The following is a 144,179-nucleotide window of genomic DNA, read 5'->3' as shown; positions in this document are numbered from 1 at the left end:
TCTGTCCTCTCATGAGACACAAAGATGTCTCACTGGAGGGACCTGTCATGTATTATGACTCTGTTCACACCCTCTGGAAGTGAGGACAGAGCCATAAATACACACGTAAACCTGAGAGACCGCAGACGACCAAGTGTCTTCTCCTCGTCTCCGTGAGGGCAGCTGCAGGGTCACTCTTCTGAGAGGTCTCTTACTGTGTGACAGAGGTCACATACTGTTGTTGTTTTTTCAAGGAGTCTCTAGTAAAGAGCGTCTCCTCACAACATAGTTTGGTGTTCAGCCTCCAGGGTTACGCTTTTCTTCACCTGCGGTGTCTGAAGGCTCGGCTCGTAAGTTACGACTGTCCGTCGTGACAGATGAAGGGCTCTGGGCACAGGACGGGAATGTCACACTGAGCGCTAATCATCTGTTTGTTTTTGAGTGCACATATATAGCGTATGGTGCACTTATTGCCCTGTTGATCAACTTCCTTGCAGTGTCCTGCGCTCTTGTTCTATGTATCCAGATTATAGCGCTTATATTAGCAGATGGAAAGAAGTGTCACGAATGTCCTGCACACCTTGAATCAATGTCCAGTATGGCTGCGCATAGGAAATAACTGAGTGAGGTAAGATATATGTATATACCTCCACCGGGAGAGGAGGGAGCTGTACACGTATGAGTTCACTCGCATATACAATCGTTCACCCGTCTTGCTTGTGCTGCCGTATGCTTGATTTCTTTTACTCACACAGCAAATGAGCGCAAATTCGCTTCTTACAGGTTGTCTGAGGCTTCGTCTATAGAGCGGTACCTGTCGGAATCCATGTTCTATATGGCTCATAAGTTGGCGGCCTCACAAATCGCCTCTCACCGGTACCGGAGCTTCGCGCATGCGTAGTGTAAATTTCCGGACGCCAAGGTGTAACCTTTCGTATACTTTTGTTGCAATCTGTGATGTAAGAAGCGCATTCGCGCTCAAGCATACGGCAGCACAAGCAAGACGGGTGAACGATTGTATATGTGAGTGAACTCGTACGTGTACATCACCAATCTATGATAATTAACCATATAGCTCCCTCCTCTCCCGTGGAGGTATATAGATATCTTACCTCACTCAGTTATGCGCAGTAGATTTAGTGACAAAAAACAGGATCTAATACGGGTCTGTATTACACCAACAGATTATCTGACCAGTCATTGGTCAGGTGGCCGTTTACACACAGATCTTTTGTTATACACACCAACTCAGTGGCGGATCCAGAGCCTGGTCTTGAGAGGGGCGCTTCCCTGGGAAATAGGAGATTATGGGGCCCCTGTGTCCACGCCCACACACAGCCCCACCCATATATCGCGCCGATACCTCTTACATCCAGTGACGTCTCCTTTGATGTAGATGTTCTCTTTCTTCATCTTCTCCATTCAGACCAGACCGCCATGATGATTTCTTTCAGCCATCTCTCATCTCATCTCTGCAGAGTTTGACAGACAGACATCTTATTTTCTTACTTTTCCTCCCACCTTCTCAACATCCCATTATGCACCCCCAATACTGAGATGCTGTGCCCCCCAAAACTATACTGTAGAAATAGATAAACCCCCTGAAAATACTAGTTACACACAGATATAATTATTGAAACACAATGCCCTAAAAAATAACTGCACCCAGCAAATAGTGCCCCAGACACTAATAGTGTAACCATAATGTCCCCCAAAAAGAACTGTGCTAAGCTGATACTGTGCCAGGGCGCCCCCACAGTAATAGTGCTCCCCAAAATCCCAGCAATAGTAATAATTCTGTGCCAGAGTGCACTTAGTAGTAATAGTGCTCCTACAGTGCCCCCAACAGTAATTGTGTCCCAGAAGTAATAATTCTCCCATAGTCCCCCAGTTGTAATAAAGCCCCCTTATAATGTGCGCCAGTACCAAAATATGCTCCGTTGTGTGGCAGTAAAAAAATAAAATACCTCCTCTTAGTGCCCCCAGGTGATCCAATGACCCATACTGTGTGCCACTACAAAAAACACTTAGTGCCCCCAGTTGAGCTAAGGTGCCCATAGTGCCCCTATAATTTGTGCCAGTATAAAATACTCCAATATAGTGCCCCCATAGTGCCCTTCATAATGTGGCAGTATAAAATGCCCCCATAATGCTTCTCTCCCCCCTTCCCCATTGTGGCACCAAAATGGGTGCCAGTATTAAATGCTCCTATAGTGCTCTTTTCCTCCCTTCTCCATAGTGCCCCCCCATAATGTGCCAGTATATAGGGCCCCCATAGTGCTTCTTCCCCCCCCTCTCCATAGTGCTCCCCCCAAATTGTGCCAGTATATAGGGCCCCCATAGTGCTTCTTCCCCCCCCCCTCTCCATAGTGCTCCCCCGCATATTGTGCCAGTATATAGGGTCCCCATAGTGCTTCTTCCCCCCCTCTCCATAGTGTTCCCCCCATATTGTGCCAGTATATAGGGCCCCCATAGTGCTCCCCCCCATATTGTGCCAGTATATAGGGCCCCCATAGTGCTTCTGCCCCCATATTGTGCCAGTATATAGGGCCCCCATAGTGCTTCTTTCCCCCCCCGATATTGTGCCAGTATATAGGGCCCCCATAGTGCTTCTTCCCCCCCCATATAGGGCCCCCACCCCCCTTCTTGCCACAGTATACTATAAATAATAAAAACAATAAACACATATACTTACCTTATGCTGCTGTCAGCGATGCGATGCTGGCCTCTTCCGACCTGTGTCCCGCTCTGTACAGCTCAGGCGGCGCGATGATGTCATTGCGCCGCCTGCGTCGGCCTCTGATAGGCTTCAGGCCTAGTGCCTGCAGCCTATCAGAGGAACAGGCAAGGGAGACGCCTCTCCCCTGCCCCGCACCGTTTATCTGTATCGCTGTCCTGAGGACGGCTATGGAGATGAGCGCTTCCACAATGGAGGCGCTCATCTCCACTGCTGCTGCCGCCACCGCCGGGCCTGGAATGTTTCACATTGCTTTATTAAAGCTCATCTGGCATGAAAATAGTCTCAAAGTGCACTTTTGCTCCAGATTTTCTGCATCTCATGCGATGGCGTATCTGGCAGGATTGCAGCAGGTCTTCAGCACTGCAAAGGATTAAAGCTGCGGCCTGAACGGACATGCTGTGGACTCAAATCCTGAAGTGCAAGTCCTTTTTCTGAAATCTCACTTTGCTTGTCCTGTAAATTCGGCTGCGGAGAATGTGAAGCATTTACACTACCTGTGAACCCTCCCGGATCATGTCTGCTAATAATAATATCAGTTTCCTTAGGATCTTACCAGCCGCACATGGACCTTCCTCCCGCCTCTCATCCCAGGTCCTCTCCTGTTCTCCCTGCTGTTTCCTGCCGATAGACAATATGATCAAAGTACAAAGATGCGGTATTTTTAGTTAGGTATTTCCACGCTGCCTTTATGGTTGTAGGATGTGTCACATCAGGTAACCAAATATTTTTGCAGTCTTTGTATCGCTTTTTTCCTCTTTCTAGGTATTGTATTTTGTGATTTAAATGTGACCTGCAATAATAAACAGCATGAGGATACCTGTGCCCCCCGTTCATGTGGACAATGCGCTGGATAAACACAATTTACTGGAACTGGGATAGAAATACATGTGTGTATCTTTATGTGTTTCCTACTAGATCCTTTTTATCCTGATTCCGTAGCAGGGCTGCCATAGAAATGAATGGGTTTACATATCAACTTGCACAGCTGATGTGACCGCCACACGCCAAAAAAATAAAAAATCTGCAATGCCCTTCATTCCTATGAGCGCTCTGCTACACTGCGGTCTTTAGTCGCAAAACGCTGTGTAGACGTACCCTTAGGCTCCATTCACACATCCGTATGTATTTTGCGGATCCGCAAAACACGGACACCGAGAATGTGTGTTCCGCATTTTGCGGACCGCACATCGCCGGCACTATAATAGAAAATGCCTAATCTTGTCCGCATGTTCTATTTTTTTAGGAAACGGAATTGCGGAAACGGAAGTGCGGATCCGCATTTCCGGATCCGGGCAGCACATTGTGCCCCAGAGAAATGAATGGGTCCGCAATTGCGGATGTGTGAATGGAGCCTAAGTCACAGTAGAAAGCTGCTAGGCTAGAGTAACCCCTGTCCTGGCAGACACACACTGCAAGGGTGTTTTTTGTTTTTTTATTTTCCTTTCTATATTATGCATTTTTTACACAGCTCAGGCTTCACAGAGGTGAATGGGACTTGTGTGAAAAAACGGAAGGCACACACTGAACGCAATCGCAGACAAAACTTGATTGAACTTGCTGCAAAACCATCAGTTGATTCCTGAACAGATCCTGACACAATCCGCATCACTCATCTGAAAGAGGCCTTAGGGTACATAGAGGTGACATACGAGGCCCCTGTCTTTTAGAGCTATGATGAGGAGCAGCTTTCGCTCCACCGCGTCCACTTATTGCATATACTGGGCAATGATCACAGACTGGGACCTGCTTCACCCAAATTGGAGATGCTCTTGTGGAAAACCAAAGGCGCATACATAAAAGCCACAATGAAATATGACATGGGGGGTGAGCGGCGGTATTATAATCATTAGCATTTCTAAAGCACCACAGCCTGGGGGCCACGCGTTTCATGAAAACACTTATTAAACATCACATTACATATAAAATTTGTGAAGGCTCTTCCTGCAAGGACGTCATCATCAAAACTCCACAATCCATCCTAATGTCATATTCCAATGGAGACAGCAGAAAAATGAAGTAAAGCTACCCCCATCCTCCTCAAGTGATACAGTCCTGACATCCGTCTGTGCTGGGTCAGTACTTTATCTTAACAGACAATATGGAACATACACATTAGGGGAGGTTTATTAGGGATCATCTGGTTCTTTATAATTGATAGGCCATTAATTTTCGAAGGGTCGGGGCCCGACTCAGCTCATCCACTGATCAGCAATTCTGCAGGGTTTTAGTGGTGACTACTGGCATTACATAATAGTCGCATTATTCATTTGAATGAGTAAACTGCAATGCCAAGCAAAGCTGGTATAAAAGTACAGTGCTGTGTGCCACTGCCCCTTTAAACAGCTTCTCAGTAAGGCCTCATTCACACACACGCGGACCACAGTCCGTGAAAACCACGGTCCTGCTGAGTGCACGGCGTCATTGGTTGCTATGACGCCGTGCGCTTCGTGCCGCTGTACAGTAAATCACTAGTATAGATCATACGAGTGTATTACTGTACAGCAGCGGCGGCAAGAAGCGCACGGCGTCATAGCAACCAATGACGCCGTGCACTCAGCAGGACGGGTTTTCACGGACCATGGTCCACATGTGTGTGAATGAGGCCACACAGTGGAATGCAGTGATTTTCCCCACTTCCAGTGTAGCAGCACAATCTGAACATGGCACAGGGAAAATGTCCATCCTGTGTGGACCTCCCCCTACGTGTCCAGCATTTACAGGATCCAAATGCAGCAGTGCGAAGGGCAGGAGCATTGGGTCAGCGGTGAGAAGTTTCCTGAGTGTCAGCAGAGGGAAGTCTGAAGAACCGGACCCGACCTGAAGAAGAAATGAAATGGGCAAATTTCATGTTAATAAAGAAGTGACTGTTCCACACAGCGCGGATACTGATGGTGATCACGTATTCATCTCACATCATCATCATTTACATGGTTTCCTCCCTCTCACTCCATACATCCTAGTTATAGGCCATCCTAACAGGGCAGGTCTTGTTCATGATCAGAATTTTTTAATCTTCCATAAAAGTCTGAACGGGCACCGTTCCGTGTGCTTTCCGCATCACAGATGCAGACCCATTCACTTCAATGGGTCAGCAAATCCGGAGATGCGGAACGGAACACTACGGAGTGCCTCCTGGGGTTCCGTTCCGTGCCTCCGCACTGCAAAAAGATAGAACATGCTCTATCTTTTTGCGGAAACGGAGGGTTTGCGGACCCATTCAAGTGAATGGGTCCACGATCCCCATGCCACTGGGTCACGGTCCACAGAACGGGCACAACACAGTTGTGTGAACGAGTCCTAAGGGTGCATTCACATGACAGTAAATTCAGGTCTGCATCCGTTCTGTGTGTGGACCCATTCATTTCAATGGGACCGCAAAAAGATACGGACAGCACCTGTAGTTCTGTTCCGCGGCCCCCAAAAATATAAAGCATGCCCTATTCTTCTCCGCAATCTCAAAATGCGGAACGCACACGGCCAGCATCAGTGTTTCGCGGATCCGCAATTTGCAGACCGCAAAAAAAAAAACACAGTCGTGTGAATGTAGCCTAACTGTCTGATGGGTGTGGGCTTCAGAGGTGGGACCCGCACTTATCTCCAGAAGGTCACGGTACATGGAGGGGGACCTCTATGGGAAAATAGCTGAGCACAATTATCATCATACATGTTTTCTGTCTACACCCCTTGATCTGCAATCTATTGTAAACTACAACCCCCAGCATGCCCAGTCAGGGCTTTCTGGGCATTGTATTTCAGCCACAGGTTGCCGACCACTGCTATAACACACACGGCTTTCAAAGCCCCTTGTTCCTAGCAATAAAATCCATGAAAAACAAATAAGCCCAGCCGCGATTTCTTCCCGTGTTCCTGTAATGAACCCAGTGTCTCATTGTATGTATTTTTAAACCGTGACGTGAGCAGAATCGATGCAGTGATCCGCGGTGCTCGGGCCTCGCAGAATGGCTGCCTACTGTGCGCTTCCATCAGGCGGGGGTAAAACAATTGAAATAGCAGGAACTTTGTCTGAATCTGATTTCTTCTGCCCGCGGGACACGTCTAAATATAGTGGTGTGTACTGCGCCCGCTGGGAGCTGACCGGAGCAATCACGCAACAATCTCCGCTGTTATCTGCAGGGCACAGATCTCTCGTCAGGAGCAAATGAACATATCAAATAGTAAATGATATCCGGCCCCATAGCTCCCTGGGCACACAGGACACAATCACACCGCCTTCCATTCACAGCACGCCGCAGCTGAGCACAGGTAGGTCATCCTGTACAGTGCAGAAGAGAGCTGGAACACACATTATTATAGTCTGTTCATATATAAGGAACGACGACCCCCCCCTCAAAATACACAAAATCACCTGGAACCAGATCCAATACATACATTTCAGTACTGGTCTTGGAAAGTTCTACGTACCCATGCTTCATCTGTTTTGTCCCCCAATCCCTCCAAAATCTGCTCTCGTTCTGAATTATTATCAGCTAGAAATTACAAATGAAGTACAAACTCTGCAAGCTGTCAGTGAGTAGGATCTTCCTGGTCATAGCCAATCCTGGAATCCAGACTGACACACTGTAACAAACCTGTAGGATACAAGAGATTAGCACTGTTTAGCTCAGATATGTTTGTCCAGACTAGATACTATTGCAACAAACCCTCAGTTGTGAGAAATAACGACATGTGGACACAGATTTCAGGCAGTTTTTCGCACGTATTTCGTGTTGAAATCCACGCTGCCATGCGCCAGAATTAGTGACAATGGTGGCGTAAATCCCATAATAAACGTCACCCACACTGTTCATGCGATGTATCTAATCCGGATCTGCAGCAAAACATACTGCAAATCTGCTGCAGAAATCTAAGGGTCATCCTCACAATTCTGCTGTGTATAAACAAGAAAACTCTCATTCACTGACAGCAAGCAGGTATTAAATGACTTCCTGGCAATCACTGATATCACAGAAGGTTGATAGTCTACAGCTGGGGTACACAGGTTCTTTTTGTAAGGTCCACATACCTAGTTCTGCTGCTGGGTGACGTTCCGGGCCGCAAAAAGAGGAGACAACAGTGGAGTATAGCGTTCTACGGCAAGTTTTATTTTATTTTTATAGCAATTCCTTGAATCACACCCAATACCCTTAGCACTACCTCACAATAGTGATGCCCCTTAGTGCCCGCCACAATATAATGCCCCCCAGTGTCTCCTCTTACAAAATGATGCCCCCTCGGTGACTCCCCTCACAAAACGACACCCCCTTAGTGCCTCCCCTCACAGTATGATACCTTCCTTAATGACCTCATGCAGTATGATCCCCTTGTGACCCCCTAGAATGATGCCCCACATTGGGTCCAGTTTAAATAGTCACCTTCCCCACCATCAGTTCCCTGCTTCTTCATCAGTGATTCGGTGCTGGCAGGCGTCAGGCGATGATGTCATCACAGTGCGGACCGGACCTTCGCTCTGTTCTGTGTTGCCTGTGGCTCAGCGTGGCAGGCACAATGACATCATCGCAACACGTCTGCCATCGCTGAATTACCGGCGGCAGGTGAACAGTGAAGCCAAGGACACAGATACAGTTGAGAGGAAGGGTCCGGACAGCTGGCTACCGCGGTCCACCAGTTGAGTGATATGTGTCTGTCTACCTTCATTTTCCTTGACCCTTAAAGGGGTTCTTCGGGAATGATTAAGAGTCCCACTATGGCTACGTGGTGACACAATGGTGTTGCAATGCGACATGTCACATGTTGCGACTTTGACGCAACAGTTGCAGAAAAATCCGACTAGGATGGATTTTTTTTTGCGCCAATCGCAGTCGCGGCATGTAGTATGTGTTCCATAGCAACACCATTGAATTCACTGGTGTCGCCGTGTAGCTGGACCCTTAAACTGGCCACCTGAAATTGTCCTAGAATGCGAGTAGGTTGAGGAGCTGCCTAAGGGGCGTGATGGGGCGAGGCCTCCCTACACTGCTCTACAACAGATGGTATTGATGTGATCCTGCCTACAATTTGCCATCATGGCTGAGCAGCCTGACAGGAGAACTCGACAAACTATGTAGTACATGCAAGGGCCCGATCGTAGTGTGTAGTGCGGACCCTCACCCCCACCCAGGCCCAAACCAGTCCTGCTGACATTCTACGACAGGATGCTGGAGGGGAATTTTAAATAATTCCCAGGGAAACGCACATTTTATCACCATGGCGGCTTCTGCATCATCCTGTAAGATTTGCACTGGATAGTTTTTACTAACGTGATATCTTCACACTTCATTTTAGAATGGACTCAGGTCGCGTACAATCTTCCCAGCGGATTTTATATCAGCTCTTGCATCGCCTGCCCCCAGACTGTCTGCAGTAAGTAAATAGACCCGCTGCCAACCTAGAGCAGGCCCTGCAGACGGAAGGGATCTCTGGGGTCAGGGGTATGACAAATTTGCTTTTCTTGACATGACGCCAAAATGCAGCAAGAAAGCGAATAATATATCTTATTTGTGTTTCCACTTCTTTCTACCCATTGGTGGGAGCAGGTGACGTCCTTCAGGTGTCACTCAGCCCATGAAAGCAATTCAAGGAACAGTTCGTACAGTCAATAGATTTAAGCAGCAAAAAATACACATAAAAGAGGTGAGAACTAAACAAAGAGCTGGAGGTTACAAGGCTGGGCGCGTGAAGGTCACAAGGAGTCTATCTTGGCTTCAGCTGTTTGATTTTAGAAGACAAAAATCCTGGAGATCGTCATAGCTTGGCATGTAAGAAGAGCGGACATATCTCCCGAATGCAACTTAATCTCCCCTATTCTTAATGCTGCTGATGGTGGTGAAGAATAGATTTCACATACCAAGAGGAGACGCTCATCCCTTCCGAATTTAGGGATCGTGGGTCCTGTACCTCCTCCTAGTGTACAAAGTCACAAATGTAAGTCTATGCACCAGGAGCAGAGTTCAAACGTTGTTAAAGGGGTTCAGGGTGTTCAGATCAAAGGCCAATTGCTCCTTTTAATGGACACAAACCATACATATTCCTATACATAGGAGGCATAGCATAGAAATATCACTACTACAGTATAATACTACTCTATTACACCTATGTACAAGAATATAACTACTATAATACTGCTCCTATGTACAAGAATATAACTACTATAATACTGCTCCTATGTACAAAAATATAACTACTATAATACTGCCTCCTATGTACAAGAATATAACTACTATAATACTGCCTCCTATGTACAAGAATATAACTACTATAATACTGCTCCTATGTACAAGAATATAACTACTATAATACTGCCTCCTATGTACAAGAATATAACGACTATAATACTGCCTCCTATGTACAAGAATATAACTACTATAATACTGCTCCTATGTACAAGAATATAACTGCTATAATACTGCTCCCATGTACAAGAATATAACTACTATAATACTGCTCCTATGTACAAGAATATAACTACTATAATACTGCTCCTATGTACAAGAATATAACTACTATAATACTGCTCCTATGTACAGGAATATAACTACTATAATACTGCTCCTATGTACAAGAATATAACTACTATAATACTGCCTCCTATGTACAAGAAAATAATTACTATAATACTGCTCCTATATATAGGAATATAACTACTATAATACTGCTCCTATGTACAAGAATATAACTACTATAATACTGCTCCTATGTACAAGAATATAACTACTATAATACTGCCTCCTATGTACAAGAATATAACTACTATAATACTGCCCCTATGTACAAGAATATAACTACTATAATACTGCTCCCATGTACAAGAATATAACTACTATAATACTGCTCCTATGCACAAGAATATAACTACTATAATACTGCCTCCTATGTACAAGAATATAACTACTATAATACTGCCTCCTATGTACAAGAATATAACTACTATAATACTGCTCCTATGTACAAGAATATAACTACTATAATACTGCTCCTATGCACAAGAATATAACTACTATAATACTGCCTCCTATGTACAAGAATATAACTACTATAATACTGCTCCTATGTACAAGAATATAACTAATATAATACTGCTCCTATGTACAAGAATATAACTACTATAATACTGCTCCTATGTACAAGAATATAACTACTATAATACTGCCTCCTATGTATAAGAATATAACTACTATAATACTGCTCCTGTGTACAAGAATATTACTACTACAATACTGCTCCTATGTACAAGAATATAACTACTATAATACTGCTCCTATGTACAATAATATAACTACTATAATACTGCTCCTGTGTACAAGAATATAACTACTATAATACTGCTCCTATGTACAAGAATATAACTACTATAATACTGCTCCTATGTACAAGAATATAACTACTATAATACTGCTCCTATGTACAGGAATATAACTACTATAATACTGCCTCCTATGTACAAGAATGTAACTACTATAATACTGCCTCCTATGTACAAGAATATAACTACTATAATACTGCTCCTATGTACAAGAATGTAACTACTATAATACTGTCTCCTATGTACAAGAATATAACTACTATAATACTGCCTCTTATGTACAAGAATATCCCTACTATAATACTGCTCCTATGTACAAGAATATAACTACTATAATACTGCTCCTATGTACAAGAATATAACTACTATAATACTGCCTCCTATGTACAGGAATATAACTACTATAATACTGCCCCTATGTACAAGAATCTAACTACTATAATACTGCCCCTATGTACAAGAATATAACTACTATAATACTGCTCCTATGTACAAGAATATAACTACTATAATACTGCTCCTATGTACAAGAATATAACTACTATAATACTGCCTCTTATGTGCAAGAATATATCTACTATAATACTGCTCCTATGTACAAGAATATAACTACTATAATACTGCTCCTATGTACAAGAATATAACTACTATAATACTGCCTCCTATGTACAAGAATATAACTACTATAATACTGCCTCCTATGTACAAGAATATAACTACTATAATGCTGCCCCTATGTACAAGAATATAACTACTATAATACTGCTCCTGTGTACAAGAATATAACTACTATAATACTGCTCCTATGTACAAGAATATAACTACTATAATACTGCTCCTATGTACAAGAATATAACTACTATAATACTGCTCCTATGTACAGGAATATAACTACTATAATACTGCCTCCTATGTACAAGAATGTAACTACTATAATACTGCCTCCTATGTACAAGAATATAACTACTATAATACTGCTCCTATGTACAAGAATGTAACTACTATAATACTGTCTCCTATGTACAAGAATATAACTACTATAATACTGCCTCTTATGTACAAGAATATCCCTACTATAATACTGCTCCTATGTACAAGAATATAACTACTATAATACTGCTCCTATGTACAAGAATATAACTACTATAATACTGCCTCCTATGTACAGGAATATAACTACTATAATACTGCCCCTATGTACAAGAATCTAACTACTATAATACTGCCCCTATGTACAAGAATATAACTACTATAATACTGCTCCTATGTACAAGAATATAACTACTATAATACTGCTCCTATGTACAAGAATATAACTACTATAATACTGCCTCTTATGTGCAAGAATATATCTACTATAATACTGCTCCTATGTACAAGAATATAACTACTATAATACTGCTCCTATGTACAAGAATATAACTACTATAATACTGCCTCCTATGTACAAGAATATAACTACTATAATACTGCCTCCTATGTACAAGAATATAACTACTATAATGCTGCCCCTATGTACAAGAATATAACTACTATAATACTGCTCCTATGTACAAGAATATAACTACTATAATACTGCCTCCTATGTACAAGAATATAACTACTATAATACTGCTCCTATGTGCAAGAATATAACTACTATAATACTGCTCCTATGTACAAGAATATAACTGCTATAATACTGCTCCTATGTACAAGAATATAACTGCTATAATACTGCTCCCATGTACAAGAATATAACTGCTATAATACTGCTCCTATGTACAAGAATATAACTACTATAATACTGCCTCCTATGTACAGGAATATAACTACTATAATACTGCTCCTATGTACAAGAATATAACTACTATAATACTGCTCCTATGTACAGGAATATAACTACTATAATACTGCTCCTATGTACAAGTATATAACTACTATAATACTGCTCCTATGTACAAGAATATAACTACTATAATACTGCTCCTATGTACAAGAATATAACTACTATAATACTACCTCCTATGTACAGGACTATAACTACTATAATACTGCTCCTATGTACAGGAATATAACTACTATAATACTGCCTCCTATGTGCAAGAATATAACTACTATAATACTGCTCCTATGTACAAGAATATAACTGCTATAATACTGCTCCTATGTACAAGAATATAACTGCTATAATACTGCCTCCTATGTACAAGGATATAACTACTATAATATTACCTCCTTGTGGCAGCTATAGTAAAAGAGTACACTGCACTTTATACCGTGGACATCATCCCGGTTCTATTGTATGTAGGATGTCTGGATGGTCATGAAGGTCTTTGTGATATTGATTGCAAGACGGCATATATTTCCTGACCCTCTCTAGGATTTCGGTTTTATATGTACTGTTGAGCGGTGTGTGTCGTGGGTGTCTATCTGCGATGAGTAATCTGAGAATTAACACAAGCCTCGCCCTCACACTCCTGTATTTAAGTTGTGTCACCAAACACCCCCTCTCCTTGGTTAATTAAGAAGCAGCGCCTGACATCACACCCACAGACGGGGCACACCAAACCAGGCATCACTTTTTGTTGGCAGCTCTTGATGACTGTACTGCACGATAGTCTTATATTATAGGAACTCTGCTGCTTGTCCTATAAGTAATGAGAGGCTATCTGCTATATACCATCCGGGGGCGCTCCCACTCAGGACTCCCCATATTATCCATGTGACACACAGCCCCCTTGCTTGGGTGGGTGCTGGGGATGGGTTTGTCCTGCTTTTCCAGCCTCTGTCTAGTCGGAACCAGATCGGCGGTGCGGCTCGCTCCGAGACTGGAGCCCCGGTCCAGTTATGGGGTGTGTCGGGGCTCCAGAGCTCTGCCCGGCGTGCAGGGACGCTGCCTGGAAGCTCTTCCCAGCACAGTATATAATTAGGAATAATGTCTTGCCCTCTGGCTCCCCCTGCTGTTTCCTTGTTGTATTTAAAGACTCCTCTGGCTGGTGGATTTCTGGATTGCTATTTTGCTTCCAAATACCACCCACTTTGAGGGTCAATTTGCTAAAACTTCACCCCCTTCCTGGGACTGCTGGCAACTATCTGCCCCCCCCTTAATGGAATATATTTCATTTTCTGATTTCATGCAGTTCCAAATGTGCCAAACGACTCTTAAAGGGGTATTCCTGCCGCCTCAATAAAAGATGATGCACAAACTAAGAATCCTTTATATGTGGTAGTAGTTTTAGTAGTTTCCCACGTGAACGCTCATCGCAGACTGGCCCAAAATGCGATGTTTATGGCTGGCCCGGTTTACGACCTGTAGTTCACTGGTCGAGCATGCTCAGTCCCAGCACTGGAGGCCATAACTGCGGAACTAATGTGTGAGGCTCAGCGGCGCACGATAGAGTGGGCAAAAAAGGGAAAGGGGTGGAGAATAGTCCTGGACTAGATGTCCACAGTGCATGATAGGAGCTGTAGTCTGCTACCTACACGGGCTGCTGCCCCACCCGCTGCACCGAGGAAGAGGAGCAAGTATGACAAGCAAGGCCATTCTACACGTTTAGGATATAGTTTTAGTGTTGTGCTGCCCTCCTTCAAGCTGCTGGAATACCCCTTTAATATATGTGCGCCTAAGATATTTCAGCTGCTGCATTTGCAGTGCTTTTCCACTAGATGGCACCAGAGCACCGCATGACAGCTCAGCTCTGCCCTTCATCAGATCATGGCACAGCTTTCCCATGGTATTACTGACCTGATTTACTGTGAGACCCATGGTGCAGATTCTCACTCCTCTCCCTAAATAAACGCTGTACTTTGGCTGAATGTATACGCTGGCGGCCCTGATGGAAGTCAAGCAGTCACCATCCTTTCCCCGCAGAGCCCTGGGGAAGAGCAGAGTTTGTGGCTGTCAGGGATTTATATTTCCGTTTTTTTTTTAGCTACATTTTACACGAAAGCCATCAGCAAGTAGGATTTTACTAATGCATCCTATGACCTGCATGAACGGCCGGGATAACTGCAGTTATTGCAAAAGTAATGTGATATTCACATCCAAATACTAATACTTGCACTGGGCTATTAAGTGGTTAATGAGCCGTCGGGCCCCCATGCCGTATAGCCTTTCTAGCAGATCTGTCAGCAGCAGCTTGCTGATGATTTCCTAGCAGCAACAGGATATTTCTCACTACACTGCACAGATGCAAAATGTGAAAAAACATAAAGGCTAAATACAGTATTTCTATGTATATTTCGGTTCTGCGGTGGGTCCTGGATCAGTAGTGCATCGCCCTGGAGGATGCCTTATCATTACTGTTAAAGTGACCACTAGATGGCAGCAAATAACCAGGGCATAGAGGACCCCAATGTAAGGCTACATGCACACAACCGTATGTGTTTTTCGGTCCGCAAAAACAAACAGATGATATCCGTATGCCATCCGTTTTTTTTGCGGATCCATTGAAACAATGCCTAAAACGGACAAGAATAGGACATGTATTAAGGCCGATTAATTGGCCTGCATTTGTGGGAGGGGCGCCCTGCCCTATATCTAGGACGCACCTTTCTCCAGAGGGGACGGACGGCAGCAGTGTTCCTGTTACAGCCGGCGGCGTCAGCATCTCCTAGGCGGCAGAGCGTCACTTCCGGTCGGCGCTTTCTCCTGCAGTCCGGCGTCCTGTTCCTCCTCGTGCGGCTGCCTCAGCGCAGTGTCGGCTCCTTAGTCCGGTCGGTGGGGTCGGTCCCTCTAAGGTATGAGAGAGACATCCCCACACCGGAACGGCAGTCTGGCAGCACGCCCCGCTCCCACGTGACTTGCACGCAGGTAGCAGGAGTCAGCGGGACTCCGTTCGTATATTTGCTGGGGCACCTCGCATTAGGCTCTATCTTTCTGCATTGGGGGAGGCTTGTAAGGGAGTAAGGACGGGGGGAGGGGGGGGAATGTCAATGAGAAGGCTAGTCTTTGAGGGCGGAGTTTCAATCTGCCTGATTAATCACAGCCTAGCTGTTTTTAACTTTTCTGTCAAGATGAATTTTGTATATTCACCATGACTGCTATATGGGGGGCAAAGTCTGGCACGGGCCGCCGTGCTGTCAGTTAGGTAGGGGGTTAATGCCATACAGCGTGATGGTGATGAGTTGTTGGGGGTAGTACCCCCAGTAACAGGCCCCCCTAGACGTAGGCCAGCAGGGGCACGCCAGACCCTTCACATTGTATGGCATTTTATTTCATTGTTCTGTTTCAGATGGGCAGGTTTCTCATTTGCCTGTCTTCATACACTTGTCGCAATTTGCTTGCTACATAGATAGCTGTGTTTTTATTTTTGGCATATGCACGTCAGCCGTTCAGCCAACTCCGTGAGAACCCCGGCAATCTGACAATCGTGTCTCGTCACCCAGCTTCGGGCCACCTGAACGCAGGCGCAAGCATTGTTAAAAAAAAAAAAAAAAAAAAAAAAAAAAAAAAAAATATTCTGCTTAATTCATGCGGATAGGTCTATTTCCACGGTTGGTTCCTTGTGTTCTTCTCATATCAGCATCGTGTCCTGTTTCCGGTAAGGTCCTCCTTCTTTGTCTCCAATTTATTTTCCACTGTCACACGTCTCCTCTTTCTCCGTACCTCAGCTGTCAGGTGGTCACCAGGGTCGGTTACCTTTGCATGACGGTTTCTGCAGTGGCGGTGGTGGTGTCTAGGCACGGGTGGTAGTCAAATTGTTGCTAAACAGTGGTAGTGACGGTCCGTTTTTTTGCTTGCTTTACAGTCACAGAGAGCATGTCAGCTAGGTTGCCGGGAGACAAGTTGGTTAGGGTCCGCGCAGTCATTCACAGTTTCGTCACTGGTAGGGTCACCACCAAGGTGGAACTGCAGTCGTTGTTAGGCATGTAAATTTTGCGATGCGCGTCATTCCTCAGGGTAGGTTTTCGTAGCCAGATTGTTACCACTCCCACTGTCATAGCTATCATCCAGCCATGTCTCAGTTATTCCCACTGTCATAGCTATCATCCAGCCATGTCTCAGTTATTCCCACTGTCATAGCTATCATCCAGCCATGTCTCAGTTATTCCCACTGTCATAGCTATCATCCAGCCGTGTCTCAGTTATTCCCACTGTCATAGCTATCATCCAGCCATGTCTCAGTTATTCCCACTGTCATAGCTATCATCCAGCCATGTCTCAGTTATTCCCACTGTCATAGCTATCATCCAGCCATGTCTCAGTTATTCCCACTGTCATAGCTATCATACAGCCGTGTCTCAGTTATTCCCACTGTCATAGCTATCATCCAGCCATGTCTCAGTTATTCCCACTGTCATAGCTATCATCCAGCCATGTCTCAGTTATTCCCACTGTCATAGCTATCCTCCAGCCATGTCTCAGTTATTCCCACTGTCATAGCTATCCTCCAGCCATGTCTCAGTTATTCCCACTGTCATAGCTATCCTCCAGCCATGTCTCAGTTATTCCCACTGTCATAGCCATCATCCAGCCATGTCTCAGTTATTCTCACTGTCATAGCCATCATCCAGCCATGTCTCAGTTATTCCCACTGTCATAGCTATCATCCAGCCGTGTCTCAGTTATTCCCACTGTCATAGCTATCATCCAGCCGTGTCTCAGTTATTCCCACTGTCATAGCTATCATCCAGCCGTGTCTCAGTTATTCCCACTGTCATAGCTATCATCCAGCCGTGTCTCAGTTATTCCCACTGTCATAGCTATCATCCAGCCGTGTCTCAGTTATTCCCACTGTCATAGCTATCATCCAGCCGTGTCTCAGTTATTCCCACTGTCATAGCTATCATCCAGCCGTTTCTCAGTTATTCCCACTGTCATAGCTATCATCCAGCCGTGTCTCAGTTATTCCCACTGTCATAGCTATCATCCAGCCGTGTCTCAGTTATTCCCACTGTCATAGCTATCATCCAGCCGTGTCTCAGTTATTCCCACTGTCATAGCTATCATCCAGCCGTGTCTCAGTTATTCCCACTGTCATAGCTATCATCCAGCCGTGTCTCAGTTATTCCCACTGTCATAGCTATCATCCAGCCGTGTCTCAGTTATTCCCACTGTCATAGCTATCATCCAGCCGTGTCTCAGTTATTCCCACTGTCATAGCTATCATCCAGCCGTGTCTCAGTTATTCCCACTGTCATAGCTATCATCCAGCCGTGTCTCAGTTATTCCCACTGTCATAGCTATCATCCAGCCGTGTCTCAGTTATTCCCACTGTCATAGCTATCATCCAGCCGTGTCTCAGTTATTCCCACTGTCATAGCTATCATCCAGCCGTGTCTCAGTTATTCCCACTGTCATAGCTATCATCCAGCCGTGTCTCAGTTATTCCCACTGTCATAGCTATCATCCAGCCGTGTCTCAGTTATTCCCACTGTCATAGCTATCATCCAGCCGTGTCTCAGTTATTCCCACTGTCATAGCTATCATCCAGCCGTGTCTCAGTTATTCCCACTGTCATAGCTATCATCCAGCCGTGTCTCAGTTATTCCCTGTCAGGATAGTCCAGTGTTCCTGGACAGTCAAGCGCAAGCGGATTTGAGCATGTGGGACTACTTCTTGAGTCATGGGAATGGCGTGTCCATGTTTGTCCCGGCGGTCTCCCACAACTCCCCCGTCATATTCTCCAACAGCGGGGTCAGCACTGGTTTCGCTGCTATTTTTGGCCCCCATTGGCTGAATGGGGCGTGGCCGGAGGAGTTTTGTGAGGCCACGGGAATTTCCAGTCAACGGAGGCTAGGGACCTGTATCCCGTGGTGGCAGCAGCGCATGTTTGGGGTAACCATTGGACAGGCCGTACTGTGGTCTAAATGACCAAGACCTCCCAGTCAGGTCCCCCTACCCAGGTCAAATTCTTCCCCCACGTCTCACAAATGGGGTCCGGTCCACGTCCTGCAGGGATTGTCAGGGGCACTGGCCGGTCGCGGCACTAACACCCCACTGTTACCCTTCGGGACAGCAGCGTTGTCCACCTCCCAGTTCATAGCGCATGCGCGTATACTGGCGGTCAATCTAGGTTTTGACCCCCTCACGGTGTCAGGGCATTCGTTCAGGATTGGGGCAGCCTCGGCCGCTTCAGGAATCAGGTGCCAGCACACATTATCCGTAAGTTGGGCCGGTGGCGCTCGTCTTGTTACAGCCGTTATGTTCCGAACCCCGTTAGCGAGATTTCTTGTGCCTTTCAGAATTTGGCGTTGTAATACGTCAATGAACACGCTTTGTATTTTCATGCTGGGTTTTTGGCCTCTTTCAGGTGTACTCTCGACGGAAGCGGTTATGGCACAACTCAAGCCGCTAGTTCTGTTGGGGCATACATTAGGGGGTAGGTTCTTTCACACATAGCCCCGACCACAAGTATTAAGGCCGATTAATTGGCCTGCATTTGTGGGAGGGGCGCCCTGCCCTATATCTAGGACGCACCTTTCTCCAGAGGGGACGGACGGCAGCAGTGTTCCCCTCCCAGCCCGCCCTTTTCCTTTCACTCTCCTACAGGGTATGCCCTCTTTCAGGTGTACTCTCGACGGAAGCGGTTATGGCACAACTCAAGCCGCTAGTTCTGTTGGGGCATACATTAGGGGGTAGGTTCTTTCACACATAGCCCCGACCACAAGTTCTATTTATTTTGCGGGGCTATGGAAAGGACATACTGAAGCGATCAGCACACGGTGTGCTGTCTGCATTTTTTGCGGACCCACTGAAATGAATGGGTCCGCATCCTATGTGGGAAAAAAAACTGAACGGACACAGAAACAAACGTTTGTGTGCATGTAGCCTTAAGGCTGTAGGTATTTTACCCCTATATACACACAGGACATACAGCAGTGCTGTATGTGGAGGACCCCTATATACACACAGGACATACAGCGGTGCTGTATATGGAGGACCCCTATATACACACACAGGACATACAGCGGTGCTGTATACAGAGGACCCTATATACACACAGGACATACAGCGGTGCTGTATACAGAGGACCCCTATATACACACACAGGACATACAGCGGTGCTGTATACAGAGGACCCCTATATACACACACAGGACATACAGCGGTGCTGTATATGGAGGACCCCTATATACACACACAGGACATACAGCGGTGCTGTATACAGAGGACCCTATATACACACAGGACATACAGCGGTGCTGTATACGGAGAACCCCTATATACACACAGGACATACAGCGGTGCTGTATACGGAGAACCCCTATATATACACAGGACATACACCGGTGCTGTATACAGAGAACCCCTATATACACACACAGGACATACAGCGGTGCTGTATACGGAGAACCCCTATATACACACAGGACATACAGCGGTGCTGTATACGGAGGACCCCTATATATACACAGGACATACACCGGTGCTGTATACAGAGAACCCCTATATACACACACAGGACATACAGCGGTGCTGTATACAGAGGACCCCTATATACACACAGGACATACAGCGGTGCTGTATACAGAGGACCCTATATACACACAGGACATACAGCGGTGCTGTATACAGAGGACCCCTATATACACACAGGACATACAGCGGTGCTGTATACAGAGGACCCTATATACACACAGGACATACAGCGGTGCTGTATACAGAGGACTCCTATATATACACAGGACATACAGCGGTGCTGTATACAGAGGACCCCTATACACACACAGGACATACAGCGGTGCTGTATACAGAGGACCCTATATACACAGGACATACAGCGGTGCTGTATACAGAGGACCCTATATACACACACAGGACATACAGCGGTGCTGTATACAGAGGACCCTATATACACGCAGGACATACAGCGGTGCTGTATACAGAGGACCCTATATACACACAGGACATACAGCGGTGCTGTATACAGAGGACCCCTATATACACAGGACATACAGCGGTGCTGTATACAGAGGACCCCTATATATACACACAGGACATACAGCGGTGCTGTATACAGAGGACCCCTATATACACACAGGACATACAGCGGTGCTGTATACAGAGGACCCTATATACACAGGACATACAGCGGTGCTGTATACAGAGGACCCTATATACACAGGACATACAGCGGTGCTGTATACAGAGGACCCTATATACACAGGACATACAGCGGTGCTGTAAACAGAGGACCCCTATATACACACAGGACATACAGCGGTGCTGTATACAGAGGACCCCTATATACACACAGGACATACAGCGGTGCTGTATACAGAGGACCCCTATATACACACAGGACATACAGCGGTGCTGTATACAGAGGACCCCTATATACACACAGGACATACAGCGGTGCTGTATACAGAGGACCCCAATATACACACAGGACATACAGCGGTGCTGTATACAGAGGACCCCTATATACACACAGGACATACAGCGGTGCTGTATACAGAGGACCCCTATATACACACACAGGACATACAGCGGTGCTGTATACAGAGGACCCCTATATACACACAGGACATACAGCGGTGCTGTAAACAGAGGACCCTATATACACACAGGACATACAGCGGTGCTGTATACAGAGGACCCCTATATACACACAGGACATACAGCGGTGCTGTATACAGAGGACCCCTATATACACACAGGACATACAGCGGTGCTGTATACAGAGGACCCCTATATACACACAGGACATACAGCGGTGCTGTATACAGAGGACCCCTATATACACACAGGACATACAGCGGTGCTGTATACAGAGGACCCCAATATACACACAGGACATACAGCGGTGCTGTATACAGAGGACCCCTATATACACACAGGACATACAGCGGTGCTGTATACAGAGGACCCCTATATACACACAGGTCATACAGCGGTGCTGTATACAGAGGACCCCTATATACACACACAGGACATACAGCGGTGCTGTAAACAGAGGACCCCTATATACACACAGGACATACAGCGGTGCTGTATACAGAGGACCCCTATATACACACAGGACATACAGCGGTGCTGTATACAGAGGACCCCTATATACACACAGGACATACAGCGGTGCTGTATACAGAGGACCCCTATATACACACAGGACATACAGCGGTGCTGTATACAGAGGACCCTATATACACACAGGACATACAGCGGTGCTGTAAACAGAGGACCCCTATATACACACAGGACATACAGCGGTGCTGTATACAGAGGACCCCTATATACACACAGGACATACAGCGGTGCTGTATACAGAGGACCCTATATACACACAGGACATACAGCGGTGCTGTAAACAGAGGACCCCTATATACACACAGGACATACAGAGGTGCCGTATACAGAGGACCCCTATATACACACAGGACATACAGCGGTGCTGTATACAGAGGACCCCTATATACACACAGGACATACAGCGGTGCTGTATACGGAGGACCCCTGTATACACACACAGGACATACAGCGGTGCTGTATACAGAGGACCCCTATATACACACAGGACATACAGCGGTGCTGTATACAGAGGACCCCTATATACACACACAGGACATACAGCGGTGCTGTATACAGAGGACCCCTATATACACACAGGACATACAGCGGTGCTGTATACAGAGGACCCCTATATACACACAGGACATACAGCGGTGCTGTATACAGAGGACCCCTATATACACAGGACCTACAGCGGTGCTGTATACAGAGGACCCCTATATACACACAGGACATACAGCGGTGCTGTATACAGAGGACCCCTATATACACACAGGACATACAGCGGTGCTGTATACAGAGGACCCCTATATACACACAGGACATACAGCGGTGCTGTATACAGAGGACCCCTATATACATACACAGGACATACAGCGGTGCTGTATACAGAGGACCCCTATATACACAGGACATACAGCGGTGCTGTATACGGAGGACCCCTATATACACACACAGGACATACAGCGGTGCTGTATACAGAGGACCCCTATATACACAGGACATACAGCGGTGCTGTATACGGAGGACCCCTATATACACACACAGGACATACAGCGGTGCTGTATACAGAGGACCCCTATATACACACAGGACATACAGCGGTGCTGTATACAGAGGACCCCTATATACACACAGGACATACAGAGGTGCCGTATACAGAGGACCCCTATATATACACAGGACATACACCGGTGCTGTATACAGAGAACCCCTATATACACACACAGGACATACAGAGGTGCTGTAAACAGAGGACCCCTATATACACACAGGACATACAGCGGTGCTGTATACAGAGGACCCCTATATACACACAGGACATACAGCGGTGCTGTATACAGAGGACCCCTATATACACACAGGACATACAGCGGTGCTGTATACAGAGGACCCCTATATACACACAGGACATACAGCGGTGCTGTATACAGAGGACCCCTATATACACAGGACATACAGCGGTGCTGTATACGGAGGACCCCTATATACACACACAGGACATACAGCGGTGCTGTATACAGAGGACCCCTATATACACAGGACATACAGCGGTGCTGTATACAGAGGACCCCTATATACACACAGGACATACAGCGGTGCTGTATACAGAGGACCCCTATATACACACACAGGACATACAGCGGTGCTGTATACAGAGGACCCCTATATACACACACAGGACATACAGCGGTGCTGTATACAGAGGACCCCTATATACACACAGGACATACAGCGGTGCTGTATACAGAGGACCCCTATATACACACAGGACATACAGCGGTGCTGTATACAGAGGACCCCTATATACACACACAGGACATACAGCGGTGCTGTATACAGAGGACCCCTATATACACACAGGACATACAGCGGTGCTGTATACGGAGGACCCCTATATACACACACAGGACATACAGAGGTGCCGTATACGGAGGACCCCTATATACACACAGGACATACAGCGGTGCTGTATACAGAGGACCCCTATATACACAGGACATACAGCGGTGCTGTATACAGAGGACCCCTATATACACACAGGACATACAGCGGTGCTGTATACAGAGGACCCCTATATACACACAGGACATACAGCGGTGCTGTATACAGAGGACCCCTATATACACACACAGGACATACAGCGGTGCTGTATACAGAGGACCCCTATATACACACAGGACATACAGCGGTGCTGTATACAGAGGACCCCTATATACACACACAGGACATACAGCGGTGCTGTATACAGAGGACCCCTATATACACACAGGACATACAGAGGTGCCGTATACAGAGGACCCCTATATACACACAGGACATACACCGGTGCTGTATACAGAGGACCCCTATATACACACACAGAGGTGCCGTATACAGAGGACCCCTATATACACACAGGACATACAGCGGTGCTGTAAACAGAGGACCCCTATATACACACAGGACATACAGCGGTGCTGTATACAGAGGACCCCTATATACACACAGGACATACAGCGGTGCTGTATACAGAGGACCCCTATATACACACAGGACATACAGCGGTGCTGTATACAGAGGACCCCTATATACACACAGGACATACAGCGGTGCTGTATACAGAGGACCCCTATATACACAGGACATACCAGTTACTTCACTGGTGGTTTAGGGTTCAAGGATACATTGCAGAAAGGGGGTGGTTAAGTGCTCGTTGAAGAACCCCCTTACAACCATTGCAAATGTCCGAGCACTTAACCACCCCCTTTCTGCAATGTATCCTTGAACCCTAAACCAGCAGTGAAGTAACTGGAGCCCAGTGTCGTATTGCAGTCTGCTACATTATACATAGTATTATGTGCTGTTTACTTGCATGTTATTACAGACACTTGTGTTCTGAAGAGTTACACTTGATGCTTTGTACTGTAATATATGGGGAATGTGCCCATGTCATGCAGAGCCCCCATCTCTGTACATGCAATTTGATGTGCAGTACTCGCTCCTGACACTAGGTGTCACTGTTTGATTACCCATAAGGCACACAAACGTTGTGCATCCGTTCCGTGCATTGCGGACCGCAACGTCCGTGCAGCGGCCGGGACGGATTGAGACCCATTCAACTTGAATGGGTCCGTGATCCGTCTGCACCGCAAACAAATAGAACTAATTCTATTTCTTTGCGGTGCGGAGGCATGGACAGAAACAACACGGAAGCACTCTGTAGTGCTTCCGTGGGGTTCCGATCCGCGCTTCCGTTCCGCATCTCCGTGATTGCGGACCCATTCAAGTGAATCGGTCCCCACGGGCACACAACGTTCGTGTGCAAGAGGCCTAAGGCTAACAACAGAAATCTGGCGGTTGTTGCAGTAATGTAGCTGAAGCCACAAGAGATGGGAGTTCGGGTGTGCGCCATGTGGCCCCTGCCCCTGCAGAAGCTGACCAGAATCAGGGACCGTGAGCCTGCTGGAAAAGATATACTGATTGTGTCTGACAGATGAGCATGGTGATAGAAGAAGGAGCTTGTAGCGCCTAGTGGTCTGAAATAAGAGAGGGTGCTGCAGAGCTAGGAACACCTATCCTGACCACAAGTGCAGTGAGCAGGGTGTGTGGTTGGAGCTGTGCCTGCTGAGAGTAGTAGTGACTCTGACGTCCGTTGGGCTGGGTACAGACTGCCGCTTGTGACATGGCCCTGTTCTGGATTGCTGTTGTGGCACATGGTCGAGGAGGAGAGAATGATCTGGACATAGCACAGGGGTTCAGATCACTTCTGGCCGGAAACTCCATTGTCAGCGACTTGAGACTGTGACCCAGCCGGCCTGCTGAGCCTGCAACACGTGTGAGCGATGTATGTAGGCCCTGTGTGCGTGTACCGTGAGCAGCACTGCGACCTGTGCCAGGAGACTGTCAACTGCCTGGTAGAGACCGCTACTGACGGCAACCGCCTGTTATATTGTGACCTGGACATAGAGACTGCTCCACTGCTTCTGAGAACCACCAAGCTCTGTGCCTCATATGTCTGTGTGTAACTACCAAGCTCGGTGCCTCGTGTCTGTGTGTAACCACCAAGCTCTGTGCCTTGTGTCTGTGTGTAACCACCAAGCTCTGTGCCTTGTGTCTATGTCTAACCACCAAGCTCTGTGCCTCATATGTCTGTAACTACCAAGCTCTGTGCCTCATATATCTGTGTGTAACCACCAAGCTCTGTGCCTTGTGTCAATGTCTAACCACCAAGCTCTGTGCCTCATATGTCTGTGTGTAACTACCAAGCTCTGTGCCTCATATATCTGTGTGTAACCACCAAGCTCTGTGCCTCATATGTCTGTGTGTAACTACCAAGCTCTGTGCCTCATATGTCTGTGTGTAACCACCAAGCTCTGTGCCTCATATGTCTGTGTGTAACCACCAAGCTCTGTGCCTTATATGTCTGTGTGTAACTACCAAGCTCTGTGCCTCATATGTCTGTGTGTAACCACCAAGCTCTGTGCCTCATATGTCTGTGTGTAACCACCAAGCTCTGTGCCTCATATGTCTGTGTGTAACCACCAAGCTCTGTGCCTTTTGTCTGTGTGTAACCACCAAGCTCTGTGCCTTGTGTCTGACACCAAGCTCTGTGCCTCATGTCTGTGTGTAACCAAGCTCTGTGCCTCATGTCTGTGTGTAACCAGCAAGCTCTGTGCCTCATGTCTGTGTGTAACCAGCAAGCTCTGTGCCTTATGTCTGTGTGTGACCAGCAAGCTTTGTGCCTCGTGTCTGTATGTAACCACCAAGCTCTATGCCTCGTGTCTATGACTAAACACCAAGCTCTGTGCCTCATATGTCTGTGTGTAACCACCAAGCTCCATACCTCATGTCTCTGTAACCACCAAGCTGTGTCTTATGTCTGTGTAACCGCCAAGCTCTGTGCCTCATGTCTGTATTTAACCGCCAAGCTCTGTGCCTCATGTCTGTGTGTAACCACCAAGCTCTGTGCCTCATGTCTGTGTGTAACCACCAAGCTCTGTGCCTCATGTCTGTGTGTAACCACCAAGCTCTGTGCATCATATGTCTGTGTGTAACCACCAAGCTCTGTGCCTCATGTCTGTGTGTAACCACCAAGCTCTGTGCCTTGTGTCTGTGTGTAACCACCAAGCTCTGTGCCTCATATGTCTGTGTGTAACCACCAAGCTCTGTGCATCATATGTCTGTGTGTATCCACCATGCTCTGTGCCTCATGTCTGTGTGATTTGTGTCTGTGTGTAACCTCTAAGCTCTGTGCCTCATCGTACACATAGGTCATACAATGGTGCTGTATACAGATAACCCCCATCATACACATAGGTCACACAGTAGTGCTGTATACAGATAACCCTCATCATACACAAGACTTCTGTATAGAGATAACCCTCATCATACACACTGGACATACAAAGCTGCTGTATACAGATAACCCCCATCATTCACAGGACACCCGAGTTCATCTGCATTGTTCCGCGCTTCCTTTCTCTGATGCCAAGTCTATAAATGGGAAGCAGGAGACCACAGGAGGTGGCGCCACAACCTGCGGGGTCCGGAGCCCAGCGGGTCATAACATTGTACAGTCCACGCTGCGCTAACATGTCTTCTGCAGAATATCACACACACAGGAGCCAAGTGTGCGATGTCACACTGTAGACCCCAACCTGACAACTAACCACATAACTAGGATAGTTGTCGGACCGTTCTTCTGCATTCCACATGACGCTGTCAGAGCATGCTGGCAGTTGTAGTTTTGCAGCAGACATAAATATACATTTATTGAGGGTAGACCTGTGCCCCTCCCAGGCTGTGGTATTAGGGTGTTCCTGGGCACACCTGGCATCATACCTTATACAGCATGCTAATGGCTGCCATCCAGTTTCTGCTAAATATTCCCTCCCCCTTCCCCCCCGAAATTGGCTTCTGTATATGTCTACAGTTGTCAGAAAGGCCCTTGGTGTCTGCCATGTTAGGGGGGGGGGGGATGATGAGTAAGCGGACTAACTGGTTCTACCGAATCATGCACATGGGCATACAGGTTGACTTCCGGGCCCCATAGAGCAGTAGGAGCAGAAGGTGACCTCTGGATCCCATGCACATGAACACAACCCCGGTTAATACGCCAGGTATATTTTTAGTTTTTCGCGCTGCTGCACGTGGCGTGCGACTTGTGTCTGGCAGGACTGAACGCCGACGGGACTGATGCTCGTTTGCCAAGTTTATTTTACGAAGCATAAAAAACGATCTTTTGTGGGCAGCGCGTGGCCGTGTGTGAACAGGGCACGCGCTGCCGTCAATAATAGAAACGAACGGCCGCGCGAATCATCCGCTCGCTCGGAGCGCTGATCGGTTTGCTATACCGATTATCACATCTGATAATAACATACGTAATATGCAGATCCTACAGAAAGATTCTGAGCGCTTTTATCTTGGCACCAGCAGGGAGGTCCACGGTCGGCCCCTTCCACCACGTCAGGATGATGACATCATAACTGGTGCCCAAATCTATAAGTGCAGCTGGGTCCGGGCTTTACGTTAGGACTCGGAGCCAGACCGGCCGGACTCTTCACACGCACCATGGTCAGTCCTTACACTTTCCGTCAGGTATTTCACAGGCGGTAGGAGGGCACGGATCAGCTAATACATAGGGGGTGGTAGAATAACCAACGCTTTGGGATTTTTGGGTTCTGCTGGCTGAGGAGCGTTCCTCTCACCCCCCTCCTCCCCGGAGCCCCTCCCCGCAGCTTCCCATGCCGTCAGGGCTTCCATGTGTTCCAGGGACTGCAGTCACCGCTGTAACATCTGCACCGTACATTCAGCCTCCGCTCCGGATTCTCTGAATGCGACTATCAAGGTAGGACCCCAGCTATACATCTATACGCTGCAGTGCTGGGGGGCCATCATTTCCTATGGGGGGGGGATCCATGTGCTCGTATGTATGGAAAGCACATGGAGTAGGCTTTATATTGTGCATCATGTCCCAAAGTTGTCCCCAGGTGCTTCTATGTAGATTATAGGTGCACGTCCATACAATATAGTATATGGACGTGCCCCCCGCAAGACGGCCATAGACACCGGGGGGCACACACTGTAATTATAATCTCCATGAGTATAAAGGAGGGGGTCCATAGGCTCGTTTATAGAAGCAGAGGTATGGAAGTTCTTGCTCGTCCACTATTAATGTGCTGCAGTTAGTAGTTGGCTAGCTGGACATGCTGGGCGTTGTAGTTCTGTGAATTGATGTGGACCTTTCAGATCTCTGGGCTCCTCTTCTTGTATTATATTGTGACATTTCGGCTCTTCGCGTTGCGTTCTTACGTATATATATTACCCCAGTGGTGCATGCTGGGAATCTAGCCAGAGGGATACGGATATACTGATATACGCTGTTGGTTCTGATACTGATGGAGCATTGCAGGCAGGGTGGTCTCTATGGACTTATACCCCCCTATTCCAGGGTGAAACTACGACTCCCAGAATGCACACTTCTCAGAACTCCCATAGAAGTGAATGGAGCATGCTGGGAGTTGTAGTCTCACAACAGTTGGAGTGCCGGAGGTTGCTGACCTCTGCCCTACGCTATCCCCATCTCATAAAGTGACCGCACATTGATAGGATACGTCAGTCGGCCGCCTACTGAGCAGGTGAACAGCCGTACAACATGGGGGCGCCAGTGAGCAGGAAAAAAACTGTGAAGGGGCTGCAGCACTCAATCAACGCAGCAGCAGCCCCTTTATTAATGGGAAGGTGGAGGTCCAGAGGTCAGACCCCCACGGGTCACAACGTAATGGCATATCTAGCTTTATGAGATGGGGGTACCCCTTTAAGGTAACAATACCAGGGCGGTGCGGTCTCATGTACATACGCATTCTATATTGAGAAATTCTGTAACCTTCTAATGGACTTTATGTCGAAATTTCTCACGATTTCAAGATCTCCGCTTGCTGCCACACAATGAAAGCCTTCTTTTCTAATCTTGGGGCTGAAAAACCGATACGGGCCTTAAACGTACAATTACAGTTTGATATAATTTATCCAGACCAGATCTGAACACCTTATATTGATAGAGCCAGGCGCAAGGCTTTTGCCTTTGGACGTAAACAAGAATGTTTGCATTCAGTGACAGCCAGCAGAGATCTTGAAACCAGCAAAAAGCATGTATATAGGAAGCTGCAGACCATTTCATAATCCTACGCGGGGAAAGCTTTCTTTACACAGGACAATCCCTTGTGCTGTGAGAAAACAAATTCTCGTACCGGCGGCTTTACGGGCGAGTTATCGGCTCCATCACATCACGTGACCCGCTCTGACTACCAGGACCCTACAGCATCTGCTGTGTGACCAGGTGTCAGTCTCTCTATGCGTTCCAATAACACTGTAGGGTCCTGGTAGTCAGAGTGCGGGTCTCGTGATTTAATGGCGGAGCTGATAATTCGCCATTTAAGCGGCTGGTAAGAGAATTTCCTGCACTGACTGCTACATGATGCTCCATACAGATGTGAAGGGAAAATAAAAAAATTCTAGAAGTGCTTCCTTAAAGGGGTTGTCCAGGATTTTATATAGAGGGCCTATCCTCAGGATAGCTAATCAATATCAGATCGGGGAGGACAAGGATAGGACTGTTCTATTAGGGGCCGACTGTTCTGCAAAATATGGAATGCACATAGCCGGTATCCGGTTTTTGTGGATCTGCAATTTATGGACCGTAAAACAACACCGGTCGTGTGCATGAGCCATAAGGGTACGGCCGCAATGAGTTTTTTGGACGAGGTTCTGAAGCAGATCTGCCCGCAGGAAGTCAGAAGTGGATTCAAAAGGAATTGGAAATATAGAGGAAGGCGGAAAATCCTGCAGGCAGATCTGCCTAAAAACCCTGTGCAGCCGCACCCTAAGGACCCTTTCACACGAGCGAGAATTCCGCGCGGGTGCAATGCGTGATGCGAACGCATTGCGCCCCCGCACGGAATCCGGACCCATTCATTTAAATGGGTCTGTGTACAAGAGCGGTGGTTTTCACGCATCACTTTTGCGTTGCGTGAAAAATCAAAGCGTGTTCCATATTCTGCGATTTTCACGCAACGCTGGCTCCACAGAAGCGAATGGGGCTGCGTGAAAATCGCATCACATCCGCATGCAAGTGCGGATGCGATGCGATTTTCACGGATGGTTGCTAAGAGATGTTGTTTGTAAGCATTCCGTTTTTTATCACGCGTGTGAAAAACGCAGTAAATCGCATTGCACCCGAGCGATAAGAACTGAACAACTGAATGGCTTTGTTTGCGAAATCGCAATGTTTTCACTGAGCGCATCCGGACATAATCCGCACACGCTCGTCTCGAGATGTTGTTTGTAAACATTCTGTTTTTTTTATCACGTGCGTAAAAAAAAGCATCAATGCGCATTTCAACCAAGCGAAAAAAACTCAAACACTGAACGCAATCGCAGACAAAACTGACTGAACTTGCTTGCGAAATGGTGCGGGATTTCATGAACGCACCCGGACCTAATCCGTATCGTTCGTGTGCAAGAGGCCTAAGGCCTTATTCACACATCCGTGTCCATGAAGACATCCGTGAAGACTCCATGTTTGGTCCCTGTGTCCGTTATTTTTTTTACTTCAATGTGTCTCCATATTCAAATCACTTATGTGTGAAATCGATGGGCACGTGCGCTGTTCATGAAGAACACAGACAGCACAGCCCACGATTCACTGACATGTGAATAAGGCCTAAGAGCTGATCGGCGGCGGTGCAGGGTATCGGACCCCCACCAATCAGATATCTATGGCTCATTCAGAGGACAGGTCATCAATGATAAAAGCCTGGACAACCCCTTTCACAATCAATATTAGGGCCAAATTACCCCGTGTGTGAGCAGCAGTCCCGTCTGAGATCTGCACCAGGGGACTGAATATTTGGAGGTGTGAACCCGTCCACCATTCTGGGGATCTCTTAGTAACCCCATTCTAAGGCCCCATGCACAAAACCGTAGTTTTCATCTGCATATTTTGACAATGGGATGCAGACCCCTTCATTTCAATGGGGCTGTAAAAGAGGCGCACAGCAGACGCTGTACTGTCCACATCCGTACGTCTGTTCTGCCCCCCCATGTCCTATTCTTGTTTGTGTTGTGGACAAGAATAGGCATTTATAACAGAGGGCGGGACACACTGATCCACAAAATGACGAACTCACACGGCCGGTATCCGTATTTTGTGGACCTGCGATTTGCGGACTGCAGAAACGGATACGGTCATGTGCAGGAGGCCTTAGGGCGCCTCTTCACACGCTGCCGATTCTGGTGCAGAAATTTCCGCTACTGAAAATCAGTTCCATCCGCCTGAATGGGGCTTGGAGAAATCCATGTGCTTGCTGCCCCGTCCAAATGAATGGAATTGATTTTCAGTCAGGGAAATTTCTGCAGCGTGTGAAGGCGACTTAAGAATCCAGGCCTGCTTTTACAAAAAAAAAAGGATTCTCAAACGTATCAAAATGTGACCCCTTTGACTTTCATCAGATAGAATGCAGGCTGCTCCGCACTGCGATCTTTGGCCGTGTAGCCTTAGCCTGGAAAAAGAATCCCTTCCTTTGAGGGCTCATCCACACGACAGTTGGGTGTTCTGCGGTCCGCAAAACACAGATATTGGCCATGTGCGTTCTGCATTTTGCGGAACGTCTCAGCCATAATAGAACGGTCCTATCCTTGGTATAAAATGCGGACGAGAATAAGACAGACATACGCGTGCTGTCCCCATCTTTCGCGGCCCCTTTAACCACTTCACATCCGCCCATAGGATATAAACCTCCTATGGGTGGATGTTTATCTCTGGAAAAAAAAGTTAGTAAAATCAGTTTTGAGTAACTCGAGGGGTGTAGTTTCTACAATGGGGTCATCTATGGGGGGGTTTCCACTATGTAAGCCCCACAAAGTGACTGCAGACCTGAACTGGTCCTTAAAAAGTGGGTTTTGGAAATTCTCTTAAAAATGTTAAGAATTGCTTCTAAAATTCTAAGCCTTGTAACGTCCTAAAAAAAAAATGATGCCAACGTAAAGTAGACACATGGGGAATGATAAGTAATAAATATTTTAGGAGGCATCACTTTCTGTTTTTAAAGCAGATAAATAGAAATTTCGAAAATTGCAAATTCTTCAAAATTTTGGGTAAATTTGGGATTATTTTATATAAAGAAAGGTCAAATATATCGACTCAGATTTACCACTGTCATGTAGTACAATGTGTCATGAGAAAACAATCTCAGAATGGCTTGGATAAGTAAAAGCATTTCCAAGTTATAACCACATAAAGTGCCACATGTCAGATTTGCAAAATTAGGCTGGGTCTGGAAGGGGGGAAATGGCCCGGATGTGAGGTGGTTAAAGTGAATGGGTTCGCATCCGACCCGCAAAAAATGCAGATCTGATACGGACAAAACGTAGGTTTGTGTGCATGAGCCCTCATTGCAATTGCAGAAAATTGCTGCATTCGAACTTCACCAAACTATTTGTCGCAGTAATGTTGCACAATATATTTTATAATGCTATTCTATGGTGTTGCACCGCAACTGCGACACAACAGTTGCAAAAAAAAGACATCCAAGATGGATTTTTGTGCGACTGTCGTGTCGCAGTGTGACACCATAGTGTAGCATTATGACATGTTGCAGTGTAGTTGTACCCTATGCCCTAGCCTTACTGATCGAAATCACAGGGAGATCAGTGCACGGCAGCGAATACTAGATGAGTAAAGATGGCTGATTTTGCCAGGACTAGCCTACAATCTAATATACGTGAGGTACAGCGCTCAATCCTGTCATATGTCTGACCGCCACATGTTTAACGCTAGCAGCTCTCGCATGTATCCGTATGCACCATCATGGCACCAAGACCACATCCACCCCTATGCACTACTCCTTCATGGCCTGCGCTCGGGTATTGAGCCTCATTCAGTGACAGGAAGTGTTGTCCCAGCCATGTGACAGGTTCATTCACTGCCCCCAGGGCAGCTGCACAGTAACTGAATCCGGCTCAAGTTTTCTCCGCCTAGCCCTAGTCTTTTAGTGGCCCTTTAAGAGTAAGGTGGTATAGCATGCGGAAAACCTGCGGTGTTTGCAGTGGCAGCACAGTCGATGACATCTCAACCGCGCAGCGCCGGAATCCACACATAACTGCAGCATGTCAATTTATCATGCATATTTCCAAAGTGAATTTCGCACTATGCGGAGGGGGAAATCTGCTGCAAATCCGCAGCCAAATCAGCAGGTGGGTTTGTTACGGATTTTGACACGGATCGGTGGCAGCAGAATGGCGGCCTCTCTCTCCCGCTGATCTCCCGCTTCCCTGGATGACATCTCAATGGTTACCTGGGGCTCAGGGACGATGGTTCAGATACATTTGAACTTTCACAGATGAGAGCACAGACGAGTGCGGGGCGCACACTGCCATGTCCCTGCTTAAAATAACAGCCGGCATTGTCCTAGGATTTCATATGGAGACGCAGTGGACACTCTGACCTTTCTCCAGGACTCTATTAATATCCGAGTATTTCAGGGAACGAAAGGCCCAAAGGATTCAGTATAAAAAATAAAACCCTCAATCTCAGATTTCCTTAACCCTTATTCTTCATAAAGGCCGCTACGTCCTTACGGCAAAAGATATGAGACTTCACTGACATCATCTAATCATTTCATATCATAGATCTCTTCTCTCCACCAATTAATCCCCTTCTACATATACAGAGCATTATTTCCCACTGATCCCCACTTAACGTATTAACCAAGAACTGCTCTATATAACAACTGGAGGCACGGTGTACATACATTACATTACTTATCCTGTACTGATCCTGAGTTACATCCTGTATTATACTCCAGAGCTGCACTCACTATTCTGCTGGTGCAGTCACTGTGTACATACATTACTTATCCTGTACTGATCCTGAGTTACATCCTGTATTATACTCCAGAGCTGCACTCACTATTCTGCTGGTGCAGTCACTGTGTACATACATTACATTACTTATCGTGTGCTGATCCTGAGTTACATCCTGTATTATACTCCAGAGCTGCACTCACTATTCTGCTGGTGCAGTCACTGTGTACATACATTACATTACTTATCCTGTTCTGATCCTGAGTTACATCCTGTATTATACTCCAGAGCTGCACTCACTATTCTGCTGGTGCAGTCACCGTGTACATACATTACGTATCCTGTACTGATCCTGAGTTACATCCTGTATTATACTCCAGAGCTGCACTCACTATTCTGCTGGTGCAGTCACCGTGTACATACATTACATTACTTATCCTGTACTGATCCTGAGTTACATCCTGTATTATACTCCAGAGCTGCACTCACTATTCTGCTGCTGCAGTCACTGTGTACATACATTACTTATCCTGTACTGATCCTGAGTTACATCCTGTATTATACTCCAGAGCTGCACTCACTATTCTGCTGGTGCAGTCACTGTGTACATACATTACATATCCTGTACTGATCCTGAGTTACATCCTGATTTATACTCCAGAGCTGCACTCACTATTCTGCTGGTGGAGTCACTGTGTACATACATTACATTACTTATCCTGTACTGATATTGAGTTACATCCTGTATTATACTCCAGAGCTGCACTCACTATTCTGCTGGTGCAGTCACTGTGTACATACATTACATTACTTATCCTGTACTGATCCTGAGTTACATCCTGTATTATACTCCAGAGCTGCACTCACTATTCTGCCGCTGCAGTCACTGTGTACATACATTACTTATCCTGTACTGACCCTGAGTTACATCCTGTATTATACTCCAGAGCTGCACTCGCTTTTCTGCTGCTGAAGTCACTGTGTACATACATTACTTTACCTGTATTATACTCCAGAGTTGCACTCACTATTCTGCTGGTGCAGTCACTGTGTACATACATTACATATCCTGTACTGATCCTGAGTTACATCCTGATTTATACTCCAGAGCTGCACTCACTATTCTGCTGGTGGAGTCACTGTGTACATACATTACATTACTTATCCTGTACTGATATTGAGTTACATCCTGTATTATACTCCAGAGCTGCACTCACTATTCTGCCGGTGCAGTCACTGTGTACATACATTACTGATCCTGAGTTACATCCTGTATTATACTCCAGAGTTGCACTCACTATTCTGCTGGTGCAGTCACTGTGTACATACATTACATTACTTATCCTGTACTGATCCTGAGTTACATCCTGTATTATACTCCAGAGCTGCACTCACTATTCTGCTGGTGCAGTCACTGTGTACATACATTACATTACTTATCCTGTACTGATCCTGAGTTACATCCTGTATTATACTCCAGAGCTGCACTCACTATTCTGCCGGTGCAGTCACTGTGTACATACATTACTGATCCTGAGTTACATCCTGTATTATACTCCAGAGCTGCACTCACTATTCTGCTGGTGCAGTCACTGTGTACATATATTACTTATCCTCTACTGATCCTGAGTTACATCCTGTATTATACTCCAGAGCTGCACTCACTATTCTGCTGGTGCAGTCACTGTGTACATACATTACATTACTTATCCTGTACTGATCCTGAGTTACATCCTGTATTATACCCTAGAGCTGCACTCACTATTCTGCTGGTGCAGTCACTGTGTACATACATTACTTATCCTGTACTGATCCGGAGTTACATCCTGTATTATACCTCACAGCTGTGCTCATATCAGCTGCACAACCTGTATGACACATGGCTACAGCGGCTCGGCTCAGCAGGCGGTATCACATATGAACGGCTTAGATACAGCAGGTCAGACTTTCTGCAGTTCTTCTTGTTCCTTTTTCCTGCTTTGTTGACATTGTTCAGACTACAATATTTTCCAGTTAAGGTCATGTTGACACTCGGGTTCTATTTTTCCTCGTGTAAGTCATGGGCTGGTGACGTGCTCTGTATTCAGAGCTGCTGGTTGTCACCGGTGACATCCCCTATGGCGCATTATACTCCCCCGCTCAGGAGGACGACACACCTGTTACACGAATTATGATATCACTGGGACCTGTCACTGATAACATATGACACAAGGACGCTGGGGCCCGAGTGCAAAAAAAGCCGAACACGACCAGCAGCTGACCGCGCCAATGTGCCCGAGCTGTCCTCTTCTGCCTCATGGGAAAGCTGGGTGACAACCACCACCACATCGACAGCTTCTCCTTGCGATTTCTAGCTACAGACCCTCGTGGACATTGCTCACAGGCACAATTCTAAAGAAAATCCCCCCAACAGAATAAGGGGATTTTGCCTGGAATATGTCATGTGCCCCTTCCTCAATATTTTTACCCCCCTCCCCCCCCCCCCCCCCCCGCTGTAGCCTCTGGGTTGTAATATGATGCCAGTTTTAGCCTACGTGAAGCAATGTCATATTACAACTCCCTGCTGTCTGGACTCTGCAGGACAAACCTATGGCCAAGGGAGATGTTCTGCGGATTACAAAACCGGAGAGACGCTCTGCAGAAGATGTCAGTAAATCACCAGTGTATACAGGTAGCAGAAGGTGATGAAGGATGACTTCTACCAAGTTCCCAGCCCCCAGTACAAACACGGCCGCCCATCCCTGAACATGGCGTTATCGGACAGCAGTGGTTGGCACTGGTGGCTCAGTGGTTAGCACTGGCGGCTCAGTGGTTGGCAATGGTGCCTTGCAGCGCTGGGGTCCTGGGTTCGAATTTGACCAAGGACAGCATCTGCCTGGAGGTTGTATGTTCTCCCCGTTGGCATGGGTTTCCTCCAAAACATACTGAGATTGTGAGCCCCATTGGGGACAGCGAGTGATGCGGAATATAGTAGCACTATGTAAGCAGGGGGGCACCCAGCCTTTATGTTGCCTGAGGCGAAAACTGAAACGACGCCCCCCCCCATGCTAATTTCTTAACCTAACCCCTTTGCCACAATGAAAGCGCTCATTCTGCTGCCCCTACCTGAGGCGATCGCCTCACCTGGCCTCATTGGTGACGCACCCCTGTACATAAGCGCATAAAATAAATATACCGCACTGCACATCCTCCAAAACTATAGGGCACCATAGCCAAGCAGTGTGGGAAATACATAAGATAGTGGCCATGTTACACAGGAAGCATTATTTCTAGGGAAGGGTTTGGCGCCATATGTTAACTCCAGTATATGGCGGCACAAGAAGCAGCTACAACTTTATAATATGGAACCGTAGGGACTCAGACTCAGTGTACAAGGCTCGGCCACCTGCATGACTCCTTAAAGGGCATCTGTCAGCAGTTTTGTACCTATGACTCTGGCTGAGCTTAGGCAGCTGAAGGCATCTGTGTTGGTCCCATGATCATATGTGTCCACATTGCTGAGAAAAATAAAAGATTTAATATATGCAAATGATCCTCTAGGAGCAACGGGGGCGTTGCTGTTACACCTAGAGGCTCATATAGTAAAACATGCAATGCGGGCACATATGAACATGGGACCAACACATATGCCTTCAGCTGCCAAGCACACATGTAACGGGTCAGCCAGTTCCCTAGGCACAAAACTGCTGACAGATGCCCTCTTCCGTCCAGCGGTTTTTAGGTACTGGGTTCCATCCGATATGGCTGCGTATATCCCCCTCCTCTCAGGTGTTGTCATCCAGCTTTTCCAATATTCACAAAGGGTAACTCTGCCTTCACATTACTGAATGGGAAGCTGGGTGCCGAGCTGTGATAGCGGCCATATTGAATGTGAACCAGTGTCCCCAGAAATGATGAAGGTGAAATCGGGATCCCAGCTCTCCACGATGCAATGAATGTAATCCGCCGCCTAGAACATGGAACACATAAAGTCCTATTTGTACTCGGCTAATCCCCTGGAAATTACACAAAGGGATGATGGGTTTCCTACTGTGCAGCCCGAGGATATTGCAGATCACTGGGGCAGTATAACGACGAGGGGGTCACAGAGACCCTAATATGACTCTGACCAAACTGTTATGTGTTAGGGAACTGCTAATGCGGGTTAATCGGAGCGTTACTGTGATGCACGCTGTGTCCTGACATTTTAGTTACATTCTGTACATTTTCTCTTAAAACTGTAATATTTACCCCACAAACAATTGAGACATCATTGCATAAGGTGTGACACGGTGCTCCGAACTCAGAAATAGCTGAGCTGTGTGCACTGAAAGAGAACCACCACCTGGTAATTGCTGTTAACTCCAATTAAAGGGGTATTCTAATCTCGATATGCCCCCATTGCCTGAGATGGGAATACCCCTTTAAATAATTTAGGCGTTAGACAGGGCTCCAAATCCTTTGCACGAATGAAATACATTACAAATTTCTGACTGTCTGCAGCCACCACTAGGGGGAGCCTACTGCATACAGTTTTATTATTGGGTTCACAGTGAGCTCCCCCTAGTGGTGGCTTTTATCATTTAATAGTACAAGGATTTACAGGTTATTTCTCATCACATTAATGATTTTTTAAACCTCTTATAAGATATTTGAGGACTACAAGGATCCTCAGAAATGACCCACAATCTGCCTAGCACAGAGGAGACGATAATTGCTGGTGTACACAGATTTTTCACTTAGCTCTTACTGTCTGAAGTACTGGCAAAAGCAGTCATGTGGACAGGAGCCATAATACCGCCCACCGGCCTTCATGGCAGCAAAGACTCAGAGACATCTGCATAAATAAAGCCTGCACATAACGCTCCCTTCACGGCACAAGGCGAGACTCTACTGCGACCGTGCTTACATCAACTGACCTGTCTGCTTTACTAGATATTTATATTCCACGTGAAATAATCATTGAGAAGCATCTATTCTTATCACTCAAAGTTGTGCCATTCCTCTATTATTCCTGCTAGAATTTTTCGAATTAATTCACAGCTGTGTGTTGCCAGTTGGGCGGTATTCCTACACAGTCTGAGAGAATCCAATCAGTACCGGCTGTATCGGGCCAACCGGCAATGTATTCATACATTTCACGTAGGAATAATTGAAGAATGACACGACATAGGGTCGTGATAGATGCAGAAATTTCAGGAGTAGTGACAGATCGTCTTCAAAGAGATCCTCCATGCTCTTCTGACATATCTGTTTTGGTACATACTTGTATTCCCCATGAAATAAGATTTCTGCATTGTGCCATTCCTCCGTTATTCCTTCTGGCAATAAACTGACAAGCAAGCGATGGCTAACCTCCGGCACTCCAGCTATGGTTGAAACTACAACTCCCAAAATGCACACTTGCTTGGCCGTTCTCAGGACTCCATAGAAATGAATGGAGCATGCTGGGAGTAGTAGTTTCACCACAGCTGGAGTGCCGGAGGTTAGCCATCACTGATCTAGGTGTGTTCCCAAACGGGGAGTGTTCCTACACAGCTCTGATTGGACAGTGTCAGATGATGTATGGGACACACCTCTAACTGGAAACATCGAGTTGTCAATTTATTCACAAGTTTCTAGCAGGAATAGTAGAGGAATGGCAAAATGCAGAGTTCTAAGAAAACATGCTCCAGAATTAATATTATGGGGACAGGTACGGTTTAAAGGGGGAGGTTTGGACACCACTTTTTTTTCATGCTTTTGTGGGATCCTGCAGTTATTGCTGGGGAAACAGGTGGCGGTTTTAAAAGGCGCTGTGTCCTTATGACAACACTTCCTGTTCTGACAACATATTTAAGCTAGCTAGGATGTGGACACTGCAGGCTTGGAGCACGGTGCAGAGCAGTACGTGTCTTCACGGGGATGCGGGTCAGTATTCCGCCATCATCGCTGCTCTGGAAGAAAATATCAATCAATGGAAATACTTAGTTTGATATTTAAATTCTCCAGGAATAGCTCCCAGACCAAACATCTGGAAGTGGAAGTGATTTCTCTATACCTCATGGGAGTCCGGTCCGGGGGAATAGTCTATAATCGGACATCCTTTTCTTAAAGGGACACGCCCCTTGAAGTCTGTTTTCCCACCATTGATCTCTACGACATATTGATTGTATACTATAATGTAATGTATAGACCTCATGTGCATGGACCCGGGGACTCAAACTCACTGACCCTGCAGCCAGTCACTGCTAATCTTTTTCTTAAAGGGACACACCCATTGAGGCAGGTTTTCCCACCACTGACTTCTATGACATATTGATTGTAGAGGTCTAAGTTGCGGGGCTGTGTCAGTATCACCCATTACTACAATGGAGCACCCAAATTTACTGGATCTGTAGGCGTCCCTGCATTCAGACAGCGCTAATCTGTATCTTTTGGCTGAAACCTCATATAATGGGTAAACCATCTAGTATGCGGTTGAAAGCAAACTATTGCTCTCTGGCATCAGCCATTTCTCATCCTCTGATATGTACAATAATGAATAGAGAATTTTCTGGGTCTGGAACACTGATGGATATCACAATGGTGGAGGGTCCGATTCTCGGCACCCCCGGCGATCACCTGTTTGAAGGAGACTCTACCGGCACTTGCTAGCGGGGGTACAGGTTACTGCAGCTTCATCCTGTTCAAGTGAATGGGACGAGGCTGCTACTGAGTAGACGACCCCGACAATCAAGAGGCAGCAGTGTTTACTGTGTATAGGTCAATTACACAGAGCAAGGGGGCATACATTTTGGCCCCTATTAACCCTATATACGTGGGCATACCATTTTTATTTGCCAGCAATATCCCGTACAGAGGGTCTCCACACACACAAAGTATACCGAGCGCTAGATGTTCAATTAAGATGGGACCCCATGGGTGACGGACGGCACTGTATACACCGGGACCATATACTGCTGACGGAAAATTAATGACGTTAAAGAGCATAGAGCGCCAAGGGTTAACCGCCTGCGTGAAGGCTCCTTTTTTAAGGCTGAGAGTGGAGGTCTTTATAATCACAGGGATAGAGGCTGCGAGCGGGACGCCGAGTATGTGACTGGGAGAACAGTACGCTCTCTCTTCTCGGGGGCCACCACCCACCATCCAGGGAGCTATATGAACTTTCCATTGCTCGCAGCAGACCTTATACGCTGGAAGGGGGCGGACCTGTACGTGTCATTGGATTTGGGTTGGCCAGGGTGGGCCCTTTCAGCCTGTGTGTGTGTGTGTGCAGGGTGACAGCATTGACTCTCCGTCCTGTGAATTCCAGCTGCAAGTAAAAATCCCCCCAAGAGTGGAGCACCCCTTCCCTGAGATGTGTTGGGTGAGTGCTGGGTCGTGGTGGGGTGTGACTGAGGCGGAGCAGGGGGGGATCATAAACCCACAAACTGGGACTTCCAGATCAGCCTTGATGCAACTCCACGCTTCTCTTGCATCAGACGACACTTGATCTGCTCCTTCAAGCAGCCAGCCAACTCCAAGTGCCCCTCCCATTAGTCCTGAGGAGGGGGGGGGGGGGATTTTAATAGGAACTGGGGTCCCTACATTTTAGGGCTACGTGCCTGGTGGGTGGTGTGCTGGACGAGAGAAGGAAGAGGCTCATTATCAACCATCTTGAAAGAGGAGAACACGTTTCTCGTCTTTCCTACACCTTTGCAGGAATGGCTGGGGTATCTACAGGTTACAGCAGAGCCGAGTTTGTCACGTACACTAGATCATTAAGGGATTACTCGGAATTAAAAAACTGCAGTCCTATATAAATGCATAAGTCTGGCAAAGTCAGCTCTGCTACACCGATGCTTCCACAACTCAACGACTACTTTATAGGACATAGTTAAAATTACGTTTGTTCTACAAATAGTTGCTGCCCCCCCCCCCCCCTCCTCCAGTGCATTTATTTTAACTATTTCATTACCAGGCAGTCACCTCCCCCTCCTTTTCCTCCCAGACAGGTTTTGTTTGGTCGCGCTCTCTGCTTGAAAACGTGGCTAAAAGGAAAACAAGGAAACAAAGTAAATAGAGAACAAACGACATGAACCTGACAGTTTTCCTTCCGCTGTGATAATGAGTGGGGGGGGTTACAACTGGAGCCCGCCATACAATGAGGAGCCCCCTCCTCCCCTTGCCCTGCTGCAAGCCACTTCTTCCTAATAAGCAGAACAAAGGAGCCTCCCCCTCCAGAGCTGCGCTCACACATTCCCTGCGCTGGCTGGGATGTAGACTACTGTATTTAATACTTGATACATTGTTGCTGGTTTTATCTACATTGTAAATGATTGTACGATTGGCCTCCATGGGTAAAGGACTTTGGATAGAAACCATTACTAGTCATCTGAATTATATTACTAACATATGGCGCAGCGCTCGACAATCGGAGGGAAATTAGGAAATTAAATAAAATTCTCTGACATTCAAAATTTCAGGGTTTTTTTTTCGACACATTGCAGTTTTTGCCAAAATCTTGCAAAACCATGTAATGGAAAGTTATCCCCTATCCACAGACTAGTGGAACCCCTACTGATTGCGAGAAAGGGGGCCCCCAAAGTGAACCCAGTGGCAGGCCGGGGGTCCATGCATCTCTATGGGAGCTCTGGAGACAGCAGATGAATGGAAAAGCAGCGCACATGCCCGACCTGCTGGGTTCAGAGCCCCCATTTCTTGTGATCGGTGAGGGTCCTTGCAGCCGGACCCCTGTTGATCTAATGTGTTTCTTTGGATAGGACCGCGCTACCTCTGGAATCACAGAGAATCCACAATCGAAGCCAGCAAGATATTCACAAGCATGGGGAAGCAAACAGGCCAGTCAAAACCTCTCCTCCTCTCCTTTCCAGGCTTCTATGGAACACCAAAATTGCATCCAATAGTGAAGTACCGTCATGCAAGTCGGAGTAAAAACGGTTTTATTATACTCACAATGCACACGTATAAACAAGCAGTATACAATGGATCAAAATCACCCGACCCGGGTTTCGCTCGGTTGAGCTTCGTCAGGGGTACCCCTGACGAAGCTCAACCGAGCGAAACCCGGGTCGGGTGATTTTGATCCATTGTATACTGCTTGTTTATACGTGTGCATTGTGAGTATAATAAAACCGTTTTTACTCCGACTTGCATGACGGTACTTCACTATTGGATGCAATTTTGGTGTTCCATAGAAGCCTGGAAAGGAGAGGAGGAGAGGTTTTGACTGGCCTGTTTGCTTCCCCATGCTTGTGAATATCTTGCTGGCTTCGATTGTGGATTCTCTGTGATTCCAGAGGTAGCGCGGTCCTATCCAAAGAAACACTTTTACCTGTGTGAACTGTACCCACTTCACCGTCGGGACCTGCGACACCACCAAGCAACGTATTTTTGAGGCTTATTTATTTATTTTTATAACCTGTTGATCTAATAGATATCCTCTATGCTGTGGATAGGGGATGACTTCATATAACCAGAATACCCCTTTAAGGTCTCCTTCACCTACTGCTTTTTTGGCTTGAAGGGTTTTCGGTGCTGTGGTCAAGGCATTTTGCAGTAACTGTGGAAAAGAATAAACACAAATATCATATTCGGGGGTTCTCCACCTTCATGGTCTCCCGATGATCAGCAGTAATCTGTGGCACAACCATGCGGCAAGTGTTAAATTTCCCAGCAGCGCCAGTACAGGAGAAATGAAGTATTACACAATGCACTGTTCACGTAATGTACAGACCCGGCGTGTCCTCCACAGCTGCTAATAGATGAGGGTCCTGAACAGGGACCCCCTTTTAATTAGTTACTTTGGGTAAGTGAATAAGCCCAAGGTACCCCATTCTGATGATGCAGGGGGTCTGCACTATGTGCTCTGCCTGTGGATCTATAAAACAGGGGTAGGCAAGCTCCAGCACTCCAGATGTTGTGAAACTACAACTCCCAACATGCACACTTGCTCTGCTCTTCTCAGAACTCTCATAGAAATGAATAGAACATGCTGGGAATTGTAGCTTCCCAACAGCTGGAGTGCCGAAGGTTGCTGACGCCTGTTATAAATAATCGGATCTTTTTGCAGAATTTGTGCAGAATTTACAGCGTAAATGCCCAGTATTGTTCTTGTCACTTTAGGGTTTAAAGGGAATGTGTCCTCAGAAAACTATCTATTCTTTACATCACTTTTTTATGTTAAACATTAATTTTTGTTTTACTTTTCCATGTCCGTTTCTATACGTATACCTAAAATCCTGCAGTTTTCACACTGGCCACTAGTTCTGTCCTGTATAGGTAACACACAGGCAGGATTTCAACGACAGATATCACCTGTGTATAAATAACACGGGATCCACCGTTGACAATAGGCGATATCACAGCTTATCTACTCCCTCCTGACTTCTGCACAGGTCACAGAGCGTGCCTAGAAAACCCTCCCACAGAAATCAGAGGTCCCTCCTGACCGTTGTGTGTATGGCCCATGGGGCTGCTCTCAAAGAACCGCAAGTCCCAACATATTTTAGTCCTAGTGACCAGTGTAAAACTGCACGATTTTAGGATTTTTTAGTCCATCTATCTCTGTATGTATCTATGTAAATCTATATCTATTTAACAAAAACAAAAAAATTCTAAATATATATTTTTTATATATAAATATAAAAACATAAATAGGTCCTTTTCTGGTGACACATTCCCTTTAACTTAGCTTTACATTGCTGCAGTCACATCCATCACAATTCTGATTTCCTTTCAGATCTCAAGCTGTAGTAATAGTGCCCTGCTGTGGTCAGGCATTTAAAGGCTATGGACTAGTGTTGATCGAGCATGCTCGGCTGAACACGCGTATGCTCGAGTGCGATGCTCGAGTCAGTGTATTTAAATGTAATTTAGCCTCTATTTCTGAAAAGTTTCTGCTGGGATTTGAACTCCCAACCCCTTGTACATTAGAGGCAAGGATGTTAAAGGGCTTCTGTCACCCCCCAAAAGTCATTTTTCATTTTAGGGCTAATTAAAATCCTTATAGTGCAATTATTCAATATATAGTGCTCTTACCTTTTTCTGTGGCTTAGTTTCTTTAAAAACCGCACTTTTATAATATGTTAATTACCTCGCTACCAGAAAGTAGGGCGGTTACTTGCTGGTAGCCGCCGCATCCTCCTTTCAAAAAAACGCCCCCTCCTCCTGTTGATTGACAGGGCCAGCGAGCGCTCTCCCCCTCCGGCTGGCCCTGTCAGCATTTCAAATCCCGCGCCTGTGCCTTACGTGTCTTCATTTGGCGCAGGCGCTCTGAGAGAAGGACGCTCGCTTCCTCAGCACTCCCTCAGTGCGCCTGCGCCAATGACATCACCTCTAAACCCGAAAGAGAAGACGTCATCGGCGCAGGCACACTCTCAGAGCGTCTGCGCCGAATGAAGACACGTATATATATTGAATAATCGCACTATAAGGATTTTAATTAGCCCAAAAATGAAAAATGACTTTTGGGGGGTGACAGAAGCCCTTTTACCACTACACTATAGAGCAGGGATGGCCAACCTGAGGCTCTCCAGCTGTTGCAAAACTACAACTCCCACTATGCTCAGACTGCCTACAGCTATCAGCCTACAGCAGGGCATGCTGGGAGTTGTAGTTTTACAACAGCTGGAGAGCCACAGGCTGGCCATGCCTGCTATAGAGCTACATGATAACCTGCACAGAAATATAAAATACGTCTTCTGCTGAATAGGAATACTCACTACATCATAAACTACTATGAGGTTTTTCTGACACAGTTTAGCATTCAGCTTTATAGCTAAGTGGATAAGGTCCTTGCCTCTAATGTACAAGATTGGGAGTTCGAATCTTGGCAAAAACATTTCAGAAATAGAGATTAAATTTATATATTTTATATTTTTTTGTAATTGTAAAAAATGTATGGCACAAAATAAATGTGTAATTACAAAAAAAATAAAAATAATAATAATTATATATATAGATAAAAATCATCCATCTGAAATATATGATATATAATAATATATGTAAATATATTATGGCTAAAAACTTATATATACAGTGCAAACCAAAAGTTTGGACACAGCTTCTCATTCAAAGAGTTTTCTTTATTTTCATGACTATGAAAATTGTAGATTCACACTGAAGGCATCAAAACTATGAATTAACACATGTGGAATTATATACATAACAAACAAGTGTGAAACAACTGAAAATATGTCATATTCTAGGTTCCTCAAAGTAGCCACCTTTTGCTTTGATTACTGCTTTGCACACTCTTGGCATTCTCTTGATGAGCTTCAAGAGGTAGTCCCCTGAAATGGTTTTCACTTCACAGGTGTGCCCTGTCAGGTTTAATAAGTGGGATTTCTTGCCTTATAAATGGGGTTGGGACCATCAGTTGCGTTGAGGAGAAGTCAGGTGGATACACAGCTGATAGTCCTATTGATTAGACTGTTAGAATTTGTATTATGGCAAGAAAAAAGCAGCTAAGTAAAGAAAAACCAGTGGCCATCATTACTTTAAGAAATGAAGGTCAGTCGGTCAGCCGAAAAATTGGGAAAACTTTGAAAGTAAGGGCTATTTGACCATGAAGGAGAGTGATGGGGTGCTGCGCCAGATGACCTGGCCTCCACAGTCACCGGACCTGAACCCAATCGAGATGGTTTGGGGTGAGCTGGACCGCAGAGTGAAGGCAAAAGGGCCAACAAGTGCTAAGCATCTCTGGGAACTCCTTCAAGACTGTTGGAAGACCATTTCAGGGGACTACCTCTTGAAGCTCATCAAGAGAATACCAAGAGTGTGCAAAGCAGTAATCAAAGCAAAAGGTGGCTACTTTGAAGAACCTAGAATATGACATATTTTCACACTTGATTGTTATGTATATAATTCCACATGTGTTAATTCATAGTTTTGATGCATTCATAGTCATGAAAATAAAGAAAACTCTTTGAATGAGAAGGTGTGTCCAAACTTTTGGTCTGTACTGTATATATATATATATATATATATATATATACACTGCTCAAAAAAATAAAGGGAACACTTAAACAACACAATGTAACTCCAAGTCAATCACACTTCTGTGAAATCAAACTGTCCACTTAGGAAGCAACACTGAGTGACAATCAATTTCACATGCTGTTGTGCAAATGGGATAGACAACAGGTGGAAATTATAGGCAATTAGCAAGACACCCCCAATAAAGGAGTGGTTCTGCAGGTAGTGACCTGACCACTTCTCAGTTCCTATGCTTCCTGGCTGATGTTTTGGTCACTTTTGAATGCTGCCGGTGCTTTCACTCTAGTAGTAGCATGAGACGGAGTCTACAACCCACACAAGTGGCTCAGGTAGTGCAGATTATCCAGGATGGCACATCAATGCGAGCTGTGGTAAGAAGGTTTGCTGTGGCAAGAAGGTTTGCTGTGTCTGTCAGCGTAGTGTCCAGAGCATGGAGGCGCTACCAGGAGACGTGGAGGAGGCCGTAGGAGGGCAACAACCCAGCAGCAGGACCGCGACCTCCGCCTTTGTGCAAGGTGGAACAGGAGGAGCACTGCCAGAGCCCTGCAAAATGACCTCCAGCAGGCCACAAATGTGCATGTCTCTGCTCAAACGGTCAGAAACAGACTCCATGAGGGTGATATGAGGGCCCGACGTCCACAGGTGGGGGTTGGGCTTACAGCCCAACACCGTGCAGGACGTTTGGCATTTGCCAGAAAACACCAAGATTGGCAAATTCGCCACTGGCGCCCTGTGCTCTTCACAGATGAAAGCAGGTTCACACTGAGCACATGTGACAGACGTGACAGAGTCTGGAGACACCGTGGAGAACGTTCTGCTGCCTGCAACATCCTCCAGCATGACCGGTTTGGCATTGGGTCAGTAATGGTGTGGGGTGGCATTTCTTTGGAGGGCCGCACAGCCCTCCATGTGCTCGCCAGAGGTAGCCTGACTGCCATTAGGTACCGAGATGAGATCCTCAGACCCCTTGTGAGACCATATGCTGGTGCGGTTGGCCCTGGGTTCCTCCTAATGCAAGACAATGCTAGACCTCATGTGGCTGGAGTGTGTCAGCAGTTCCTGCAGGACGAAGGCATTGATGCTATGGACTGGCCCGCCCGTTCCCCAGACCTGAATCCAATTGAGCACATCTGGGACATCATGTCTCCCTCTATCCACCAACGTCACGTTGCACCACAGACTGTCCAGGAGTTGGCAGATGCTTTAGTCCAGGTCTGGGAGGAGATCCCTCAGGAGACCGTCCGCCACCTCATCAGGAGCATGCACAGGCGTTGTAGGGAGGTCATACAGGCACGTGGAGGCCACACACACTACTGAGCCTCATTTTGACTTGTTTTAAGGACATTACATCAAAGTTGGATCAGCCTGTAGTGTGTTTTTCCACTTTAATTTTGAGGGTGACTGCAAATCCAGACCTCCATGGGTTAAAAAATTTGATTTCCATTTTTTTTTTTGTGTGATTTTGTTGTCAGCACATTCAACTATGTAAAGAACAAAGTATTTCAGAAGAATATTTAATTAATTCAGATCTAGGATGTGTTATTTTTGTGTTCCCTTTATTTTTTTGAGCAGTGTATATATATATATATATATATATATATATATAAATGTTTCTGCCGGGATTCGAACTTCCAAGCTTGTACATTAGAGGCAAAGACATTAACCACTACACTATAGAGCTACATGTTAACCTGCCCAGAAATATAAAATACGTCTTCTGCTGAATAGGAATACTCACTACATCAGAAACTACTATGAGGTTTTTCTGACACAGTTTACCATTCAGGTTTATAGCTGAGTGGATAAGGTCCTTGCCTCTAATGTACAACGTTGGGAGTTCAAATCCCGGCAGAAACTTTTCAGAAATTAGATTTAAATACACTGGGGTGTCCCCAAGCACTGACTCCATATATGGATATAGCTATATATGGAGTCAGAGCAGGGACTCCTAAGCCGAACTAGAGTCCCGACAACCTCCCCTCTTCAGAGCAGGGGGTGCCTGGGGTTCTCCCATTGACTTCCATTGTGCTCGGTCGAACACTCCAGCATCGCGAAGTGTTCTACTCGAGCACCCGAGCACTTTTGGTGCTCGATCAACACTACTATGGACACCTTCTGGGCAATTTTTTTTTATTGCATTTTACTCATTTTGGGGTAAAAATCATGTTTTCAATTGGTCTTTATTAAAAATTTACAGCTGTTTTTGAAAAACAGGGATTAAAAATCAGTCTGTCTGCAAAATATCACTTGCGTGAATATAGAACAGGCTGCGATTTTCATGCAACGCACAAGTGATGCGTGAAAAACAATGCTTATGTACACAGACCCATTGAAATTAATGGGTCCGGATTCAGTGCATCGGCATACTCGCTCGTGGTGAAAGAGGCCTAAGGCGTTCTTTTGGCGGGAAGCACATGGATTTCTACAAGCCCTATATTCAGATGAATAGAACTGCTTTTCAAACACACAAGTTTTTTGCACTGAAACCTGCTGCGGGTGAAGTAACCCTTACAGCAGTAACATATCCCGCAGCTCTGGATGTGAATGGAGTGGGTTTACGCCACGACCCTAACGCGGCACATGTGGCATGGCCAAAGATCGCAGTGTAGGGCTGTCTACTTTCCAAGTAATAGCAACTTTTATGTAAGTGAATGGTGTCGCGTTGTAACCTGAAAGTTGCCGGGACCGTGGTTTTCTTGCGATTTTGCAAAATGGTTCAGCCACACACCGCAGAAAAATCTGCAGCAGACACTGACCTGTGGTGCACATTTTAATTCCGAAGCATGATGATTTAATGCTGCAGGTTTCCACCATGGATTTTAGCCTTTGCTATGCGCAAGATGAAATCTGCTAAAAATCTGCATATCTGCGGATTTCCACCACAGTTCAGTTTCGACTGTGGCCTTTTCTGCAGCGTGTGGAGGAGATTTTTTGTGAAATCTCATGCACTTTTCTGGTACTGTAACATGCTGCGGATTTTCCACCTGCCAGACTGTGTCGCAGCGCATCCGACACTTGCAACCATACTGTAAGTGGGATACCGGAGCGCCTGACACCCTAACAATTGGGCTACGGAGTAGTCTCCTACCTACTGAGTCTAGCGGGAGATGGTAATGTGGGTGACACTCAGCGCCTAGGGTGACACACATTGTACCCGCTGCCTACATCACAACTACTCCAACAGGGTCGCATTGTGACCCACACTTTGCCACGACCGGGACAGAACAAATCGCACAAAATCCAGGTCCCAATACAACCACATCCACTCGCACTGGTTTCCATTACTTCCGGCAGTGGCCGAGGCCGCCGTACAGTCCAGGCTTTGGGGTCAGTGAGGGGTTTTCAGGGGTGTACACGAGGTGCTGACTTACTGTTTTGTGTCTCGCAGGATAGGATGGAAAAGGTCACTGTCTGCTGTAGAAGACTGTAACACACCACCAGCTCATCACCATCCGGCACAGGTAGGTGCACTCATTTACCTCTGTAAACGTATGACCACAGTCAACCGTTTTGGAATTTTTACAAAAATGTACTTGGTTGACAACCAATATGGGCACCCACTGGCAGCTTTCACAATGGTTGTCACACAGCTTTTCTGGAATCCTGAAAAAAAATAACCTAGTTATGCAAGGATACGGGCGCTTAACTAGACCCGCGTGCCAGTCAGTGGCCAGGGAAAGCCTGATATAACCAGGTGAATCAAGTTTTTGGGAAAGAAAAGGACGAGTCAAGGACTCTTCATGAATGCACAAGAAGGTCTATATTCGCAAAAGGAGGCGAGGAGGTTTATGAAGGCCTCCATTGAGATGACAGGGTAATTGCTGGTCACTGGCATCTGCGGAGCAGCTATTAAAAGACATGAGGCTTCTCCCACCCTCCGTCCAGAAAACGCCCCGCGTCACTGCTTATATCTCCTGCAAATATTTATGTCTATGAAATATTCTGCTTTTGCAAGGTTGTGCTTAAAGGGCCACTAAACCTAAAACATGGAGCTTGTAAGTGTGCGGGAGCGTTATCAGGCTGACACGTGGAGATATGGGACATAACGGAGGAATCATGGGGGTCAGGGATTGTCCTGGACTTCCCATTACACAGTCAGCCTCTCCCTAGCTTGGAACGGCTGATAAAAAGAGAACAAAATTCTGCGTTCCAATAGCAAATTAAGAAAAGCTAATGGAGGGGGGTAAGGTGCAACCCTCAGACATATCAAAACATGACAATTAAAGGGAAGCATGTATGACCTACTGGCTGGATACATGATAAATGCAAGATTGGTGGGGGTCCGACCCAAATAATGGCGGACCCGATCCCCGTTGCTCCGCAGTTAGGAGGATATTGGTTGCAGCGGCAGGAAAGCAGGTGCCTATCCGCTTCATTTAAAGCCTATGGCATTGGCAGATACAACTGATCTCTGACAACTGGTGGTGGGGCCAGCAGTCAGACCTCCACCAGTATATGATTTTCCAGTGGCAAGCTTATAAATGTTTCTGGCTGGATTATCCCTTTAAGTTCAGGGAAAACATTGGGTGGTGTCAACCACACTTTATCTTACATGAGCCATCAATGCTCGGCCCACCTACCTAATAACCACAGCATCTACGGGGTTAAATACCAGTTGCAGCAGATTACTGGTTGTATTTTACAGCCGACATCTGCCGCTGACGGTTTCTCACCCATGCCATAAATTTAAGGCATATTGCAGAATGGGGTTAAAGGGCTTCTTCACTACAGTGCCAAAGTTTTCTTTTTAAATGTGCCCAAACTTAGTAACGCATTATAAATGCAAATATCCATAGTAACCACTGTGTGCAGCACGGACAGCAGCTAGACGGGCCCGGTTTGACTCCATAAGGTCCTGGTAGGTTGTCACAGGGATCTGGAGCCATGATGACTGCACACCATCCCACAGCTGCTGGAGGGGGCGTGGGGGGAGGAACTTTAGAACGAACACGACCATCGAGGTGGTCCCACCTCAATTGGGTTCAAGTCTGGGGAATTAGGGGGCCGGGGTAGTACTTGGAAGTCTTGGTCCTGCTCTTCTAATCAGTGTCGGACATTTCTAGCCATGTGACATGCCGCATTGTCTTGCTGGAAGATCCCATCCGCCCCAGGGAAGACAATCAGTATGTATGGGTGTACGTGATCTGCCAGGATGGATTCATACCCAGATCGTGTCAGCGCGTCTTCCACATTTATGAGTGGGCCCAGAGAATGCCCCGAAACTTTCCCCAGACCATAACGCTGCTACCCCCAGCAATGGCTGCAGAGTGCTCTCTGATGTTTTTCGCCTGACACGCCAATGTCCATCAGTTCCATGAAGCAGAAGCCGTGACTCATCGGTGTTCAACTCTCACATCATATACCCACCGAGGGATATGTGTGCAGACTGCCTATCACATGCCTTATATACCGACCGAGGGATATGTGTGCAGACAGCCTATCACACACCTTATATACCCACCGAGGGATATGTGTGCAGACAGCCTATCACACCCCTTATATACCCACCGAGGGATATGTGTGCAGACAGCCTATCACACCCCTTATATACTGACCGAGGGATATGTGTGCAGACAGCCTATCACACCCCTTATATACCCACCGAGGGATATGTGTGCAGACAGCCTATCACACCTTATATACCCACCGAGGGATATGTGTGCAGACAGCCTATCACCCCTTATATACCCACCGAGGGATATGTGTGCAGACAGCCTATCACACCTTATATACCCACCGAGGGATGTGTGCAGACAGCCTATCACACACCTTATATACCCACCGAGGGATATGTGTGCAGACCGCCTATCACATTCCTTATATACCCACTGAGGGATATGTGTGCAGACAGCCTATCACACCCCTTATATACCCACCGAGGGATATGTGTGCAGACAGCCTATCACACCTTATATACCCACCGAGGGATATGTGTGCAGACAGCCCATCACCCCTTATATACCCACCGAGGGATATGTGTGCAGACAGCCTATCACACCTTATATACCCACCGAGGGATGTGTGCAGACAGCCTATCACACACCTTATATACCCACCGAGGGATATGTGTGCAGACCGCCTATCACATTCCTTATATACCCACCGAGGGATATGTGTGCAGACTGCCTATCACACACCTTATATACCCACCGAGGGATATATATGTGTGCAGACAGCCTATCACATCCCTTATATACCCACCGAGGGATATGTGTGCAGACAGCCTATCACCCCTTATATACCCACCGAGGGATATGTGTGCAGACAGCCTATCACATCCCTTATATACCCACCGAGGGATATGTGTGCAGACAGCCTATCACACCCCTTATATACCCACCGAGGGATATGTGTGCAGACAGCCTATCACACCTTATATACCCACCGAGGGATATGTGTGCAGACAGCCTATCACACCCCTTATATACCCACCAAGCTGTGTGTGTGTGTAACGCTTCTATAGAGAATGTATAGTCAAACAATTCATACATCCCTCGCTGAGGGGCACTTCTGGAAATCGGATCTGCTTCTGCTGTCATGTTATTTAATATCTGGTTAAAAAAACTCCCTGCATCGATGTAAGAGTTTATTTTTAAACATGTCACCATACAGAGCAACTCCGCCCTCCCGACACCTGCACGGCACAACATGGGGCCTAAGAACTCTCACAGGAAGTCTACATCTTATGAACTAGCTAACCACAGGGTACTCCTTCACTGCAGTACCCCCCGATACTGCGTCGTACCCCAGCGGGTCTCCAGGTGTCCTTAAACTACAACTCCCAGTCAGCAAAATAAAAATCCAGAATCTTTTACTTAAAAACTAAATTATTTCTGCCTGGAGAGCATCAATAAGCAGGTTTATTGCTGATGACAGATCTTATTATGGGTTTATTAATTAGCTCTAGTGTGTGTGTGAACACAAAAGCATATTAACAGGTAAATATCCTAATAGTCTAATGAATGAATATATAAAATGTCCACTGGATATACATTAGAGTCAAACTGTCATGGAATGATAAAAAGATCTGTCAACAGCATCTTGTTGGTAGCTTCCATTTTACCACCTTGTACAAGGTATTAAAAAAAAAAAAAAGTAGAAGATACAAAAAACTATCAAACCATTAATAAAGAGAGATGTTGAATTCTAGATTCTCAACCTGTAAGATTGCAAAATTGCGCAAAATTCACATCACGTTTTATGCCTCTGTTTGACGTACACGTTAGAAATAAAAGGATACAAAAACACAACACACCACGTTCTTGTATCCTGCACAGTCCGGTAAAATAAAAGTCAACTTTTTTTTTACAATGGAACTCTATGGTGAATGGATGCCACTGTATGGCATCAGTTTGAGGCATCCGTTTAAAGTACACGTTTTTTGTATACGCTAAATGGATAGGAAAAAGGCGACGTGAACCCAGCTTAACAATGGAAGATGGTGATCATGGAAATATCTGGAGAAAGTGCCTGTATTTCAACAAGACCATATTCACTATCATTAGGCTTCCATCACAACCGTTCCAGCCGGTAGACCATGCCGGGAATCGGCCGGACAAAAAACTATTTGTGCACCTCTGCCTGACCCCATTATAGTCAATGGGGTCTGGCGGGAAGGCTGTAGCATCCGGCGGCCCAGAGAACTCCAGCAGGCTGTTCTCTCCGGGAACAGCCTGCCACAAGTGTGAACCTAGCCCAAAGTTTAAGTAGCCCAAAACTGCGATCTCACGGCATGTCGCCCTAGTCTTAGTGAATATAGGGCCAACGACAGTCAAACATGGAGCGTCACGCTAGAAGAGTTTTTTTTCACCTGTGCTCAGTGATTGACAGCTCCTCCCAGTACATATGTATTAGGCTACATGCACACGACCGCTGTGTGTTTTGTGGTCCGCAAAACACGGATGGCGTCCGTGTTCGTTCCGCAATTTGCGGAACGGCACGGACAGCCATTAATATAACTGCCTATTCTATGTTGCATTTTCTTTGCGGACCACGGAACGGAGCAACGGTTGCGGACAGCACACGGAGAGGCGTCCGCATCTTTTGCGGCCCCAATGAGGTGAATGGGTCCGCATCCAAGCCGCAAAAACTGCAGCGTGCATGTAGCCTTACTATACATCAGACCCAACAGATAGTGGGTATATGGGATGATGTCTTGTGATCAACCCAAAAATGTAAAGTAGGAGTAATAATTATTTTGTCAGTAGGATATATGTTATCCACTTTTGCTCATTAAGGATCTCTCCTGTTCCTCCCGTAGGGTCGCTGCTCTATACCATCTCCTCTTGTATTGTCCTTTGTGTCATCAGTTCATTAATAAAGGTGTTGGGTGCTCATTATGGAAATGGACAACTTGGGGGAAGGCGAAGACTCATATATCTTGAACGGGAGCGTGCCCGAAAGCCTGAACACAGACAGAGTGACGCTGGACGACGGGTAGGAGAAGACCTGGAGATGGAACTATTTTGCTATACGGGAACCAGATAACTGGAAGACCGTTCATGTCAAATGGATCTCATAGTGCAGGGATCAGCAACCTTCGGCACTCCAGCTGTTGCGAAACTACAATTCCCAGCATGCTACATTCCTTTCTATGATAGTTCTTAGAAGAGCAGAGCAAGTATGCATGCTGGGGGTTGTAGTTTCACAACAGCTGGAGTGCCGGAGGTTGAAGACCCCTGTCATAGTGGTTCAGATTAGACCAATGGCTGTACCTGTTATGTGATCTAACGTGAGCTCTACTATTTTCAAGGGTGCGATCTTGAATTTGATATTTTTGGGTTGTGCCAGATTTGTTACTTACACTGTACAGAGATGACAAATTGGAGGACATATTGGGTCAGCGTTTTTCTCGTACGTAATCTGTGGTAAGATGACATGCATGTTGGAAACACGCGTCCTTCATGCGACTAATCATGTGTATATATTTTTATTTGAGATATGAGGCGGAGGAGCAAGTCGGGCTGGAGCAGGTGGGCTTCCTGCAACATGTGTCAAGTCAGAAAAGCCAGTTCACTGATGTAAGTACTGATTTCCCCAAATGATGCCACCATAAAGAATCAATTTTCTGCATCTACTCCGTCTTAGGAAAATCTGATTAATAAGGCGGCAGGTTGAGATAGGTAATGGCAACGGGACAGAGGAAATTCAAAACTGGATTTTTGGTAGCAGGTTGCCCACAGCTTTCCCTCATATACTGCAATGTGAGTTGTGTGTGATCTGTCTGCGAGTTTAATACAGCCAAATCGCAACTCTAAAATTGTCCTCTTACAGACAAGTCGCATACATTTTTTACTTGCACAACCAAAGTAGACATACAGGTGAAACTCGAAAAATTTGAATATCGTGCAAAAGTCCATTTATTTCAGTAATGCAAATTAAAAGGAATTGTATTAATGCAGCTTAAAATTAGAATTTTGTGAAAAGGTTCAATATTCTAGGCTCAAAGTGTCACCCTCCAGTCAGCTAATTAGTCCAAACCCCCTGAGCAAAGGGGACCTCAAAATTGAGACTTTGGGGTTTCAATAAGCTGTAAGCCGTAATCATCCAAATTATAACAAATAAAAGCTTGAAATATCTCGCTTTGCCTGTAATGAGTCTCATATGTTAGTTTCACCTTCTAAGTTGCATTACTGAAATAAGTGAACTTTGCACGATATTCAAATTTTCACCTGTTTATCCTTAGAATTAGGCCGTTATTTGAGTCCGTGTTCAATCCACATTCTTTGCGGATCAAACACGGAGCCATTTGTGCGCTGTCCGCATCCGTGCAAATGTGTCCTATTCTTGTCCATTTTGCGGGCACAAATAGGCATTTCTATTACGAAGGCTGCGGATCTGCTGATCTGAAAAATACATACAGTCGTGTGCATGTAGCTTTAAAGTGGTTGTGCAGGCCAGAAATATCGATGACCTATCCTCAGGATACCTGGTCATCAATATCTGATTGACGGGGGTCCAACTCCTGGACGATCAGGAGGCCGCCCCCCATGTGAGCGATGCTTCCTGTTCATTACACTGCCCGTTGTCTGAGAAGTTTCACTTGAATGGGGCGAGTGCTTCTAATTACACTACGCCATCGCTCCGAGGAGACGACGAGTAGTATAATGAACAAGAAGTAGTGCTCACATGGAGCACCTCCTCCTCTTCAAACTGCTGACCGGCGGGAGTGCCGGGTGTCAGACCCCCACAGATCAGATATTGATAACCTATCCTGACAATATGTATGGCCTGCACAACCCATATAAGATTTTATTGTTTCCCATGGGATACTTCTTTGATGTGCTCTTTGAAAGCCCCTTACAGTAGAGTCATTGAAAAGACCAGTTTCAGGATGTCTGACAATCTCGAGGGACCATGTAAATAACCTGCACTCATTGATAATCCTCCATTTTCTTCATATTAATGTCTCCGCTAAATGTGGCATTAGAAGGAAAAAGGTCTTTGAAAGTGAATCCTAAACCCCAAGAGATTACTTTCCTTAAGAGATCTTGACGTCATCTACTTATGCAATCTTTAGGTGTGAAATCTGTCAAAAAACCACTCTATAGTAAACCATCCAAGAAAGAGACTCTCCAGAAAATTGTTGTCCTTGGCAAGAGGAGACCTTCTGAAGATCTGAACTTGCCATGAGCAACCCTTAGATACCAAACTGTTGATGGCAAGTGGCAGCTCCATACATGAGTACCTCTAGAAAAGTATTCGTTGACAACTAATCACTTGTCAAACTCTGAAAGTCCAGGAACAGTCGATGATAACTAAACAATCCAATCGGTCCAATCCGTAATTCATTAGATATTGGTCAGAATATTGATGCCCCCCCCCCTCCACCCGTATAATGTCTACTTCTGCCTGCAGATATTCCGTGAATCTCAATGATAATACGCTGAAGTCACGTCTGATAGACGTCTGTCCTTGAAGCTCTCGAAACGTTGTTAGATAACGAGGGCGTGAATATTTATGCTCATGTTCTTGGAAGATCATCGAAAATAGTCTCGTAGCATTATGGCCGTCAAGCCGCCATGTTTTTTGTTTTTTTTAATGGTATTTTTGTGACCAAAGTGGGACAGAAACAAACTATGAAGATATACGTCCTATTAGTCTCTAGGATGCAGACTGATCAGTCACGTTACTGATTTTCGGCATCCGGGGAAATCAAGAAACATTTTCTTTCTAAAACTTTTGACCAAATGGCCATTGTGCCCACTAAGGACTTGCCTTGATAAGATGAGAGATGCCAGTCGCTGAGGTGACGACCCTATAAAACAAATATCAGTTTATAGCCGTTGAATAGCATTTCTCCAGTGCACGACCCTCAGAGACTTTCTGCTCGTAAATGGTTTCGTCATCTCTTCACGGACGCTTTCTCTGGCTATTGAGACTCTCTGTGCGTTACCATCACCGTCAATAAGAACACAATGATCTCTTAGATTATTGTGTTATAGCTCATCTCGTCTTGTCTCCAGGCAACTAAGGATAAAGACATAAAGCTGCCGAGTCGTCTTGTACCTTCTCGGGAACAGCTGGTTGTAAAGGAGCGTAATCAGCGCCGTCTGCGGTTCCCAATTTCTTCTGCGAGGCTGTAGTGTTAAGACGTGTGCGGTTAAAGGGTGAATCCATTCTGCTCGAGTGCAATATCTTTCCTCTTGATGTCGAACTCATAGGGGGTCCAAGTCGCTGAGATATAGGGAGCCGTTTGAAGGGTACTGATACTGTACAGCCGCTCTGGCTAGGACATGGAGGGAGTGCTGTGGTCCCTGGCGATTTGCCGTCCCATTAGGGTATTCTCCATTACTAGGTTACTGTAGGAAATGTAAACATGTGACAGACACAGAGACATTGAATGACTAGGGATCAGTAAACAAGTTGTGTCCGTGCTCGGGGAGCAGATAAATGTTTGGATCACTGTTCACTGATTGCTCTAATGACCCGATATATACGTCATTGCCTCAGTCCAGCCCGGTATATGTTACCCTGAGTTATGTATGAGTCCTCTGTAGGTATCAGAATCATATACTTATTGATCACAAGTCCTGCGCTGTTTTCTTCCACAGTTTGACGGAAAGACGTCTTTTGGGATGTCCGTGTTTAACCTGAGCAATGCCATCATGGGCAGTGGAATCCTGGGCCTTGCCTTTGCTATGTCTAACACAGGGATCATTCTGTTCATGTAAGTATCTGCCCCCCTCTGACTATACACAGTCTCCTGGCTCCGGTCCAGGTTGCTATCAGTTTGGGAAAGTCCTTTCCATGAACAGCTTCTCCAAGTGGAAGGATTGGAAGCAGCTGCTTCTGGACAGATTGCAGGCTGACATTCCCACAGTCAGTGCACACTGCCCGCCAGCTGTACAGATACAAGACCTGCCTCTTATAATGTACAAATATACCTTCTGTCTACTGTACAGATATACGGCCTGTTCATAACTACTATACCCATCTGCAATACAAATATATAACCCCATCTATACAGGCATAAGGCCAATATAATGTATAAGTATATCCTATCCGATTACTTCTGGGCAGTGATCACGCGCCGTCTAAGGCTAGCACATGATAGCTACAGCCAATCAATGGTCTCATTGGTGATACTGCTGAGACTTGTGGTCATGTGACCAATACCCGGCGGTAAATTAAGAACTGCGCGGACCGCTCCCAGCCTTCAGGCACAAATGTTATGCATTGGAAATCCCCCTTTAAATTTTCTTATAAGGGACTGAACTATGGCTTACAATAAGTGGGAGGCAATCTATAATGGGGTATTCGAGACCAAAAGGCCCATCTTCTTGTACCGTATAAATCGACAGCCGATGATATAAATATTTGCTTGTTCGGTCCCATACAGTACTGATCGGCACTGGTTACAGGCAGGACCTTTATAACAATCTCTGTAGGATATCTAGTGAGTAAGGCCACCTTTTATCTCTTTGCAGTATCCTTCTGATACTCATTGCTCTCTTGTCTGCTTACTCCATCCACCTCCTCCTCAAGTGTTCTGGGGTTGTAGGTAAGTGACCACCGTTGTCCTCGTCTTTTGCCATTTACCTTTCTGTTTTGTCTTGTGACCCACTGTAACAAATAAAGATACAGAAAATTCTGCATTTCCCATTCTATTAACCCTTCCCAAAACCCGCATCTCTTCTTAAAGTGTAAGTTCACAATTAATTACTATCACTGTCAATATTGCGCTAATCATTCCTAAGTCATAAGGTAAAGGCTCTACAAAAAAAATATTTTTGCTTAATATAGTGACATAGTTTATAAGGCTGAAAAAAGCCCTCTGTCCGTCCAGTTCGGCCTGTTATCCTGCAAGGTGATCCAGAGGAAGGCAAAAAACAAACAAACTGTGAGGAAGAAGACAATTTTTCCCCACTTAAGGGAGTCTTTCACCTATACTGACCATTATAGAACACTAACACCATTATCAGTATTACAGTCGCCATATTGGAATGCTACTTACTGTTTAGCTGTCCGTCGCTTATTTTCTTCAAAAAACACTTTTATTCAATATGCAAATTAGGTCTGAAGGTGCCCAGGGACGGCGTTCAAGCGGCCGGTGCCCAGGCCCCTCGTTGCTATTCATATGAAACCCCTCCCCTTTTACCCCTCTTGCCCGCCCTAGGTTCTTCAGAAAGCTTGTAAACCGCGCTGGATTACAGCTTAGTTTGCTAAAATTCCTATGTCCTTTTCCATGTCAGTGTTACCCAGTGTTTTACCATTTAGTATGTACGGGTGACTTGGATTATTCCTTCCCATGTGCAAAACTTTACATTTGTCAGTGTTAAACCTCATCTGCCACTTATCTGCCCAAGCCTCCAATCTATCCAGATCCCTCTGTAGCAGTATACTGCCCTCTGTAGTATATGTATATATATATATATATATATACACACACACATACTGTCCTCTGTAGTATATATACACAGTATACTGTCCTCTGTAGTATATATACACAGTATACTGTCCTCTGTGGTATATATACACAGTATACTGTCCTCTGTAGTGTATATACAGTATACAGTCCACTGTAGTATATATACAGTATACAGTCCACTGTAGTATATATACAGTATACTGTCCACTGTAGTATATATACAGTCCTCTGTAGTATATATATACAGTATACAGTCCTCTGTAGTATATATACAGTATACAGTCCTCTGTAGTATATATACAGTATACTGTCGTCTGTAGTATATATACAGTATACTGTCTGTAGTATATATACAGTATACTGTCCTCTGTAGTATATATACAGTATACTGTCCTCTGTAGTATATATACAGTATACTGTCCTCTGTAGTATACAGTCCTTTGTAGTATATATACAGTATATTGTCCACTGTAGTATATATACAGTATACTGTCCTCTGTAGTATATATACAGTATACTGTCCTCTGTAGTATATATACAGTATACGGTCCTCTGTAGTATATATACACAGTATACTGTCCACTGTAGTATATATACTATTCTCTGTAGTATATATACAGTCTACAGTCCTCTTCCGTGTTAATTACTTTACAAATTAGTTTAGTGTCATCTGCAAAAATTTATATTTTGCTGTACAAGCCGTCTACAAGATCATTAATAAATATATTGCAGAAAATAGGGCCCAATACTGACCCCTGAGGTACTCCACTAGTGACAGTGACCCAATCTGAGTGTGTACCGTTAATAACCACCCTCTGTTTTCTATCCCTCAGCCAGTTACTTACCCACTTACAGACGTTTTCTCCCAGTCCAAGCATGCTCATTTTATATACTAACCTTTCATGTGGTACAGTGTCAGATGCTTTGGAGAAGTCCAGATATACGACATCCATTGATTCGCCGCTGTCAAGTCTAGAACTTACCTCCTCATAGAAACTGATTCAATAAGATTGACATGACCGATCCCTCATATAGTTTTTTTGTAATTTTTAATGAGATCAGGCAGAATCCTGTGAGGACCCTCCTCTGTGCTCACCCTGTGGTATAATAAAGAGAATAAGGCAGGGATCAGCAATGTTCGGCACTCCAGCTGCTACGAAACTATAACTCCCAGCATGAAAACTTACTTGGCTGTTCTTGTAACTCCCATAGAAGTGAAAGGAGGATTCTGGGAGTTGTAGTTTTGGCGTGTCGGAGGTTGCCGATTCCTGGAATAGGGGAAGGAGAGTAAAAATTTCAACTAATTGGCTTTGGTCTTGCTTTCTTCTGGACAGGTATACGTGCCTATGAACAGCTGGGACATAGAGCCTTTGGGCAGCCGGGAAAAATTCTAGCAGCGCTGATCATCACCATTCATAACGTGGGCGGTAAGAATACAATTCCCCCCCCCCCCAGAAAAACAAAGGCCGAGTTTATGAAAATTTACAATTGTCCATTGCACGACCACTGACTGTATATGAAAATTTTAAGATGTCACCACCATCTGCTATTGATACAATGCTAATGTTTCTATAGGACAGCAGCAGAACTCCTTATTCTGTGAGCGCCCACCGTCCCTTTCCTTTTCAACACATTCCGTTTTTTAGATTCCCTCCTTTCCGTGATTTATCTATATATTCTCCCAGAAGCCAGTTTTGTGTAGTTTTAACCCCTAAAAGCTCCTTATTGAATAGACTGAACTGAACGCCTAGGCTCATTTCTTGCATGGAGTAGACCCGGGGGTCTCTACTTTCACCTGGAATTGCAAGAAAGTAGTCAGACCCCCTTTTTTTTTTCCTTTTCCAGCAATGTCCAGTTATTTATACATCATCAAGAACGAGCTTCCCCTCGTGATTCAAGCCTTCTTGGGCCTGAATGAACCAACTGAGTAAGTATGTGCGCTCTGGGTTTACCCGAGTCAATACCATCACCCCCATCTTTTTGCTGCCGACGTCTGAGTGCTTTTTTCTCTGCAGGGACTGGTATTTAAATGGTAAAGTGCTCATCATCATTGTCACCATCTTCATCATTTTGCCTCTGGCACTCATGAAACACTTGGGTAAGACATAAAGCCATTGATCACGTCTGGTGAGGATGTATAGTCAGGATGCTCAGAGCAGTGGTCTGTAACCTGTGGCTTTCCAGTGGTTGCGAAACTCCCAGCATTCCCTGACAACCATTCTGGGAGTTGTAGTCTTTCAAAAGCTGGAGAACCAGACCACTGGAGGGTGCCCAGCTTGACCATGTAAAGGCTGCCTGTAGATGACATTGCACGTCGCAGTTGCGCGTTACCACAGCCGTACCCGCATGTTTATTCATTTTCTTACCTTTTTCTGTCTCGGTCAGGTTATCTGGGTTACACAAGCGGCTTCTCCCTTTGCTGTATGGTGTTCTTCCTGTGTGCGGTAAGTTGTAGGAAAATTTGCATGCTGGTTCAAAAAATTAGTCTACCTGATCAACCGTCTCTTCTTTAGGAAATCCTGTAAGGAAGGAGTTCATCAAGGAAACTGCAATGCCAGAGTTTGCCTGGAGATGGCACTCCATTCCTCTGTATTACAATTATACCAATATTTTGGTGTATTGCATGGAGAAAGCTCAAAGTTTGCAGCAATGACCTGCAACTTTTGGGTCTCCACCTGTGAAACTGCAAGGCCAACCCTCTAACAGAAGTCCCCAGGTGTCCCCACACAATCCACCCAGCCCCATTCGCTTGGAGCAGCACAGGGTGCCGCTGAGCGTGGTAGAAATAGTGAAGGGTGGCTCATCCTCATGATCAGTGGGGGTACCGATCATAAAGTAATGGCCTATCCTAGGGATATGGCAAGGCATTATAGAATGGGAAGTGTCTTAGATGTCTGAGTGATTCCTGATGTTTAAGGCCTCTTTCACACGGGCGTTGCGGGAAAATGTGCGGGTGTGTTGCGGGAACACACGCAATTTTTCTGCGCGAGTGCAAAACATTGTAATGCGTTTTGCACTCGCGCGAGAAAAATCGCGCATGTTTGGTACCCAAACCCGAACTTCTTCACAGAAGTTCGGGCTTGGGATCGGTGTTCTGTAGATTGTATTATTTCCCCTTATAACATGGTTATAAGGGAAAATAATAGCATTCTGAATACAGAATGCATAGTAAAATGGCGCTGGAGGGGTTAAAAAAAAGAAAATAATAATTTAACTCACCTTAGTCCACTTGATCGCGCAGCCCGGCATCTCTTCTGTCTCCTTCTTTGCCGATTGTAGGAACAGGACCTGTGGTGATGTCACTCCGGTCATCACATGGTCCATCACATGATCCATCACCATGGATCATGTGATGACCGGAGTGACGTCACCACAGGTCCTGTTCCTGCACACAGCTAAGATGAAGACAGAAGAGAAGCCGGCTGCGCGATCAAGTGGATTAAGGCGAGTTAAATTTTTATTTATTTTTTTACCCCTCCAGCGCTATTTTACTATGCATTCTGTATTCAGAATGCTATTATTTTCCCTTATAACCATGTTATAAGGGGAAATAATAATGATCTGGTCTCCATCCCGATCGTCTCCTAGCAACCGTGCGTGAAAATCGCACCGCATCCGCACTTGCTTGCGATTTTCACGCAACCCCATTCACTTCTATGGGGCCTGCGTTGCGTGAAAAACGCAGAATATAGAGCATGCTGCGATTTTCACGGAACGCACAAGTGATGCGTGAAAATCACCGCTCATGTGCACAGCCCCATAGAAATGAATGGGTCGGGATTCAGTGCGGGTGCAATGCGTTCAACTCGCGCATCGCATCCACGCGGAATACTCGCCCGTGTGAAAGGGGCCTAACTCTCCCTTTATATTAAAGTTGTGTGATTTAGAAAAACTCATTTTCAGATACCTTCTTGGAGAAATCTGAGGTAGCAGAGGGGTCCCCTTGTTTACTCTATAGTGACAAAGTATGTCTATTGCTCTGGAGGACTTATGTCCTTGTATAACATGGACTGGCCACTGATTTCAAGGGACACCATGTAATGCTTTATTTCCCCTGTGGAGGCGCTGCAGGATAACAGAACACTTGCTGCTGGATTCTTCCACAGATTTGTGTTGACACGATCTGTTCCCTTCCAGGTGATCTACAAGAAAACTGTGATCTCATGTCCTCTGAAAGTAAACCATACAGAGCACGTGGTCTACACTAATGGCTACAACACAACAGGGGACGGCTGCACGGCTAAATCCTTCACTATAAACTCTCAGGTAGGTCTCAGCCCAGACCCACACGGGTGGTCCAATGTCTGTTCAATGTGTCCCTGCTCCTAATACCTGAAATATCTTTTACTTTAGACGGCGTACGCCATCCCCATCATTGCATTCGCCTTTGTGTGCCATCCTGAGGTACTACCCATATACACCGAGCTGCGCAGGTATGAATCTCATAAATAGAGACTATGGGTGTCATTTATCATTAGATATACGCCACTTCTTGGCGCATATCTGTCGCAGATTTGGTACTTCTCCTTCCACACCATATACGCCAGTTCTAAATGTAGTCGCTGCGGTTTTTTGTCTGGCTGTCTCTCGGCATGTTTGCCCTGCTGCGGCCGCATCTCCGTCCCATCCCCATTACAGTGAATGGGGCCGGGACGGACTTCCGGCAGCACACATGTGCAAATGATAGTACTGATCCGATAGGACAAGCCTAACCCGAGTGTGAAAGAAGCCTGCGCCTCTACATAACTTAGGTGCATCAAGCGCTAGCGCAGGCGTATTAAGACCGGTGTCTAAAACGCCGGTATTAATAAAGGAACCCATATGCGTTAAGAGATTTTGATATAGATAGCCTATCCTCATGATAGGTCATAAATATCTGATTGGTTGGAAACCGACTCCGGGCACCCCCACAGATCAGATGTATGAAGAGGCTGCGGTACTCCAGTGAGCACCGCAACCTCTTCCTAGGCCTGTGGTGTCACATTCATCGGTCACGTGGCTCAGTCCCATTCAAGTGAATGGGTCTGAGCTGCAATACCCAGCACAGCCACTATCCAATAGACGGCGCTGTGCTTGGTAAGCTGCAAACAGACAATCTAATATTAATGAGCTATCCAGAGGATACATCATCAATATTAAACCTCCGGAAAACGCCTTTAAGTACTATGCTCAAGTCATCAATGAGACCTCTAATATAAGACCACCACTATAGACGCATACCCCCAAAGGCCTTGTATCCTGTATATAAGATAACACCACCAATTCCTTGTGTCCCTTTTCATGGTTAAGAAGAATATGGCTGTTTATTCCAAAAACAGCACCACACCTGTCCACAGGTTGTGTGTGGTATTGAAGGTACGTCCAAGTCGGGACACGACCCATAGACAGGTGTGGTGCTCTTATTCTAATCCTGGACAATCCCTTGCACTTCTGCAAAAACCTTTTCTGTTGCTGCAATACACGTAAATGATAAAATAAAGAAGTCTTGCAAAAAACTGTGATTACGAGTACAGCTCCTATACAGACCCATGCGACCATATAGTCATAGACTACGTGCAAAGCATGTGTAGTTGGATCCGGCAGGTGCGTCACTCCCTCCTTAGATGCCCTGCAGATTTGGTTACAGCAGTGAACTTACCTTGGACGACACTGGCGATCTCACAGACATTGCATGCTTTATACCTGGATTTCTTAATTTCTCTTGAAAAGCCCATTGCACCCTGACTTCTGCTTGAAGACCCATAATATAATATACTTCTATCTCGTTTATCCATGAAGAGCCACCAAGAAACGGATGCAGAACGTAGCGAACATCTCCATCCTTGCCATGTTTGTCATGTACCTGCTGACCGCCCTGTTCGGCTACCTAACTTTCTATGGTAAGGGTCATGGAGGAAAGCTTGGTGATGAAAACCACTGAAAGCGAGAGACTGCAAAAGTGAAGGAGACAGGACTGCACATGTGCGGACACCCTCCGTTCATTTCTATGGGAGTACCGAAAATAGCAGAGTGCACATTCAGCCATTTTCGGAAATTCTAGACAGAAAAATGGGAAGAGCAACACGCAAGTGCGGCCACTGCTCCATTCATGGATGGAAATAGCTGAGCCAGAAACGAATGCAGGGAGGCCACGCATGTGTGGTCCGCTCTACTTCACTTTGTGGGCTCCGTTCTAGAGAGAGGTGCGGCTTCCACCTCTGAGATAGCGATATGCCCCCAATGTATGAGATGAGTCAACTTATTTAGAGGACTTCTTCTGATGTCCCCCCCTCTCCTTTATATGGAGTCACTTTTATAAAAGACTATGGCAGTGTGTGCACAGCAATCATGGCACTGACCAATAATGTTGATCTCTGATCGTTTAAGCCCTTAGATCCCCCCAACAAAATATATTTTCATTATTTTCCTTCAATAGTTCACCTTAAAATAATACATTTTTTATATCTGATAATAATACATATTTGTAGCTTTTTATCATCAGGGGTAATGTGAATATGAACTTTTATTCTGCCAAGTTCTTCCTCTGCAAGTGCCCAGAAGGAGAAGCTTCACTGTAAAGTGCTCTCTGCATTGAGCTTCACAGTGAAGCTCCGCCTCAGAATCTGGCAGAATAAAACTTCATGTTCACACTTATCCTGATGAAAAAAAAGGTATGTTTGTCCCCCTTGCTTGCTTATACCTAGTGCTGTCAGCAGTTTAGCATGGTCGGTATTGGCGACAAACTCCCTTTAAACGTTTTATTTTCATTATAGGGGGAAAAAAAACTTTTAAAAGTGCATTACTAAGGGGTTAAATGGGTTGTGCCTCTAATATAAATGTATCATGCCCAACAGATAATGCAGTTGTATAGTTATTTTCCCCAAATATCACTATTTATCAAAACTGCCTTATTTTAAAGTTATGAGCCTACCATCGGAACCTGTTGCGAATCAGTTTTTGATATCCAGTTGCTGTAGGTTACTTCCTGCATTAGAGCCTTGTCATGTAGAACATAGGAAGCATCACTGGAAAGAAAAAGGGGCGTAGTTAGTGTCACGTGTTTGCGGATGTCAGCACACATCTCACTGCCCTGAGGCATTATGGGACAGCAGACACATAAACCAGGAAGCAGGATTCAAGCATGGGGGATAAGAGAAAACAGCAAATGGGGTAAATTTGAAAAATAAAAATATCCAAAGCGGAATGGGAGCTAGAGTAACTGATTAAAATACACTTTAGGGTGAAAAGTAATTTATGGCACAACCATAAACTCTGTGTCCTTTATTGCTGCCTGCAGTCACCACTAGGGGGAGCTGACTGCATATACATTTATACAGCTAGTAATTGATAGCCATATAAATCTGTATGCAGTAGGGTTAGGCACTTTTGCAGAAAAAAAATAAAAATAAAATCTCGTATTTTGAATTTAAGGACAATTATGATTTGTTTCGTTTTTGGCGACACCATTTTGGCATGTATATAACTTATTGATTTAAATAAAAAATTTTGCATGCGGTAATAGCGAAAAAAGCTATTCCATTAGTGTTTAGTTTTGTTTTGTTTTTTTCACTTTAAATTTACGACGTTCACTTTGCAGCATAACCAGGGTATTTTATTGTATGGGTCCGTACAATGATGATGATACAAAATAGAATAATAGCATATAACAATAGACAATAATAGCAAAAAACGCTGCAGGGTCAGAATGGATTCCTTTTTCCACTGAATGCCTTTTGTGTTTTTTGTCTTTTTTTTATGTTGTTCACTGGGTGATTTAAATTACCTTGGGGCCCCCATAGCTGGCGGTGGATCCGCCGAAGTTATAAAGAGGTGCATCCCTCTCCATAACTTCAGCACATCTAGCACCAGTTCTAAATGTAAGACAGCTTCCTAGCGGTCTTACATTTAGACCATTTTCTACGCCTAAAACAGGCGTAGAAAATGATGAATGCGTCGGGCCCACCATGTTTTTTTTTTTATAATGCAGTAGTATACCTAGCATACCACTGCATTGTAGCCTAACAATGACAGGCTGTCTGTTAGGGTGTGTCGGCGGCACAGTATAGTAGACATACAGTCATGGCAGGACTAGGAACCTTTGTTAAGCCCACAGCTATCATGGCAACACATCAGCGCCCCACGACTGTGTTTGTGAGGAGCCGGATGGAGACAGGGAACCTCTGTATAACTGCTTAGGTGTCGCAATTGCTACTGACTGCGGCATCAAGGGAGTTAAGTGGAGGCCATTACATTGGAGCACTGTATGAGGGCAGATTGCGAAGGGGATTAATGGTGCGAGCAGCAGGGACTGAAGACAGTATACGGGCTGCACTGAGAAAAAAAAAAAATTGATAATTCGATTTAACAAAAAAAAAAAAACAATATTGTCAGGCACTAAAAGGGTGAATTATTTAATAATCAACCCAGCCCTAAAATGCAGCGAGTGCGACTAAAAGGCAGCTATAGGTGGATATTAAAACTGTCCTATTCATGTGGCGCTGCACCTTCCTGCATACATTATTATGTCAGGAATCTTTGTATTCCACTACCTCTCCCTGTATAATAGGTATATGATATATAGCGGTATATTACTGTAGATTACTACGGTGTCATTTCAACAGTTTGACTGTATATTTCATGTCATCTCCTGGTGACAACAAGCGGCTACAGTTCCACTGATGTCTAGATGATGATGCTTATCTGTATCCCCCATCTGTTAGGTGAAGTGGACTCGGACATGCTACACACGTATAACAAAGTGGACCCTCTGGACACACTTGTGCTTTGTGTACGTCTGGCGGTGTTGGTGGCCGTTACATTGACTGTACCGGTTGTTCTGTTTCCGGTAGGCGAGACTGCGGCTGAACTTTATGCTTAAGTCAGATTTTTTTTTTTTCGCTTAATTTCTGTGCCCTGTCTGCAGATCCGCAGAGCCATCCAGCAGCTGCTCTGCCCCGAACAGGACTTTCGCTGGTGGAGGCACGTCCTTATCGCTGTGTGTTTGCTGACAATCGTCAACCTTCTCGTCATCTTTATCCCTAATATCAAGGATATTTTTGGCGTTATTGGTAAGGAGATCTTCAATATGATTTGCCTAGCTATAAAGAAATATAATATTTAATGGTAAATACAAAGCTGACAATAGAAGTAAATATGGCCAAAGTGCGGGCTGCCCTACAAGGCGCCTGTCATTGAAAACAGCGACAAGCTTCATGTCAGACGATCCCCTAACAGTAACAGAGCTGCTATAATGTAGGGGGAACAGTTAGCTTTCCATGTATCAGATGATTGTATAGAGCCTGGTGCAAATCATCAGACCAGGCTATGTGCACATACCGAGCAAGCAAGGAATTCTGCGAGATTTCATCTCTGAAATCTGCAGAATAGTGAATACTGCTCTGGAGTATAATACAGGATGTACCTCAGGATCAGTACAGGATAAGTAAAGTAATGTATGTACAGTGACTGCACCAGCAGAATAGTGAATACTGCTCTGGAGTATAATATAGGATATAACTCAGGATCAGTACAGGATAAGTAATGTAGTGTATGTACACAGTGACTGCACCAGCAGAATAGTGAGTGCAGCTCTGGAGTATAATACAGGATGTAACTCAGGATCAGTACAGGATAAGTAATGTATGTATACAGTGACTCCACCAGAAGAATAGTGAATACTGCTCTGGAGTATAATACAGGATGTAACTCAGGATGAGTACAGGATAAGTAATGTATGTACACAGTGACTGCACCAGCAGAATAGTGAGTGCAGCTCTGCAGTATAATACAGGATGTAACTCAGGATCAGTACAGGATAAGTAATGTATGTACCCAGTGAGTGCAGCTCTGGAGTATAATACAGGATGTAACTCAGGATCAGTACAGGATAAGTAATGTATGTACACAGTGACTGCACCAGCAGAATAGTGAGTGCAGCTCTGGAGTATAATACAGGATGTAACTCAGGATCAGTACAGGATAAGTAATGCATGTACACAGTGACTGCACCAGCAGAATAGAGAGTGCAGCTCTGGAGTATAATACAGGATGTAACTCAGGATCAGTACAGGATAAGTAATGTAATGTATGTACACAGTGACTCCACCAGCAGAATAGTGAGCGCAGCTCTGGAGTATAATACAGGATGTAACTCAGGATCAGTACAGGATAAGTAATGTAATGTATGTACACAGTGACTGCACCAGCAGAATAGTGAATACTGCTCTGGAGTATAATACAGGATGTAACTCCGGATCAGTACAGGATAAGTAATGTATGTACACAGTGACTGCACCAGCAGAATAGTGAGTGCAGCTCTGGAGTATAATACAGGATGTAACTCAGGATCAGTACAGGATAAGTAATGCATGTACACAGTGACTCCACCAGCAGAATAGTGAGTGCAGCTCTGGAGTATAATACAGGATGTAACTCAGGATCAGTACAGGATAAGTAATGTATGTACACAGTGACTGCACCAGCAGAATAGTGAGTGCAGCTCTGGAGTATATCATCAGTACAAAGGGACACAACTTTATACACATATAATTCAGGCTACAATGTAATGTATATCCAACTGGGTGTTAGTAAATCATTCATTATGCCCTATTTTATAAACTATTTCATTTCTACAGGATCCACTTCGGCCCCAAGTCTGATTTTCATCCTGCCGAGTATTTTCTACTTGAGAATTGTTCCCAGAGAGAAGGAGCCTCTGTCATCATGTCCAAAGATTATGGTTTGTAGTAGCATTACTTACTACTACCCTCACCCTCAGGAGGTCACAGACAGAATGGAGGGGCGCCATAGCAAAAGTAAAGCTCCTCACCGACTTCACTCTCCACCTCTTACGTCTCCCTTTCTTTTCACAGGCTTCCCTCTTTGCCTCTGCGGGTTTCGTGTTCATGATAACGAGTATGAGCCTGATGATCGCGGATTGGGTGACGATAGGAAAAAGTAACGTGGGGGGGCACTAGCCTGCCCTTGGCTCCCTCTCCCGTGGTTAAGGACTATAGGCCAGCCCTCCCGAACCCTGTGCACAACACAAAGGACATTCGCTGCTGACACAGGTGTTTTCAGGAGTAACTGACCGAGGGGAGAGTGGGGCTTCCAATCAGCACCGGACAAGATGTTCTAAGCCATAAGTGCCCACCCGAAACTGTACCACACCCCTCCAGCTGCTGCAAGGCCTCAGTACAATCACTTGACACGTTTGTTTCAGGGTTCCTCTTTAGCTTGGTCATTGGAGGCTATTTTATTTTGTGATCAGTCGTCTTCTCTCATGTCAGGTGTCTCGTCCTTGAATTCTACCCAAATGTCAATGGATCACAGTGTATCTACCTCGCCGCCCCATGCTCGGCAGGGGTATCAGTGTGTTGCACTCAGGGGGTTAGGTAATCTCTCTAAGAGGACACTGCAGCGTTACAATGTGCCATGTTGCCCTGTATGGAGAGCATCTCTACAGGTTACAACTGGCCATCTTCTCTATGTAGCTTAGCGGTGTCACCCTTAAAGCATGAGTTTAAAATAGGGCCCCCATCCACAGTTGCACACGTCATTTTCTTAAGACGCCCTATACCATGAATGATAACTGTTACATGGCTGCAGTCATACTCGCCTGGTTCCAGTTTCTTAAGACGCCCTATACCTACGATTAGAGAGGAGCAAATTTCCTATTTTGAAATTCGTTCACGCTTCGTTTGCTGCTATAAGCAGAACTGCGTTATGGATTCCGTTACCACGGACCATAACGCAATTCTATGACGGAATGCATAACGTTATTCATTCCGTCATAATAGAAGTCTATGGCCTGCATAACGGATCCGTCCCGTTTCCGTTATGCAGGGGGAGTCTTCTCCTGCATAACGGAAACGGGACGGATCCGCTGTGGAGGCCATAGACTTCTATTATGACAGAATGAATAACGGAATGTCTCTAAAGGCATTCCGTTATAGAATTGTGTTATGGTCCGTGGTAACGGAATCCATAACGCAATTCTGCTTTTACCACCAAACGAAGCGTGAACGAATTTCATAAAATGAAATTCACTCATCTCCACCTGTGATGGCTAACCTCCGGCACTCCAGCTGTGATAAAACTACGACTCCCAAGATGCACACTTGCTTGGCTGTTCTCAGAACTCTATAGAAATGAATGGAGCATGCTGGGAGTCGTAGTTTCACCACAGCTAGAGTGCCAAAGGTTAGCCATCACTGCCCTATACCATGAATGATAACTGTTACATGGCTGCAGCCATACTCGTCTGGGTCCTTATTAGATCACTGTCTGTAGATCAGTCTGTTTTATTTCCCTCCGTTCAGATCACTGTGAATCGTGCGGGATCTCCCCCGCCCCCCCAATCATCAGTCCTCAGTGCAGCCATCCTCCCGGGTCACACAATCTTGACATGTTACGTGCTTGGAGAGCAGCTGTACAAGGCATGGTTTACACGTGTGGAATGTAATGTAGACCATGCAAAGAATATTTTAATAAATTTTTAAACAAGGTTTGCAATTTCTTACATTCAGTTTCACAATGGCTGATGTTACTGGGTTTGTTCAGGATTAGACAAACATGGCTGCTTTTTCCAAAAACAGCTCCACACCTGTCCACAGGTTGTGTGCGGTATTGCACCATATCCCTATTCATCTCATTCGAGCTGCAACTTATAGACAGGGGTGGCGCTGTTTTTAGATAAAAGAAGCAATGCTTTTCTCCTCTTGGCCAACCCCTTTAATGCGTACCTGAGTTTTCAAAAAAAAAAGTTTGCATAATGGCTGTTCTTCCTTGTACAGTCACAACTGTAATGGAACAATTATGTTTGGACTTCCATACTATTTCCTGTTTCAATTGCACAGCTAGATGCATTTCTCTCCGAAGCAGCGGTGGTCTCTCTCTTCTGCCAGTATTGTATGCAGTGACCTCACTTCCCACTATGTTTGCTTTCTTCTAAGGAGAAAGGGGCTCTATACCGGAAAATTACTGATCAGTTTTATCCCCATGCATTATGAATGGAGAGTAATCCGTGTTCAGGATGCATCAGGACGTCTTCAGTTCAGTCTTTTTGACTAATCAGGCAAAAGATAAAACCGCGGCATGCTATGGTTTTATCTCCGCCGAAAAAAACTGAAGACTTGCCTGAATACTGGATCCGGCATTTTTCCCCATAGGAATGTATTAGTGCCGGATCCGGCATTCAAAATACCGGAATGCTGGATCCGTGCGCAGACCGGTAAAAATGTTAAAAAAAGATACAAGACGAATCTGTCTGTCCGCATGACAAGAGGAGAGACGGATACGCTCTTGCAATGCATTTGTGAGACGGATTCGCATCTGGATGCGTCTCACAAATGCTTTCTGTCACATCCAGATCGGCGGATCCGGCAGGCAGTTCAGACGACGGAACTGCCCGCCGGATCACACTGCCGCAAGTGTGAAAGTAGCCTAAGAGATGACAAAAAGATGTCAAAAGGGTATTTCCACCTTAAAATGGCACATTTCATACTAATATTTCTTCTGTGAGTGTGACGAATGATTTGGCATATTATTAGGGCTTTTTATAGGCTCCCACCCATCTTTCTCATGCTCCACAATGGCAGATATTTACTAAGATAGGGTTGAACAAATGTTTTGGGGAAAAAGCTTCTATGTTAATAATATTGCAAACACAATGGCTGTCCTATATCCATCAGCAAGCTACAAAGCAAGGGCGACAAGGACATTAGGGCTGCACATGGGATATACTATAGGGTGCGGCACCATGAAGGATACTACTGAAAGCACGGAAGATAATAAAACCATTGGTAAACGTGATTGTCAATGGCAACGATACCCACAGCAAAGAATGGGAGATTGCAGTATTCATGTAGTTGCCACTGAGAAGCCACGCTACATGTATTTCCTCTGCAATCGTCTTATATACTTGACCCTTACTATGTACAGGTCATCTAAAACTGCCATACAAATTAGGCCTCATGCACACGGCCGTTGTTTTGGTCCGCATCAGAGCCGCAGTTTTGGCGGCTCGGATGCGGACCCATTCATTTCAATGGGGCCGCAAAAGATGCGGACAGCACTCTGTGTGCTGTTCGCATCCTTTTCTCTTTTCCGTGGCCCCGCAAAAAAAATAGAACATGTCCTATTCTTGTCCGTTTTGAGGACAAGAATAGGCATTTCTACAATGGGCCGCCCGTTCCGTAAATTGCGGAAGGCACACGGTTGGCTTCCGTTTTTTTGCGGATCCGCGATTTGCGGACCGCAAAACACACAACGGTCGTGTGCATGTAGCCTTAGAATAAAATCAGCCAAACCCACAAATTCTTTGCAGGATCGGCTGCAAGATATCGGTCTCGCCGTAGGTCAGGAAAAAGAAAGACTGGGCATGCAGAATTTCAACGCTGATCCTTTGTTCTCAGCAGACAAGCCGCCCCAGGTGTCCGATAACGGCTTCCTCCCCACTGTCTATTAGGACACATGCATGCTCAGCCAAACTGAGCATGCATGTGTATGGGGGGAGTTGGAAGGAATTGCCGGGTGTTCAGCTGAAACATATATAATGTGTGAGACCACATTAAGGGCTCATGCACATGAACGTGCCGTTTTTTGCGGTCCGCAAAAAACGGATGCCGCCCGTGTGCCTTCCGCAATTTGCGTAACGGAACATGAGGCCGATTATAGAGATGCCTATTCTTGTCCGCAAAACGGACAAGAATAGGACATGTCTCATGATTTTTGCGGGGTCACGGAACGGAGCAACGGATGCGGACAGCACACAGAGTGCTGTCCGCATCTTTTGCGGACCCATTGAAATGAATGGTTCCGTATACGGAATCAAAATACAGTCCGTATACGGAACGCAAAAAAAACGTTCGTGTGCATGAGCCCTAAGAGTGATCGGTTCTTATGAAAGTGTGAGAGGCTGGTGAAACAAAGATGGCCGCGCTGTCTCCTAACAGAAGATGAACAGCAAATGCCTCGGACCTTAAAAATAAGGGAACCCACCTTAGCTTCCGGCCCGTTTCAGTGATGGTCTCTGAGCCCGGTTTATCTGGATTTACACATATGAGTGAGACAGTGAGTAATATGAGAAGAGTGGGGGGTGGATCTTTGATCTAGAACTACTACCCCTTTAATGAAACACTATAAAACGCATCCATAATATATCCCAGCCCTTCCTCTGATCCTATTTCATCTCATGTTACAATTAAAACTAAAAAATAGGTATAGAAATCCACTCTGTCCCTCCGCTTCTCCTCACTGTCATATCTGGCTATAAGAAATCTCGCTGCAGCAGGAGCCTCTCCCCCGTCTGCAGTAAGACACAAAGGGGCACATTATTAAGACGCTGGTCTTAATAAGCCCTATACATGGCGGTGGATCTGCCGGAGGTATGAAGAGGCACCGCCGCTTTTAAATGTAAGACAGCTTCCTTGTAAGACCATCTTTTACGCCTAAAACAGGTGTAGAAAATGATGAATGAGACGGGCCTGCCGACACGCTCCCCGCCGCGCCCAATTTTTTAGACCTGGCGTGAGTGGGGAGAAGTAGCAGATTGCGGCGCAAAGGACCTTTGTGCTGCAATCTGCAAGAGAAACACACCTAATTTAGGCATATTTCTGTTTAATAAATGACCCCCAAAAAGTACTAAGCTCCGCCCATTGAATAAGCTCAACCCCTCATATGTTACACAAATATGAAATAGATCCTGCTTTCTCTGTTGGATTCTTAAAGGGGTTTTGTGAGATTTTGACACTGATGACCACTCCTCAGGATAGGTCAACTGTCTCTGATTAGTGGGGGTCTGACACACGGGACCCCCGCTGATCAGCTGTTTGAAAAGGCTCCTGTGAGCACCGTGGTCTTAATGGAGTTGAGCACTATACAATGTACGGTGCTGTGCTTGGTGAGCTCACAGGAGCGCCGCCGGTGCCTTCTCAAACAGCTGATCGGCAGGGGGTCCCGGGTGTCAGACCCCCACAATCAGAAACGGATGACCTATCCTGAGGAAAATCTTGGAAAACCCCTTTAATAAGTATTGTTTCAGGAACGTGTGGACTGTCCTACAGACTAGTAAAGCAGTGGGGGCAAGGTTATCCCGTTCACTATTATAATTCAGTTCTACGATTTGGGACCATTAAGAAGCAAAGTGATCACACTGACCCACCTGTGCAGGTAAAAGCGTGCTCCCATAGTCGACCTCTTTTTATGAACATTCCCATTACAAACACCTATCCCTCATCCACTGGGTCCTCCACCAAGCTTGGAGAGGGGACCCCGTGTTCCCCTGTTTGAACTGCTATGGGATAGCTAAAAACCTTTACTCTGTTATCTCCACAGTCCCATACAGCTGATTTGGATGGCAGAACACATGCAAGACAGCAACTCCAATGGGGGAACGTGGGGCCCCGCTCTCATCATCAGCAGGGGGCCACAGCGGTCAGATCCCCGCCATTCAAAAAGTTAACCTGTGGAAAGGGGATAAGGGTTTGTAGTTGAACAATCCATTTAAAAAAAAGTTGTAATATCAATCTTTTCACGAAAAAAAAAAAAAAGCCGCCAATTGTCTGGCCCATAGAACCGCCAGCCGATCATAACGAGGGAAAATGTCATCTAGCCAAATAAAGGCACAGTGGTTGACCATGTCTCGCACAGCAAACCATATGCCATTATAGGATATAGTCAAAGGGATTGTCTTCACACATGGTGACCTGGAGTTCAATTAACACATACACCCACATAAGGTGTGATATGGCGGTATAATATATCCTTCCTGCCCCCAGCACCTCACCACTCTGTATATCCTTGCTGAACTCACTGGTGGTTTCTCGGCTTCCGTTTGCTTGCATCTATGTAATGCGGAAGTTCCTCTTTTTAACTTCATGCTCAAGACGAAGGCCGGTGAGCTGCAATGAGCAGAGCGTCGTCCAAAACCGGAGGCCACAACCAAGAGAATGTCGCCTCAGTTCTCCTCGGGGAACGGGAGAACCACAAGGTGTTCCAGCTCCTGGGGAGAAAGTGCACGGTGAGAAATGTGGTACCTGGGCGGGTGTTGGGTTAATGAACGTCTCAAAGGCTGAGAAATAGGAAATTTGTAATCATTGCTACAAGCACGACTGCGTCCAGAGCTCGGGTTATTTTACTCACTGATATATTCCGCAGCACTTTACAGACATCATTATCACTTGCTTTCCCCAATGGGGCTCATAATATAAACTCCCTATCAGTCTGTCTTCGGAGTGTGGGAGGAAACCGGAGAACCCGGGGAGAACATACAAGCGATGTTGTCCTTGGTCGGATTCTAAACTAGGACCCCTGCGCTGCAAGGCACCAGTGCTAACCACCGTGCTGCTTGGGTTAGCTATACATGCACATACATGAGCGACATGTTAGCAGCCCATGAACCGCATGAGGCAAGCATCTTAAAGGGCTTGTTCAGTTTATTAAACCCATTTAGGGGCTCCGCTGTCGGTCAGAGTGCAGAGGGGTTACTAAGATCATCTTTCTCTGTGTAAATGCTTAGAGGGGTTTTCTGGGACTGTAATATCCTTGGGCTTGGCCATCAATATCAGGATCCCACTCCCGCATTGCTGCAGCGCTGTGCACTGGGTAGTGGCCATGAAAGGTAGTGCAGCACTGCTCCCAATTAAAGGGGTTAAGACAACTTATTCCCTATCCACAGGATAGGGGATCAGAGTCTGAATGTCGACGATCTGACCGCTACGGCCCGTGCTCTCCGTGTGAATGGTGAAGCGCTCATACACGTGTGCCGCTGTGCCATTCAGCTCTATGGGACTGCCAGAGATAGCCCAATACAAGCGCCCACCTATCTCGGGCAGCCCCATAGAGCAGAATGGGACGGCGGAGTGCATGCGTGTCCACTGCTCCACCCGGAGCCTGTTCTTGGGATCATTCGATCCACCCTTTATCCTATTGGCGTGGGATAAATCTATTTAATGCGATAACACCTTTAAGTGAATCCTATTTTCTACCATGCTGATGTTTTGCTACTGCATACTGCTGCGATGCATGCGGGTAGTTACCCTCATGTGGAAAGTGTGCAGCACTGCCTTACTACTCTCCTCCTGTTGGAATCACATGCATACTCAGCCGAGCCCAGCATGCTTGTGTATGAGGAGGTAGGAAGGTATAGCTGACAGCCGAACAATCCTTCCTGTTACCATTTGCACTGGAGGCTTCATCATAATACAGATGTGAACAAAGCCTTACGTGTCTGACAGCAAAATGTAGAAGAACCTCTGTTTGGGTAACAGCAGACTAGTGGATGCTGCTCTGGATGTGACTGGAGTAGAAGACTTTGTAACTGAAAATCAGACAAAAAAGAGAATTTAGAAAGTGGAAGTGCATATATACTGGTGACCAATGTCATATTGTGCCACTCTGCAGGTCCCTGCCACAACTGTTTACTGGCCGAATAAGACACACTGTACAATGCCACCGCCTGCGTCACCGTCCTGTCATGGATCAGTCGCCTGCCCTTGTGTCAATATTGGTAGACGAGCGGGTCTCACAGATGGCTGCTCCTACTATTCCTGGACAAAACACTAATATGCCTCCTCAGAGTAAATATTGCGCCACCTTTATCACTTCCTATTTCCTGAAAGCGTCTGACCCCCGACATTAAAAATAAATCATTCAAGTATCATTGAGTACACGCTCTACGGTTCACTCGCCTTCACCGGAGTGCGAGCTGCCCGAACCGCCAGCAAACAAGGAAGTTTATTATCTGTTCCTTGTCAAACTGTAATTTTGTGTACCCTGCAAATAAACTGCATAACGACGTGGCACGAAGAAGGCCTCTCGCTGCTCCGTGCCTATTATTTCTCACTTACACTCCAAGTGTGAACTGAGCTGCGGTGCAGGTCAGCGGGGGTGAAATCTGTGGCAAGCCCACGCCACGCCTGCAGATTTAGAGGCAGAAATGCCGCATGCAAATCTTGAAAACAATGGGCGTCCACGCGGCGGAATCTGTGGCAGACTGGCGGCGAATACACCCTAATAACTGTATTGTGACTTTAGAAACTGGCAATTTGTTTTAACCCTGTATTTCTCAATCCATCAGACTTTGGCAACAACCGTAGTTCAGCTTCTCCTGTCGCCGAGCAATGATCACTGGATAAAGCAGAGCTGTGGCGTTGTGTGTCTGGTGAAAGACAACCCAAGACGTTCCTACTTTATCCGGCTCTATGATGTCACGGTACGTATCACACAGGGCTATGGACCATCTTAAAATAAAAAATATCCTACTGATGCGTCCTCATCTCCTTCATGTTGCTATAAATCAATATGGCTGCAAACTGAGAAGTATCACAATACGCCTCTTAAAGGGCATCTGTCAGCAGTTTTGTCCCTATGACACTGGCTGACCTGTTACATGTGCGGTTGGCAGCTGAAGACATCTGTGTTGGTCCCGTGTTCATGTGTGCCCGCATCGCTGAGAAAAATGATGCTTTAATATATGCAAATGAGCCTCTAGGAGCAACAGGGGCGTTACCATTACTCCTAGAGGCTCTGCTCTCTCTGCAACTGCAGCACCCTCTGCACTTTGGTTGACAGGACCAATCAGTGTAAACGCTGCTGCAGAGAGAGCAGAGCCTCTAGGTGTAATGGTAACGCCCCCGTTGCTCCTAGAGGCTCATTTGCATATATTAAAGCATCATTTTTCTCGGCAATGCGGGCACATATGAACATGGGACCAACACAGACGCCTTCAGCTGCCAAGTGCACATGTAACAGGTCAGCCAGTGTCATAGGGACAAAACTGCTGACAGATGCCTTTTAAGAGGAACGAAGGACAAATTTGCTAAAGGATCATTTCTTGGGGGAAATTTTCCTCCAGGCCTCACTGGATTTTCATATCTGTAAATCTCATCCTATTTTAGAGTAGCAGAAATCCTGTTCTGCAGACAAAGTTTATTATCACTTTATGTGCAAACGCTATAAAAAAAATAAAATAATAATAATAAAAGCATACATCATCAGGTTTTTCGATTTTGCTTTACAAAAATAGGATGCAAGTAAGCCCAAAAAGGTGCAAAATCCTATTTTTGCAACTTTTTGATACCAGACTATTTTAAAAAAAAAGTGGGTGGGGCTTAGTGAAAGAGGGCGTGTCCACTGTCAGCCCTACAAATTTACTATAATTTATACCAAACAGCTGTAGTAAATTATAGCGCACATCTAAGGCTACTTTCACACTGGTGTTTTGGCTTTCCGTTTGTGAGATCCGTTCAGGGCTCTCACACGCGCTCCAAAACGGATCAGTTTTGCCCTAATGCATTCTGAATGGAAAAGGATCCGCTCAGAAGGCCTCAGTTTGCCTCCGTTCAGTCACCATTCCGCTCTGGAGGCTGCTTGCAGCGTTTTGATGTCCGCCTGACGAAACTGAGCCACTTACATTGTGTGTCAGGACGGATCCGTTTTCACTGACACAATAGAAAACGGATCCGCCCCCTATTGACTTTCAATTGTGTTCAAGACGGATCCGTCTTGGCTATGTTACAGATAATACAAACGGATCCGTTCTGAACGGATGCAGACGGTTGTATTATCTGAACGGATCCGTCTGTGCAGATCCATGACGGATCCGCACTAAACGCGAGTGTGAAAGTAGCCTAAGCCAGCTCATGCATAGCCGTGTCCTAATGAATCAGAGCTAAAAGGCAGCCAACAGTGAAGAACACAACCACCAGTTGGGCATCACCTGGCTGGCACACAGCGATCACCTGGACACGTGCGACATGGCAGGCGCGTTACTATTTGAGCCTGAATTTCTTGTTTTGCAGGAAGAAAAGCTGGTTTGGGAGCAGGAGATCTCTCAGCAGCTCATGTACCTCACACCACGTCCGTATTTCCACACCTTCCCCTCAGATGTAAGTCTGTCTACTGCCGAGTGTCAGTCATTGTGGATTGTGAGTGACCAATATCACAAAGTGTTTAGCACCAACATGTCATATCCATCCGGAGCCAGGTCCACAGGACCTTCCCATTTATCATTATGTTGGTATGAACGGACTGTACGTCTGCGAGGGGTAATGGAGAATGCACGGGGGTCACATATTTTTGCAATGCCGAATGCAGTCCATAGCGTAAAAGAAGATGTACTACAGTTGTCACATTACAGGTAGACTTAAAGGAACACTCCGGGCACCACTGACACATTGTGTTATGCCTAGGACAGTGGTGGAGCATGACGCAGGGATACTCTCCGTGTCATGCCCATGCACCGCCACCTCAGGCCTGGCGTGAATCCGTTTTGTTCAGAGTGTTCCTTTGTCAATCGCTCCTAAACACGGTTAGCCTAACAGAGTGCTCTCTACCTGAAGGAATGCCAGGCTGGGCTGAATTTTGCCAGTGAAGAGGAAGCTGAAGCATTTCAAGCTGTTGTCGAAGAAAAACTGCAAAAGAGACAACACAGACAAGGTATAAAGAAACTGAGGTCCAGCGTTCCTAATTTCTAGGGAACGCAGATGTGCCGAGATATACAGTACGTGCCTGAAGCTCGCAGAAATAAACAGCTTTTCCATTCTTATCCAGATAGCAGTTGTCATATTTCAACATGTCTGATCCTTTTGTTCATAAGGATCTGTATTTGTCAGAATCGAATTCCCTTCTTAATAAGTTATTAAAGGGGTTGTAGCATCTCTGACACTGGGGGTATAACACTAGGATATCCCCCCAAAGTCTGATAGGTGCAGGCATACTTAGAACGGAGCCGGCAAATACCCGGAGGGCGCACCACGCATGCGTGGCCACCCTCTATTCACTCCTATGGGAGTGCCGAAAATAGCCGAATGCTGACTCTGCTATTTCCAAAAGCCCCATAGAAGTAAGTGGAGCAGTGGCCGCGCTTGCGCGGTGCGCCTCCCAACAATTTTGATGGGACTTCCGAAAACAGTCGAGTTCGCACAGTGCACCCTCCTGGACTTTGCCGGCTTCGCTCTAAGTATGCCCGCACCTATCAGACGTTGGGGGCTTATCCTGGTGATATACCCCCCCCCGCCAGTGTCAGAGATGGTACAAGCTGAAATATTAGAGGAGAATTACATTCTGAAAGATACAGATCCTTATGAACAAAAGGCAATTTTCAGAAATCCTATTGAAATTGATGGGAGGCGCACCACCGCGCAAGCACGGCCACTGCTCTACTTACTTCTATGGGGCTTACGGAAATAGCAGAGCCAGCATTTGGCGCTCCCATAGGAATAAATGGAGGACGGCTGCGCATGCACGATGCGCCCTCCGGGACTTTTCCTGCTACGTTCTAAGTGTATGCCCCCAATGTCTCAGATGGTACAAACCCTTTAAAGGTGTTTTACAGGATTTTTTTAACTGATGATCTATGTTCCATTCAGTATCTGATAGGTGGGAGTCCAACCCCCCAGGACCCTCTCAGCTTACCAACCACAGCGCCGTATATTGTATAGTGGTTGTACGTGGTATCGCAGCTCAACCCCATTCAATTCAATGGAACTGAGCTGTGCCTAGGCCACATAACGGATGAACGTGATGCCACATGGCCTAAGCAAAGCTGCAATATGGCTGCTGTCCTACAGCGAGTGCTGATGCCTCCTCAAACAGCATCTTAAAGGTGCACGTCCAGAACCCAGCAACCCCGCTGATCAGCTGTTCCACTGAATTGAATGGGAGTAGCGCTGCAGGATGGAGCAATAAAATTCCCAGCACTGAGGCTACACCGAAACCACTGATTGGCGATCAGATACCGATGGCCTATCAATAGTAAAATCCTAGACAAATTCTTTAGTAGGGCAGGTTGTAACCTAATCAGCGTACAATTAAACCCTGCGGCATCGCTATAGGAAGTAAAGGTTGTAAATCCTGTTTTTTGGCAGCATAAAGTATCCCCTCTATTGTATCCCCCCCATGTAGGTGTGGTGACTGTACGGCTTACAATAACATATCTTCTCGATTTTAGAAAAACGCCAAGCGCTACCGCCGCCCCCGCCAGTGTCAGATGGTAAGTGAAACTCTAGAAATTGTGGGCACGCTGATGGATTTTGACTAATTACTTCTATTCCTAACCATTTGCAGAAAGAAGAAGCACCCTCCCTCTGCCCCCGCCACCTGGACATATCGCCAATGGTAAGATAGATAAGGAAACATAAATATTGCTATGAAGCTGAATCTTGCAATGGTCTTGCCAGAAAGACGACTCGTTTCACTGCTTTACATCCTGAGTGGAGCCAAGACAGTGAATACTTCTGCTCTAAGCACAAAACGTCATATGGATTCACCTATGTCTGTAGTTTCACCTTGTGCTGTCCTTTTACACAATCTTAATCCCTTCAGGTCCTCCAAGTCCACAGCCTTATCCCCCGACCCAGCACGCCGGCATCAACTTGGCAGCAGTCAGTATTCAAAACCCAGATATCACATCAGAAAGATACCGCGCCCTCCCGATACCCAATGATAAATCCAAGAGTAAAAAGGGGAAGAAGAAATTCTCCAAAGCCGATATCGGGGCACCGAGTGGTTTCAAGTAAGAACTAGAAAAGCTACAATTTCTGGGGAAATTGTGTGAAGTGTTCTCGCCTCCACCAGTAGTCTACAACTGGAGTGGGCAGAGTAACTGGGTGGAGTGGCTGGAGTAACGGTGGAAAGGTTGGACTGGGCAGAGTAACTTTATGGAGTGGGCAGAGTAACTGTGTGGAGTGTGTAAAGATAGTAAACATTACACTAACCAATTGATTGATCAAATTAAAAAAGTGCACATGGCAAGCTTGATAGAGTGAGAAATGCATTTCAACTTTAATTTATTTATATTGCACATTTAATTGCAATGTTGTTGCTTCAAAGTTACATTAAAACATACATTTATAAAAACATTAGCAGCCGATTTGTGTAGGTGGGCTTGAAAATGAGGGAGTGGTGGCAGTTTAGAAATCGTGTCCTTATTTTTCAGCTCACACTCTAGCTTTCGTCACTCTGCTGGCTGCTCACACACCTGGGTTCCTATGGAAACTCACTCTACAGCAAGGGCAGAGAAGAGTGGTTAAAAACAAACAGCTCCAACTTGCTCACTTCACCGGCGGCTGCCATCTTCAAACGGTTGTAGTTTAAAAATTATAAATCCTACAGTGAAGAGCTTTATATTGTGAGAATCACAAGACCCAGACCTACATTTTGATGCATAGTAGGTCTCTGAAATATTAAAAATGAAGGCACAGTCGCAGTTTAGAAATTGCCCTTCAAATTTGAGGTGGCTAGAGTGGAGTTTCAATGAATGTCAATAGGTGCGTGAGTTGCAAACAAATGGTCATATTGTGAAAACTATCAGGACTATGGCTTAGCCGTGGACATTTTTATTGGCAGCAGGGATAGCTGAACGTTTTGATATAAGATGTATGTAGGTGGGCTTGAAAATGAGGGAGTGGTGGCAGTTTAGAAATCACGTCCTGATTTTTCAGCTCCCACTCTAGTTTTTAACATTCCACTATTCATTCCTATGGGACCAATTTCGCCACAAAAACGCAGATGTTTCGTGAACCATTAGGCGAAACGTTCCACAAAGTGATAGCACACCAATCGGGAACAATCCGCACGTTTCAGTATATTACTGTCTATGTAGTGTAAAAACTGTGGGAGGAGTTAGGGTGGTAAATTTGGCTATAATAATAAGAATATATATGTGAGATAACAGTAAGTGGTCTTGCCATGCAAGAACACTTAATTATACACCATGTAAACCGTTATCAAAGTCATGGCTGAAAGTCATTGGGACACATTTACTTTACTTAGTTTCCCCCGCGCGCTGCCCTAAGATTTGGCCCATCTATGGCAGTCCTTGCGTCTGGCGATAAAACTACATCGGCCCCTAAAATAGTCGCACATCCTTTAATAAATGTGCCCTATTGTATTACCTGCAGCTTAGTGCCATAGATATACTGAATCAGTACTAGTCAGAAAGGAGTTCGTCAGTGCCCCAGACCTCCCAAATGAATCCTCTCACTAGCAGGGCTGTGTCACAGTCTCAGAATGGGGAAGATGGGAATTAATGGCGGCATCCGTAAGTACTGCCAGGGTCGAGTCAGGACACAATACTATAAAAGCCCCTTGCTACCATTAGTGGTTTTATTTCTGGATATTATATACAGCAGAGTAAGCAATGTAATAATATTTGGTGCTTTATTACAGGCATGTCTCTCATGTGGGATGGGATCCAAATAACGGATTTGATGTAAGTATATCCACCAATACAGACCTTTCATCCAAATGTATCCATAAGCCCCCGACACTGTATACTGTGTGGCAAATGCTTTTTCTTTTATTAAACATTGGAGCCTATGGGAAATGGTGATACAAGACAAAGATAAGTAAGCGACCTTACAACATCCTACCTGGATGGTGTTTCCCCCCATATTGTATTGTGCAGGCCACGTGATTATTATTTATTCTGTATGGAATTTGTTTGTTTTAACAAATATTTAATCACACTTAGTAAATATTTGTATCACCTAGCCTGTTAAGCTCTTCTGACCTCCCCTTTAATTCTGACAGTGTCCCCCCTCTTTATTATTACAATCAGGTGAATGCGTTGGATCCGGAACTGCGTAACCTTTTCAGCAAGGCAGGAATAAGCGATGCCCAACTGAAAGATGCAGAAACCTCAAAGCTGATCTACGACTTCATAGAGCAGCATGGAGGGATGGAGGCTGTAAAAGAGGAATTAAGAATGGGCGGAGGTGAGGATCTGGGAGGCGTATATTTATTCATGTTCTATTATACAATGCTGGTAAATTCCACAGTGCCCTATGGAGAATGACACTTCTGAGGCTCAAATTTTTCACTTGTGGAAAAAAAATATATATATATCAAACATGACTATAGAAAACAAGACATAAAAGATATTTTTTTGCTTGCTAACCACAGTTTCTGCCTACAGATTCTGACCCACCAACCCCACCTTCCCGCTTTGCACCATCTCCTACCCGTCCACCGCCGGGAAGAGGAAGAACCGGCCCCTTACCTCCACCACCAAGCAGAGGCTCTAGTGTTCCGCCACCCCCTCCTCCGTCTCGCAGTAGTCCTGCTCCGCCGCCTCCCCCGGACCTTCACAGAGCTCCGCCCCCTCCAAGAGCAGGTCCAGCGCCTCCTCGAAGTGGAGGTCCACCTCCTCCGCCACCTCCACCGCCGCCACTGGCATCAGAACCACAGTTTCATGGTGGTCCTCCTCCTCCTCCCCCTCCAGCTGTATCAGGAGGCCAAGCATCACCGATTTCTCCTGCCCCTGTTGGTCGTGGGGCCCTGCTGGACCAGATCAGACAGGGAATCCAACTGTCTAAGGTGAGTTTTAAGACATACAATATAAATCCAAAATTATGTAACCACTGGAATATAGTTCTATTACAATATACATAGAATACTACAGCGGCTAGAAAATGGCCATCTATTCCAGCCCTAACCAAGCTGTAATAAGAAAACTTTAATAGGTACGCCCATCTTATTAAGAGATGGCATATCTCTAGGATATGCTATCAATTTATGATCAGTGGGGGTCCGTCGTCTGGGACACCACTGATCCTAGAAACATAGAATGTGTCGGCAGATAAGAACCATTTGGCCCATCTAGTCTGCCCAATATACTGAGTACTATGGATAGTCCCTGGCCCTATCTTATATGAAGATATATGGAAGATATATGGAATAATTGTGGAATAGGTAGATATACGTCTAACTGTGTCGGTGTTTTGACAAACGACATATTTCACACTCCATATTCTAGATCTAGAGTGTAGAAATATATATATATATATATATATACACACTCACCTAAAGAATTATTAGGAACACCTGTTCTATTTCTCATTAATGCAATTATCTAGTCAACCAATCACATGGCAGTTGCTTCGATGCATTTAGGGGGGTGGTCCTGGTCAAGACAATCTCCTGAACTCCAAACTGAATGTCAGAATGGGAAAGAAAGGTGATTTCAGCAATTTTGAGCGTGGCATGGTTGTTGGTGCCAGACGGGCCGGTCTGAGTATTTCACAATCTGCTCAGTTACTGGGATTTTCACGCACAACCATTTCTAGGGTTTACAAAGAATGGTGTGAAAAGGGAAAAACATCCAGTATGCGGCAGTCCTGTGGGCGAAAATGCCTTGTGGATGCAGAGGTCAGAGGAGAATGGGCCGACTGATTCAAGCTGATAGAAGAGCAACGTTGACTGAAATAACCACTCGTTACAACCGAGGTCTGCAGCAAAGCATTTGTGAAGCCACAACACGCACAACCTTGAGGCGGATGGGCTACAACAGCAGAAGACCCCACCGGGTACCACTCATCTCCACTACAAATAGGAAAAAGAGGCTACAATTTGCACAAGCTCACCAAAATTGGACTGTTGAAGACTGGAAAAATGTTGCCTGGTCTGATGAGTCTCGATTTTTGTTGAGACATTCAAATGGTAGAGTCTGAATTTGGCGTAAACAGAATGAGAACATGTACCCATCCTCTGATGGCTACTTCCAGCAGGATAATGCACCATGTCACAAAGCTCCAATCATTTCACATTGGTTTCTTGAACATGACAATGAGTTCACTGCACTAAAATGGCCCCACAGTCACCAGATCTCAACCCAATAGAGCATCTTTGGGATGTGGTGGAACGGGAGCTTCGTGCCCTGGATGTGCATCCCTCAAATCTCCATCAACTGCAAGATGCTATCCTATCAATATGGGCCAACATTTCTAAAGAAAGCCATCAGCACCTTGTGGAATCAATGCCACGTAGAATTAAGGCAGTTCTGAAGGCAAAAGGGGGTCCAACACCGTATTAGTATGGTGTTCCTAATAATTCTTTAGGTGAGTGTATATATATATACTGTTGGGGGAGGAAAGAAGCTAATGGGGGTGAATGTTTTAGATAAAAGAGTGTAAGTTAGAATGGTCATGGGCCAAGGGGGTTCAATCTCGTGTCCTATAAAGGGACGGTAATCCTATTTATATACTTGCTGCTGGTCAAACTAGGGATGGAATACTACCTGGTTTGTTATCCGTGTACTATAGGGAAGCTCTATTCCATGCAATATGCATGGTAACTAAAAGGAGCATATTACAACACTGGCTACAGCCTTCAATCCCCCTAGAGACAACATTCTAAACTACCTCAAGGATTTATTGGCTCTGGAGCGTAGGGAGGCAGAAAGAAGTAAAGAAGGGAAGGGAGGCAAATTTCTGAAAAGATGGAGGGGTTTCCTGCTGAGTTCTTGTCTGATTCGGAAATCGAGAATATTATGAAACCCTTCACACTTACGCAATGGTACTTAGAGGAACAGCTGAAAGGGACGTTAGGACGATTAGCACAATGAAATCAGTTTACAACAGTACAGGACATTGTACATGCTTCGGCATAAAACCTCTCGCTCTGTCAGGATGTATGGAAGTTGCCAAGTTGGTAATTTGGTTTTCGAGCAGGATATACAGTACAGACCAAAAGTTTGGACACACCTTCTCATTCAAAGAGTTTTCTTTATTTTCATGACTATGAAAATTGTAGATTCACACTGAAGGCATCAAAACTATGAATTAACACATGTGGAATTATATACATAACAAACAAGTGTGAAACAACTGAAAATATGTCATATTCTAGGTTCTTCAAAGTAGCCACCTTTTGCTTTGATTACTGCTTTGCACACTCTTGGCATTCTCTTGATGAGCTTCAAGAGGTAGTCCCCTGAAATGGTTTTCACTTCACAGGTGTGCCCTGTCAGGTTTAATAAGTGGGATTTCTTGCCTTATAAATGGGGTTGGGACCATCAGTGGCGTTGAGGAGAAGTCAGGTGGATACACAGCTGATAGTCCTACTGAATAGACTGTTAGAATTTGTATTATGGCAAGAAAAAAGCAGCTAAGTAAAGAAAAACGAGTGGCCATCATTACTTTAAGAAATTAAGGTCAGTCAGTCAGCCAAAAAATTGGGAAAACCTTGAAAGTAAGGTCTATTTGACCATGAAGGAGAGTGATGGGGTGCTGCGCCAGATGACCTGGCCTCCACAGTCACCGGACCTGAACCCAATCGAGATGGTTTGGGGTGAGCTGGACCGCAGAGTGAAGGCAAAAGGGCCAACAAGTGCTAAGCATCTCTGGGAACTCCTTCAAGACTGTTGGAAGACCATTTCAGGGGACTACCTCTTGAAGCTCATCAAGAGACTGCCAAGAGCGTGCAAAGCAGTAATCAAAGCAAAATGTGGCTACTTTGAAGAACCTCCTAGAATATGACATATGTTCAGTTGTCTCACACTTGTTTGTTATGTATATAATTCCACATGTGTTAATTCATAGTTTTGATGCCTTCATAGTCATGAAAATAAAGAAAACTCTTTGAATGAGAAGGTGTGTCCAAACTTTTGGTCTGTACTGTATGTTAGGTTAATTAGTGCTAGAGGGCTAGGGAGGGAGGGAGGGGGGGAGTAAGGTTTTCAGATACAGAGGAGGGGGGGGGGAATAAAAAAAAAAGTAGGAAACATATTGTATGGATCATTTACTTTCCAATAATTGGTGCAAAAGTCATCAACATGTTCTTTTTTCTTCATGTAAGAATGTCTTTTATTGATATGATTTGTAACCTCCAAGATATGTTGTCATGAACCATGCATGTCTTTTCCTGCAATACAAATTTTGTTTAAAAAAAAAAAAAAAAAAAAAGAAGGGGCAAACTTGGTCCCCATCGCAATGCCTTTTATCTGGAGAAAGGTCTTATCTTGAAAGGTGAAATAATTATGTTCCAAGATGAATTTGATGGATTTGAGAATGAAAAGACATTGAGTTTTGGGCATGCAGAGATCAGAACTAAGTCATTTGTTGATCGCTTCAAGGCAGAGGGAGTGTGTGATGTTGCTGTAGAGGGCGGCCACATCGAGTGTGACCCAGTGGTAATTGTCTCTCCATTGGAAAGTCTCGAGTGTTTGTAGTAAGTGAGTGGTGTCTTTTAGGTATGACGGTAGTTGAACTACGTAATGTTGTAATATGCCATCTATGTACTCAGACAGATTTGTGGTGATTGAACCTATGCCTGAAATAATGGGTCTTCCGGGCGGATTGGACAATGATTTGTGGATTTTAGGGAGAAAATAAAACTTTGCAGTGACAGGGTGTGAAATTTTAAGATAAGTTCTGATTTTCTTATTAGGGATCGACCGATATTGATTTTTTAGGGCCGATACCGATACCGATAATTTGTGAACTTTCAGGCCGATAGCCGATAATTTATACCGATATTCTGGGAATTTTCATTTTTGAAAAAAAATAAAAATTCCTACACAAATCTGCTGAAAATTAATATGTTTATTGTTAATGTGTATTTTTTTTGTTTATTGTTAATGTGTATTTTTTTTTTTACTAACTTTTAGCCCCCTTAGGGACTAGAACCCTTGTCCTATTCCCCCTGATAGAGCTCTATCAGGGTGAATAGGAGCTCACACTGTCCCTGCTGCTCTGTGCATAGTGCACACAGCAGCAAGGAGCTGAACATGGCAGCCAGGGCTTCAATAGCGTCCTGGCTGCCATGGTAACCGATCGGAGCCCCAGGCTTACACTGCTGGGGCTCCGATCGGAGGAGCAGGGGAGAGGGGACCCTGTGGCCACTGCCACCAATGAGTAATACTGGGTGGGGGGGGGGGGGCGCACTGCGCCACCAATGTTTTTACTATTGGCCGGGATTGGGGTGGGGGGCGCACTGCGCCACCAATGATTAATACTGGGGGGCTTGGGGGGGGGGCGCACTGCGCCACCAATGAAGATAAGTCTCTCAATCATTCATATACAGGAGGCGGGAGCTGGCTGCAGAATCACATAGCCGGCTCCCGACCTCTATGAGCGGTAGCTGCGATCCGCGGCACCTGAGGAGTTAACTACCGCGGATCGCAGCTATCGCTCATAGAGGTCGGGAGCCGGCTATGTGATTCTGCAGCCAGCTCCCGCCTCCTGTATATGAATGAATGAAAGGCTTATCTTCATTGGTGGCGCAGCGGCCACAGCCCCTCCCCTCCTCTTGTCTTCTCTTCTGTCATTGGCGGCAGCGGCAGCAGCAGCACAGGGGGAGGAGACACTGCTTCCTTCTCCCCTGTGCTGCGGAGGGAACACAGAACGCGCTGAGAGCAGCGCGTTCTGTGTTCCCAATACGTTATCGGTATATCGGCAAAATAGATGCCGATACCGATAACGTTCAAAATCCTCAATATCGGCCGATAATATCGGCCAAACCGATAATCGGTCGATCCCTATTTCTTATCCAGGATACCTAGGTAGTAGCCTTCATCTATGAGGTCATAGAGCTCTTTCTTAAAAGATGATGTGGGATCTTCGGTCAATGATTAATAATAAGCCGTGTCTGATAGTATGCGTAAGGACTCAGCGGTGTAGTATTTGCTATCCATTATCACTTTGCCCCCTCCCATGTCTGCGTTTTTTATCACAATATCCTTATTTCCCGTTAATGTTTTGATAGTTTTTTTCTGTTCCTGAGTGAGGTTACTGGTAGATTTCAGATTGGAGGGGCTGAAGTTGTGTTGAAATTCTGTAATGACCATATTAAAAACTTTTCCTGTATAGAGAGAACCCTGGTATTGTTATATCCCAGTCATTACTCCCATTGAACCAGCCACTAAATCTATATTCTCAGATGCCATTATAGCCTCAAGTTCATGATCTTATTCCCTAAACTGCGAGCATTTGTAGACAAGACTCTGAGCTTGTCATTTATTAACCTTTGTGCCACTGGCATCTTCTGGCATTGTTCAGGGGGGCAGTCGGACTGCTGGATTATCACTCTTTTGCCCCCCTTTTCCTAGTTTAAATGCTCCTTAGCAAATACTTGGAACTGTTCACTGAGGACATTAGTTCCCTTGAGAGAAAGATGCAAACCATCTTTCTTGTACAGTTCTTTTCCATTCCAACGAGAGATAACATGAGACACAAAGCCAAACCCTTGGTTCAGACACCATTCACCAAGCCATACATTGAATTCCTTAATGATCATCTTCCTGTCATGCTGAAGGTTATGCACAGGCAAAACTGCAGAGAATGAAACAGTTGATGCAACCTCCCGTATATCCTTTCCAAGTGTGTGAAAAGCTTCCTTCAACTTTGAAACCTCATTGCAAGCCAGATCGTTTGTCCCAAGATGGACAATAACATCCACCTCCCTTTTCTGCTTTGCTTGCCTAACAATATTAAGGATCCGTCGTCTATCCCTGCTAGCGGTAGCACCAGGGAGACATCTCACAACACCATTCTCCTCAAACTTCAAACCTCTTATGATGGAATCGCCCACCAACAGCTGCTTACTATCAGTCCTCACCTTCTGCTTTTTGTCTTTGGCTGCAGTCTTACATACTTTAGGCATGGGAGATGATTGTTTCTCACCCACTGTGCCTGAGCCATCCTCCATGTTGCTTTTGCACTCTGAAAGTGCTGCAAATGAATTATGGAGAGCCACAGACTATGGGACATGTCTTCTATCCACAACTCTAAGTCTACCAAAACCTGCAGTAACCCATCTTCTATTTCTAGGGGGGGGGGGTCTGTGGCAGTGGCATTGCAACGTTCTCAGCCTGAGTTTGTTTAACGGTTAATTTACAAATCTCAGATTTCAAAAATGCGATTTCCTGCTGCATTATGGAGAGCTGTCTACAGATCAGACAGCATTCAAACCTCCGAAGAGTGGAACCTGAAATAAAAGCACAACAATTCCTGCACAGAACCAGGTCTGCCATTGTAAAGAGGGGAAAGATTATAAACAAACAAATCTTACTTGTTTAGATTGTATCCACCTCCAGATTACCTCCTGAGTATCTCCAATCCACCTATAAAAATCAGCACCGTTTTGAAACACAGTGTCTGAGTATCCACCAGAAACACCGCTGAAGTTCTGCTACAGTGGAAAAGCTCTGAGTTAGTCTAAGTTAGTCTCCTGAATATCTCCAATGCACATATAAAAAGCAGCAAGCTGAGACACCACTGATTCACGGCTGTGGCCCCTTCACTGTTTTTCCCTGCACAGCTGGTGTCCAAAAGTACAAAAACGGAGAAGAATTAGGGAGGGCCCCATGGATGATAAAGCGATAGCATATCCTAGCGATATGCAATCACTTTATAAGATTGAAATACCCCTTTCAATAAATTTGTAATGTTTTTTTCAGGTGACAGAACCAGCTGACATACCCACCTCCACCCAGTCTGACGCATCCTCCGAGGGGTTAGTGGGCGCTCTCATGCATGTCATGCAAAAGAGAAGCAAAGTCATCCATTCCTCAGGTAAGTCTCCCCGTCCTGAAAACCATTCTGCAAGTGTCTTATGTCCTTACTGTCCCGATGTGTCTTTGCTAGACATGTTTTCTTACTTTTTTTTGGGGGGTGGTGGTTTGGGACGATTTCCTATTTGGCAGCACTCCCATCATCCCCACATTTGCCGTTGATACTCACTGTGCCATCAATCTCCTTAGATGAAGATGACGATGATGGAGGAGAGGAAGAGGATGACGACGAGTGGGATGACTGAGTCACCGTCAGCACACAGGATCTTTTCCTTTTCTCCTGCTCTTTATGTCGCGAGTCTCCGTGCCCGATGGAAGCCATCTTTGGATTTCATGTTTCTTGTTAGAAAACAGATAAAAGAGGGTTCAGTTGAGACCGAAATAATAATTTTTAACGTGTCATGATTTATACACACAAGACAAATGGAAGTCATTACCGCTATCAACTCAATAAAACAATAAAAATGTCATCTCATCTCCCTTGTGATTGTGCCGATTGATTAGATAACACTGCTATGACAGGACCGTAATAATGCAATCTATTGCTCCCTGTTATCAGCCATTTCAGGCCAAGGGCTGTATTACACTGGCTGAGGGCCACATCATCGCTAACAAGCCGTCACAGGAAAGCCCGTGAGTGATGATCTGGCGGTGTAAAGGTGCCGCCGATTACCCGATAAACCTTCGTTCATAGGGTAATTGCATATTTTAAGCGGTCACAAAAATTATTGTTTGCCGGCGCAGATTGTGCCGTCTAATCACGATCTGCTGGCGGCAAATAATATTTCAGTATGGGGACGGGTGGCGGCATTAGGGGTCGCTCCTCCCCATACTGTGGAGGAGATCGCTGCGTGTAACTGCAGTGCGCTCCTTCACTGACGAGCAACGCTTCCTTCCTGATAATCATCTGGGTAAGGCCTCTTTCACACAAATGTAGTGCTCCCATGGCCGTGCTGCGGGACGCGTACGGAGGGTTCCGCAAATACACGGGACACCGGCCGTGTGCATTCTGCATCACGGATGCGGACCCATTCACTTGAACGGAGATGCGGTGCGGAACGGAAGCACGGAACAGAACCCCGCGGTAGCGCTACGGAGTGCTTCCGATCCGCAAAAAAGAATGGAACTTGTTCTATCTTTTTGCGGAACGGACGGATCGCGGACCCCGTTCAAGTTGAATGGGTCTGAATCCATCCCGGCCGTCGCACGAACGCTGCCCGTTCATTGGGGACCGCAAATTGTACGGTGTAACGGCAACGCCCCCGTTGCTCCTAGAGGCTCATTTGCATATATAAAAACATCACTTTTGTCCTAAATGCGGGCACATATGAACACGGGACCAACACAGATGCCTTCAGCTGCCAAGAGCACGTGTAACAGGTCAGCAGCCATTGTCATAGGGACAAAACTGCTGACAGATGCCCTTTAAAGGGTACATGTCAGCCCAATAAGGTTGATCCTGCTGATTAATACGATACATACATGGCAAAAATCTGTTGCCCTCTTCTAAGTCATGAGACTTTTAATGTATATAAAATTGAGGGCTTCGGTGCACAGAGAGGCAGGCCGTGGTCGCTCAGTGCACTTCAGCTCCTCCTCCTCCCCTTGACTGTGCTCTACCCTGGCCCTGTATTCCTGCGCATGCGCTGCAGATTCTATAGTGATGATGGTGATGTATTGTGCACCTGCCAATAAAAACACGGGATTACAGGGTGAGGGAACAGCACAATGATGATGTCTGGCCTTGCCAGTCAAGGGAAGGGACGTAACAAAGACAGGCAAGCGGCGGAGCTTCGGTGCACTGAGGCCCTAATTTGCACATAGATTAAAAGTCTCATATCTCAAGAATGGGACAACAGCTTTTCACCGTTCAGGTATCATTTTAATCAGCAGGACCAACCCTACCAGCAGGCAGTTTGTCTGCTCCACCATTCACCCTGTGACTCTGCCATTGGCAGATTGGGGCAGATAGGCTTGATACGGTAACGCTACACACCAGAACAGACCTCCGCGGAGTAATTTTCTCCGCTCATCTTTGGAACGGGGCTAGATATTGATTTTGGAAGCGCTAAGGGGGCATCTGTGTGCGTGTGTGTGGGGGCACATCACTAGGGGCTTTTTTACTGTGTGCGGAGGCACTAAGGGGGCATCACTATGGGGGGAGCATTACTGTTGTGAGGCAACAGTTCCATTCCCTGAAATCAAGCAGAGATATTGAAAAGAAATCTGGAACCATTTTTACATCTTCTCGGAAACCATGCACCACACGAGTATATTTTTTTCCATAATGGTTGCCATATTTATGACGAATGGTTTAGCTTTCAGCCCACAGCACATTACATTAGACATAATTAACCTTCCCCTCAGGCCAACTGAAAGCAGTGTCTTTATGGACTGCATAGGGTTAATGGACTTCCAATGACAAAGTCACTAATTTAGTTTCACACCATAAAACACTTACTGAGCTGCCCATTTCTACACGTCAGTAACATTTCCACAACTTAGCAGAAGCAACAAACTAAACTCTGACAAAAAAAAAAGAGATTTTTACCTCACATTTCCAGTATGAGGGCAATAAAGAGTACTGTATCATTTCACATGATGTCTCCGGCTTCAGCCATTTTATCGTAGACCGTGCCACGTTGAGAAAACTACAGCCTACTACCGTAAAATGGCCGCTTCTGAGTAGACCTACTGCAGTTCGTCCTCTTGTGGTAAAATCTTACCACACCCGCCCACTATCCCTGAGTGGAGTGAAATGGCGCGCAATTTTAGGTCCCCGCCCTGCCAATGACGTCACTCCGCTCTCAGCCAATAATGGCTTCGCCATGCTGCCCGCGCCGGGTCTTTCTGGCCAATCCGAATAAAGACTGCTCTCCAGAGTCCTGTGCCTATCCCGCGCAACATGGCGGAGAATTTAAACGTTGTGCGTGGTAAGTAACCCGAATCGGTGATAGGGGTGATAATCGGGGGGTGATTAAGAGGAAGGCTGAGCCGAGAGCGGTGGACAGCTGGGTGGTGCTGTGTGTGGAGAATCGGGGTGACAGGAGTGAAGGAAGGGTCAGCATGAAGTGATGGAAGTGTGGGCTGAGGGGAAGTCAGATCTCCAGAGCTGAACTCACTATTCTGCTGGTGCAGTCACTGTGTACATATATTACTTATCCTGTATTATACTCCAGAGCTGCACTCACTATTCTGCTGGTGGAGTCACTGTGTACATACATTACTTATCCTGTACTGATCCTTAGTTACATCCTGTATTATACTCCAGAGCTGCACTCACTATTCTGCTGGTGGAGTCACTGTATACATACATTACTTATCCTGTACTGATCCTGAGTTACATCCTGTATTATACTCCAGAGCTGCACTCACTATTCTGCTGGTGCAGTCACTGTGTACATACATTACTTATCCTGTACTGATCCTGAGTTACATCCTGTATTATACTCCAGAGCTGCACTCACTATTCTGCTGGTGCAGTCACTGTGTACATACATTACCTATCCTGTACTGATCCTCAGTTACATGCTGTATTATCCTCCAGAGCTGCGCTCACTATTCTGCTGGTGGAGTCACTGTGTACATACATTACTTCTCCTGTACTGATCCTCAGTTACATCCTGTATTATACTCCAGAGCTGCACTCACTATTCTCATAGTGTTATGAATTTTTATGTAATGTTATTCGTTCACACTTCCTTTGGTAAAAGCAGAATTGCGTTATGGATTCCGTTACCACGGACCATAACGCAATTCTATGACGGAATGCATAACAGAATGAAAAAGTATATGACATATGGTTGGAGGGCTCTCAACTACCTGGTGCTGCACAAAATCACCAAATGTATAGTTAATACAAATATTTATTCCAAAATACCAGTAAAAAAAATTAGTGAAATAGAAATGAAATGCAATAAAAATACATAATGTAAAAAACAGCACCTTAATAATTGTGTAAACTACTTGATATAGTGTAAGATTTGCAGCCTCATAATGAGTGAGACCAAAAGTGGATTATATGAGGGCGCAGATCAACAATACATCACCGAGAAATCAACATATCCATAATTAATAGATGAGGAAAAAAATGATACTATAATAGTAATAATAGTCTCTTGCAACGGCATAAGTATAGAAATGCTTCCATTAAAGAATGTTCCACTAGTATAAACAGACCAATAAGGCGACAGTTCCACTGATGAGTATACTGATACTATGTAAGAGAAGGTTAGTATTGTATCAATGTCAGTAGTAATGACATAGTATTTTATATATGAACAACAGCAGTGAATGGAGGAAACGCCAACCGCCTTGTGCTTTACATTACCAACCCTTGCGAGGTTAGGCTGTATTGGGATGGCCGCTGTTACAAACACTCCAAAACGCGTCTGGTATGAACCGCAGAGGTCATGTACTATAACTGACCAGCAATACAAGCGATATCCGTCATCCATCAGCTGCATACACGCCGGCTCCCGGTGACCAACTAAAGTAACGAGCGTCTGACCACGCGGACGCCGAGGAAGTGGAGCCGACTGGACACAGCGGCCATCCCAATACAGCCTAACCTCGCCGCAAGGGTTGGAAATGTAAAGCACAAGGCGTTTGGCGTTTCCTCCATTCACTGCTGTTCATATATAAAATACTATGTTATTACTACTGACATTGATACAATTCTAACCATCTCTTACATAGTATCAATATACTCATCAGTGGAACTGCCAATCTTACAAGTGTTATAGTCGCCTTATTGGTCTTTCTGTTTATACTTGTGGAACATTCTTTAATTGAAGCATTTCTATACCTTTATAATTACAGATGCTGTGTCAAGAGACTCTATTATTACTATTATAGTTACCTGTATAGTATCATTTTTTCTTTTTTTCTTCTCTCCCCCTCGCCTATGACACTCATGGAGAGACCGCTTCCTACTCCTCAGAGCAGGAACCAGAACCGCCCTCTCCACCTTCAGTTCTGTTTCCTGTCCTAAGGGGACAGGAGGGAGTTTGGAAACCACAGGATACATGGAGCTGCGGGCGCCCCAGCTGTTTAAAGCGTATATGGAGGGCTTACCGATGCGGCATAGCCGCTGCTAAGTCTGGGCCTCTTTCGCTCCGCTCTTTCTCGGCCCAGGGGGGGTGTTTTTTCCTTCCGGAACCTCTGCGGCCGTTTCGCATGTCTGGCTGTCAGCACCTCGCCTGTAACCAGGGGGAGCAGCGTGCGCAGGGACGCACTTCCGGTGCGACAGTAGAGGGAAGCAGGCACTGGAAGGGGGGCGCCCACACTGCCTTGCTGGATGAAGAAGCGGGCAGTTCCGCCATTAGGAAGATTCAGTCTGAACAGGGAGCAGTGATGGACCATGTGATGTGACGTCACCACAGGTCCTTTAGCCGGCAGCTCATGATTAAAGAAGTAAGAAGAGATCGGCAACTACGCGATCAACAGGACGAGGTGAGGAGATATTTTAATTTTTTTATTTTAACCCTCAATTGACCTTGTACTATGCATTCTGTATTCAGAATGCTATTATTTTCCCTTATAACCACGTTATAAGGGAAAATAAATACAGTGAATAGACTGTCATCTTAGCAACCGTGCGTGAAAATCGCACCGCATCCGCACTTGCTTGCGATTTTCACTCAGCCCCATTCACTTCTATGGGGCCTGCGTTGCGTGATAAACGCACAATATAGAGCATGCTGCGATTTTAACGCAACGCATAAGTGATGCGTGAAAATCACTGCTCATGTGCGCAGCCCCATAGAAATGAAAGGGTTCGGTGCGGGTGCAATGCGTTCACCTCACGCATTGCACCCGCGCGGAAATCTCGCCCGTGTGAACTCCGCCCAAAGGACCCAATGGATAGAAGGGCAGACATTTAAACTGGGGCCTTTAAACTGGCTATTGCTGCTACTTCGGTAATGGAGTTGGAGGATTAAAGGGGGTCCCTCTAGTGAGCAGTTGTTATCTTCATTTCCTACTTTTGATAATCTAGATTTTATGGCTGATGCTTCGCCGGACTCCCTAAGATTATCAGCCAGGGCTTCCGCTTTATCCTATTCTGCCCATAGAGCTATCTGGCTGAGAAACTGTAACAGGGATGCTAGCTCTAATGCTAAGCTTTGTGCAATTCCGTGTCAAGGGGAATTCTTATTTTGCCCAGTCCTCGATGATCTTCTTGAGAAGGCCTCTAATGATAAAAAGGCTTTCCTTCCACCAGTCAGAAGCCCCCTAAAAAATCTTTCTAGCCCCAGGTTTAAAAGAGAATTTTTTTTTAGGGGAAAAGAAAGGTCTAGACAATATACAGGAGCAGCAAAAAAGTCAAAGGTTGTTTTTTTATTTTATTTCCGGGGCAGAGGCCTCAAAGAAGCGGCCCCAATGACGCCAGGCCTACAGTGGACGGTCGTCTGTCTGACTTCTCAAATCGGTGGCAAAAACTCTCCAACAGCCCATGGATAAGTGTAGTTATAAGGGAGGGCTTAAAATTAAAATTTTAGAAGCTGCTAGCAGAGAGATTCGTGTTGACAGACCATTGTTCAGACTCCCCAAAACGGGCAGCCATCATATCAGAGGTTTATTCCCTATTGGCAAAAAAAAGTATTGGTGGAGGTTCCAAAGCAGGAAGAGGCAAGAGGATTTTACTCAACCCTTTTTCTTGTAAAAAAAAGACTAATGTACGAAAAGAACCAATAATAAACTTAGTGTCTGAACCGTTATCTGGTGTACGAAATTTTTTGGATGGAATCCATCAAGTCAGCAGTGAACTATCTCTTTCCAGACTGTTACATGGCCACAGTGGATCTCAGGGATACGTATTACCATGTTCCTATCCATCCCCACCACCAAAACTTTTTGAGAGAAGCAGTTCTACTAGAGAACGGAATTCTAAATGCTCCGTTTTCAGGCCCTTCCCTTTTGGACTGTCTCAGGCCCCAAGGGTTTTTACGAAGATCATTGCTGAGATGATGGCTCATGTGAGGGAGAAGGACTTGGTGATCATTCCCAATCCCTATCTTGACTATTTTCTTCTCCTCGCCCATTCAGGTCACATCTTGGAAGAACAGATTTCCTGGTTGAGAGAGGTTCTGGACGAGCTAGGTTAGGAGATAAACATAGAAAAGTCCAGTTTGCACCCAAGTCAAAAGTGAAGTTTTTTGGGGATGATCCTAGAGTCACAATCCCAGAGGTGTCTGTTGCCCTTACAAGGCTCTGCTGATCTCTTCAAAGATTCAGAACCTTCTTTCTCGGCAGGTAGTTTCCCTGAGGGAGGCCATGTCGGTGCTTGGGCTCATGACTGCTGCAATTCCCGGAGTGGAATGGGCCCAGTATCACTCAAGGCCCCTACAGCTTCAGATTCTGGAGGTTTGGGACAGTATCTCTCTGTCTCCTGCGTTGTTTTCTCTCGAGTGGTGGATGAATCTGCAGAATCTACTGAAGTGTTTCCTGGCACAGAGATGCAGTCCTCTCTTTGACCACGGATGCCAGCCTCTTCAGTTGGGGAGCCCATGTAGAGTCTCTGCTACTGCAGGGGACCTGGGACTTTGATTCCCTTGCCCAGTCTCAAAATTTCTGAGAACTGAATGCCATCAGATTAGTGTTGACTCTGAGTCTTCCAATGATCAGAGGCGGAAATGTCAGGATATATTCAGACAACATATCAACAAATGTGGTGGTACCAGAGCTCGGAGTCTGATGGCCCTAAGCCACCAAATTTTCAGACTAACGGAAGATTCTCTCATCTTTCTGCTGTGCATCTAAAAGGGGTAGACAACGTAGAAGCAGATTTCCTCAGCCGTCATCATCTATGCCAGGGTGAATGGTCCCTAGATCAGGGGGTTTTCAACAAAATTTCGGCCTTATGGGGCGTCCCGAAAATAGACCTCTTTGCCACCAGGTCAAATAGAAAGGTGAGGGGGTTCTTTTCTCTGTCACCAAAGGAATAGCCGAGGGCTGTAGACGTGTTAGGTCAGTCCTGAGGAAGGGGTCTTCTTTATGCCTTACCCGCTCTAAAGCTGTTGCCAAGAGTCCTCAAAGATCAGGGAGGATTGTGCTACGGTTATAGTGCTAGCCCCTTTTGGCCAAAAAGGGTGTGGTTTTCAGAGCTCTGCAGAATGTCAATGGCCACCCCCTGGGTTCTTCCAGTGTTCCGGGGTCTTCTAGCTCAGGGACCAAGCCTTCACCCAGAAGTGGAGAGTCTTCATCTGACTGCCTGGCTATTGAGAGGGAAATTTTAAAAAGCAGGGGTCTCTCTGATGAGGTTATCACTACTATGTTGGCGAGTCGTAAGAAGGTCACTTCTGAGATTTATTTGAGAATTTGGAGGGCTTTCTGCAGATTTGCCAAGAGACCAGTGGATGTTCTAGAGCAGGGTTTCTCAACTCCGGTCCTCGGGACCCACCTGCCGGTCATGTTTTCAGGATTTCCCTAGCATTGAGCAGGTGATATAATTAGTGTCCATGCATCAGGACTTACCACAGGTATTCATTTTGTGGGATATTCTGAAATCCTGACCGGTAGGTGGGTCCCGAGGGCCGGAGTTGAGAAACCCTGTTCTAGAGGCTCCAGATATTCCTCTTGTGTTAGATTTCTTGCAGGAAGGTTGGAGGGGAAAAAAAACTTTGTCCTAGCCCTTTAAAGGTGCAGATCTCAGCCCTAAGTGCCTTATTTGAATTTAAATTGGCGGGGCGTCCCTGGGGGAAGAGATTCATCACTGCAGTTTCTAAGTTATCCCCAGTTTGCAGAAATGGGATCCCTCCTTGGGGTTTAAACTTAGTTCTTTCAGCCCTGACGTCAGATCCTTTTGAGCCGATAATCAGCATTTCCCCTAAGATGCTCTCCCTAAAGCTGGCTTTTCTGGTAGCAATTACCTCTGCTAGAAGAGTTAGTGAGATTGCTGCTCTTTCCATTGACCAGCCTTACTTAAATTTTGGAGGTTTGGGTGGTTATTTCTCCTGATCCTTCTTTTTTGCCAAAGGTGTCTTCCTCTTTTCACTGTTCCCAAGAGACAGTTCTTCCCTCCTTCTGTGCTTCTCCAAAAAATGAAAGAATCGGAGTTCCATTGTTTAGACGTGAGGAGATGTTTAATTCAGTATCTGGAGGTCCTCCTCCTGTTTGTTGATTTCCTTTCAGGGTGCTAAGAAGGGCTCTGCTGCATCTTCCCAGACTAGATGGATCAGACAAACTATTTACTTGGCGTACTCCTCCAAGGGAGCTGTTCCACCATCGGGGTTCGAGGCTCACTCTACTAGATCAGTCTCTACTTCTTGGGCAGAGAGGGCCTCCGCTTCCATAGAGCAGATTTGTAGGGCTGCCACCTGGAGTTCCCTGCATACTTTTTTCAATCGCTATAGACTTCAGCTACCTTCTAATGAAGGCCTGAGTTTTAGCCGTAGGGTACTTCAGGCTGTTGTCCAACCCTAAATAAATCTCGCCTAAATCTCCATGGGTGCTGTCATAGACGAGGGGGGAAAAATGAGATTACACTTACCAGTAATCGGTTTTCTTTGAGCCTATGACAGCACCCGCCTAATTCCCTTCCCAAAAAAAAAGAGGAGGAGGAGGATTATGGTATTAAAAAAAAAATATATATTATGTCTTGTGTGTCTTAGTTCTTGAAAAAGGACTGCAGGTGGAGAGGGCGGTCCGTCTTTTAAAGCGGTTTCTGTTTCTTGGTGGTCTCTCCAAGGGTGCAGTCATAGGCTCTAAGAAAACCGATTACCGGTAAGTGTAAACTCATTTCTCTGATCTATTAATTATGGATATGTTGATTTCTATGTGATGTATTGTTGATCTGCGCCCTCATATAATCCCATTTTTGGTCTCACTCATATTATGAGGCTGCAAATCATACACTATATCAAGTAATTTATGCAATTCTTAAGGTATGCATTTCATTTCTATTTGTATATTTATTTTTTTTTTACTGGTATTTTGGAATAAATATTTGTATTAACTATACATTTAATGATTTTGTGCAGCACCAGGTAGTTGAGTGCCTTCCAAACCATATATCATATACTTTCTCTATTTGATTGGGGGGTGTCGTGGAGAGCGCACCTAATCTATAGATTTAAGTTGGTAGAGCCACTGGAGACATTTATATTATTTTGGATAACTGCCTTTTAGAAGCATTCTGTTATTCATTCCGTCATAATAGAAGTCCCGTTTCCGTTATGCAGGGGAGTCCGTGACGGATCCGTTATGCAGCCCATAGACTTCTATTATGACAGAATGAATAACGGAATGCCTCTAAAGGCATTACATTATGCATTCCGTCATAGAATTGCGTTATGGTCCGTTGTAACGGAATCCATAACACAGTTCACGCTTCGTTTGGTGGTAAAACAAGAACGAATTTCAAAATATGAAATTCGCTCATCTCTAATTACTTATCCTGTATTGATCCTGAGTTACATCCTGTATTATACTCCAGAGCTGCACTCACTATTCTGCTGGTGCAGTCACTGTGTACACACACTACTTATCCTGATCCTGAGTTACATCCTGTATTATACTCCAGAGCTGCACTCACTATATTGCAGGCTTCCTTACTGAAATCTCCCTGCTTGTTCAGTGCCTGCACAGAGCTTTGGATATCTGATGACAAGCTTGTTTCCAGTGACGACTGTCGGAATTGTGCATGTAGTTCTGGGGTATTGTCCTTCACGATGAGGAGGGGATAATGCTGCTCCTCTTTAGACGCTCCCCATGTCCAGGAGCGAAATCCTGCATGACTCTTATGCCTGTGTAGGTTCCCTCGGCCAGCCGCAGCTTGGTGTCCTGATGCTAGGCCTATCGGCTCCCGCTCCTATAGGATGTGCCAACACTCAGACCTCTGACTCTCCGGCTGTTATGAAACTACATGTCCTAAGAGTCCATGAAAGCAAAGGGGTTGTACCTCCTCAGGACAGGCCAGCAGTATCTGGCGGTGGTCCATTACCCCGGCCCGCCGCTGTCAGGCTTTCTGCAGTAGTTCTGGTGCTGGTTGTGTACTGCACAGAGCTGCCCCCACTAACTTCAGTGCGAGTAGCGCTGCAGGAACCTGCTTTGTACTGTAGAACAGCTGAACGCCGGGGGTCTGGGGGTGTCAGACCCCTGCTGATCAGATCAGGCATGCTGGGCTTTGTAGTTTCACAGCACCTGGATAGCCACAGGTTGCAGGGATCAGCGACCTCCAGCACTCCAGCTGTTCTGAAACTACAACTCTCAAAATCCTCCATTAACTTCTTTGGGAGTTACAAGAACAGCTGAGCAAGTGTGCATGCTGGGAGTTGTAGTTTCACAGCAGCCGGAGTGCCGAAGGTTGCTGAACTCTGCCCGTAAGATTATAATTACACATGGTTGACTTGCTACATGCAGTCTTAAAGGGAATCTGTCACCGCATACCTGAAACTAAATCCATCAGCCTCTGTAGATCTGCATGGTCTAGTGATACCGGTCTGGAGGAAAAGGCCCTTTTTATGTTATGCCGCTTGGTGCAAGTAGGTGTTGCCGTTGCACCCAGTGGCCGACCGTGGCCCCCTCCGCTAGGCCTGACGGGGCCAAGCAGTGTATATGTACTTGCTCCTGGGCCTGATGTCTTGCGGCAGTAGATTCGGCGCATGCACGGTACGTGGCTGGTAACGACTGGGTAGATTCACAGGTTCCATCTGCCTGGCGATCTCTGACCATTTACAGCGCTTGTGCCGAACGTGTTGCCGGGAAGACTTCAGGACCACGTGTGACTACGTCCACACTACTTGGCCCTGTCAAAGAACTGGGGGCGTGGTCGGCAGGGAAAATTAGTAGAGCCTCTGGGTGCAATAGCAATGTCCTTGTTGCACCAAGGGCTAATCAGCATAACATAAATTATTTTTTTTTTTTTTTTTTTGTGTGTGTGTGTTACATGTATGTGGTGACAGATTCCCTTAAAGGGGTTGTCATCTCAAACATTGGCTTATTGCTAGGCTATCTCACCAATGTCTGATAGGTGTGGGTTCCAGAGGTGAGACCCGCACCTATTTCTAGAATGGGGCCCGCAAGGTAAAAGAGAGCCGAATGTGTATGTGCGGCCGCCCTCCATTCATCTCTATGGGGCTGCCGAAAACAGCCAAGCGCTGGCTCAGCTATTTCCATTAGCCCCATAGAAGTGAATGGAGCGGTGGCCACGCATGCACTGTGCTCTTCCCATTTATTTCTATGGGACTTTTGAAAATAGCTGAGCAGTCACATAGGAATGGATGGAGGGTGGCCACACTTTGCGGGCTCCAGTCTAAAGATGGCTGTGGGTCCCGGAGGTGGGGGCCCTCCTAGTATAACTGTATCACAGTAATCTTTCTGATTTCGTGTGACTGCTGATGCGTAGGGTAGATTTACGATTTGTAGGAAGGACCGTGTTCCCATGTGAGAGGCGTTAGTAGAACTATTGCTGACGGGATGATCAGAAGGCGGCGCAGTAGATCCGTTCCTAGTAATAGTCGTATAGCCGGTTTTTCTCGATAGATGGGTTCACCTTTCAATTTTTTTCTGTATTGCAGGTTTTTCAGTGCAATGTCTCTCCTCTGAATCTCACCTCCAGGAACTTTGCCGACTCGAGCACATATGTTGCACCGCTCTTGGGGTGAACCGGAAGAATATCTGCAACTTTGTGGTGGAATATCTGTGTGACTACAAGAGAGTACAGGTAGTGTATATGAAGTACACGATGGAAACTAATAGGGATATAAGACGGTAAAATAACAGAACCTACCTTAGTTATTCTCTGCCACTTCCGTGCCCACGCTTTCCTTGCCAAGCTCCAGTGGTGACGTGTGTATGAATATGTGACCACTGCAGTCAATCACTGGTTGTTGGGGTAAGGTGTTAACACCACTGCGGTTAGTGATTGGCTGCAGTGTTCAGATGTCGAGGCGACACCACATCACTAGAGCTGTATAAATGGACCGTCGGGGAATGATGGTGGAAGTGGCCAGCAGGAAATTCACTGCCTCGTAGGGCTAGTTCAGCTGAATGTAACGATACCTTCCACTTATTGATCCGTTGCTTCATTATGGAGATCCATATGCAAAGGACCAGGTAAGTGCACCGAAGGCGGTCCCAAGTCGCTGCATCTTTGCTCCGTCTGACAGCGGCTCCCTCTCCTTGACTGACAGGGCCAGACGAGATGACTGCACAGGAAGTGGGAGGAACAAGGGTGCACATAATGTGTTAGGCCCGCCCTCAGTGCACCTAACTACTTATTTGCATATGGATTCACCTTCTTCTCCAGAATGAAGCACGGGTTAACTAAGTGAAAGGTATATTGCATTCTGCTGAGCTATCCCTACGAGGTATTGCGCCTGATTTATCAATGCATTTCCTTTTTTTTTCGATGTTTATTTAATAAAATAAAATGGGGTCAGAAAACCCCCCCTTCTTGAATGGTTTTTGTGGCATTTAGCATTTCCTTTCTGCTTTATCTGACTGACTTCTTGCCCTTCAGGACGAGGAGTTATACCTTGTGAAATGGAAGGGATACCCAGACTCTGAGTGTTCGTGGGAGCCTCGTCATCACCTCAAGTGCTTCAACCTCCTCAAACAGTTTCACCGCGATTTGGAGAGGGAGCTTCTCCGACGGGCAAAGGCCGCCGGGAACACTACAAGTAAAAAGCCTATTGCACGGTGCCCGCGGAGGCTGGACTCCAGCCTTTCTCATCACGTGGTTTTAAAGGCCAAACAGAGACAACGGCTTCGCTTGTGGGAGCAACAGCTGAGTGCCAAGCGTGCCCATCCATTTGGCCTCATACTGGTAGAGAATGAAGTGGATCTGGAGGGGCCCCCAAAAGACTTCATGTACATTAATGAATACAGGGTGGGGGAAGGGTTAACCATTACCAAGTCAGCTGTAGGATGTAAGTGCCGGAACTGTTTTACAGATGAGCAAGGCTGCTGCCCGGGGGGTTTCCAGCACAAATTTGCCTACAATGATGAAGGCCAGGTGAAGATCAAACCTGGCTTTCCAATTTATGAATGTAACGCCCTCTGCCGATGCGGCCCCTCCTGTCCAAATCGCGTTGTGCAAAAAGGAATTCAGTACAAATTCTGCATCTTCAGGACCTCTGATGGAAGGGGCTGGGGGGTCCGAACCCTGGAAAAGATTCGCAAGAACAGCTTTGTTATGGAGTATGTTGGTGAGGTGAGATGCCAGAAGATGATTGGTTACGGTTCTGCCTTTCTTATTTTCTGCTGAATTTAGCAGAGATCATGGCTGTAAAGTAGGAGAGTAGCTTAATATAATAGTTCCAGGAGCTTCTGTGATGGCTGAAGAGTTTGCTCAGCATCGGCTATCCCCCCCCACCCCCACCCCACACTCGGGCCGGTCTAGTGTCTTTGATTTCGGTCCTGCTAGTCGGGCGTCTCGTCGGAGACAGTGGGCAGAGACCAGGCCAGTGACCGTAGGTCCCGTAGAAAGTGAGCTGCATTTGTAACGTTTAGAAAGTGACTTTAGACACAAGGTCTAAGGGCTGCCAGACTTCTAGTTTTCGGATGGAGGAGTATCATCTGAAAATAATAAATCCAACATGGCCGCCAGTCCCTCCCTTTTCTTTCCGCCAGGGAATGAAAAGACAGCTGGGTCTGCCGATGCCCATATACATCTAGCTTCCTCCAGATTTTATAAAAATGACTGAGTGTAGTAAAATGAAATTCGTGTGTGGGCACCTTGAAGTCAACCATGGCTGCCGAGTATGACGTGCGTACCATTTGTAATAATCCTATTGCACACGTATATTATAAATGCTTTTGCTTTGATTTATTTGATTTTTTTTTTTTTAGATAATCACCTCAGATGAGGCTGAACGTAGGGGACAAATTTACGACCGGCAAGGGGCCACCTACCTGTTTGACCTGGATTATGTGGAAGACGTGTACACTGTGGATGCCGCCCGCTATGGAAATATCTCCCACTTTGTAAACCACAGTGTAAGTATTAGGATCTGTCCTTTACAGACGCCACGCAAGAATGATGTTCTCTATATTGCTTCAATCTCGCATGTGAAAAATACACCTTGGTGTGAGCCTTGAACAGACTGAGGTTTCATTCACAGCTCTGTATAATGACTGTGTGTGAAAACCATGTATTTTGTGCCAAACAAGGGGATAAAACCCTGTTCCGGTGTGTGACTGTCACACAGTGCCGTAATACAGAAGTGTGCATCTGTCATCTCTCGTGACTATGTGCATTGCATTCCACAGACGCACTTCTCCTAATAATTCTGCCTGTGGTCTGGATTCACATATGCATTTTATATGTTTTACTGATTTCTCTACAGTGTAGGCCAAACCTCCAAGTCTACAACGTCTTCATTGATAATCAGGATGACCGTCTACCTCGCATCGCATTTTTTGCCACCCGCACAATACGTACTGGCGAGGAGCTTACTTTTGACTACAACATGCATGGTAAGGCTATTAAATGAACCATGTGCGTTCACCAAATTTGTACTCCATGTATGGTAACTACCGTTTGAAGAGGTTGTATGGTATTGGAACCAGGGGCGGACTGGAAACTAAGGGTAGCCCCATTTTGTAGTCTGGGTCCAAATTGACAGAAAGCAAGGCCAGCAATACCATATTGTGGCACATTATGTTACCCCAGCAGAGCCAAATTCCACAGTGCATCCCAAAAACTGCCACCCTGGTATCCAGCGCCAGATGCCTCATCTGTCATCCTGCTTCAGTTGCCTCAGGATGGCAATACACTTGAAGTCAGGAGGAGAGCGGGAGCCGTGAACAGGGCTCAGACGTCAGACCACCGGGAAGTTTCCCTGTAGGGTCTACAGCCAGTCCGCCCCTGATTGGAACCCAGGGCCAGTGTACATGTTGTTCCTGCTATTGCAGTTTTACCCCTCCCATTCAAGTGACTGGGTCGTAGAATCCCCTTTTAAAGGGCTTCTGTCACCCCCCCATTTAGCAATTTTCATTATCGGACATTAGCTATTTGCTAATGTCAGATGAGTCCATATATATCACTATTACCTGTCTCTGTAATTTTAGTGAAAATCGTACTTTTATAATATGCTAATTACTTCACTACCAGCAAGTTGGGCGGTTACTTGCTGGTAGCCGCCGCATCCTAGGACTATAAACACGCCCCCTACTCCACTTGATCGACAGGGCCAGCGAGCGCTCTCGCCCTCTCTGCCCATAAAATCCAACGCCTGCGCCGCACCGGTCCTCATTCGGCGCAGGCGCTCTGAGAGAAGGATGCTCGCTTGCCCGCTCCTTCCTCAGTGCGCCGATGATGTCAGCCTACACCCAGAAAAGAAGCATTGCTTCTAATAGTATTAGGAGGGCTTACCTGGCAGCGTAAGCCTCCCTTTAGGAGCCGCTGCAGAGTCTGGGCCTCTTTCTCTCTCCTCTCCACTCCGCTCCTTCTCGGTCCAGGAGGGCTTCTGCCTTCCGGGATGTCTGCGGCCGTGATCGCATGTTCGGTTGTCGGCACATGTGTGAGGTACTTCTGGGGCGGCAGTAGGAGGAAGCGAGCGAGCTGTAAGACCGGAAGTGGGGGGAGCCGGTGTGTGCGCCCGGAAGAGAAAATCCCAGCCAGCTCACTGACGTGCTGGGTGAAGAAGCAGGCAGATCCTCCATCTGGCTAACGGTGATTTGGACATGGAGCAGTCTCGGCTCGCAGAAACCACCAATGACACGCCGGTACCACGGTAGGGTAAGAGGGGTGAAACCCCAATATGCCTGATGCTGATTACTCATGGGGGTCATCTTCTGTGTCTAGGTATCTAAGGAGTCTATAAAAGGTCTCCAGATCTAAAGACATGGGTTGTGCTGTATGTAAAAATAAGTTACCCTTTGATTGGGCAAAACCGCTTTGCCAAGCATGTGTGAGCAAGTTAATGGAGGAGGAAGCTCCGTCTCTGATGGGCAGCATCAAGCAGATGATCCGAGAGGAGGTTAAGGAGTCGGTCAGCTGCATCAAATCCCCCCTCTAGTGACAGTGATGTGCTTTCGGGATTGGAGGAAGAGGGAGAATGGCTTTCATCGAATGACTCCTCTGATGACGAAGCCGCTTTTTCATGCAGAGAACATTAATTCCCTAGTCAAAGTAGTAAGAGCTACTATGGAATTAGATGACCAAAAGCTGCCACAATCTGTTCAAAAGAATGGAAAAAACCTGATAGGAAGTTTTTTTTATTCCTTCCTCTGTTAAGCGTAAATATCCCTTTGACGAGAAAGTGTCAGCTTCTTGGGACAGGGCCCCAAAGCTGGATGCCCCGGTAGCTAAGATATCTAAAAAAACCTGCGCTTCCCTTTGAGGATATGGGTTCTCTTAAAGACCCAATGGATAGAAGGGCCGAGATTTATTGAAAAAATAATTGGGAAGCCTCGGCGGGGGCCTTTAAACCGGCTATCTCCGCTACTTTGGTGGCTATATCCCTAAAGGCATGGCTGGAGGACCACATTAAAGGGGGTACCCCTAGGGAGCAGTTATTGTCCTTGTTACCTACTTTTTATAATGCTCTAGATTTTCTGGCCGGTGCTTCGGCAGACTCTAAGATTATCGTCCAGAGCTTCCGCTTAATCCAATGCTAGCTCTAAAGCTAAGCTTTGCGCCATTCCGTATCGGGGGGAATTCTTTATTTGGCCCAATCCTTGACGATTTACTTGAAAAGGCCGCTAATAGAAAAAAGGGCTTTCCTTCCACCAGTCAGCAGCCCCCTAAAAATTCCTTCTGTCCGAGGTTTAGTAGAGAAGGTCTCAGAGGAAAAGAGAGATCTAGACAGTTTCCGGGAGCAGCTAAGAAGTCGAAGGGGTTTCTTTTTTCCGGGTCCGATGCCTTAAAGATTCAGCCCCAATGACGCCAGGCCTCCAGTGGGCGGTCGTCTGTCTCCGTTTTCAAGTCCGTGGCAAAAAAATCTCCAACAGCCCATGGATAAATTCGGTGATAAGGGAGGGCTTAAAATGAAAGTTTCTGAAGTTGCCGGTGGGAAGATTTGTGATAACAGATTATCGTTCAGAGCCCCCAAAACAGGCAGCCATCATTTCAGAGGTTTTTTCCTTGTTGGAAAAGAGTATTGGTGGATGTCCCAAAGCAGGAGGTGTCAAGAGGTTTTTACTCGACTCTATTTCTTGTCAATAAACCAAATGGTTCCTTTCGTACAATAATAAACTTGAAATGTCTGAACCGTTATCTGGTGTACGAAAGATTTCGGATGGAATCCATCAAGTCCTCTGGGGGGGGCCCAGTCCATCCCTTGCATTTACCCTCCAGTTCACAATAAGGATTTTACAGTAGAATATATTGCTGCACTGTCGGTGCTGTGTAACCTGATGTTCGGGTGGTAATGGAGGTTGCGATTGATCGCTGCACATCAATCTTCTGTTTTGTCTTTGCAGTGGATCCGGTTGATGTCGAAAGCACAAAGATGGACTCTAATTTCGGCCTGGCCGGCCTCACTGGATCACCCAAAAAACGGATCCGGGTGGAGTGCAAATGTGGCTCGAATAAGTGTCGTAAATACCTCTTCTGAACGTAGACTGTGATTACCTCCTTGTGGACAGACCGCTCGCTCCCACAGCACTTGAATAACTGTTACAATGGAGGGGTATAGTGTTTACGTCGCTTGTAATGAATTATTCTGAGGGAGGGGCTCCAACTCCACTGCCCTCCATCCCCTTCCACTGAAATATGGTGCTATATAATGTTTTATCTCTTTTTATGTAACATTAACAGGGCTGCTCGTGCTGACACCATTCATTCTGCTAGAAGTACCTGGTTCCTTATATCCGTCACTGCGCAGGGGTCTCTCGCGCTGCGCTACACTCAATAGCTTATAATACTTGAATTGTCTCCTGTTCTCCAATCCGTATGCAGGGACATAATGATATAGGCACCAGGTCCTGTCTAGCAGATTCGCAGTGTATCTGTCCCTTTCTTTGTAATGGAATATCGGATGATTTTTTTTAAAGATTACTCTGAACAATCTTTTATTTTAACAACTGTTTTTATGGTTTTATTGTTTTTTAACCTTCTTGTATGTAAATACACTATGATGTAATCTCAACACAACGGCATCTTTTTAATTGTGGCTTTGTCTATTGCATTACACAACTGCATGGTGACCTCCTGAGAAGGGATTGCAGAGGCCATACATTACAAGGCTGCTGTAGAAAATAATACAATATCTACTACTAGATAAGATAACCTTCAACCCCAGGGCCAATGGTGGCAGTTTTTTTTTTTTTTTTTCTCTCCTTCTTTCAGGCACACTGGAATTAATAGTTAAAGGGAAATCTAGTGTTTGTGTCCACCAGGATTGCATCCAACAATGAGAAGGATAAGGTTTTCTATTTTTGGGGTCATTTTATAGTTTTGCTTAAGCGGTTGTCCTATCCTCAGGTTATCAATATCAGATCAGCAGGGGTTTGAGACCCTGCAAACCCCCAAATCAGCTGTTACCGCGTTGCTCTTGCAGTTTCATCCACTACCAGCTACAAGGTAACAGCCCATTGGATGAGGTTCGGGTCCCTACTGCTCTGATAGTGATGGCCTATCAAAAACTTCCTTAAAGGGGTTGTTCACAAATGGAGACCTGTTCCACAGACACCACAGTGTGGTTGGACCGCAATGACAATCATACTTGCCTGATCCCTGCCGCTGGGTTCTGACCCCATCGCTGCCCCACTCATTCTGCAAGTCCCGGATCTCCCTGTGCCAACATCCAGTTTGTGGTATGGGCTGTGTCACATGATTGCTACAGCCAATGACTGGCTGCAGTGATGATGTCTCGCCCATGTATCTTGGGTTATGTGATGCATGACTGCTGTAGCAAATCATTGGCTGTAATGGTCACATGACCTGGCAGATGTTGGCACAGGGTGACTCGGGACCTACAAAGCCATGATGGATCTGGAACCCAATGGCAGGGATCGGGTACATTTGATTACCACCATGGGTTCGCCCATGCAGTGGGGTATGTAGAAAATGTCCTAATTCATGAACAACCCCTTTAAAGCTATTGTCCACTATTTTTTGTGGGATCCAAAATTGTATGCTGACTAAATTCTTAAGTCGTAGCTCTGATGCAGAGCTACAACTCCTCTGAACAGGCATACAGTTAAATGAACAGCAATTTTACTGCTTTCAGCCACCACTAGGGGGAGCTTATATAATGAAATCAAAGCTGTATGCAGTAAGCTCCCCCTAGTGGTGGCTGCAGATAGCTAGAATATCCAAGTGCTAGGAAGATCAGTTTATTAGCACAGCATTTGGACTTCAAACAACAAAGGCTTCCCTATGTGAAAACACGTCAGGAACTCAAAACTTTCATCCGTGCACTACAGTCAGTATTTCTTCACTCAGCCTAAGTGAATCTCCATGTAATAAGCAGATGGCTTATGATCGAAAAATTGCAACATAGGATCGGTGATGCGTTTCAGATCAAGGGGCATCTGACCTGGGACGGGGGGGCCTTGTCCACGATTCCAAGAACTCGAGGTCCTCGTTCACTTGAGTCAAGGGGTAGTGCACGTGTCTAAGGGCTCATGCACACGAACGTATATTCTTTCCGTGTTTTTTTTTTTTTTCGCGGACTGTATACAGAACCATGTTCTATTATTGTCTGCATTACGAATGAGGATAGTACTGTTCTATCAGGGGTCAGCTGTTCCGTTCCGCAAAATACGGAATGCACACTGATGTCATCTGTATTTTTTGCGGACTGCAAAATACATACGGTCGTGTGCATGAGCCCTAAGGCTGAGTTCACACTTCAGTTATCTGATCAGTTATTTCCATTAGTTATTGTGCGCTAAAACCAGTACAGAAGCTACTCAGAGAAAAAGTAATGGACAGATTTGCACCCGTTTGGTGTTTCCCTTGTGTCCATGACAGCGCCCTTGAGAGACCGCCTCCATCCAGGACAGGAAATGGGAACTTTTGTGGAGAGCCCTTAAGGAGGGGCTCTGCCCCTATACCACCAGTTCCTGTTTACTGTCCTATGGATAGGACTTCCATGTGGAGAGCTAGCATCAGGCTGCAGGAGCCCCTGAGGTGCAACATTTATAGAGGTTACTTGGTGCGGCATAAGACTCCACTAGGAGCCGCCTGCTAAGTCTGGGGCCAATCCTTCTGGGTCCTGCATGTGTTCTGTCGGGCTGGTGTTCCTGGGCAGTCCCAACATAACCGGGAGGTGATGCTGGATCCTCCTGGCGGTGTTCAGGAGGTCCGGGGCCTTTTCTCTGCCTTCCTCCTGGCCTGGAGCAACTTTCAGGGGGAGGGCTTAGAGTTTTCTTGGCGTGCTCTACACGTGAACTGGAAGTTGCGGCTACAGTGAAAAAGCGTTCCGGAAGTAAGGGGGGGGGGGGGGGACATCCTCTGCCGCATGGGAACGCTGGCAGGGACCCGACCCAGGGTATTTCAACTCTTCAGAAGGATCCCAGCCAGCCTGCTAGCATCTGTGGATCCACTTATGGAAAACTCTATCCCTGTCTGGTACCATGGAGGAAGAGGGTAGTCAGCTTGCTGATGTCCAGGTGGGTCATGACGCCAGACCGGTATTCCTGGTGGGGTAAGGGGGTCAATACCCACCTTTTATTTCTTCTAATAAGGGTTTATTCTTTTATTTTATTTTAGAATATCAGAGGGCCCTAGGAAAGCTACCACTAAATCTAAAGCAGTGCTTCTCAATTATTTTCTGTCATGCCCCCCCTAGGAAGAAGAAAACATTTCGCGCCCCCCGCGCGACTGTAAATAGTATCATTTGTCGGGGGCCGGGGGCTCCCTCTCTCCAGCCGTAGAGTTGCTAGGCAACCGACGCCGCTTGTGGACGACGGACACTTATGGGGGGGATCTGTGGATGACGGACACTTATGGGGGGGATCTGTGGATGACGGACACTTATGGGGGGGATCTGTGGATGACTGACACACACTTATGGGGGGGGATCTGTGGATGACGGACACACACTTATGGGGGGGGATCTGTGGATGACGGACACACACTTATGGGGGGGGATCTGTGGATGACGGACACACACTTATGGGGGGGGATCTGTGGATGACGGACACACACTTATGGGGGGGGATCTGTGGATGACGGACACACACTTATGGGGGGGGATCTGTGGATGACGGACACACACTTATGGGGGGGGGATCTGTGGATGACGGACACACACTTATGGGGGGGATCTGTGGCTGGCACTGTTATATATGTGCCATCCACAGACCCCCCCACCCCATAACAGTGCCATCCACAGTGCCCCCCACCCCATAACAGTGCCATCCACAGTGCCCCCCCAGCCCATAACAGTGCTATCCACAGACTTCCCCCATTGCCGTTCCAGTACAGTTATAGAATGTGTAAAATGAATGATTCTATTCATTAGGCCCCCTCTGTAGTAGAACATTCAATATATCCATCCTACTCACGGGGCTGTTATCATAATCCAGGCCGGCCGGGCAGACTAGCTGCAGCGTCACTGACTGACGTCACGTGCCTGCGCCGCCTGCTTCATTCATAAAGTATGCCGGGCAGGCACGTGACGTCAGTCAGTGACGCTGCCGCTCGTCTGCCCGGCCGGCCTGGATTACGATAACAGCCCTGTGAGTAGGATGGATATATTGAATGTTCTACTACAGAGGGGGCCTAATGAATAGAATCATTATTAATTGTACACATTCTGTAACTGGGGAGGAGCGGCGGGGCTATAGTACAGCGACCCCACCGCTATTGCCGGCCCCCAGCTCCAGGCCCTGAACGAGCCCCCCCTTTACGGAGCCTGGCGCCCCCCCTGGGGGGCGCGACCCACTATTTGAGAAGCACTGATCTAAAGGAAGAGTGTGCTGTATGCAAGAAAAAACTCGCTCTTTCCTGGTCTAAGTTGTTATGTCAGCATTGTGTGAACAAGTTGGTAGAGGAGGAATCCCCATCACTACTTTAGAGTATCAAAGATATTGTCAAAGCTGAAGTTTCCGATTCGATGAAAATGTTTAAAAAGTGCCTCGGGCAAGTAGGGGCACTAATATATAGTATCCGATTCGGAATGAGCAAGGAGAAATCCTAGAACAGGGATGCTCAACCTGCGGCCCTCCAGCTGTTGTAAAACTACTCCCACCATGCCCTTCTGTAGGCTGTCCAGGAATGATGGGAGTTGTAGTTTTGCAACATGCCTGTCCTAGAAGATTCAAACTCCTTCCTCAGATGAAGAAACCACGGGTAGACCTTTATTTTCCCCTCAAGGATACGGATTCTCTGCTCAAGGCTATTAGAGCCACTTTGAAGGTGGATGAATCTAGGGAACCAAAATCTATTCAAGATATAATGTTTGGTGAACTGGGGCACAAAAGATCAAGAATCTTTCCGTTAAACGAAAATATAAAATATTTAATTCAGAAAGAGTGGGGGAAAAAAGTGTTTTTTTTATCCCTAGAAATGTTAAAAGAAAATAACCTTTTGATGAGGGCGAGTCCTCCTGCTGGGATAAACCTCCTAAATTGGACACCCCAATCGCCAAGATTTCTAAAAGGTCTGCTTTTCATTTTGAGGACCTCGGTGCCTTGAAAGATCCGATGGATAGATAGGCAGAAACATACTTTTAAAAAAGTATGAGCGGCCTCTACGCAGGCATTTAAACCAAATATTGCCACTACCTCTACTGCTGGGTCTTTAAGGTTTGGCTACAAGAGTTAAAATCCCATATCCAGAATACAACCTCCAGAAACCAGTTGCTAGGGGTGGACTTCATTTTGGATGCATTAAGATTAAATGCCAGGTCAGCAGCTCTATCTAATTCTGCTAGGAGGGCCATTTGGCTTAAGGGGGTGGTCGGGTGGTCTGGTGACACGGGTTAAAAAAAAAATAAGCTTTGCTCTATTCCGTGCCAGGGAGCTTTCCTTTTTGGGTCTGACAACAAAAAAGGCTTTCTTTTTTCCAGACCCCCTAAAGGACAACAGTTGTTTTTTTTTCACAGAAACCTTTTCAATAGAACAGAAAAAAAAGCTGAATAATTGGAAAGAAAACAGAGGTAGGAAGGATAAGTGATTCCTCTAAAGGATAACTGTCATTTTCATAAAAAAATAAATTTTTGTATGTTACTCCTGCAGCATTATGCATAAAGCAATAAAAGAGTTATCCTTTAAAGGGTAACTGTCATGTTTTCATTGAAAAATCTATTTTAGCATATGTTACTGCTGCAGCAACATTATGCATAAAGCAATATTTAGTTTCTTCACATACCACTGTTTTCCTTGAGTTTTTCCCTTAGTTACGGATGTTTAAACCTTTACAATATGATTACCTTCTCAAGATGGCTCGTCTGCCAGTTCTGAGGCCAAAACTGTCTTCCCTCACTTCACATACACACTTGCTGTAGCCAGCAGCTTCCTCCCAGCCAATCAGATTGGATTACTAAGAGACACGCCTCCTCACTCTGAAGCCTAATGCAGGCATGCAGTGTTAAGGACCGCCCCTCTGTCTTCTGTTTATACTAAAAGGAAGACAGACAAGCCATAGCAACTAGCAAGGGAGAAGTGAAAAGGGACAGAGGACATTAATGAAAGCTGTTATTATAAGCTAATTACAGATCTTTTGACAATCATTCAGGTATACATGCCTAGCTCTAATAAACTAGCAAATAAAATTAAAAATATGACCTTTACCCTTTAATACCCAGTCCACTTCAGGGCCCAAGGCTGGTCAACAATGATAGTATTTCCCCCCACGGGACAGTAACCATCTCTTTTCTCAGGCTTGAGGAAAAATCTCAGCAAGCCCTTGGATTATTGGTATTATAAAAGACTGGTTTCGTCTAGAGTTTCTCTCCCCAACCGGAAAAATTAAAAATTACAAATCTGGCTTCAAATTCTGTAAGAGACTTGGCACTAAGACAAGAAGTTTTTTCCCTTTTAAAGAAAAAGGTTCTTGTTCCTGTTTCAGACTCCTAGAAGGGGAGGGGTTTTTTATTCGCCCCTTTTTCTCGTACACAAGCCAGACGGATCATTCAGAAGGTTTATAAACCTGAGAGACTTAAATCCGTACCTAAAATACAAAAAATTCAGAATGAAATCCATACAATCTCCAATAAAACATATTTTCCATATCATCACCATGACAGCCACAGGGAGATTGACCCTTGAACCTCTGTAGGGGCAGGAACAGAGTAAGGTTAAAACGCCCTTCCACCATACACCAGTGTTTCCTGTCCCTACAGAGGCCAGGGCAGAGAAAGGTCTCCCTGTGGGTCAGGGAGATGAAAAAAAAAAGTTGGTGTTTATTGATGTGGATCTCTCGGTGAGGAGAAGGGTGCTGGCACTTATCTTGAACCGCAGGACACGCGGTACTCCCTGCTCGCCGGCGGTCTAGTACCAACGCTGGGCAGGGGAGAGACTGGAGGGCTCGCTCTGGTTGATCCGGAGCAGCGTCCTCCTGGTGGCCCGGCGTATTGGAATGACGTCACTTCCGGAGCTTCTAGGAAGTGACGTAGGGGCCGGGAAATGCCTTCGGCAAAATGAGGAGCGGTGTGTGACTGATCTGAGGTCTGGTGTTCAGAGATGTCAGGCCTGGAACCACAACATCCCAGATAGCTTGATTCTCCTACTCAGCCTCCTGTAAGTTCACTGTGGGGATTGTTCTTTTCTGTGGCACTCATTTAGGGTTGGGGTTTACCCTTAATATTATTCAGGGTCCCCTCTAATTATTGTACACAGCGGTGGTGCACCTATTTCGCAATACGTATGTCCATCAGTCTAAAAATTTTGAGTCCGTTCTCGCCTTATAGGTATCTAAGGAGGTTCAGAAGAAACAAAAAAAAACGGCAAAATGCATTTCATGTTTTAAAAGGTTACCAGACAGATACCCCAAAAGGGACGAGGTTTGCGCCATGATCCAGGAGGAGGTTCAAGGCCTCATTATCCCAGATGTCGGAATCTGACCAGGGACCCTTACCTCCAAAGAGGCAAAAAATAATTCCACCCTCCTTCTGATTCTGAGTGCATGGGTGATGATGCTTCCTTCTCCAGGCAGGGAGAGAAGGAAGAAGAGATTCCTGAGGGCAGTAAAAAAAATCTATTTTGCCTCTGAGGAGATGTCTGATCTCCTAAAAGCTGTAAGAGCAGGGGCGTAGCTATAGGGGGTGCAGAGGTAGCAGTCGCTGACGGGCCCAGGAGCCTGAGGGGGCCCAAAGACCCTTGGGCCACATAAGAAGACATCGGTATTATAGAAAGTGCATGCTGGTCAAGTTACACCTCTGGCTGGAGGGAAGGGGTTGGGTCAAGAATTTGACATGGGAGGAGTGCTGTTTCAATTTTTGCCTCAGTGAGCACAAAGGCTATGTGCTCCCCTGCTCCTGGCCGCAAAGCACTGAGGGAAGGGGGGGGCCCAAGCTGAACTCTCGCACCAAGGCACATGAACCTTCAGCTACGCCCCTGTGTAAAAGCCACCATGGGGTGTGGAAGACGTTCAAAAACCTCACTCTATTCAGGAGCAGATGTTTGGGGGTCTAAGGACCAAAAAAGCCAGAGTGTTCCCAATTTATTAAAAAATTAGGGATATGATCTTAGAGGAATGGTCAGACCCTGAGAAGAAACTAGAGGTATCCAGAGAATATAAGAACCGACTATTGTTTGATCCGGCAGTCTATTTGACGAGATCCCTAAGATAGACGTACAAGTGGCCAAAGTCAATAAAAACACCTCATTGCCCTTTGAGGACGCATCACAATTGAGAGACCCCATGGAGAGGAAAGCAGATTATTGCGCAAATCTTGGGAAGCCTCTATGTTTTAATCTTTAATCTAACATCGCTGCGATCTCAGTAGCGAGGTCTATGTACCTCTGGCTGAACGAACTAGAATCCCATTTGAGGAATAAGACCCCCAGGGAGAAGATAATAAATTCTATCACCCTACTTAAATCTGCAACGGACTTTTTGGCGGATGTTTCCGTGGAGTCCATTAGATTTTCAGCCAAGGATGCAGGTCTTTCTAATATGGCACATCGTGCCATTTGGATGAAATCCTGGTCCGGGGACAAAACTTCAAAAATGAAATTATGTTCTCTCTTTTTCAGGTGAATACGTCGTCGGAACAGTCTTAGACAAAATACTTAAAGGCTTCTGATAAAAAAAAGGGATTTCCTGAGGATAGAACTTATAGGAGGAAAGTGCCCTTTCATACCTTTCAGGGACAAGAGAGATCCTACAGAAGGGAAGTCAGGCCACTGAAGTTACCCCAAAGGAGGTAAAGTGAAAGGTTTTCTCCTTAACCCCCAGAGTAAACCCAATGATAAACAATGACGCCAGAGTGGGGGCGGGGGGAACCTCATAGCGCTAGGTGTTGGTGTTGTAATTCATGTCCCAGTCTCAGAACAGGGTCAGGGATTTTACTCATCTTTCTGGTAAAAAAAAAAAAGAAAGATCATTCCGTATGATTACAAACCTGAGATTCCTCAACAAGTACATTACTTAGAGGAAATTCAGGATGGAATCCTGGGATCTCTAATTCCCCTAATAAAAAAGAATGCATGGATGTGTACTGTGGACTTAAAAGATGCTTACTATCACATCCCGATCCATCACAACTCTCAAACATTTCTAAGATTTGCCATAAAAGACCAGCAGGGAAACACTTGCCATTTTCAATTTACGGCTTTTCCATTTGGAATTTCCTCGGCTCCCAGAATATTCACCAAATTGGTGATAGAGATGGTTGCATTCTTGAGACAGAAGGAGCTGAATCTGATCTCCTATCTAGACGATTTATTACTAGTAGGAGATACTGTATATCAATTACTAACAGATCTAGACATCTTTTTATCTACTCTAAAGGAGCTGGGCTGGATCGTCAATCCTCAGAAATCCTGTCTACATCCATCAACCAGGGTAAGATTTCTGGGAGTCATCCTGGACTCGTAGTCACAGACCACCTTTCTGCCCTCAGACAAGGTTCAGGCTTTGGGGGGAAAAAAATCAGGTCCTTCCAGAGGAAGAGAATCTATAAGTTTGCTGGGAACATTGACAGCCTGTATCCCATCAGCTGCATTCCCGTCCCATGCAGTCCTGGATTCTGGACATCTGGGACAAACAACAAAGGTCGCTAGACTGCAAAATTCACATTCCAGGCTACGTAAAGACCTCCTTAAACTGGTGGAAGGTGAGCAGCAATCTCTCAAGGAGTGACCTGGATGAAGTCTATTTGTCCAGATCAAGACCGATGCCAGCCAGTTAGGCTGGGGTGCAAAAATTGGGGACTCTTGTTACCAAGGTTCCTGGGACCTTTCGGTAAGCAGCCAATCCTCAAACTTCAGGGAGCTGAGTGCAGTGTGGGAGACCTTAAAGGTGGCAGAAGAAACCCTCCAGAACCACCATCTGAGGATAGCGTCTGACAATACGACGACTGTGGCCTACCTCTCACATCAAGGAGGCACTAAATCAAAGGAGCTCCTAGACCTTTCAAACAAGATATTTCACTGGGCGGAAAGGAACGTGAGGTCTATATCAGCGACTTACCTCAAAGGGGCCCTCAATCAGGAAGCGGACTTCCTCAGCAGTCACATATTGGACCAAACAGAATGGTCCCTAAATCCACAAGTCTTCAGTATGATAGTAGACAAATGGGGATCACCAGACATAGACTTGTTTGCGTCGAAAAACAACAAAAAAGTGAACAGATTCTGTTCCCTGGATCCCAGGGGCAATCCTTGGGTGATACACATTCGCCTGGACATGGGACTGGAATCTACCATCAGGTCCATAAATATTGGGACATCGACACAATTCTGACCTTTTTGGCTGTATACACCACCACAATGGATTTGAAAGGAAACAAACAAGATGTGCTTTAACTGCAGACTGTCAGCTTTAATTTAAAGGATATCTCCTTGTGGCGGTCATGGTGATGATATGGAAAATCGGAATTAGACTTACCGGTAATTTGGTTTCCATGACATCACCATGACGGCCCGTTATTCCCTCCCTAATTTATGTTTTGTATGAAGCAATACCTTCTGTTTGTATAATGAGTTTTTCTAAAGTTGTCTCCACCTTCACGCTGATAATTTTGTAAAGCACTGGTGGAGGAGGAGGGGGGGGGGGGGGGGGTTTAACCTTTCTCTGTTCCTGCCCTTATAGAGTTGTGGCCATCATGGTGATTTCATGGAAACCCGAATTACCGGTATGGCTACCATAGACAAAGGATGCCTATTATCACATTCTAATTATCACATCTTAATTTTTCTCTAATCATTCCTTATGTTCCTTTCATCAAGGCAGTACACTTAAAGGGAACAGAAAACAAGTTGGCAGATTATCTAAGCAGAAACCATTTGGATCATGGAGAATGGTGTTTAACCCAAGAAGTCTTCAGTCAGATAGTTCAGCTGTGGGGCCAACCGCAAGTAGACCTTTTTGCAACCAGAGAGAACAAAAAATGCACCCTATTCTTTTCTCTAAATCCAAAAGCTTTTCCGTCGGGGATAGACGCCTTCTCCCTTCCATGGCCGGATCAGCTTCTGTATACCTTTCCTCCTCTAAGTCTTTATCGGAGGGTATTACAGAAGCTGAGGCAGGAACAGACGAGGCTCATTCTAATCGACCCTTTCTGGCCAAGGAAAACGTGGTTCACTTGGTCGAAGAAGCTATCTCTTGCAGATCCCTAGATTGTTCCGGACAGGCAGGATCTGTTGTTTCAGGCTCCTGTCTTCCATCCGGAAGTGAGAAACCTTCATCTAACAGCCTGGTATTTGAAGGGGAAATCCTAGAGCGTAGGGGTCTATCTAAGGAAGTTATATCCACCCTTTTATCATTTAGGAAAGAAGTAACCTCCACTATTTACTCCAGAGTATGGAAGACCTGCTTAAGAGTTTTTCTAAAGTCCTGGTAGATCCCTTAAGTTCTCTTATGTCCAAAATGTTGGATTTTTTACAAAAGGGTGTTGATAAGAACCTAAGACTTGGCACCCTTAAAGTTCAAGTTTCTGCCCTTAGTGCTGTCTTTGATTTACCTATTGCCAATCATCCGTGGATTAGGAGGTTCTTTAAATCGGTTAGTAGGATTAAGCCTGTGTTCAGATCTTCCGTTCCCCAGTGGGATCTTAATCTAGTTTTGTCTAGAATGATCGAGCCTCCTTTCAAACCTCTGCAGGATTTATCTATTAAAACTTTGTCTTTTAAAACGGCTTTTCTGGTGGCTATCACCTCTGCCCGACGTGTGGGTGAGATTTCTGCCTTTTCAGCCTCTCCTCCTTAGAGCTCGTTCACACGAACGTAAGGGCTCCATGCCCGTGCTGCGGACTGCAAATTGCGGTCTGCAAGGCACGGGCACCGACCGTGGGGCAGCCGCATGCGGATCGCGACCCCATTCACCGTTCCGCAAAAAGATAGAACAAGTTCTATTTGTTTTCGCAATGGAAGCACCCCGTAGTGCTTCTGTTCCACACCGCATATCCGGATTTGCGGACCCATTCAAGTGAATGAGTCTGCATCAGTGATGCGAAATGCACACGGCCGGTGCCCCGTGTATTGCAGACCCACCGTATGCGGTGACGGGCAGCACAGCTCCTTCTTTTCTACCTAAAGTGGTCTCCTTGTTTCATAGGACCCAAGACATTGTTCTTCCATCCTTGTGTCAATCCCCAAAGAACGAGAAAGAGAGGAGGCTCCATTGTCCAGATGTTTAAAGATTCCTGTCTGAATATCTGAAAGTCACTGGCCAAGGGAGGAAAACCTGTAGACTTTTTGTACAGTTTGGTGGAAGAAACAAAAGGTAATAAAGTTTCTTCTAGAACTCTATCCAGATGGATAGTGGGCGTTATCCCCCTTTAGGATTTGGTGCTCACTCAACCAGATCCATTTCTGCTTCTTGGGCAGAGAGGGCTGATGCATCTCTAGAACAAATTTGTAGGGCTGCTACCTGGAAGTCTCCATGTACTTTTTTTCGTCACTTCAGGTTAGATTTAGACTCTAAGGACCGATTATCTTTCGGCATGAAGGTCTTGCAGGCAGTAGTCCTCCCCCCAAAGCTAGTTACTATTCTAGTCTTCTCTCAAGGGTGCTGTCATGGGCGTAAGGGAAATTCAGGATTACACTTACCGGTAATCGTATTTTCCATGAGCCCATGACTGCACCCGGGATCTTTTTCCACCCTATGTTAACTGTGAGAACTTGTCCTAAAACACATCTAACTGGTGGTATAGGGGCAGAGCCCCTCCTTAAGAGCTCTCCACGAAAGTTCCTGTTTCCGGTCTCTCAAGGGTGCTGTCATGGGCTCATGGAAAAACGATTACCGGTAAGTGTAATCTAGAATTTTTGACCCGCACCTGGTTCTGGCTCATTATAACTGATGGAATTAACTGACCAAATCACTGAAGTGTGAACTTGGCCTTACCCTGGTGATCCAATATTTATCACATTTTATGTTTTGCTTTAAAAAAATAATAATAATATCTTGCGGCAAAACTGCATAGGGTATTTTTTTTTTTTTTTAAACTCCCAGATATGGTTAGTCATACCTCAACCAATATGTGACTACACGGTTGGAGAATAGCTGTCCTCCGTCTCCCCCCTTCCCATACACATGCATGCCTAGCTGAGTGTGCATGTGTTCTCAATGAGGAGAAGGTGAATAGGTTCCTACTGCCTGACACTTCCAGGGGCCTAGAGAAAACGAAAGGACTGGACATGTTGAAATCTTGGTGGGTAGTGTTTTATTCCAGAAGACACATACAGGACTTATAAATAAAGGGCGGTTGGAAGTGGGTCGGACATTGCACATGGTTCTTCAGGGCTGATGAGGCCGGAGGAGATGTGAATTCACTTCTGCTCTCTTCTCCAGATGATAACCATCCCCTTAGCATCACTGGAGGCCAAGAGGCTTTCATCGCAGTTGAAGCTGACACCTAGAACGGCTGCGCTGTGTCCTTGGAGCTTGTTCACAATGGCCTTGGTGGCTCGTTCCACATCAAAAAAGTAGACGCACATATCTTCACTGCCGGTCACTACAGCGGGGGAAACAACAACCTGACTATTAAAGGGGTTTTCCTCAGGACAGGTCATCAGCAACTGATCGAGAAGGCAGCAGCCTTCTCTCAGCTTTTCCTAGGCCAGTGATGTCATCGGAGCAGCTCAGCCCCATAGACGTGAATGGGGCTGAGCTTTTCCTAGGCCAGTGATGTCATCGGAGCAGCTCAGCCCCATAGACGTGAATGGGGCTGAGCTTTTCCTAGGCCAGTGATGTCATCGGAGCAGCTCAGCCCCATAGACGTGAATGGGGCTGAGCTTTTCCTAGGCCAGTGATGTCATCGGAGCAGCTCAGCCCCATAGACGTGAATGGGGCTGAGCTTTTTCTAGGCCAGTGATGTCATCGGAGCAGCTCAGCCCCATAGACGTGAATGGGGCTGAGCTTTTCCTAGGCCAGTGGTGTCATCGGGGCAGCTCAGTCCCATAGAAGTAAATAGGGCTGAGTGCAATACCAAGCACGGCTACTATACAATGTACGGCGCTGTGCTTGGTAAGCAGAGAGAAGGCTGTGGCGCTCAGAGGAGAATCGGTGCCTTCTAAAACAGGTGATCGGCGGGTGTCGTGCCACCACCGATCAGTTGTAAAGTCTTGGAAAACCCTTTTAAATTCTGCTGGATATTTACGAGGCATATATGATACCCAGAGTCCCTGAAACCTCCACTAAGTGATGCACATAAGGACATAAAGGTGCTTATGGCCGTTATTTTCCTGTACCGAACTAATCAGAGAAGCCATGGCACTATATGAGCCTACTCTATCGCGGGTCGGTAATAGGCGCACACTGTTCGGTATTTTCCATGCTCTGAGCACAGTTGAGGCAATCTTGCTCACAGCAGGGGGAGGGCGGTACGCTAGCTGGCTGCTAACAAGGAAAGTAGAGAGAGGCGCAGACCCTGCATGCTAACATGTACATTCATCTATACGTACCGACACATGCTCCTTGCCTGAAGGACATGAGTGGACAGAAAATACTCCCGATGGCGTGAGCCGTCTGTTGGATTGGAAACGTTCGCTTTAACTGCAGCGTCCCCTCATTGTCCACAACCCTACAAAAGAGGAAGTCGACACCAATCAGACCGCTGGGATGAATTCCACGTGTAGCAGAGCTGGCTTTGTTATTTGCCATTTTCAAATAAAAGTATTTCATAATCGCATATCCCAAAGGCATGTTCCAATTCACTGCATGCATTTCGGGATCTCTGTTTGCTGTCACTGAATGGCAGTTTACAGCTAGAGGCTGAAAAACCCAGCTTAATATGAAACTGTAATTGTGTACTGGAGCTCTGCCTTAAAGGGGATGTCTGTTGATAAATATTTCCGACTTAGGGCTCATTCACACGGACGTTGTTCGGCAATGCCCGCAATCCGGAAGGTCGGTGCGGAACGGAGTGCTTCCGTGGGGTTTCTCTCTGTGCCTCCGCACCGCAAATAAATAGAACATGTACTATTTTTTTTTTTGCGATGTGGACGGATCACGGACTAATTCAAGTTGAATGGGTCTGGATCTGTCGCGGCAGCCGCACGGTTGGTTCCCGTGCACGGAACGGCCGTGTGAATGAGCCCTTGTCCTCAGGGTAGGTAATATCAGAATGATGGTGGTCTAGCACCCCCACCGAGCTGTTTTGGGCCGCCAGGAACTATACAGTGCACAGAGCGGAAGCAGACCGCTCTGTACACGATGCAGTGGCATCGGAAACGTGCATACACAAGGAATCGGGGCTTGGTTGAAATCCCTGGGGTCGCGTGCCCCGAGGCTTCAGTCCAGTAATGAGAACATTTTTGGCCACTGATCAGGTGCAGTTGTGGCACTTTGGAGAATTATATTGAGGAAGGGAAATGTGAACACAGCAGTCTATGATCGTGAAGCTTTTGATTCACTGACAGCAAGCAGAGATCTTGTGAACAGAGAGGAATTGACAGGCAAAGTATATAAATTCCTCTTTACCTGTAAAGCAGCAGCTTGTTAATACAGGCGTTCACCAGCAGAGAAGGGTCCCGGGCTTCACGACTGATCCATGAGCGGGCGGAGATGCTGCTGATGGCGCTGCCTTCCGACACTACTAGACGCTTGGCTTTGGTCAGTTTACCTGCAGGAGATGGGTACAGGACAACAGTCAGCGACTGGATCCCCTAACCTAAGGACATATGGTAGCGGCCTCACTGGAGACTGTTTTCTGACCTCTAAGCACAGCAGGGTAATGGGCTGAACTACATGCCTGCCTTATATATGATAGTTGGTATCGGTGAAGCATCTGCCAGTCTATGGCTGTCTTACAAGGGTTTCCCAGTATAATTTAAAGGGGTATACTGGAATTTTAACATTGATGACCTATCCTTAGGATAGGATCGGTGGCTGTCCAACACCTCGCAACACTTTCAGAATAGCTCCGTCCACTGAAGTGAATGGGAGCCATGCTGTGTACTTCCGGTGCAGACTTTCAAAAATTGCGGATCAGATGCGGATTGAAAAAACGGCCGTGTGAATGCAGCCTTATATTGATGATGTGTCCGAGTAGCGCCAAGTACGGACTCCTAGAACCCACTCACCTGTGGCCATATCAAATAGGAACGAGAAGATACTCCCGCGGTCGTCACCAGCCCACAGGATCCGTCCGGCTGAGTCGAAGGACATGGAGAGCACTCGGCCCGTCAGCTTGCTGCTGCCTCCCTTCACCTTCTTACCAGTGGAAATATTCACAACGTGGATGTTGTGTTTGCTGTTCCCAACCTAAAAAATGTAAAACTCTGTGGGTACAGTTGCAAGAAAAAGTATGTGAACCCTTTGGAATGATATGGATTTCTGCACAAATTGGTCATAAAATGTGATCTGATCTTCATCTAAGTCACAACAATAGACATTTACATTCTGCTTAAACTAATAACACAAAGAATTAAATGTTACCATGTTTTTATTGAACACACCATGTAAACATTCACAGTGCAGGTGGAAAAAGTATGTGAACCCTTGGATTTAATAACTGGTTGAACCTCCTTTGGCAGCAATAACTTCAACCAAACGTTTCCTGTAGTTGCAGATCAGACGTGCACAACGGTCAGGAGTAATTCTTGACCATTCCTCTGTACAGAACTGTTTCAGTTCAGCAATATTCTTGGGATGTCTGGTGTGAATCGCTTTCTTGAGGTCATGCCACAGCATCTCAATCGGGTTGAGGTCAGGACTCTGACTGGGCCACTCCAGAAGGCGTATTTTCTTCTGTTTAAGCCATTCTGATGTTGATTTACTTCTATGCTTTGGGTTGTTGTCCTGTCCCATCTTCTGTTGAGCTTCAGCTGGTGGACAGATGGCCTTAATTTCTCCTGCAAAATGTCTTGATAAACTTGGGAATTCATTTTTCCTTCGATGATAGTAATCCGTCCAGACGCAGCAAAGCAGCCCCAAACCATGATGCCCCCACCACCACCATACTTCACAGCTGGGATGAGGTTTTGATGTTGGTGTGCTGTGCCTCTTTTTCTCCACACATAGTGTTGTGTGTTTCTTCCAAACAACTCAACTTTGGTTTCATTTGTCCACAGAATATTTTGCCAGTACTGCTGTGGAACATCCAGGTTCTCTTGTGCAAACTGTAAACGTGCAGCAATGTTTTTTTTGGACAGCAGTGGCTTCCTCTGTGGTATCCTCCCATGAAATCCATTCTTGTTCAGTGTTTTACATATCGTAGATTCGCTAACAGGGATGTTAGCATATGCCAGAGACTTTTATAAGTCTTTAGCTGACACTCTAGGATTCTTCTTCACCTCATTGAGCAGTTTGCGCTGTGCTCTTGCAGTCATCTTTACAGGACGGCCACTCCTAGGGAGAGTATCAGCAGTGCTGAACTTTCTCCATTTATAGACAATTTGTCTTACCGAGGACTGATGAACAGCAAGGCTTTTGGAGATACTTTTATAACCCTTTCCCGCTTTATGCAAGTCAACAATTCTTAATCGTAGGTCTTCTGAGAGCTCTTTTGTGCAAGGCATCATTCACATCAGGCAATGCTTCTTGTGAAAAGCAAACCCAGAACTGGTGTGTGTTTTTTATAGGGCAGGGCAGCTGTAACCAACACCTCCAATCTCATCTCATTGATTGGACTCCAGTTGGCCGACACCTCACTCCAATTAGCTCCTGGAGATGTCATTAGTCTAGGGGTTCACATACTTTTCCCACCTGCACTGTGAATGTTTACATGGTGTGTTCAATAAAAACATGGTAACATTTAATTCTTTGTGTGTTATTAGTTTAAGCAGACTGTGATTGTCTATTGTTGTAACTTAGATGAAGATCAGATCACATTTTATGACCAATTTGTGCAGAAATCCATATCATTACAAAGGGTTCACATACAGTTGCAAGAAAAAGTATATCGGCGTTATCATTCACCCATGTCCTACAGTTTGCTGGGAAACTACAACTCCCAGCATGCATCCATTGCTAGAGACTGGTCCTTCCAGTGGTTGCACTCACCACCGTGAGATTGTTATTGATGGGCTGGAAAGTGCAGCAGAGCATCTGGGCCAAGTCCGGGTCTGGAATCTGTCGGATGCAGAGGCCATCGTGGGTGTTCCAGATGCGCATGCTGCCATCCAGAGAGGTGGAGACAATGATGTCGTTGGATAAGGACCAGGCAAAGTCGCTGACTGGACCGCTGTGCCCTCGTAGGGTCTGCAGGACGGTGGGGGGCGTGGGAACCAGCTGACACACCGATATTGTACCATCTAGAGAGCAGCAGGCCAGGAGGTGCTTGTCGTCATTGGCAAATTGTACCTTGGGGACTAGGAGGACAAAACACAAAAAAAAAGCTAGATCTGACAACTATATTCTCACGCCCTTAGTACAGTTGTCAGAGAGCTCTATATCTCTGAATATTTTCACGATACTAGGTAGATTTCTTACCAGCTTGATCCACATGTTGATCGAATATGTGGTACATTCCGGCGAACGCGTAGTTCTCGCTCAGTGTGGTGTCGCCGGCCATCGCCCTGCTGGCTTCTGCCAGTGGTGTGGGCACCACGCTGCCAGGAGCCCTGCGGGCGATACACGGCGTTAGCTGCTGGTACTTACGTCAGCTCTGTTCCCCATCGGTTCCACTCCTCACCTTTCCTCTTGCGCTACGCGGTTCATTTGTGCCTGCAGTTGGTAGGACCCCCGACTTACAGAACGCCTGTGACCTCGTGACCCCTGGGACCGTGGATCTTCTTCCAAATCCTAAAAAGGTAAGGTCATCAGTAACCAATACAGTCCAGAAGTGATACCAGTGCATGGTCCGGCCTGTGGGGGGGGGGGCTCACCTCCATGCGGTCCAGGGTAGTGCGAGAGCTGCGGATGCTGTTGCTGTGTGCCCGAAAGCTGCTCTGCTCAGACAGGGGGCCGTATCGCTGGGCAAGAAGTTGGCTGCGAAGCTTCAAGTACTGTCGCCGCAGCTGCGGATCATACCCGGCCTTGGCATTCTCCCGCAGAAGTTGGCTGCGTCTCCGGATGTACTGAGTGCGGAACTGCGGGTGCGCAGGAGTGCGGTACGCGTTGTACCTGGGGAAGTGCGATCAGGTTACAGCCGCTGTACACCGGCAGGAGAGCAGGGGCAGTGTAGGCACGGTACTTACCTTGCGTCGACTGCCAGGACTTGTTGCCAGACAGCAGCCATTCCAGGCACACTGCGGGTCCCTCAGCTCGAAAGGACGGAGAAATCCTGAGATGTGACGGAGAGCATGTTCATAACCTGATGCTTAATACACAAATAAACAAAAATCCCTGCTTGCTGTCAGTGAATGAAAAGACTGCTTATGGAGCAGTTTCAAGGGAGAATACCTCTGTACATATCATATGAAATCAGACAAATCATACCTCCATACTAAGGACCTGTTCAAGTAACTGCTTCTCTTCCCCCCGTAATAGTAAGTCTTATGACTCCATGTTGTGCAGTTCCTCTAATATTCCTACTAGAAGTTTTAAATTAATTGCCAGCAGGGTGTTCCTGCACATGCTGAGACTGTCAGCACTGATTGGACTGCGCAGGAGCACACCCCCAACTGGTAACACCCAGAGGGAGGGTTAAAGGGGTTGACTTATCTTAGACATTGATGGTATGTGTGGCTCCTGCACCTATCTTGAGTACCGTGCCCCCAAATTGAACAGAAAGTAGAAGCGCATGCGCTGCCACCCTCTGTTCACCGCTGCTGGAGTTCCCAAAGATAGGTGAGCACCAGATAGCTATTTCCAGCAGTCCCTTAGCAGTAAACGGAGCGGTGGCAGCGTTTGCAGGGTCCACTCTCCACTCACTCCTGGGGGACTTCTGAAAATAGCAGAGTGCGCTTGGTCAGTTAATTTCAGAACTCCCATAGCAAAGAATGGAGATGATGCCGCGCATGCGCAGTGTGCTCTCCTTCACTTTAGGGGTCCCTGTTCTGGAGATAGGAACGGCAGAATCAGTTTTGTGTTTCATTTTTTAAAGGGATTGTCCACGCCATGTCTCTCGTGGGAGCTCATGTATAAGGGCTCATGCACACAGCCGTGGTCTGCGGTCTGCATCTCAATAGATGTGCTGTCCGCATTCGTATGCCTGTAGCGTGGCCCCCCTCAAAAAACTAGAACATATCCTATTCTTGTCTGTCCTGCGGACAAGGTTAGGACATTTCTGCAGGGGTTAAAAAAAATAGCGTCATGCACTCGGTCGCTATCCGTGTTTACGGCCGTGTGCATGAGCCCTAACAGGCAAGGGAAGCGCAGTATACACTGAAGTCAATGGGTGACCGGATCTGCGCAGCCACAGCTCTATGACACAGGGACAGGGATTGTTCTGGGTGGAGAACCCCTTTAAATTCACAGCCCAGTATGGGCCCCACACACAGTAATGTGTCACCAGACGCGTCTGGTAGCAGCGTTCGCCTCTCTCCACTGAAAACACTGAGCATGCATGTGTACAGGGGGAGTCAGCGGCCAAATGTATTGTCTCAACAGGAAGAGATCAGTAGCTGCCAGGCACCTGTCACCGCTTATCTCCTGCATAAACAAAGGGTTAACTATAATCTGACCATCAGGGAGTCTGATGTGTCACCCAGTGGTCCAGTCTGCTATCTATAGGTGTGAAGGGTCGTATGGAGCATTTCATGTAAGATACAAATGACATCCAGCAAGCAGTGTGTAGCCCATGGAGCTTCTATAAGACCGAGGCTGTGGTTATGGGGGCGCTCTGACCACATCAGGGGCGCTCCTCTACATTACAGACAAGTCATAGAAAACGTACAGAAAGCCCTATATACAGATGTATACCTGCCCCGCCGGAAGACCCATCCGCCCTGACTCCACCGCTGACGTCATCAGTGGAAACACAGCCTGCCATTGGTCCGCTGGCTGTCAAACAGTTCCACCAATCAGGACGCAGCTTCCTGAGCTTCGTCCAATAGCTAGAAAGAGTAGGCGGGATTTCGTCTGCTAGAAAATATTGGCAATATCCAAACACTAGGGGGAGAATGTGGGTTATATTTACGTCGTGGATGCAAGCGCCATTTTATTGTAGCCTCAGGTAGGTTTACTATATGAATATGAGACATTTTCTCTGCATGCTCAGTCAGTGCCCAACAAGTGCCAGACCAGTCACACTGCTCCAAGTCACTGCCCCCACAAGTGCTAGTAGTCACACTGCTCCAAGTCACTGCCCCCACAAGTGCTAGTCACACTGCTCCAAACCAATGCCAGTCAGTGCCCCACAATGCCAGTCAGTGCCCCACAATGCCAGTCAAACTTCTCCAAACAAATACCAGTCACACTGCTCCAAACAAGTGCAAATCAGTACCCCCATAAGTGCCAGTCAATACCCATACAAATGCCAGTCACACTGCTTATATAGGTACCAGTCACATTAATCTTACAAATGTCAATGCCCCTTAAAAATGCCAGCCATACTGCTCTTACAAGTACTAGTCAGAGTGGAAAAAAGTGATGCCAGCTGTACTGGTTGGTTGAGAGGGCACCGGCGGATTAAACTGGTACACTTGTGGTAGAGGTGTTAGTACAGTGTCTGATTGTATACATCACCGTTCAGTGTTGTCTGAAAGTGCCCTGAACAGGGGGAAACCTCTTACACCTCCATGAAAGCTGACTGGGCACTACTGATGGCGAGGCAACCATATCGTATGTTAGGGCTTATTCACTCGACCATTAAAGGGCATCTGTCAGCAGTTTTGTCCCTATGACACTGACTGACCTGTTACATGTGCGCTCGGCAGCTGAAGGCATCTGTGTTGGTCCCATGTTCATATGTGCCCGCATTGCTTAGAAAAATTGTTTTATTATATGCAAATGAGCCTCTAGGAGCAACAGGGGTGTTACCATTACACCGAGAGGCTGGGCTCTCTCTCTCTCTCTACCACGCCCTCTGCACTTTGATTGACAGGTCCAGGCAGTGAAAACATCATCACACCTGGTCCTGTGTGTCCCAGTCTGACCACTCTGCGATGCTGTGAGTTTGGGTCAGCTATACGTGCGGTCAGGCTATCCGAATGATACGAACATACGATACCTCTGGAACATGGAAGTGTGAAAAAATCTGAACGCACGCGGAAGCTATCCACGTGCTAACCATTTGTTTACGGATCCGTTTTTGTTTTCAGATCCAAAACTGGACACATTCGTGTGAATGAGGCCTTCATTGTCTTTTTAATGCCATCTACAATGGACACTGCATACACAGCCCCCTGACACAAATGTGAACCTAGCCTAACAGATTGCAGTTTGTGAGAGCTGAGGGACACCTCCAGGGAACAGCTACCATTTCCCTGCACACAGCTTTATTACAAGAATGGAGCAGAGGTAGACGATATAAGGCCAGCTGGATGGGACTACAACTCTCAGCACAGCATGTATCTCCCTACTGTCTGTGTGTCACATCATAGGCCATTATTAGTCATTTGGGATTTTGTGCCTCCACCAACATGGCGTCTGGAGCAGCTAATGGTCGTTTCCAAGACAACAGACGTAGAGGCTTCTGGGTAGAGGCGGGACGTATATTTGCTATGGCCAATAGGAATCCAGATATGCTGAGCTAAGCGCAAAACCGACCAATAGCATTTGTAGTTCGGGAGCGGGAAGCACTGACAGGATGGCGGAGGGCGCACAGCGGTAAGTGTCGGGGTGGTGGAAATATCCAAGTGTGGAGAGTTGTAGTGTGTGCGGGGTGATGAGTCGCATGGCCGTACTGTACGTACAGAAGCTGAGGCGCGCTATCCCACTGTGCTCTTAAATTTGTATATATTCATACGCTAGGGGGCGCTGTGGCTGATACCGTATATGATTAGTACACTGTTCTATTACACTCTATGGCTGATATATATATTTAGTGCACTAGGGGACGCTGTTCTATTACACTCTATGGCTGATATATATTTAGTGCACTAGGGGGCGCTGTTCTATTACACTCTATGGCTGATATAGTGTACTAGGGGGCGCAGTTCTATTACACTCTATGGCTTATATATTTGTACTCTAGGGGGCGCTGTTCTATTACAGTCTATGACTTATATTGTACATTGTACTCTAGGGGGCGCTGTTCTATTACACTCTCTGGCTGATATATATGTTGTGCACTAGGGGGCGCTGTTCTATTACACTCTCTGGCTGATATATATGTTGCGCACTAGGGGGCGCTGTTCTATTACACTCTGTGGCTGATATATATTTAGTGCACTAGGGGGCGCTGTTCTATTACACTCTATGGCTGATATATATAGTGTACTAGGGGGCGCAGTTCTATTACACTCTATGGCTTATATATTTGTACTCTAGGGGGCGCTGTTCTATTACAGTCTATGACTTATATTGTACTCTAGGGGGCGCTGTTCTATTACACTCTCTGGCTGATATATATATTGTGCACTAGGGGGCGCTGTTCTTTTACACTCTCTGGCTGATTTATATATATTTTGTGCACTAGGGGGTGCTGTTCTATTACACTCTGTGGCTGATATATACTTTGCACACTTCGGGGCACTTTTCCAGTTCAGTCTTCCTTATCCATACCTATTTTTAAAGATGCACTCCTATGAAAACTGCCATTCCGAGCTCTTCTGCCCCCTAGTGCAGTCCCTGAGCGTAACGTGGATTCTCCCAGTGCTGGTGTCTTGCTCCGTTTTGCCGGGCGGTCCGTGTCAGATCCGGAGGCGGATGAAAGTTTTGTTTTCCTGTGAATCCTTGACCTCTGCTCTGCGCAGGCTCTGGGGCAGGAGTTGTCGCCGGTACCATCCAGGAGATCGGATGATTTATGTCGCAGAGCGGACGGCCGGGTCCCTCGTATAAATTCCAATAATCGCGCTCAGTTGTGCAATTGTCTAATACCGTATAGAGCGACCGCTCCGAAGCCGAACCGATTGTGTGATGTAGAAGGTATTACTACTCCTCAAGCTGTTAGAATTTCCATTATTCAATGTGGCGACATTACGCTCCTGCTATGGCGGTCACCCAGCTTTTCCAGGCTCCTGGACACTAAATGCACAAGTAGGGAAACCACGGTGAGAAAATGACTGGAGAGAAGTGAATGGGTTAACGCAGCGGCCGGCTTAGGTCTGGTGTGAGGATAATAGTCCTGTCAGTCTTGTCTTGGGATCACCTGTGATCTGGGAGGCAGATCCTAAGACGTGGCCTGAGAAGACTCCAGGATTGTCACCGATACGTCATGTTCCCCACGTGGCATCGGTTAGTGATTACCCGTCACCTCATTAGTCTGTTTTCTGGTTTTCTACTGTAAAGCGCTGACCCGGTTTTTATCCCTGTCATATAGGTAGGTTTTCCCTTGTAGGTGGCCGCCCCTGTGGAGATGTGATGGAGGCTGGAGCGGGCGCTGCCACCCCGTTCTCTATGGAGATGGCGGAGTGCAGCGCACGGACACCTCCCGCCGTCCTATAGAGATGTATAGACCCCCAGCGCGCATGCTCGATGTAATAATCAGTTCAGAGTCGGCATTCACTGATTTCTGCTCTGCAGGCTTTTGGATTCCCTCCCGAACCGCCCTTGCCTGGACGTGCGGCGTAAAGAAGAAGGTGATGGCGAGATCCCAGCCAAAGTCCTGGTGGATTATTCCATGGTGAGATTGCTGTCATCCATGTTGGCCGCTGTCAGGACCTGCACTGGACCAGTCCTGTCACCTGCTGGTGTTGGAGGCTCGTCCAGTCATTGAATACTGTGTTTCTGACCAAGATCACTGCTTACTGTCAATGAAAGGGAGCCATCTTCCTTCCTTCATTCATTTTTAGATCCACTGATGTGCACTGCAGTGTGTATCCTGCTTAGGGCTGGACGATTAAAGGGGTTTTCCGGGATTTCCTGAGGATGGGCACCCCCGCCGATCAGCTGGTTGAAGGGAAGGCCGTGCTCCCTGCAAGCGCAGCCTTCCTTTTATTGTTTACCTGCTCGCCGTCGACAATGGTGTACGGCTCGTTCCTATTCAAGTGTGTACTACAGAGCCGCCCCGTAGAAGTGACTGGGGTGGCTTGTAATTACACCCGCTTACCGCTGCGCTGTCAACGGATAGCAGGTAAACAATGAAGGGAAAGCAGCGCTCGCAGGGAGTACAGCCTTCCCTTCAGCCAGCTGACCGGCGGAGGGCGTCTGACCCCCACTGATCTGAGAATAGGTAATCAATAATAAAATCCTGGAAAATCCCTTTACGCAAATTAATTTGCCCTTTTAAGGTTTTTATTTATTTTTTGTTCTGGAGAGCTGTGTTAGCGATCCTCATTGCAGGAGCCCGGTACGGACTGTAACGGTCGGCATCAGGGGTTAAATCGCTGTAATTGTAATGACTGCAGCATCTAGGCAGCTGCAAAGAGGCACCCTTTCACCATCGGCTTCCTGTAAACACAATCATGGGGCTCCGATGCATTGTCATAGCAGCCGTGTGCCTAATAGAGGGTCCTCGGCCTGTCATGACTGTATGTCCATTAGGCCTCTTGCACACGACCGTCCGCCCTCCGAGACATGCGGGCCATGTCTCCCGGAGCGGCATTGATCGGGAGCACACAGCATCATAGATGACAATGATGCTGTGCACGTCGGGCCGCCCGGGGGACTATTGTCCCGCACTCTTATGATGCTGTGCGCTCCCGCTTCGGGTCATATGGCCTCGGATGGCATTCGGTCGTGTGTAAGATGCCTTAGGCTGTGTCTGAGGTTTATATAACGCAGTGTATACAGTCTATATCCATCCCATAGTGAGCGTAAAAAAATAATAAAGGTTAATAAAGTTTATTAATATAACAAAAATAAATAAAAAAAAAGTATTTTTACATTAAAAGTGGTTAAAAAAAAACAAAACTGCACACACCTGTTATTGCGCTGTGTTCTCCACAACACGTATAATAAAGATGATGTTTTATTTACACCTCCCCGTGAATGACGTAAAACATGGAAGATAACAGAATTATTCTTTTTTTAAATCAGATCATTTTTATTTGTTTTTTCAAAAAATCACAAAAAAAAACAAAGGAAGACAGTCTGTACAGCATACATGCAACAGTAGATGACAAAAATAGCATTACACGATCGGACAGATAGTTACTTACATAAGTATCACAAGTAACATAAACCATGGTACAAGAAGCACATAAAATCACGTATTCTAGTAACTAAGTATATCTGGTACAGAACCACATTTCCCATTCAATAATTTATCAACAGGAAACCCACCCTCCCTACCCAACTAAAGCCCAGTACCCCCCCCCCCCCCTCCCTACCCAAGCGATGGAGCGGGTCCAAACTCCAAGATTTGACATCTTTTTAACTTGTCAAAGGCACATCCATTGGTGTACACCTCCTGTCTGTGTATCAGACCTCTGCACACCCGATCTGCGTAGTACTACACACCTTCATACAGCATACAGCATACATCCAGAGTAAATTAGGATAGAGGAGATAGAGAGCCTACCCAAACCAATACTGCGCCTCTTCCTACCCCGTAGTCAACTACGAGGAAAGGCTAAACCGGACACAGTAGCCTGCATTTCTCCCAGTTATCCCATATTTTGTCATACTTCCCAGCACAGTTTCTTTTAACATACACACTTTTCTCTAAGCGTAATATATCTGACATTCTATTGAGGAATTCTCCTCTAGTCGGAGATTGAGGTCTAAGCCAAAATCTAGCTATGAGTTTCCTAGCTTGAAATAGTAGACGCTGTACTCCCAAACGATGATGACGATTTTTGATGTCTAATATCCCGACCACAAACAGAATTATTCTTACTCCACCCCCACCCCAAAAAAAGTTAATCCATTAGTCCCACGTACCCCAAAATGGTACCAATAAAACAACATCTCATCTCACAAACAAGTCTAGTGAGAGGGTGGAAACTAAGATCGGCGTAAAAAGCCAGTTTTAGTAAATGTGCCCCAGACTGTTTAGTAGATTGCTTGATGAACTGGTGTTGATATGCTGGAAATAGTGCGTTCTTGATCCCCAGAGAGGGAGTCGGTGCAGCCGACATCCTAAGTAATGTATTTATCGTTCTCAGGAGCGACGCAGAAAGCAGAAGATGCTGTGCAGCCAGCTGCAAGTCCTGCGCTTCCTTCTTGAATTCATAAAAGAAGCGGACATTGTCAACTGGGAGGAGACCAACCCAGAGTTACTGAGTGAGTACCTGGATGTGTCAGGGTTAAAAAATCTGGACATTTTCACACTGTACATGGTCATCCAGAACAATTTGCACTTAAAGGGGTTGTGTCACGTTTTGCAAGTTATCCCCAATTCACAGGATGGGGGATAACTAGCGATTCACTGTGTCCAACCACTGGGACACCCAAAGATCCCAAGAATGTGGATCCCGTTCCTCCGATCTGATGTAGTGGAGGGACTGGCATACGCCCTGATGCTCCATTCAGTCTCTGTCAGCCAGAAATAGCCAACCGCTGTACGTTGCTATCTCTTAAACGCTCGTAGAGAATGAATGGAGCAGCAGGGCTTATGCGCGACCTTCCACTCCATTGGGGGGGGTTCTTGGGATCGGTGGGGGTCCCAGTGGTTGTATACTCAGTGATCAGCTAGTTATCCCACAGAATAGGGGATAACTTGCAAACTGTGCACAACCCCTTTTAAAGAGGCTGTCTTGTAAGAGGGAGCTTGCTTTGGTATCTTAAGATCTGGTGGGGGTGCGAGAAGAGGGTTGTGACATTGAGGGGAGTGGAGCAACTAACTTGTAGGCTTTTATCAGATCAAGAGGTGGAAGAGGTTAAACAGAAGTGGAAGTCTCTGAAATCTCAGTACCAGGAGAAGGTGAATGAAGTGGAAGAGATCATCCCTCAGCTCCTGGAGAAGATTCAGCTTGTACATGAGAAGAAGACTCAGCTGGAGGAGACTCTGCAAAGGTACCACACTCAGGTGAGGAGGAGGAGGAGGCTTATTCTCCATACACAGCATTAAATAGATCATAATAAGCAAGTGGCGTCTGCTATATTATATCTGTTAAAGGGGTTGTTAGGCCTTGGAGCCAAAAGAATCCAGCACATGTCCAAAATTCCATGTATTCGTTATTGATTCCGAACGATACAAACATGTGGGCACAAAGTACTTCCGTTAACGCGTTTGGGACGTATCAAATGTCCTTAGTCCTAACTGGAGGAAAGTGGGGTGTGAACCCGGTGCATATGCTCCTTCAGGTGTGCAAAATTAGGGTTAGGGTGAAACACTGTCCGTGTGATACCGGCCTGGATTTCTTCTGAGTGCAAGAGCGCACGGCGTCATTGGTTGCTGACGCCGTGCACTTCCTGCTGCCGCCGCAGTACAGTGATACACTGGTATGATCTATACCAGTGTATTACTGTACTGCGGCAGCAGGAAGCGCATGGCGTCATAGCAACCAATGACGCCGTGCGCTCTTGCACTCAGAAGAAATCCAGGCCGGTATCACACGGACCGTGTTTCACGGACGTGTGCATGAGGCCTAAGATCATAGATTACGTGGGTGGAGCAGAGTGGTAAAATGCAAAATCTGGATGCCGGAGTACACACAGCACTGTGATTTTAAAAACATGTACAAAAAATATTTGTGCAATAAGTCATAATTAAATACATAAACCTGTGAAATGGGAAAAAAAACTATTTTATGTTGATGCATCAAAAAGGACTATTTATAAATACATGTTCCATATGTAATAAAAAAAAAATATATATGATACACAACAATTAACTGGCAGGAAAAAATGTGATTAAAACCGAAGGTCACTGTTGTGCGTGTTTGAAAATCCACGGTGATGATACAGATGAATGAAAATAAATATTTAACCCCTTCACGCATTTTCACGTACATGTACGCGAGGGAATACGGCTTCTTGGCGCTTTATTATATAAAACTGAAAAAAACAACCAAAAAAAAGTACCAATAGTCATATTTGGTATTGTCGCATCCGTAACAACCTGCTCTATATAAATACCACATGATCTAACCTGTCAGATGAACATTGTAAATAACAAAAAATAAAAACGGTGCCAAACAGCTATTTTTTTATATTTTTTTTATATTTTTTTTTGTTGCCTCACAAAATGTGTAATATAGAGCAACCAAAAATCATGTGTACCCTAAAATAGTACCAACAAAACTTCCACCTTATCCTATAATTTCAAAAATTGGGTAATTTTTTTGGGGAAGTTTCTACTCTAGGGGTGCATCCAGGGGGTCTTCAAATGGGACATGGCAACTTAATATTATCCCAGTGAAATCTGCCTTCCAAAAACCATATGGCGTTCCTTTCCTTCTGCGCCCTGCCATGTGCCCGTACAGTAGTTTACGGCCACATATGGGGTGTTTCTGTAAACTACAGAATCTGGGCAATAAATATTGAGTTTTGTTTGGCTGTTAACCCTTGCTTTGTTACTGGGAAAAAATGGATTATAATGGAAAATCTGCCAAAAAAAGTGAAATTCTGAAATTTCTTCTCCCATTTTCCTTTAATTCTTGTGGAACACCTAAAGGGTTAACAAAGTTTTTAAAATCAGTTTGGAATACTTTGAGCGGTGTAGTTTCTAAAATGGGTCTATTTATGGGTGGTTTCTGTTATGTAAGCCTCACAAAGTGACTTCAGACCTTTTGGTCCCTAAAAATTAGGCTTTGGAAATTTTCTTAAAAATCTTAAGATTTGCTTCTAAACTTCTAAGGCTACTTTCACACTAGTGGCAGGACGGACCGCCACTCCGTCCTAATTGACTATATAATGGGGGCGGAGCTCCGGCGCAGCACGGCGAGAGGCCGCCGGACTAAAAGTACTGCATGTCTGACTTTTTTTAGTCCGGCGGCCTCTCACCGCGCACTGCCGTGCTATGCCGGAGCTCCACCCCCATCCCCATTATAGTCAATGGGCACTGAGCGGCGGCACGGCGAAATAGCGGCAGGACGTATCCGACAGGGTGAACAGCCTGTCGGATCCGTCCTGCCGCTAGTGTGATAGTACCCTAAGCCTTCTAACGTCCCAATAAAAGAAAATGTCATTTACAAAATGATCCAAACATAAAGTAGACATATGGGGAATGTAGAGTAATAACTATTTTAGAGCTATCACTATCTGTTTTATATGCAGAGGAATTGAAATTTTAAAAAATTGCAGATTTTTCCAGATTTTTGGTAAATTATTTTATATATTTAAATAAAAATAAAATATTTTGACTCAAATTTACCAGTGTCATGAAGTACAATATGTGACGAAAAAAAAATCTCAGAATGGCCTGGATAAGTAAAAGCATTTTAAAGTTATTAACCACATAAAGTGACACTGTTCAGATTTGCTAAAAATGGCCTGGTCCTTAAAGGGAACCTGTCACCTCTACTATGCTACCCTCTCTGAGCGTTTCTTATGTATTAAATCGGTTTTTATGCACAATAAAAGCACACAGAGCTATGGGGACTGGGTATTGCGGATGTGCTAGCGGCTATCTAGCAACCCGTGTCTTCAGCTCTATACACAAAATCCAGGTGACAGGTTCCCTTTAAAGGGATTCTGTCACCTCTTTTTACCCTATAGAGATGCGGACATGCACGGCTAGATCGCTGCTAGCAGGTCCGCAATATACCGGTCCCATATTTGAGTGGTTTTGTTGAGTGTAAAATATGAATATATGTAAATCAGCCTGGTAAGTTGCCCAAGGGGCTGTATTAACCGTTCTGGAGCCCACCCACGCACCCCCTGTGAAGAAGCCCAGCACCGCCTGTATCCAGGAATCTCTTCCTTGCTCACGAAGTCAGATCGCCGTAATCTCGCGGTGTGCGAGATCGCGCATGCGCAGTTCCTTCCCTGAGGCTGATGCCCGCACAGGGAAA

At 45.9% G+C, this 144,179-nt stretch overlaps 5 protein-coding genes across 11 annotated transcripts in view; 4 read left to right on the top strand and 1 right to left on the bottom strand.

Moving 5' to 3' along the window:
• The first annotated feature begins 28,005 nt into the window (after nucleotides 1-28,005).
• On the top strand, nucleotides 28,006-73,399 carry SLC38A5 (solute carrier family 38 member 5). Of its 5 annotated transcripts, none has more exons than XM_040442197.1 (17): nucleotides 28,006-28,061; nucleotides 51,152-51,224; nucleotides 56,024-56,199; nucleotides 56,702-56,783; nucleotides 59,817-59,932; nucleotides 60,693-60,766; nucleotides 62,968-63,060; nucleotides 63,479-63,560; nucleotides 63,649-63,731; nucleotides 64,019-64,077; nucleotides 65,771-65,899; nucleotides 65,987-66,066; nucleotides 67,412-67,512; nucleotides 70,333-70,457; nucleotides 70,536-70,680; nucleotides 72,247-72,350; nucleotides 72,484-73,399. In XM_040442197.1, exons 3-17 carry the CDS (start codon nucleotides 56,102-56,104, stop codon nucleotides 72,586-72,588), a joined length of 1,476 nt encoding a protein of 491 aa, XP_040298131.1. In that variant the 5' UTR covers nucleotides 28,006-28,061; nucleotides 51,152-51,224; nucleotides 56,024-56,101; the 3' UTR covers nucleotides 72,589-73,399. The 5 variants fall into 5 exon arrangements, with proteins under 5 accessions (XP_040298131.1, XP_040298129.1, XP_040298132.1 ...); XM_040442195.1 differs by lacking the exon at nucleotides 28,006-28,061 and adding an exon at nucleotides 28,652-28,789; XM_040442198.1 differs by lacking the exon at nucleotides 28,006-28,061 and adding an exon at nucleotides 28,714-28,789 and having other exon boundaries at nucleotides 51,157-51,224.
• A 5,060-nt stretch (nucleotides 73,400-78,459) lies between these two features.
• On the top strand, nucleotides 78,460-95,384 carry WAS (WASP actin nucleation promoting factor). Of its 2 annotated transcripts, none has more exons than XM_040405503.1 (12): nucleotides 78,460-78,632; nucleotides 80,691-80,825; nucleotides 82,414-82,500; nucleotides 82,954-83,050; nucleotides 84,564-84,605; nucleotides 84,680-84,730; nucleotides 84,938-85,127; nucleotides 86,783-86,825; nucleotides 87,174-87,330; nucleotides 87,531-87,931; nucleotides 94,791-94,905; nucleotides 95,094-95,384. In XM_040405503.1, the coding sequence occupies exons 1-12, from the start codon at nucleotides 78,519-78,521 to the stop codon at nucleotides 95,147-95,149; spliced, it is 1,488 nt and encodes a 495-aa protein (XP_040261437.1). In that variant the 5' UTR covers nucleotides 78,460-78,518; the 3' UTR covers nucleotides 95,150-95,384. The 2 variants fall into 2 exon arrangements, with proteins under 2 accessions (XP_040261437.1, XP_040261438.1); XM_040405504.1 differs by lacking the exon at nucleotides 78,460-78,632 and adding an exon at nucleotides 80,481-80,612.
• Nucleotides 95,385-97,805: 2,421 nt separating this feature from the next.
• On the top strand, nucleotides 97,806-113,939 carry SUV39H1 (suppressor of variegation 3-9 homolog 1). The gene is made up of 6 exons (XM_040442807.1): nucleotides 97,806-97,837; nucleotides 107,423-107,568; nucleotides 108,367-109,059; nucleotides 109,698-109,844; nucleotides 110,195-110,324; nucleotides 113,274-113,939. Exons 1-6 carry the CDS (start codon nucleotides 97,810-97,812, stop codon nucleotides 113,405-113,407), a joined length of 1,278 nt encoding a protein of 425 aa, XP_040298741.1. The 5' UTR covers nucleotides 97,806-97,809; the 3' UTR covers nucleotides 113,408-113,939.
• Nucleotides 113,940-126,557: 12,618 nt separating this feature from the next.
• WDR13 (WD repeat domain 13) lies at nucleotides 126,558-134,225 on the bottom strand. The gene is made up of 10 exons (XM_040405616.1): nucleotides 134,158-134,225; nucleotides 132,492-132,577; nucleotides 132,180-132,417; nucleotides 131,987-132,096; nucleotides 131,785-131,915; nucleotides 131,356-131,663; nucleotides 129,435-129,615; nucleotides 128,833-128,974; nucleotides 127,815-127,933; nucleotides 126,558-126,865 (listed from the first exon to the last, which is right to left on the bottom strand). Exons 2-10 carry the CDS (start codon nucleotides 132,530-132,532, stop codon nucleotides 126,681-126,683), a joined length of 1,455 nt encoding a protein of 484 aa, XP_040261550.1. The 5' UTR covers nucleotides 132,533-132,577; nucleotides 134,158-134,225; the 3' UTR covers nucleotides 126,558-126,680.
• Nucleotides 134,226-135,916: 1,691 nt separating this feature from the next.
• The window catches only part of ZWINT (ZW10 interacting kinetochore protein), a 15,862-nt gene continuing 7,599 nt past the window's right edge, over nucleotides 135,917-144,179 (top strand). Inside the window, exons 1-4 of one of the 2 annotated variants that reach the window (XM_040442827.1) lie at nucleotides 135,917-136,005; nucleotides 137,863-137,962; nucleotides 140,388-140,505; nucleotides 141,084-141,250. In XM_040442827.1, the coding sequence (XP_040298761.1) occupies nucleotides 135,986-136,005; nucleotides 137,863-137,962; nucleotides 140,388-140,505; nucleotides 141,084-141,250 (405 nt within the window). In that variant the 5' untranslated portion in view covers nucleotides 135,917-135,985. Of the gene's footprint in view, nucleotides 136,006-137,025; nucleotides 137,575-137,862; nucleotides 137,963-140,387; nucleotides 140,506-141,083; nucleotides 141,251-144,179 lie in introns of those variants that run through there. The other variant, XM_040442828.1, reaches the window with a different exon arrangement.

The sequence above is a fragment of the Bufo bufo genome, chromosome 8 (assembly GCF_905171765.1).
Source record: "Bufo bufo chromosome 8, aBufBuf1.1, whole genome shotgun sequence".
In the NCBI taxonomy this organism is placed as follows: domain Eukaryota; kingdom Metazoa; phylum Chordata; class Amphibia; order Anura; family Bufonidae; genus Bufo; species Bufo bufo.
This window is presented reverse-complemented; position numbering and strand designations above follow the sequence as displayed.

What these genes read in the sequence shown, in the direction of transcription:
- SLC38A5 (XM_040442197.1), top strand. Translation starts at nt 56,102, where the DNA reads ATGGAAATGGACAACTTGGGGGAAGGCGAAGACTCATATATCTTGAAC. An exon ending in ACAGGGATCATTCTGTTCAT is followed by an intron (nt 59,933 to 60,692) that starts GTAAGTATCTGC and finishes ATCTCTTTGCAG; the next exon opens with TATCCTTCTGATACTCATTG. An exon ending in CAAGTGTTCTGGGGTTGTAG is followed by an intron (nt 60,767 to 62,967) that starts GTAAGTGACCAC and finishes TCTTCTGGACAG; the next exon opens with GTATACGTGCCTATGAACAG.
- WAS (XM_040405503.1), top strand. Translation starts at nt 78,519, where the DNA reads ATGAGCAGAGCGTCGTCCAAAACCGGAGGCCACAACCAAGAGAATGTC. An exon ending in TCCGGCTCTATGATGTCACG is followed by an intron (nt 80,826 to 82,413) that starts GTACGTATCACA and finishes CTTGTTTTGCAG; the next exon opens with GAAGAAAAGCTGGTTTGGGA. An exon ending in ATCCAAATAACGGATTTGAT is followed by an intron (nt 86,826 to 87,173) that starts GTAAGTATATCC and finishes TATTACAATCAG; the next exon opens with GTGAATGCGTTGGATCCGGA.
- SUV39H1 (XM_040442807.1), top strand. Translation starts at nt 97,810, where the DNA reads ATGGCGGAGAATTTAAACGTTGTGCGTG. An exon ending in GTGACTACAAGAGAGTACAG is followed by an intron (nt 107,569 to 108,366) that starts GTAGTGTATATG and finishes CTTGCCCTTCAG; the next exon opens with GACGAGGAGTTATACCTTGT. An exon ending in TTTTGACTACAACATGCATG is followed by an intron (nt 110,325 to 113,273) that starts GTAAGGCTATTA and finishes TTGTCTTTGCAG; the next exon opens with TGGATCCGGTTGATGTCGAA.
- WDR13 (XM_040405616.1), bottom strand. Translation starts at nt 132,532, where the DNA reads ATGGCTGCTGTCTGGCAACAAGTCCTGGCAGTCGACGCAAG. An exon ending in TCAATAACAATCTCACGGTG is followed by an intron (nt 129,616 to 131,355) that starts GTGAGTGCAACC and finishes TACATTTTTTAG; the next exon opens with GTTGGGAACAGCAAACACAA. An exon ending in CCTATTTGATATGGCCACAG is followed by an intron (nt 128,975 to 129,434) that starts GTGAGTGGGTTC and finishes CATCTCCTGCAG; the next exon opens with GTAAACTGACCAAAGCCAAG.